Source organism: Oncorhynchus mykiss, chromosome 7 (genome assembly GCF_057628025.1).
Source record: "Oncorhynchus mykiss isolate SJ-2025 chromosome 7, ASM5762802v1, whole genome shotgun sequence".
In the NCBI taxonomy this organism is placed as follows: domain Eukaryota; kingdom Metazoa; phylum Chordata; class Actinopteri; order Salmoniformes; family Salmonidae; genus Oncorhynchus; species Oncorhynchus mykiss.
Genome location: NC_143028.1, coordinates 7,812,035 through 7,919,677, shown reverse-complemented (window position 1 = coordinate 7,919,677; position 107,643 = coordinate 7,812,035). Strand labels below are relative to the sequence as shown.

Sequence of the window (107,643 nt, the reverse complement as noted above, 5' to 3'; positions counted from 1 at the left end):
ACGTTAGACATGCAGAAATCACTAGTGCTGCTATAGACGACATAGAAAAGGAGATCAATTAAAAAGCTACATCAAGACAAACCAATTGGGCAGCGAAATGCTTTCTGGAATGGCTGTCAGAAAAGTGGATAAACATCGGTCTGGCAAATGTTTTAAAACAGAAGATGGGTAATATTCTCCAGAGTTTCTACGCCACCGCATGGACTGCTGAAAGAGACCGATATGGAATCACCTGCTTCGCTGGACGGCGGCTGTCCTCCTACACCGCTACTTAAATGAGCCTCCACTGAGCCAGTCTTGGTGCCTGATGAGAGATATTGAGTTCCTAAAAGCAAACAATGTCTTTGCTGGTATCATAAAACAGCTGAGAAGGGAGGACAGGGACAGAACCAACCACCACCCAGGTGTAACACAGTCACAGGAGGACCTAATAATCCTCTGCGAGTCCGAAGCCTTGAGCCCCGCCACCCCTAGACGATTACTGAATAAGGTGTGGTTTGATTTGCATTTGCACTTTGGCCGAAGAGGCAACAAAGGAAATCGCAAACTGAAGCCATTCTCATTCGTAATAAAAGAGGACAAAAATGGATTGATATACGCAACACTGAGTTTCACTGAAGAAACCAAGAACCACAAAAATCCAATGGAAAGAGACAGACAATAATCGGGGCTGCACGTATAAAAAGATAGGGAAAGTGCTCTGCCCAGTGGCATTGCTAGAAAAATATCTCTCTAAATGACCAGAACATGCCCAAGCCTTTTATCTACGCCCCAGACGAAAGCTCTCCGATCATGAAAACTTGTGGTATACCATGGAGCCAATGGGACTCAACACCCTTTCATTAATGCTGCCTCGTCTGTGCAAGGTATTGTAACACCCTGATCTGTTTCACCTGTACTTGTGACTGTCTCCACCCCCCTCCAGGTGTCACCCATCTTCCCCATTATCCCCTGTGTATTTATACCTGTGTTCTCTGTCTGGACTGCCGAGCGCACTATAGGCCTGGTGCGTGGTGCGGGCACTGGCGGTACACAGGCTGGGGACACGCACCTCAGGGCGAATGCGGGGAGGAGGTACAGGGCGTACTGGACTGCCGAGGCGCACTGTAGGCCTGGTGCGTGGTGCCGGCACTGGTGGTACCAGGCTGGGGACACGCACCTCAGGGCGAGTGCGAGGAGCAGGAACAGGGCATACTGGACCCTGGAACGCACTGTAGGCCTGGTGCGTGGTGCCGGCACTGGTAGTACCGGGCTGGTGACACCAGGGCGGGGCGAGTGCGGGGAGGAGGAACAGGGCGTACTGGGCTCTGGAGGCGCACAGGAAGCCTGATGCGTGGTGTTGGCACTGGTGGTACTAGGCTGGTGACACACACCTCAGGGCGAGTGCGGGGAGGAGGCACGGGATAAACTGGACCGTGGAGACGCATTGGAGATCCAGAAAATAGAGCTGGCTCAATATGTCCAGAGCATCCGGCAACAGTAACCATTCTAGCCAGGAAAATGCGAGGAGCTGGAATAAAGCACACCGGGCTAGAATAGCTGTTCCTCTATTCTTCTGTCTTTATCCTCGTAGTATCGCCGTTCCACTTTCATACACCCCTGGCTGTGTCCAGGGTCCTGCTCCATCTAATATCTCCTCCCAGGTCCATTTCCCCATTAAGCGCTGTTCCTCCTTTTCACGCTGCTTGTTCCTGGTTTGGTGGGTTATTCTGTCACGTTCGTCGTAATGATGGGAATACATTCTTCTTTAATTAACGAAGAACACTTAAACAAACTAACAAAACAGACATGCCGCTATGATAAACCGAGTGCTGATATGCAACTACACATAGACAATAACCCACAAAACCAAAATGGAAATGGCAACCTAAATAGCATCCCCAATCAGAGACAACGATAAACAGCTGCCTCTGATTGGGAACCAATTCAGGCCACCATAGACCTACATTTACCTAGACAAACCAAAACCCCATAGATATACAAAAAAAACTAGACAAGACAAAAACACACTTGTCACACCCTGACCTAACCAAAATAATAAAGAAAACAAAGATAACTAAGGTCAGGGCGTGACAGTCATGCACAAAGTAAATGTCCTAACCGACTTGCCAAAACTATAGTTTGTTTACAATAAATTTGTGAAGTGGTTGAAAAACTAGTTTTAGTGACTCCAACCTAAGTGTATGTAAACTTCTAGACTTCAATTGTAGCTGTGTGCGACAACAAGGCAGTTGTTCCTGAGAAATGGCGCCCAACTGCGCTTGAGACCATAGCGTTACACATCTACTTCACTAATTGCACAATGAATGGACATGTGAAATTCAATGTGTATCACAAATAAATAGCTGTAGATGCTGTGACCATCCGAAGAAAATGTCATTGTGGTTTCTATTCTGATCTGCTGTACCAATGTCTTTGCTGCAATGTTTCAGCACTGTTTTCAGTACCATGGACAGCGCCCCTAGAAACCAAGGTTCGGGAACTATCTACCAGCACTTGGGTAGTTTTTCTTTACATGGCAGTCAATACGAAAATAACTAACGACCAGAGAACGCCTGAAATGTCACCTGACAACCAGTGTTAGTGAATGTAGCATCATGTTTTGTCAGAAAATTTATTGTTTGTGAAATAATCTTGATTTTTAATGCTGGTAACCCGTTGTATAAAAGTAAAAATACACTCGAGGCCATGTGTTATGACATTTTTATCATCATAGCCACGAAGCGAAACCTCTCAAGTATTATTGCTTAAATAGCATATACACATAATGCAATGTGTTGGTATACAGTGTGATTGTATTGCAGCTATGAAACATTATTTACAAGTCAAATGGAACGTTGTTTTATTTCCACGAAGAGGTCTTGAATAGTGAGGAACTAAACCACATTTTACTTTCACTTTCACAGCCTCGGGAAAAGAAGATCAGAAGCAGCCTAGATTAAGCACACAGTGTTTTAGCACATCTCATTTGAATGTACTGTTATTTATTATCCTTACAAATAACAGTCTAGCAGATATGCCCAAACTACGGCTCATCAGATTGTGTTTATGGCTTTGTCTGGCGCGAATGGTGGTCTCCGGAGGTAAGTTGAACCGACTGGCAGGGGCGAATGTAGCATTTTGGCCTACCTAATATGTGTTACACTACTTGTTTGCTATTGTGTGCTAATTGTATAGTCTAGCCTACAACATCACATCCTAATCTTTGATTATCATGAACAATAGGTATATGTAAGATAATGTCGTTTATGAACACTAAGTGGGCTGCAACTTCAAGTTAGAAGCGCAGCCACCGAGAGGGATTCATGTCACTGAAAAAATTATATTTGTAACGACATTATGGATGGACAATAGTCTAAACACGGTCTTCATATTGATTTTCAACATGGAAAGTCAGAATGGTTTTAAACAATGTCTATACGGGTTTCGATTCGAAATAAGGACCGCACCCTTCTTGTTCAGTGACGATTTCAAAACGGATTTTCCCATTCGGAGCTCCTTTATTCACAACTTCCCAGTTGTTTAGAACTCACTGACGTTTTCGCAGTTCCGAGTTAAGTTGTTTTGAACTTGGCACAAAGCATGCTTCATTAATAGCATGGCCAGTGTTGAATGTTTTTCCATTTGAAATTTGGAAAAGAGCCCCTTAATCCCAGATTTGGGACCACACAGACACTGAATAGCCACTGTCACTGATCCCTTCCAAACCACTCATTGAATTTGTGATATCCCACTTGTGTAATGCTTATGTCCAATGGCCGATGAGCACCGATATGTTTTATAATTTCTCTTAATTATTTATCTTCATATGACAAGGATTAAAAAGGATTTGCCAGTAGATTGTCGACTTGATTCATGATGACTCATAGCTAAGATTTTGGAAGTATGATGTTGACATGTTCAGTTCAATCAAAACCACTGGATATGAGATTTGATGTCATTTTATCTGTGGCCATTGACCTTGAGCCTTCTTTGACGGGCACTTTTAATGTAACTCTATGGTAGCACCCAAGGGGCTAGAATTTTCTAGCACTACCTTTCGATTTGGCTTTGTAGTAGTAGTAGTAGTAGTGTCCCCATGAGTGACAGAACACTGGGCCAATCAGGCTGCATTGCAGCTCAATTATACAAATCTGAAAGTTAAAATTCAACTAAATGCACGTGTCAGAGATATGTGTACAGGTGGCAGGGAAGTCAGGCGCAGGAGAGTCAAACGGAGTGTAAAATGGAGTCTTTTAATATATGTCCAAGTAACATGCTCCATAACACTAAAATGAAAAATGAATATAAACAAATATGGGTTCGAAGACCCGTCACGCACCTATACAAAAAACACTATACTGACAATAAACAATCTCTGACAAAGACATGAGGGGAAACAGAGGCTTAAATACACAACAGGTAATGAATGGGATTGAAAACAGGTGTGGGAAGACAAGACAAAACCAATGGAAAATGAAAAATGGATCAATGATGGCTAGAAGACCGGTGACGTCGAACGCCAAGCACCGCCCGAACAAGGAGAGGCAACGACTTCGGCAGAAGTCGTGACAGTACCCCCCCCCGCGCCTTATGGCACGCTGAAGGTGGACGTGGGCTGCCTCCCAGGTTTCGTCAGCGTGCCGAAACCAATTGTCCACCGCAGGAGCCTCGGTCTGGCTCTGATACCAAGGAGCCAGAACCGGCTGATACTCCTTTTCAATGTGTATTAGGGTAAGGTTAGTGGAGGAGTGACGTAGCGAGTTCTGAGCCATCTCTGCCCAGGGCACAAACTTCGCCCACTCCCCCGGCCGATCCTGGAAATAAGACCGCAGAAACCTACCCACATCCTGGTTAACTCTCTCCACCTACCCATTACTCTCGGGGTGAAAACCTGAGGTAAGACTAACCGAGATCCCCAGACGCTCCATGAACGCCTTCCAGACCCTTGATGTGAACTGGGGACCCCGATCAGACACTATATCCTCAGGCACCCCATAGTGCCGGAAAACGTGTGTAAACAGGGTCTCTGCAGTTTGTAAGGCCGTAGGGAGACCGGGCAAAGGGAGGAGACGACATGACTTCGAAAACCGATCCACAACGACCAGGATCGTGGTGTAACCCTGTGAAGGTGGAAGATCAGTCAAAAAAATCCACCGACAGGTGCGACCACGGCCGTTGAGGAACGGGTAGAGGTTGTAGCTTACCTCTGGGCAGGTGTCTAGGAGCCTTGCACTGGGCGCACACCGAGCAGGAAGAAACATAAATCCTCACGTCTTTAGCTAAAGTGGGCCACCAGTACCTCCCATCAAGACAGCGCATCGTCCGACCTATCCCAGGATGACCAGAGGAGGGTGACGTGTGAGCCCAATAGATCAATCGGTCGCGGACAGCAGACGGAACGTACAGACGACCAGCTGGACACTCAGGGGGAGAGGGCTCTGCACGTGACGCCCGCTCAATGTCCGCGTCCAGCTCCCACACTACAGGCGCCACCAGACACGAGGCTGGGAGTATGGGAGTGGGATCCATGGATCGCTCCTCTGTGTCGTACAGCCGAGACAATGCGTCTGCCTTAATGTTCTGGGAGCCTGGTCTGTAAGAAAGAGTAAACACAAAACGAGTGAAAAACATGGCCCACCTTGCCTGGCGAGGATTCAGTCTCTTCGCCTGCCGGATGTACTCCAGATTGCGGTGGTCAGTCCAGATGAGAAAAGGGTGTTTAGCCCCCTCAAGCCAATGCCTCCACACCTTCAAGGCTTCTACGACAGCTAACAGCTCTCGGTTCCCCATCGCTCCGCCGGGCTGAGCTTCTTCGAAAAGAAAGCACAGGGGCGAAGCTTCAGTGGCGTACCCGAACGCTGAGAGAGCACTCGGATGCGTCCACCTCCACTATGAATGGCAAAGAGGGATCCGGATGAGCCAACACAGGCACCGAGGTCTTCAGGTGCCCAAAAGCCCTGTTCGCCTCAGTCGACCACTGCAAGTGCACCGGGCCCCCCTTTAGCAGTGAGGTAATGGGAGCAGCCACCTGACCAAAACCCCGGATAAACCTCCGGTAGTAATTGGCAAACCCCAAAAAACGCTGCACCTCCTTTACCGTGGTTGGAGTCGGCCAATTTCGCACGGCTGTAATGCGGTCGCTCTCCATCTCCACTCCTGAAGTGGAAATCCGATGCCCTAGGAAGGAAATGGATTGTTGGAAGAACAAGCATTTCTCAGCCTTGACATATAGATCATGCTCCAACAGGCGACCAAGCACCCTGCGCACCAGGGACACATGCTCGGCGCGCGTAATGTAGGGGAGTATATCAGAATATACTCGATATACACCACTACACCCTGCCTGTGCAGGTCCCTGAAGATCTCATCTACAAATGATTGGAAAACTGATGGAGCATTCATCAACCCATATAGCATGACAAGGTACTCATAATGACCTGAGGTGGTGCTAAATGCCGTCTTCCCCTCATCACCCTTCCTGATACGCACCAGATTGTACGCACTCCTGAGATCCAATTTTGTGAAAAAACGTGCCCCGTGCATTAACTCAATAACCGTATTGATCAGAGGTAGCGGGTAACTATATTTCACTGTGATTTTATTAAGACCTCGATAATCAATGCACGGGCGTAAACCGCCATCCTTTTTTTTCACAAAAAATAAACTTGAAGAAACGGGTGAAATGGATGGCTGAATGAATCCCTGATGCAGGGATTCAGAGACATATGTCTCCATAGCCTCCGTCTCCGCTTGCGACAGGGGATACACATGACTCTTGGGATATGCAGCGTCTACCAGGAGATCTATCGCACAATCCCCCCGTCGATGGGGTGGTAATTGAGTCGCCTTTTTACAGAAGGCGAGAGCCAAATCGGCATATTCGGGGGGAATGTGCACGGTGGAGACCTGTTCGGGACTTTCCACCGTAGTAGCACCAACGGAAACCCCTAAACACCTACCTGAGCACTCTCGCGACCACCCCGTGAGAGCCCTCTGGCCAAGAAACAGTGGGGTTATGGCAAGCTAACCAAGGTAGGCCTAGCACCACAGAATACGCAGGAGAATCAATAAGGAAAAGACTAATCTTCTCCTTGTGACCCTCCTGCGTTATCATACATAAAGGTGCGGTTACCTCCCTGATTGTTGTAACTTTAATGTGTTACAGAGTTAATGTTTAAGTTAATTCTTTGAGCTGTATCTAAAGATATTTCTTTAGATTTATTTGCATATGTAATTGTATTGGGTTGTGTTGAATTACGCTTTTTGACTGCAAGTCCCAGAATGCCTTGCGAGACGAATGAGAGAGAACGCGCCAATTATGTGCAGGTGCAGTGATTGTGGCTGACTTTCCGATAGCATCTTACCTGCATTGCTCTGTACCAAAACAATTGTTGTTAAATGTAACGTAAACAAGTATTCTTACTAAAATAAGCTTTCGTATCAAACCCGACGTCCCGAGTCATTACTTTGAAGTTAGTTAATCTAAAACTGATAAACCCTGACCCTAATGGTCGACTATCTAAGGCATGAATAGGGAAAGGCATATCCACAGGAACAATAGGGATCCCTAAACTATGAGCTAAACTTTTATTAATGAAATTCCCAGCCGCACCTGAATCTACTAGCACCTTATACTGGGAATGCAGGGGGGAAAAAAAATCAGGAAAAGAGATAGAGACAAACATTAGTGCAACAGAGGGCTCTGGATGAGAATGGTGCCTACTCACCTGGGGGGATGCCAGAATGCCCTGCCTGCCTTCTCTATTCCCAGAGGAACCAACCCGGCACCGACCAGCAGTGTGCCCTCTGCGACCATTAATGGTGCTCGAGCGGGAACCCCCTCCGGTCTCCCAGCGCACCATCCCTCCCAATTCCATAGGTTCGGGAGAGAGGGTGCGGGAGGATTGAACAACCAGACCCCGATCTAGACGTCCACGAGTAGCCAGCATGTTGTCCAGCCTGATGGACATGTCCACCAGCTGGTCGAAGGTGAGGGCCAGCTCCCGACGGACATCCTCGCGTAGACTACAACGGTAATGGTCGATCAGGGCCCTGTCGCTCCATCCAGCGCCAGCAGCCAAGGTCCTAAACTCCAAAGCAAACTCCTGTGCACTCCTCGTCTCCTGCCTCAGATGATAGAGGAGCTCACCTGCTGCTTTGCCTTCGGGTGGATGGTAGAATACTATCCGGAATTGGCGGGTGAACTCCTCAAAATAGTCCAACGCCGCATCCTCCTTTCTACACACAGCGCTGGCCCATTCCAGGGCTTTCCCGGTGAGGCATGAGACGAGGGCGTAACTCTTCTCACGGTCAGATGGTACTGGGGAGACCGTGGCCAGATACAAGTTCAGCTTAAGGAGGAAACCCTGGCAGCCGGCAGTATCTCCGTTGTATCCCGTGGGTAGGGATAAATGGATCTTCGGTTCCGGAGGGAAAAAAGCGTTCAAGGGAGATTCCGGTTGTGGTGGTGGTGGCGCTGGAGAAACTCCCTGTCTCTCCCAGCGATCCATATTCTGGACAATGCGATCCATGACGGAGCTTAAACAGTCAATCTCCTCCGCTTGTTCCCGAACGCGTTCCATGAGCGTAGTGTCCTCTCCTGCTGACTTCATATATATTGGTCAGAGATTCTGTCAGAGATATGTGTATAGGTGGCAGGGATGTCAGGCGCAGGAGAGTCAAACGGAGTGTAAAATTGAGTCTTTTAATATATGTCCAAGTAACATGCTCCATAACACTAAAATGAAAAATGAATATAAACAAATATGGGTTCGAAGACCCGTCGCTCACCTATACAAAAAACACTATACTGACAATAAACATTCTCTGACAAAGACATGAGGGGAAACAGAGGGTTAAATACACAACAGGTAATGAATGGGATTGAAAACAGGTGTGTGGGAAGACAAGACAAAACCAATGGAAAATGAAAAATGGATTAATGATGGCTAGAAGACCGGTGACGTCGAACGCCGAGCACCGCCCGAACAAGGAGAGGCAACGACTTCGGCAGAAGTCGTGACAGCACGAGTACCAGCCTTTGCAATACAGACACATTGATCCATTGATCCACTGGCGGCTAAAGAAATTAGCGCATGGAACTCAGAGATAGTCTATAGACCAATGCAGCAGTAGGCCTATAACTTCCATCAACTACATAGGCCTAAAGCCGAAAATTTAAAACTAGAAAATATCCTAATGAAAATTCAGGTTCTTTCAATTGCATTCATCTCTCTACACCGCCTGTCTTCCTCCCTTTCTATCTGTCATGACTTATGAAGTGTAACATTGTATCACCTCAGGGTGTGCTCAGGCTCGCTCGCTCGCTCCCTCAACGTTATCAGGACAGAGAAACCACACACATGCGTATTGCTCACATGGAGCACTCCAAACAAAAAAGACAATGAAATAATTAACTAAATTCCTAAATTATGGTTAGGAAATGAACCAAAACTTGTTTCTCACAAGTGTAGCAGTTTGTGAACTCTGCAAACGACGTTTCCACTCAGATAATGAGAACGGTAAATGACTGTAAGGCATGCATTAACAGTAATTGTTGTAATCAAATTACGGGGATTAACGGTACATTTACTAGGCCTACTGGTTACATGTGTAATGGGGTATTGATACAAATAAACAATCAAAGGGCAAACAATTCACACATTGAAACAATGAATGGGCAACTATTAGCGGGAGACTGCGGAGCACGTTCTGGAGAGCTGAGTGCATGCATTCTGGAGAAAGACGCCCATATCTTCACCACACACCCCTCCCCTTCTCTTCTCAACGTTTTAAATTATACTCAAGACACATTATCGTTACACATTTTAGAGGCTTTTCACTGACAGCCACAATTTAATAATCAGCTAGGCCTATTGCTGTGCGTGCTGCCCAAGATGCTGGATTCCCAAATAGGCATAGGCTTGTGCACTTGTGATTTGAAACAATCCACAGCTATTTTTTTTTTAAAAGAAGCTAATGATCCTCTGTGGCTAAGTCAAGCTCTCTGGTAAAATATTTTGAATGATTTTATTTAGACAGGCGTAATTGTATAATTTTGGCAAGATATCAATTTACTTTAGGGGTTGCCAGCATCCGAAAAGTGCACTGTGCATCCGCCAACTTTCCTTCCTCATTCGCAAGTGGCTGAAACCAGAGATCTCTATAATCTGACGAGATCCTCATGTCTCCAGCCTAACAATGCGAGATGTTTTCCCAAAGGCGGGTATGCAGGCGACAAGCTTTGGACATTGGGCTTATCCAGGACATATTTTGGCGAGAGTGAGCCCTTTTGCTTTGCCTCTTCTTCTCTGCTGAAATTAGCCAGCGAAACAGCGCCCCTCTGTCTTGCTATATGTAGACCATATAACTGATGCTGTCTGGCCAGAAAAAGTATGACATGCCATAGTCCTTTTGTCCAGACAGCATCAGATACATGGTCTGCACTTGCGGAGACAGAGGGATGCTGTTTCGCTAGCTCGGATGCTTTATCTGCGTGTTTCTGTCAGCACGCACCGGCCAAGTTTAATGCGCCAAAATCATATGATGACCATCATATTGAAGTTAACATGGAGTCACCAGATGATATCTACAACTACAAATACCTAGGTGTCTGGCTAGACTGTAAACTCTCCTTCCAGACTCATATTAAACATCTCCAATACCAAATTAAATCTAGAATCGGCTTCCTATTTCGCAACAAAGCCTCCTTCACTCACACTGCCAAACATACCCTCGTAAAACGGACTATTCTACCGTTCCTCGACGCAATCTATCACAGTGCCATCCGTTTTGTCACCGAAGCCCCTTATACCACCCACCACTGCGATCTGTATGCTCTAGTCGGCTGGCCCTCGCTACATATTCATCGCCAGACCCACCGGCTCCAGGTCATCTATAAGTCTATGCGTGGTAAAGCTCCGCCTTATCTCAGCTCACTGGTCACGATAACAACACCCACCTGTAGCACGCGCTCCAGCAGGTATATTTCACTGGTCATCCCCAAAGCCAACACCTCTTTTGGCCGCCTTTCCTTACAGTTCTTTGCTGCCAATGACTGCAACGAATTGAAAAAATCGCTGAAGCTGGAGACTTATATTTCCCTCACTAACATTAAACATCAGCTATCTGAGCAGCTAACCGATCACTGCAGCTGTAAATAGCCCATCCAATCTACCTACCTCATCCCATGATGTTGTTTTTATTGACTTTTCTGCTCTTTTGCACACCAGTATTTGTACTTGCACATCACCATCTGCACATCTATCACTCCAGTGTTAATTTGCTAAATTGTAATTACTTTGCTACTATTGCCTATTTATTGCCTTACCTCCTCACGCCATTTGCACACACTGTATATAGACTTTCTTTTTTTTCTATTGTGTTATTGACTGTATGCTTGTTTATTCCATGTGTAATTCTGTATTGTTGTTTGTGTCGCACTGCTTTGCTTTATCTTGGCCAGGTCGCAGTTGTAATTGAGAACTTGTTCTCAACTAGCTTACCTGGTTAAATAAAGATGAAATAAAATAGAAAATAAAAAAATATATGTTGTGTGGGCAGCACACTATGACATGGGTACAAATGGAATAAATGATGATGAACTTCACATGGTGGTGAAAGTTCACGGTGATCTTGATGCTCCTATCCAATAAATATCAAGGGTGTTATTCTGGTAACATGATGATCCATGCTTTGCTGCCGTTTGACAAATACAAATAATAATCACTATTATCCATAATAATGTCATAATGTAGATTGTTTACCCCCACTGTAGCTGCTAGCTGTTGGCTAAAGCGCATGTGTCAAGACCAGAGTTGGCACATTTTCTATATAACACAACAGTCTATATAACACAACAGTCTATATAACACAACAGTCTATATGACACAACAGTCTATATGACACAACAGTCTATATGACACAACAGTCTATATGACACAACAGTCTATATGACACAACAGTCTATATAACACAGCAGTCTATATAACACAGCAGTCTATATAACACAACAGTATATATAACACAGCAGTATATATAACACAGCAGTATATATAACACAGCAGTATATATAACACAGCAGTATATATAACACAACAGTCTATATAACACAGCAGTCTATATAACACAACAGTATATATAACACAACAGTCTATATAACACAACAGTCTATATAACACAACAGTCTATATAACACAGCAGTCTATATAACACAGCAGTATATATAACACAACAGTCTATATAACACAACAGTCTATATAACACAACAGTCTATATAACACAACAGTCTATATGACACAACAGTCTATATAACACAGCAGTCTATATAACACAGCAGTCTATATAACACAACAGTATATATAACACAGCAGTATATATAACACAGCAGTATATATAACACAGCAGTATATATAACACAGCAGTATATATAACACAACAGTCTATATAACACAACAGTATATATAACACAGCAGTATATATAACACAGCAGTATATATAACACAGCAGTATATATAACACAACAGTCTATATAACACAGCAGTCTATATAACACAACAGTATATATAACACAACAGTCTATATAACACAACAGTCTATATAACACAACAGTCTATATAACACAGCAGTCTATATAACACAGCAGTATATATAACACAACAGTCTATATAACACAACAGTCTATATAACACAACAGTCTATATAACACAGCAGTCTATATAACACAGCAGTATATATAACACAGCAGTCTATATAACACAGCAGTAAATATAACACAACAGTCTATATAACACAACAGTCTATATAACACAGCAGTATATATAACACAGCAGTCTATATAACACAGCAGTAAATATAACACAAACGTTTTTGTGACGAACCATCAGTGGAGTTGAAAATGCGATGGAAACTCATTGAAATTTGTATTTTTAATTTGGTACATGGGAAATGAATGGACACATTTATTTGTATGTACACTACATCATCACACAACCTTTTACATTCAAAGCGTCTGTTTATTGGTAACATACTGTATCTCCTGTGGGAAAATGTGCATATTGTTTCATGCAGATTTGAGAATGTTCGCATGAAACTCTGTCGCGGATTGGATGGAAACCTAGCTAGTGATATAATAGGGGACAGGGTGTAGACACAGACTTTAATCTGTAGTGTAGTCTAGATACATTTCTGCTCCAGTAGTGGTGATGGGGAAAATACTAGTCAAAGTGTGCAGACTACATAGGCCAGATATGCCCAGCGATCAGAATTCTTGATATAAACAGTAAAGGTAGATAATGTCTCTTTCAATGCCAATAGGGTTAGGACTGCATATCTATACCCTAACCATCATGTGTTACCCTGGATACATTGATATTCTGATACATGTATGAAATGTCTGCTTTTCCAGATCTTTATCATCAAGTGGAAGGTGATCTGGTGTTGAAGCCAGAGAAGTCCACAGTGCCTGACCCCATCACAAGCATCCTATGGAAGCATGGGAAGAACAAGGTGGCAGAGTGGTACAAGAATTATGGTCTGGACATCTATGGTACCTTCATAAACCGTACAACCCTGGACCAGACTACTGGAGAGCTGAGAATCAGTGGATTGATGAAAACAGACAGTGGAGTTTATTCTGTGGAGTTCAACAGCAAACTGCTTGACAAGACATATATACTGTCTGTTATCAGTAAGTGTTTCTGTATGTGTGTATGTTTAGCATGTAGATCTTGGTGGGGAAAAAAATCTGTACGATGCATGCCAGCATAGCACTACTCAACACAACACTAAACAATACATTCATTGCACTATAATGGTGACTAACGGTGCCCACAAACTGTTAGGGCCTCCATAAAGCTGTCCCAACATCAGAGTCCCAACTGCAGTCCCAACACCTTACCACTGCAACACCTGGATATCAGCAGAACCATGTCTGGCAGCAAAACAGATCATTCAGCCTCATTTACAGCCTTTAAAAAAAAATATAGCTGATATGGCTGACTTGCTTAAACAAATGTAGTTTCTACTGACAATTGAGATTTACAAACTATGGCATAAGGGGACGACAAGCGGATAAGAGGCAATCCGCAATTTCGATTAAGACATTAATGAGCGAGCGATGATGGACATAGTCAATGTAATTATTTGTTCAGCACTTTTGAAATGTAAAACGACAGAATTCAAAACATGGGCCGTTCTTACAGTGTTTTCCCTGTACACCAAGTGAGAACCGTAGGATAAATAAAGGGGGCATATAAACAGACAGTGAAAGCTCTTACAATATTCAATGATTACATTTCTCTAAAACAGGTTATAGACTACATGTGCAACACCAAGTTAGAACAGTAGGCTGAATTAAGAGGTGAAAATAGACCAAATTATTAGGGTGAGGCACATTGAACACCGTTTGCGTGTCAAAAAAGATAAATGTCAGATAACACTATTTGACATGTCAAATAACACAATTCTATTATAGAATGTTGGTGTCCTGAATATGCACGTGGCACAACTACTATCAGTAGCACTGTCAAATCTGTACCAAACAGTAGCCGAACAAACATACACCGGGGAACGAGTTATGTGTTTACAATACCACTTCGGTGAAAATGGACCAAATTATTATCAGCACATGGGCTCTTAACAGCTTACTACACAACATACACTTAGTATTACTTTCTTAGCTACAGTATACATATCTCCCTGGCGTATTACATCATTTATGCAGCAGCATACAATACATTTTTGGACTCAACTTGTGATGTGCTCACTTAAACAGGAAGGTGGTCCTTTGTGGGCAAATTTTGTCATCAAACTTTGTCATCAAAGTCTGGCATTCTCTGGATTTATGGTGGGACCACACAGCCACTCCATTGAATAGCAGGCTAGTGGTTGCTTTGCAATGCTGCAGTTAGCCACTGATTGCTTACATACCACTCCTTATTTAATTTGCGATTTCCAACTTGTTGTGTAATGCTTATGTCCAATGGCCGATGAGAACCCATGCGTTTTATCTATCATTTCTCTTCATTATTTCTCTTCATATGACAAGGATTAAAAAGGATTTGCCAGTAGACTGTAGACTTGATTCATGATGATGACAGCTAGGTAAGACTTTGAAAGTATGATGTTGACATAATCAGTCCAATCAAAGATACGTTACATATAATGTGATTTGATGTGATTTTGTCTGTGGCCAATGACCTTGAGCCTTCTTGGAAGGGCACTTGTAATATAACTCTATGGCAGGACCCAAAGGGCTGACATTTTGGATGTCTACCCTTACTAAGGACATAAACCTGGCAATGACATGGTGTCCCCATGAGTGACAGAACACTGAGCCATTCTCTGCTGGCTCGAACCACCACCACAGAAAGCACTGAGCTAGGCTGAAACACCTGCATTTTGGAGCTGCCTTATGCAAGAAAATAAAAAAGAGACCATGTTTGTATGCGGCTTTATTAACTCAATTATATATACATATTTTTTAAACATTGTTTGCAAACTGATATGTGACACGTATTAATGCCCAAATAGCATGCAAAACAGGAAAGCCCCCCCCCCAATATATATTTATATATATTTTATTTTGCTTAAAGTGTGGGGCTCAAAACATGTGGGGCTCTGCCCCACCTGCCCTGAATACGGGTCGCCACTGATGTACGTGTGTATGTGTGCGTGGTTGTTTAGAAACAGCAGGTTATGTATTGTAGTGCCTTACAAGCATTTTCCCACATTATTCCTGTTTCTTTCCTCTATTAACAGAGGCAGTACCCAAACCCACAATCACTTCTTCCTGTAACGCCAACCAAACCTCCTGCACTCTGACCTGTGAAGGGGACACCACTGATGCTGAACCAGTCACCTACAGCTGGAAAGAGGGAGAGGAGCCGTGGGTTGTTGGAGGAAAACTGCTGATTATCTCTAAGAGCAACACTGGCAATTCAACCAACAGTTACAAGTACATCTGCAAGCTGAACAACACTGTTAGTGGGGAAGTCAGTGAGCCAGTTGGAGAGGTGTTTGGTTCAGGTGAGTGGACACTCATAAGTGTGTTACAGTCTTATGTATTGATATGCCAGTAACACTGCTAGTGTTGTAGGACATTTTGAGTGCTGCACTATGTGGAATACCTGATCAACTCCTGTCAAAGTATCAATAAAACATGTTTTCATTTCAGAGCCTTCCAATACCAGTACTATTGTTGTTGGTGTTGTCATATTAGTGCTTGCTGCTGTCATAACAGGTAAGAACAGCACATCTATAGTAACAGAGCACTGCACATGTACATAGTTCTGAAGCACAGATTGACATAACAGCAGAAACAACAGGGAGCTATACCCCCTGAAGGGGGTATCTGTTCTACCTGTATTTACAGTAGTGTTCAGGCTACTGCTACAGTCAAGACAAGGGGTTAGATGCACCACCTGCCGTAGGTCACAGTCTTCATAATGTGTCACAAGGAGGCATCAATTTGGACCGTGCCCAGTATGGAATAACCTAATCGGATTCCTTACACTCGTTCTTCCAATGACCGATAGCCACACATCTAAAACAGGGAGCTATCCCCGGGTGCCTTAGCACAGGTTCGCTACCCTTTCCTCTCTGTTTCTTTGTCCTACCTTGGCCATTGAGACCACTGTTAGTGACTTCCACTGTGGCAGCGTTAACCACTTGTACATCTACGGAGTAAACTGAATTAGCTTCCACTCTCAATGCTGCTTGTACTATTAAATCCCAATGAGAATGCTTGTCCACTACCCCCTCTTTATTTGATTGGATTTTTCCATTCGCAGGGAAATGCTGACTAATTTTAACAATTTTGCACAATTTTTCCGATATTCGAGAATTGGTAGAATGCTCGTGCTCCTCTTTCAACACCTCTATGGCTTTATTAAACTTCTCTTCCTCTAGCCCCATTTTACAGTTAGAATTGGGGCCGTCTGTCGCCATTTCAATAGTTATTATTCTGAAATCTTTCCTGATGGTGTCCAGGGTGTGTAGATCTTCTTCACTCCCGGCTCTAATACACGCCTTTTATTAACTATTTTCCAAGGTAGCGCTAACCACTTCCCCAGAGAATAGTTATGGTATTTGTGCCTATGAATTGGTCATGGTACGTAATACCTTGTATTTGAACCAATCCAATAGCGTCTGCAAATGTATTACTGGAGAATACGGGTGACCTTATGTCTTATTCCAGTGTTACGCCTCAAATATCACTGTTGTTGATAACACACATTACCAAAATCATTCACAGTTGTCTTCCTATTGCCACATACTCTGTCACGGTTCCCCCTCCCAATAAGGCATAAACCAACCTCTTTCCTTATTGCTACTGCTAATACACACAAATCAAACAGCATTTGAATATCTTATTGCTTTTCTTTTGACCATGAATGTGGCTTTCTTTCAGAAATGATAGGAAACCTTCTTATCATCATCCACATTCCCTCCTGTTGTCCTTCTCCATGGACTACTTCTCTACAAACTGCCGTACTAGTACACAAGCATGACAATTTATCCATACACACACACTACGGCCACCGCGGCTGGGCTTTCACCCTCCCTTTATGGGTCTAGTAGGGAACCAAACCCACTCGGGACTTACCCCCTAGGACTTACCCTCTACAGGTACCAGCCTGCTCGGGCTTACCTTCCGGGACTTACCATATACCATGAATCTACAACTGGTGGTAATACAATGGGACTACTGAATAAGCTCAGGCATTCTAGGTCCGTATCCTATGATTGGTTCAGCCTACGACTCTCATCTCCCCAACATGTCAGAATGAGTGGTAACAGGTGTAGGAACTGTGCCTACCTTGTTTTTGGTGCTGGCTCCTGTTTCACTGATTCGGAATCTCTAGTTCGACTGTAATTCGTGATGAACCCTGCTCGCAGCGCCAACTGTTAGGTTCTAAATAAACAGAGTAATAAACTCACGGATGCTTAATAAAGCTCAAACCAAGTTTATTCACCCACTGGCTCATACAGCTGCATAAGACAAAGACATGGTTCCACCAGTGGTAGTATATAAACCCCAGTTTGGGTGACGTCCTCCTTCTCTCTAAACATTACATCTTTATTGCTAGGCAGGAAATTAAGTGATGCGGCCATAAACTGTTCCTTCTCCCTTAATATGACCTGGTCTGACCTCGGCCCCATTCCTCACTAAACCACATCTCTCCATCCTTATCAGTGCCTGCCACATGTGATTGCCCTTCCTTTACTCAATACATTCCAAGCTTAATTGTCTCCACCATATTCATTCCTCCTACAGATAACCATTAACTTCCTGTGTAGACCCTAGACTAAAGCACTCAATATTCCAATAGGATACCTGATAATTAACAATATCTCAAGTTTAGAACTCATCAGAATTCAAGGCACACTTAACCAGCATGGGTACCACAGCATTCTGCAGCGATACGCCAACACATCTGGTTTGCTCTTAGTGGGACTATCATTTGTTTTCCAACAAGGCAATGACCCAACAAACCTCCAGGCTGTTTAAGGGCTATTTTACCAAGAAGGAGAGTGATGGACTGCTGCATGACATGACCTGGCCTCCACTATCACCCGACCTCAACCCAATTGAGATGGTTTGGGATTAGTTGGACAGAGTGAAGGAAAAGCAGCCAACAAGTGCTCAGTATACTCCTTCAAGACTGTTGGAAAAGCTATCCATGTGAAGCTGGTTGAGAGAATGCCAAGATTGTGCAAAGCTGTAATCAAATTCAAAAGGTGTCTACTTTGAAGAATCTCAAATATATGTGTTATTTCATAGTTTTGATGTCTTCACTATTATTCTACAATGTAGAAAATAGTAAAAAATGAAGAAAAACCCTTGAATGAGTAGGTGTTCTAAAACTTTTGACCAGTAGTGTATATTTACAAAAAAATATGGAAATGATGCAGACAATTACATTGATGGAAGATACAATCTGCAATAGTAAAGCTGATCTACCCCCTAAAAAATAAAAAAGGCAGTTGGTGGGAAGTCATTACAGGCCTACACTGTATGCGCCGTTCCACAAGGGTGGCTGTAGCCTAGGGGGTCAGAAACCTTCTTGGGGGTCGGAAACCATCTTGTGTGCCAATTTACAATTGATCCTACAATTTATAAAGTTCTGCATGCCAGTTATCATTTTCATATACGCATTGTAGGCTACCTAACCATGCCCTAAAATCTGCCCAAAAACTGAAGAATAATGTAGCTGTCTAGTAGACAGAGGCGTTGTCCATTCAGCACCACACCACTGAGCTCCACTATGCCTACCTGTACAGAGGCTGTCCATTCAGCGGTGCTGAATCACGGACACAGCCTTCCCTTTAAAAAGGCATGTGTATATTTTGTGATTTGTCATTCTTTGAGCTTTTGTCTTCATGTGTCCTTCTCAATTGTAGGCCTAAGTAAGTCTTTTATTTTTTTTATTTATTTCAGTGCATGTGTTAATGCATGTTTATGTATTATTTCTTACATTGTTACAACATTAAAAAAAAATTGTACAAGCATTTTGCTACACTCACATTAATAACATCTGCTATCCAAGTGTATGCGACCAATAACATTTGATTTGATGTGTAGGATTTATCGAGCATAGTTTGCATTCATCGTCAGCTGTTTAATGCACCGGTTACTTTCACATTGATTTGAAGTCGGCCTGGTGCAGGTACTGTATGCATGTTGTTTATTGGTGCTCTCAGAAATGATGTATTTTTATTGCAGCTTAAGCATGTAAATGTGGGTGAAGTCATACTCAACAGCTGACAGAATGGTTAATGCAGACTTGTACTTTAAGAGGTATTTCTCACTCTGATATAGCGAATACTAGCTATAGAAACATGGATCAACTTGGAAAATAAAATCAATATTTTTTTTACTCCTCAGGAATGTTGGTGTGGAAGAAAAAGAAAGGTAGGATGATTCTCTGTCTGGGTCAGAAGTTTACATACACTAAGTTGACTGTTTGAAAATTCAAGAAAATGATGTCATGGCTTTAGAAGTTTCTGATGGGCTAATTGACAACATTTGAGTCAATTGGAGGTGTACCTGTGGATGTATTTCAAGCCCTACCTTCAAACTCAGTGCCTCTTTGCTTTTCACCATGGGAAAATCAAAAGAAATCAGCCAAGACCTCAGAAAATAAATTGTAGACCTCGACAAGTCTGGTTCATCCTTGGGAGCAATTTCCAAATGCCTGAAGGTACCACATCCATCTGTAAAAACAATAGTACGCAAGTATACACAACATTGGACCACGCAGCCATCATACCGCTCAGGAAGGAGACGCGTTCTGTCTCCTAGAGATGAACGTACTTTGGTGCGAAAAGTGCAAATCAATCCCAGAACAATAGCAGAGGACCTTGTGAAGATGCTGGAGGAAACAGGTGCGAAAGTATCTATATCCACAGTAAAACGATTCCTATATCGACATAACCTGAAAGGCCGCTAGGCAAGGAAGAAGCCACTGCTTCAAAACCGCCATAAAAAAGCCAGACTACGGTTTGCAACTGCACATGGGGACAAATATATTGCTTTTTGGAGATATGTCCTTGGTCTGATGAAACAAAAATAGAACTGTTTGTCCGTAATGACCATCATTATGTTTGGAGGAAAAAGGGGGAGGCTTGCAATCCGAAGAACACCATCTCAACCATGAAGCATGGGGGTGGCAGCATCATGTTGTGGGGGTGTTTTGCTGCAGGAGGGACTGGTGCACTTCACAAAATAGATGGCATCTTGAAGAAAGGAAAGGAAAGTTATGTGGGTATAATTTAGCAACATCTCAAGACATTAGTTAAGAAGTTAAAGCTTGGTTGCAAATGGGTCTTCCAAATGGACAATGAGCCCAAGCATACTTCCAAAGTTGTGGCAAAATGGCTTAAGTACAACAAAGTCAAGGTATTGGAATGGCCATCACAAATCCCTCACCTCAATCCTATAGAAAATTTGTGTGGCAGAACTGAAAAAGTGTGTGCGAGCAAGAAGGCCTACAAACCTGACTACGTTACACCAGTTCTGTCAGGAGGAAATGGCGAGAATTCACCCAACTTATTGTGGGAAGCTTGTGGAAGGCTACCCGAAACGTTTGACCCAAATTAAACAAAGACAAAAACTAACCAAAACAGCAAAAGACAAGGCATATTGACATTAGGGAGAGTTATGTGTAGTCGAGGGATCATATGGTCCAATGAGTAGCAATAGATGAGTCAGGGAACCGATTCAGTAGTCGCTACTACGCTAGGGAAGCTGGAGACACGGCGATTCAGACAGCTAGCGGGCCGGAGCAAGCAGATGGGCTTCAGGCAATGTCGCAACGGAAGAGCCTGTTGAAACCACCTCGGACGATTACTTCGGCAGGCCAGTTGTGATGGATTGGCGGGGCTCCGTGTCGGGCAGTAAAGGGTCCAGGCCAATTGGCAAAAGAGGTATTGTGGACCTCCTAGCTACTCCTAGTTTGAGGCTAGCTCAAGGCTAACTGGTGTTTGCTTCGGGACAGAGACGTTAGCCAGGAGTAGCCACTCGGATTGCAGCTAGCTAGCTGCAATGATCTGGTGTAAAGGTTCAGAGTTTGCGGTAGGAATCCGGAGATGTGGTAGAGAAAAAGCAGTACGATATACTATGGATTGATATTGCGCTGTGTAGACTGGCAGGTTTTGACTGAGCTGAGGCTGGCTGGTGTCCAAGTTAAGGCTGAAGTGGCTAACTGACTACTAGCTCGTAGTTAGTTAGCTGGCTAGTTGCTGAAGGGGGTTCCGGTTCTAAAGTATAAACATAGCAGATACATACTACATTGGGTGAGGCGGGTTGCAAGAGAGTATATTCAGTCCGTAGATGGAAAGTGAGATTAAGATACAGTGCCTTGCGAAAGTAATCGGCCCCCTTGAACTTTGCGACCTTTTGCCACATTTCAGGCTTCAAACATAAAGATATAAAACTGTATTTCTTTGTGAAGAATCAACAACAAGTGGGACACAATCATGAAGTGGAACGACATTTATTGGATATTTCAAACTTTTTTAACAAATCAAAAACAGAAAAATTGGGCGTGCAAAATTATTCAGCCCCTTTACTTTCAGTGCAGCAAACTCTCTCCAGAAGTTCAGTGAGGATCTCTGAATGATCCAATGTTGACCTAAATGACTAATGATGATAAATACAATCCACCTGTGTGTAATCAAGTCTCCGTTTAAATGCACCTGCACTGTGATAGTCTCAGAGGTCCGTTAAAAGCGCAGAGAGCATCATGAAGAACAAGGAACACACCAGGCAGGTCCGAGATACTGTTGTGAAGAAGTTTAAAGTCGGATTTGGATACAAAAAGATTTCCCAAGCTTTAAACATCCCAAGGAGCACTGTGCAAGCGATAATATTGAAATGGAAGGAGTATCAGACCACTGCAAATCTACCAAGACCTGGCCGTCCCTCTAAACTTTCAGCTCATACAAGGAGAAGACTGATCAGAGATGCAGCCAAGAGGCCCATGATCACTCTGGATGAACTGCAGAGATCTACAGCTGAGGTGGGAGACTCTGTCCATAGGACAACAATCAGTCGTATATTGCACAAATCTGGCCTTTATGGAAGAGTGGCAAGAAGAAAGCCATTTCTTAAAGATATCCATAAAAAGTGTTGTTTAAAGTTTGCCACAAGCCACCTGGGAGACACACCAAGCATGTGGAAGAAGGTGCTCTGGTCAGATGAAACCAAAATTGAACTTTTTGGCAACAATGCAAAACGTTATGTTTGGCGTAAAAGCAACACAGCTGAACACACCATCCCCACTGTCAAACATGGTGGTGGCAGCATCATGGTTTGGGCCTGCTTTTCTTCAGCAGGGACAGGGAAGATGGTTAAAATTGATGGGAAGATGGATGGAGCCAAATACAGGACCATTCTGGAAGAAAACCTGATGGAGTCTGCAAAAGACCTGAGACTGGGACGGAGATTTGTCTTCCAACAAGACAATGATCCAAAACATAAAGCAAAATCTACAATGGAATGGTTCAAAAATAAACATATCCAGGTGTTAGAATGGCCAAGTCAAAGTCCAGACCTGAATCCAATCGAGAATCTGTGGAAAGAACTGAAAACTGCTGTTCACAAATGCTCTCCATCCAACCTCACTGAGCTCGAGCTGTTTTGCAAGGAGGAATGGGAAAAAATGTCAGTCTTTCGATGTGCAAAACTGATAGACATACCCCAAGCGACTTACAGCTGTAATCGCAGCAAAAGGTGGCGCTACAAAGTATTAACTTAAGGGGGCTGAATAATTTTGCACGCCCAATTTTTCTGTTTTTGATTTGTTAAAAAAGTTTGAAATATCCAATAAATGTCGTTCCACTTCATGATTGTGTCCCACTTGTTGTTGATTCTTCACAAAAAAATACAGTTTTATATCTTTATGTTTGAAGCCTGAAATGTGGCAAAAGGTCGCAAAGTTCAAGGGGGCCGAATACTTTCGCAAGGCACTGTATATACAAAGGGGAAAAAACAAGCAAAAAACTATATTTACATGGGACAGGACGGGACAAGACAAAACACACGTCTGACTGCTACGCCATCTTGGAATCAGCTGTAACGCATATAATTAACTGGCTTTCATGCAAAGCAGTAATTGTTTCAAAACATCTCCTGCCATGTCACTGATACGTCGTGAAACAGTGTTGTTTGATGAAGGCATTGTCTGTATGTTTTTTTTGGCCTTTTCCCCCAGCATTGTCCCATCCAGATCCGCGGCAGCAGAAATAATTAAGTCCCCCACAATAGTATGGGGCTTATCCGTCCTGGCCACGCGGTAGCTCATCATATAAGATGCTTCTAGCCCCTTCTTATTAATAGTATCTGTTGTTTTTATACATGTCTTACTACTTGAAAATCATATTTATTCTCACTCAAAACTCCTGTGGCTTATTTTTCAAATTGGCATGTTTTGTTTCTAAATGTCTGCGCAAGAGTGGTTTCATCCAGTTGTGAGATAGTACTTTTGCACATATAACACACTGTGGCTGAGGAAAGGCACTTCTCCCAAAATAAGCCCAAATCAATGTAGTTCATCATATTTGCGCCTCTTCGATGGTCCAACATCCCTGTCTGTTGTTTGGTGCTTTCCCGGGTAAGGGGGCAATAGTTCTTTGTCTGCATCAGATTCACAACTGTCAGTATCCATGCTAGCTGGAACTTGTTGTCGACAGGTGCAGGTGTATTACTGCTGGTAGTGGCAGTACTACCAGTGGCAGTACTACCAGTAGCAGTACTACCAGTAGCAGTACTACCAGTAGCAGTACTACCAGTAGAGTTGGTATGTGTATCAATGGACGCGGGTCTTTTTTTTAACCATTTATACATTTTCCAGCAAACGGAATGAGCAGCAGCTACGTTTGGCTACATGCGGACCGTTAGTGGAATTCCCACGAGAGAAAAACCTCACCTAAATGTTTAGCCCAGTTGGAAAATATACATGGACTGTGAATCACATTTTTATGTGGCATACCCCCGACGGCATTGCGCGTAACCCTGGGGGTTTGGGAACACCTGGTGTAGAGGATAGTTGTACCATCTAAACCGCTGTGAAATATATTTTCCATATCCAAAAATATTGTATATTCAGCTGGTGTTTGAAGCTGGTGTACAAAACTGAAACGGGAAGCATATAAATAGCACACGTAGAACAGATCTACTACTTCTTAGACTTGCTTTCAATGGGAATGGAAGATCTATAACTCACGTTTCTATGTGAATTTGTTTGGGTTGCCCAAAAAGTTAAATATTGTAGGTTGAAGCAGTGTGTTTTTGCAGTAGGAGAGAGGCTGTTATTGATGTTGTCCTTCTGTGTGTGTTTCTGCAGAGGTTACTGTTCCCCTAATGGCATCACCAGAAATTAGTTTTAATTGAACTAGAGACCTTTACTCACACAGCAGTAAATCCAGAACATTTCCAAGGTCTCATAACCTTACGCAAAATTAAAGGGCAAATACTTAAATTAACTTCAAGGAACCTTCTCTACTCTTTTTGCTGGGAACAAATGTTGATGTCTGTGAAACACTGATGGTTCAGCAGAGGCTGTAGTATATTGTAGTATACTGTTTCCTCAGGGCGCGACGGTGAGCCTAAAAGGGCCCGCAGCGGACCGGCATTTGTGGAGGCGGAGGCGATTGCGGTGGAGGCGGCGATGGTGGCGATTGCGGAGGCGGCGATGGCGGCGATGGCGGCGGCGATGGCAGCGATTGCAGAGGCGGCGATTGCTGAGGAGGTGGCATTTGCGGAGGAGGCGGCGATTGCGGCGGAGGCGGCGATTGCGGCAATTCCAAAAGCGGCGGAGGCCCGGGAGCCGACCTGAACACAGCTGAAAAAGGAGAGGGAAATGGAGGTGCGGGAATTTCACTAACTCTCTCCAAAGGCACCTACCTCAAGAAACATTTCAAAGGGAGAGATACAGAATCCTTGGTAAACTCAGACAACTGGGTGGTGGACATTTCCTCAGTCCTGAAAAAAATAAACACGTACTTTGTTTTCACTATGCTATATCCAAAAAATGTTGCATTTTGGGCAGGAAGCCTTGATAAAAGCATGCATATCCAGAATTATACTTCAGACACATCAGATGATACAGTTTCCCAGTAAGCAGAATAGACACCTTCTAAAGTAAACAATCCCAGAGCCACTTTCCGGTAACCTTATCATTTTGACCTGTTGCATTGATTTAATGAACATATAAAACCTGTTGTTTAACAAATCTAGGGTCCTCAAAAAGTTGGTGCCGTCTTATCAGCTTAATATTCGATACTAAAACATTTACTTCAATCTCAGACTCTGTTCCACGTAATGGAAACCAATTATCGTTTTAGATGACATTACCTTCTTGCTTAAATCACTGGTGTTACGCAAACTATGAAATTGAGTAATAATAATTAGAAATGGTCAAACATCTCCCATTCAACTATTCATACCTCTGCTCCAAATATCCCAAATGCATCCCTTACAGCCCGCTCGAGCCCAGCGCACCACTCTCTTTCACATGTCAATCAACACAAAAACGTATTACCTCAATCGCCTTGCTATTCATGTTGAATAAATAAGTATTTCAATTTGAACTGAGAAAGGCGCTAAATCGTTCAGTTTACATCTTAAAACAAACACTAGCTGCAGTATGTAGCTAAGAAAACCATGTCAATATTTGAATTACAATGGGGCAAAAAAGTATTTAGTCAGCCACCATTTGTGCAAGTTCTCCCACTTAAAAAGATGAGAGAGGCCTGTAATTTTCATCATAGGTACACTTAAACTATGACAGACAAAATGAGAGAGAAAAAATCCAGAAAATCACATTGTAGGATTTTTAATTAATTTATTTGCAAATTATGGTGGAAAATAAGTATTTGTTCACCTACAAACAAGCAAGATTTCTGGCTCTCACAGACCTGTAACTTCTTCTTTAAGAGGCTCCTCTGTCCTCCACTCGTTACCTGTATTAATGGCACCTGTTTGAACTTGTTATCAGTATAAAAGACACCTGTCCACAACCTCAAACAGTCACACTCCAAACTCCACTATGGCCAAGACCAAAGAGCTGTCAAAGGACACCAGAAACAAAATTGTAGACCTGCACCAGGCTGGGAAGACTGAATCTGCAATAGGTAAGGAGCTTGGTTTGAAGAAATCAACTGTGGGAGCAATTTTTAGGAAATGGAAGACATACAAGACCACTGATAATCTCCATCGATCTGGGGCTCCACGCAAGATCTCACCCCGTGGGGTCAAAATGATCACAGGAACGGTGAGCAAAAATCCCAGAACCACACGGGGGGACCTAGTGAATGACCTGCAGAGAGCTGGGACCAAAGTAGCAAAGCCTACCATCAGCAAGGGCATTGAAGATGAAACGTGGCTGGGTCTTTCAGCATGACAATGATCCCAAACACACCGCCCGGGCAACGAAGGAGTGGCTTCGTAAGAAGCCTTTCAAGGTCCTGGAGTGGCCTAGCCAGTCTCCAGATCTCAACCCCATAGAAAATCTTTGGAGGGAGTCGAAAGTCCGTGTTGCCCAGCAACAGACCCAAAACATCACTGCTCTAGAGGAGATCTGTAAGGAGGAATGGGCCAAAATACCAGCAACAGTGTGTGAAAACCTTGTGAAGACTTACAGAAAACGTTTGACCTCTGTCATTGCCAACAAAGGGTATATAACAAAGTATTGAGATAAACTTTTGTTATTGACCAAATACTTATTTTCCACCATAATTTGCAAATAAATTCATTAAAAATCCTACAATGAGATTTTCTGGATTTTTTTTCTCATTTTGTCTGTCATAGTTGAAGTGTACCTATGATAAAAATTACAGGCCTCTCTCATCTTTTTAAGTGGGAGAACTTGCACAATTGGTGGCTGACTAAATACTTTTTTGCCCACTGTACAATCAGAAACCCAGATTTGAGTCATTATTGTTGAATTTGTTTGATTATTGAATGATTATTGAATTTGTTTGTATTATTCTGTTTTTGTTCCCGAAGGGGAAGGCACCTAGGGAGTGTTTAGGCAAGAGGCCTGCGGCCATACACAACCCATAGTATTTACTGTCTATGCACACTAGGAAAGACCTGGACGGACCACCCCCTGTATTTTGGTTAGCGCACCAGATGGTGCTAAGTTAGTTAAGTGGTGGGTAGGCATGTAAGGTATGAGAGGGGGCTTTGACTTTCTTTGCATTGGTTCTGTTCAGCCCCTTTTCCCTATCAGGAGACTGAAAATATTTTGGCATGGGTCCTCAGATCCCCAAAAGGTTTTTCAGTTGCACCATCGAGAGCATCCTGACTGGTTGCTTTACTGCTTGGCATGGCAACTGCTCGGCCTCCGACCGTAAGGTGCTACAGAGGGTGGTACATACGGCCCAGTACATCACTGGGGCCAAGCTTCCTACCATCCAGGACCTCTATACCAGGCGGTGTCTGAGGAAGGCCCTAAAAATTGTCAAAGACACCAGGCACGCTAGTCATAGACTGTTCTCTCTGCTACTGCACAGAAAGTGGTACCGGAGAGCCAAGTCTAGGTTCAAGAGGCTTCTAAACAGCTTCTAGCCCCAAGCCATAAGACTCCTGAACACCTAGTCAAATTGCTACCCAGACTATTTCCAGTGCCCCCCACCTACTCTTTACCACACTGCTACTCTCTGTTGTCATCTATGCATAGTCACTTTAATAACTCCACCTACATGTACATATTACCTCAACTAACTGGTGACCCTGCCCATTGACTCTGTATCGGTACCCCCCCCCCCCCTCCCCCCCTATATAGTCTCGCTATTGTTATTTTACTGCTGCTCTTTAATCTCTTATTCATATTTTTTTGAAACTGCGCTGTTGGTTAGGGGCTCGTAAGGAAGCATTGCACTGTACCTACCGGTTGTATTCGGCGCATGTGACTAATAAAATGTGATATAATTGATTATGAGCAGTTTTTTTTAATGTATTACCAGGATGAAGAAAATACCATAAGCGTTTATAATTGTATTGGTTAGAGGTAAGTCAAGTCCGATTCCTTTACCAAAAGTGGATATATGCCAATATTTTTCTGAGAATATTTCCCAGACCTTTTTAGACAGTCATACAATGCAAAATGTTATCTTCACAGAATCCATATATAACATTATAAATCATAGCTACTCACATCAATCAATCCATGTGTGTTTTCAACGACTAAGCTGCTACAAGGTTCAGCTTTGAAACTATACTTCCCCAGAACCCAAAGACTTTAGGTTTCCTGGACGCTGCCCGGTGGGTCATGGAAATACTGTGCCACACGAATCCTCAGCGGCTCTCTAGCCTCCCAGAAACGATAGACTTGCCGCTAATTCCCATACATACACAATATCATCCTGCGATATTACTAGCTGTCCCAGACTATGATGGGCCGTGGAGGACAGAACCCCAAGATAACCTTATAAATCAAAACTTATTATCCAAATTTCAATCAGTTTATCATGCACATTTCAGATGAACACTTATGTCCACACTCACACAGCTCTCATGTCACATTTACACAGTACTATCCCCAAACACACTTAATATTTTTAAAACCTGCAGGAATATTGTCTTTCAATAAGAAAATATATATATTTTATTACACATGCATCTACTTCTCACTAGGTACACCATATAACACTCCTTCTCACTTCATATAACACCTATTCTCCATATTCCTAGGGTTCATAATAAGAGACCTTCTATTTTCCAAACATACTCCACGTCCCTCTCAGATTTTTTGCCCACTTCCTTCATAGGTAAAATAAGAGACTAAATTGTCTTCTCACTCTACTCCACAACCTAGAAGTTTAAGGGTAACATTTCTTTCAAGAAAAAGTGGATCATTAGCTGCCTGACATTTTTTACTTGCCCACTCAACATTTTCGCCTAAACTGTCCACAATGTTCCATTAGTACTATCCGAGTATTAATCCTGTGCACTTTCAAGTTTTAATTGACGCTCCCAGCCGCTATTCGATGCATTAACAGTATTAAAACATAATCTTGTAATTTTCTACCATAGGGCTTAGTGTCTGAGGGTTTTTGTTTTTTAATCTTTTCAATGAAGACCTAGACAACCAGGTGAGGGGAGGTCTTTACTAATTAGTGACGACCTTAAATCATCAATCAAAAATTAGGCTGCATTCCAAACACACCCTCAGCCCTCAAATTAAGTGGACACTTCTGATGACGAATTGACACTTGCAGGGCGGGCGGCGGGCGGGCGGACGGGCAGGCAGGCAGGCAGGCAGGCAGGCAGGCAGGAAGGAATGAATGTTAAATGGATCACCCTTGCCCGGAAATACGTCACTAGTTTGTCCCACGGTTTCGTTTTTAGTCATCTGCTTTATCTGGTCTACAGTCTATTATGATAGTATTTCCTATCTTGGCTAGAAGACAACACATCTGCAGACATTGAATTCTAGCCATCCAACGATATTGGGTAAATCAAAACGTATTATGTATAAGCGTGATGTCAGGAAAGTTGTGAAAGCTAACCAAACAAAACCTTAATTATTTTTGAGACGTGTTTGTGCCGTCATGTGCATTATTCTTTACTTATGTATGTTGACTTTTCCATATTGATGTTGGTTTTAAGTTTAGGTTGACTTTTCTTAGCAGACTTACAATCATCGCAAATTGTATTATGGGCCATTTCAGCCCCGGGAGTGAACAGAATTATACACTCGCACAGTATCACAAACGAGGTTTGAGGGGCTTATGTTGCCAACTTCCTTGCTTTGCTAATTGTTTGGACCGACGGCAAAGATGGCTGCGGGGATTCCCCCAAGGGTGTAAGGCAAGTGTAAGTGGAGGAGGGTGTGTCTTTTACGTGTTTGGAACGCAGCCTGAAAATTGGCAGACACTCGGCCCTCCGCGGAATGACTTCGACACATGACCTAGACGGTTATTAGAAAGAGTTTATCCATCTGTTCGCTTTTGCAGCTGAACCTAGCAGATCCAACAGTCCTAAAGATGAGTCAAAGCCTGATGATGAGAAGACACAGTGGCATTCACCTGGAATTCTGTCACTTATCATCCTTTTCATTGTCATCCAGAAGTGAACACAACAAATACTAATATGGTTTGTGTATGAGAATGCTAAACTCAACTTCTCTTCTCAACTAAAGGCAGTGATGGAGTCCAGCCAGAACAAGGCAAGTCATTCAGTTCATTTAAGACTGTATAAACAGAAGTAATTTCTTTAAAGATGCACTATACAGAAATCACTCCTCCATTTCCTGGTTGATACAATTCTAATAGTTTACCTAATTTCAGTTTATGTCAAAAAACAAGCAGTCATTGTGTAGAGCAGTGGTTCCCAAACTTTTTACAGTCCCGTACCCCTTCAAACATTCAGTCTCCAGCTGAGTACCACCTCCAGCACCAGAGTCAGCGCACTCTCAAATGTTGTTTTTTGCCATTATTGTAAGCATGCCCCACACACACACACTATACGATACATGTATTAAACATAAGAGTGAGTTTGTCACAACCCGGCTTGTGTGAAGTGACAAAGAGCTCTTATAGGACCCGGGCACAAGACTAATATAATAATAATCAATCATTTTGCTCTTTATTTAAGTCTTACATATAAAACCTTATTTGTTCATCAAATTGTGAATAACTCACCACAGGTTAGTGAGAAGGCTGTGCTCGAAAGGATGCACATAACTCTGCAATGTTGGGTTTTATTGGAGAGAGTCTCAGTCTTAAAACCTCTCTTGGGTAGGGGGCAGTATTTAGAATTTTGGGTGAATGAGGTGCCCAATGTAAACTTTCTGTTACTCAGGCCCAGAAGTAGGGATATGCATGTACATGGTAGAATTGGATAGAAAACACTCTAAAGTTTTGAAAACTGTTAAAATAATGTCTGAGTATAACAGAACTGATATGGCTGGTGAAAACCTGAGGAAAATCCATCCAGGAAGTGGGATATTTTTGATGTGGTTACTTTTCTATGTCTATACAGTATGTATTTGGATAAGACCCAAATTGCAGTTCCTATGGCTTCCACTAGATTCCAACAGTCTATAGACATTGTTTCAGGCTTGTATTCTGAAAAACGAGGAAGAATGAGAACATTCTTTCAGTGGACTCTAAATGAACCAGAGCTCTTTTGAACGCGTGACCGATTGCGTGCCGTTTTGCTGTTATATTGAATACGCTATTGTCCGGTTGAAATATTATAAATTATTTAGACAATAGACAACCTGAGGATTAATTCTAAACATCGTTTGACATGTTTCGATGAACGTTACAGGTACTCTTAGGATGTTTTCGACTGCATGTCGTGACCGCCGTTGAGCCAGTGGATTACTGAACAAAACGCACCAACAAAACTGAGATTTTGGGACATAAAGAGGGACTTTATCAAACAAAACAAACATTTATTGTATAGCATGGACTCTTGTGACTGCAAACATATGAAGATCATCAAAGGTAAGTGATACATTTCATAATTTCTGACTTTTGTAATTCCTTTACTTGGTTGTAAAATGTTTGTATGCTTTTAATCGCATGGTATGCAGATAATCGCATGGTATGCTTTCGCTGTAAAGCCTTTTTGAAATCTGACACAGCGGCTGGATTAACAAGAAGTTCATCTTTAAGCCGATGTATAACACTTGTATCTTTTATGAATGTTTTATGTATTTGGCGCTCTGCAAATTTCACCGGATTTTGGCCAGAAGAAGTTAAATCATTTTCCACACAGTCTGTGCCTGTATGTAGTTTTCATGCTAGTGAGGGCCGAGAATCCAATCTCACATAGGTATGTGGTTGCAAAGGGCATCAGTGTCTTAACAGCGCAGTTTTCCAAGGCAGGATACTCTAAGCGCAGCACAATCCAGAAATCTGGCAGTGGCTTCTGATTTAAATTCAATTTTCACAAAACCGCTTGTTGCAATTTTGATGAGGCTCTCTTGTTCAGATATCGGTAAGTGGACTGGAGGCAGGGCATGAAAGGGATAATGAATTCAGTTTGTGTCATCCGTTTTCGGGAAAGCACCTGCGTGATTGCGCACCAATTTTGTCCCGCACATTGAATATAGTTGCGGAGAGTCCCTGTAATCCAAGATTCAAATCATTCAGGCGAGAAAAAACATCACCCAAGGTAGGCCAGTCGTGTGAGAAACTCGTTGTCATGCAAGCAGTGAGACAAGTGAAAATTATAGTCAGTAAAGAACTTTAAGTTCTTCTCTCAATTTTAAAAAACGTGTCAATACTTTGCCCCTTGATAACCAGCGCACTTCTGTATGTTGTAAAAGCATTACATGGTCGTTGCCCATATCATTGCATTGTGCAGAAAATACACGAGAGTTCAGAGGCCTTGCTTTAAGCAGGATTATAGTATACAGTGCCTTGCAAAAGTATTCGGCCCCCTTGAACTTTGCGACCTTTTGCCACATTTCAGGCTTCAAACATAAAGATATAAAACTGTATTTTTTTGTGAAGAATCAACAACAAGTGGGACACAATCATGAAGTGGAACGACATTTATTGGATATTTCAAACTTTTTTACAAATCAAAAACTGAAAAATTGGGCGTGCAAAATTATTCCCGAAGCGGATCCTGTGTTTTGCCCACCACCCAGGACAATGGATCGGATCCCAGCCGGCGAACCATAACAACGACGCCGTAAAAAGTCTTCTGGACAGGCTCCGGAGACAGGCACATCGCACACCGCTCCCGAGCATAATACTCGCCAATGTCCAGTCTCTTGACAACAAGGTATGCTCCCGCATCCCAGGTTCTCTAGGTATATATGTAGGTATGATGTGATATGTTGAATGATATCCAGAGCAGGACAAAGAACTGCATGCTGATTGGCTGAAAGCCATGGTATATCAGTCTGTATACCACGGGTATGATAAAACATTTATTTTTACTGCTGTAATTATGTTGGTAACCAGTTTATAACAGAAATAAGTCACCTCGGGGGTTTGTGGTATATTGCCAATATACCGTGGCTAAGGGCTGTATCCAGGCTCTTCGCGTTGCGCCGTGCAAAGAACATCTCTTAGTCATGGTATACTAGCCACATACCACACCTCCTTGAGCCTTATGTTGTTCTGCCCCTGAGCAAGGCAGTTAACCCACTGTTCTCCGGGCGACGAAGATGTGGATGTCAATTAAGGCAGCCCTCCGCACCTCTCTGATTCAGAGGGGTTGGGTTAAATGCGGAAGACATATTTCAGTTGAATGCATTCAGTTGTACAACTGCCTAGGCATCCCCCTTTCCCCTTATTGTTAAGTATAACCAGATTACCCACACCAGCAAGGCTGTGATAACCAGAGAGAGTGATCAAATCAAATCAAATTTATTTATATAGCCCTTCGTACATCAGCTGATATCTCAAAGTGCTGTACAGAAACCCAGCCTAAAACCCCAAACAGCAAGCAATGCAGGTGTAGAAGCACGGTGGCTAGGAAAAACTCCCTAGAAAGGCCAAAACCTAAGAAGAAACCTAGAGAGGAACCAGGCTATGTGGGGTGGCCAGTCCTCTTCTGGCTGTGCCGGGTGGAGATTATAACAGAACATGACCAAGATGTTCAAATGTTCATAAATGACCAGCATGGTCAAATAATAATAAGGCAGAACAGTTGAAACTGGAGCAGCAGCACGGCTAGGTGGACTGGGGACAGCAAGGAGTCATCATGTCAGGTAGTCCTGGGGCATGGTCCTAGGGCTCAGGTCCTCCGAGAGAGAGAAAGAAAGAGAGAAGGAGAGAATTAGAGAACGCACACTTAGATTCACACAGGACACCGAATAGGACAGGAGAAGTACTCCAGATATAACAAACTGACCCTAGCCCCCGACACATAAACTACTGCAGCATAAATAATGGAGGCTGAGACAGGAGGGGTCAGGAGACACTGTGGCCCCATCCGAGGACACCCCCGGACAGGGCCAAACAGGAAGGATATAACCCCACCCACTGCCAAAGCACAGCCCCCACACCACTAGAGGGATATCTTCAACCACCAACTTACCATCCTGAGACAAGGCTGAGTATAGCCCACAAAGACCTCCGCCACGGCACAACCCAAGGGGGGGGAGCCAACCCAGACAGGATGACCACATCAGTGAATCAACCCACTCAGGTGACGCACCCCCTCCAGGGAAGGCATGAGAGAGCCCCAGTAAGCCAGTGACCCAGCCCCTATAATAGGGTTAGAGGCAGAGAATCCCAGTGGAAAGAGGGGAACTGGCCAGGCAGAGACAGCAAGGGTGGTTCGTTGCTCCAGAGCCTTTCCTTTCACCTTCCCACTCCTGGGCCAGACTACACTCAATCATATGACCCACTGAAGAGATGAGTCTTCAGTAGAGACTTAAAGGTTGAGACCGAGTTTGCGTCTCTGACATGGGTAGGCAGACCGTTCCATAAAAATGGAGCTCTATAGGAGAAAGCCCTGCCTCCAGCTGTTTGCTTAGAAATTCTAGGGACAATTAGGAGGCCTGCGTCTTGTGACCGTAGCGTAAGTGTAGGTATGTACGGCAGGACCAAATCAGAGAGATAGGTAGGAGCAAGCCCATGTAATGCTTTGTAGGTTAGCAGTAAAACCTTGAAATCAGCCCTTGCTTTGACAGGAAGCCAGTGTAGAGAGGCTAACACTGGAGTAATAGGATCACATTTTTTGGTTCTAGTCAGGATTCTAGCAGCCGTCTTTAGCACTAACTGAAGTTTATTTAGTGCTTTATCCGGGTAGCCGGAAAGTAGAGCATTGCAGTAGTCTAACCTAGAAGTGACAAAAGCATGGATTAATTTTTCTGCATCATTTTTGGACAGAAAGTTTCTGATTTTTGCAATGTTACGTAGTTGGAAAAAAGCTGTCCTTGAAATGGTCTTGATATGTTCTTCAAAAGAGAGATCAGGGTCCAGAGTAACGCCGAGGTCCTTCACAGTTTTATTTGAGACGACTGTACAACCATTAAGATTAATTGTCAGATTCAACAGAAGATCTCTTTGTTTCTTGAGACCTGTTTTGTCTGAGTTTAAAAGTAGAAAGTTTGCAGCCATCCACTTCCTTATGTCTGAAACACATGCTTCTAGCAAGGGCAATTTTGGGGCTTCACCATGTTTCATTGAAATGTACAGCTGTGTGTCATCCGCATAGCAGTGAAAGTTAACATTATGTTTTCGAATAACATTTTTCTGTGTACCAGGGAGCTAGTTTCTTATGAGAAATGTTTTTAGTTTTTAGGGGTGCAACTGCATCTAGGGTATTGCGCAAGGTTAAATTGAGTTCCTCAGTTAGGTGGTTAACTGATTTTTGTCCTCTGGCGTCCTTGGGTAGACGGAGGGAATCTGGAAGGATATCAAGGAATCTTTGTGTTGTCTGTGAATTTATAGCACGACTTTTGATGATCCTTGGTTGGGGTCTGAGCAGATTATTTGTTGCAATTGCAAACGTAATAAAATGGTGGTCCGATAGTCCAGGATTATGAGGAAAAACATTAAGATCCACAACATTTATTCCATGGGAATAATGGGAGTGATGGAGAGAAGCAGCCATTACTAGATGAGGCAGGATCTACTGATAACACAGGTGATGTTGTGAGTAACAGCCCGCTCAAATGAAATGACCAGAATCAGGGCTGGAATTCCAATGCCTTCCAGCCTAGATCTCAGGTGAGGACACTGACTAAGGTATCTGGAAACGGAGAGGGAGAAAGAGAGAGGGAAGTGAAGGAAGAGAGTAAGGGAGAGGAGGAGACCATGTCACGGGCTCATCTGACCCCCTCCAAAGCCCAGAGATGGATACCAGAAATGGATAGAGCTTGAACCACAATCAGGATACACAGGGGGGGACAGAGGATTATGGGAATGGATCTGAGCAGGAGTCACATGAGGCAATGGTCCGAGGTTTTGATGCAGAGACAGGGGGAGATGGAGAGAGGGAGAGAACGAGGGAAGATGAGATGGAGAGGGGGAGGAAGAGGGTAGAAGAGATGGAGAGGAAGAGAAGACACAGGATGAGGGGAAGGAATAGGAGGAATCCAGCAGAGCCCCACTCAACAGCCAGAATGACAGAAATGACTGTCTGGCCACAGGTAAACAAGAGAGATAGGCGAGATTTAGAAGGTTTGGGTTTTGTGAAGTGAATACCATTCTGATACTCAGTCACGGTTAAATCATGTCCAAGTATTTTAATGTTGTTGGTAAAGGAATAGGAATTCCTTGGTTCAGTTTCCATGGACCATGTGACCTTACCTGTGTGTATCTGTCTGAATGTGTGTGTGTCAGGTAATCCTGAGATCTACATTGGTATTGGTGCATGTGTCTTGCTATTGGTTGCTGTTGTGGTCTGGCTCATCAAGAAGCGTTCCAAAGGTAAGCCCATGTCTTTAAAATAAGTACAGTAATACCTTGTAACAGGGTTCTTTATAATGAGTCTCCTTAAAGTTGTATTGACATGGTGCTGATTCCTTGTGTTCGGTTTAGACTCATAATCAACTGAAGAAAATCTGTTACAAGTTTCATTTCCCTTTCTCTCTAAGCCCTCTAGTAGCTCCATACCTGCATATCCACTGACTTATCTTCTTTCCTCTCCCTTGGTTTTGTAACTAAGGCCAAGCTAATTCTGTGGCTCAATCAAGATCTGTAAGCTCCCTTGGTGACATCACAGCTGATACTTTCCAATCCAGTCATGACATCCCTGTTCCTCTAGATTTGCGAGAACAGGGAATGCCAGCCATCTTGAAGAGTATCGAGAGAAGGCGGTGGCAATCAGCTAGGCAGAGATTGGGGAAGAGGAGAAAAAACAATTACTAGAGGAAGAACTTACTTGGAACACAAGTGTTAAGGACAGGGTCAATCAGAACAACCAGAACAATGAGGCTGTGAAAACTGGAGAGGGAGAGGGAGAGAAGAAACCATTACTAGACAAGGCAGGATCCACTGATACAGATCTTATTGTGAGTAATAGCCCGTTCAAACTGAACAACCAGAATCAGGTTAGCGGTTAGGAGTCCGAAAAGAGACAGAGGGAAAAAAAAGTGTAGAATCCAAACAGAACATGAATGTTACCATGGGGAGTATTACCGAAGAATCCGGCCAAATTGCTCCTCCGAAGCCACCTCGGAGCAGCCTTAACTATAATTCACCGTACCCACAGATTCTGGAGACACAGCACAGCAGTGGGAGAGGACGTGTCCAAAGCATGGGTGGTTATGGCACAGAGGGAGCGGGAGATGGAGAGGGAGATGGACAGTTTATGCCCCAGAAAGTCCTAATCTTAGACACAGGGGAGGAGAGCAGAGGAAAGGATGCCGGGACAAGAGAGGAGGGAGAACACGTTGAGAAAGAGATGGTAATAGAAGATGATTTAGTGACAGAGGATGGAGAGGGGCAAGAAGAGACAGGTAGGAGAGGTGACGGAGGAGAAAGAAATGGACAGGAGAGACTGAAAAGAATGAAGAAGAGCAGGGAAGAAGGGAGAGGAAGAAAAGGGAGAAGAAAGGAGAAGAGACACAGAAGGGAGAGGAAGGCAAGAGCCCAACTTCTCCCAAACAAACACTCCATCGCAATGACCCCCCACCACCTCTCGCCCCAAAACCATCCAATATGGCATGGCAACCAGATGGATGTAGAACAAGGAAGCATAGTGAAAACAATGGAAACCCAGAGGAGCAGTGGGCAGGTAGAGTGAGGATCACCTGGCCTATCAGGTCTGAGGAGTCCCACTAGCTCAGTGTCAGACAGTACAGACACTCCTGATAGAAACAGTCTAGGATTGTCAGCTGTTTCTATAGCCACAGCATGTAGTCCAAAGGTGGGCAGGGGTACTCTATCCAATCCAGGAAAGTACAGTTCAGGTGCACCCTCTGGACCAGTAGACACCAGTTCAGGTGCACCCTCCGGACCAGGAGACACCAGTTCAGGTGCACCCTCCGGACCAGGAGACACCAGTTCAGGTGCACCCTCCGGACGAGGAGACACCAGTTCAGGTGTACCCTCCGGACCAGGAGACACCAGTTCAGGTGCACCCTCCGGACCAGGAGACACCAGTTCAGGTGCACCCTCCGGACCAGGAGACACCAGTTCAGGTGCATCCTCCGGACCAGGAGACACCAGTTCAGGTGCACCCTCCGGACCAGGAGACACCAGTTCAGGTCCACCCTCCGGACCAGGAGAAACAAGTTCAGGTGCACCCTCCGGACCAGTAGACACCAGTTCAGGTGCACCCTCTGGACCAGGAGACACCAGTTCAGGTCCACCCTCCGGACCAGTAGACACCAGTTCAGGTGCACCCTCCGGACCAGTAGACACCAGTTCAGGTGCACCCTCCGGACCAGCAGACACCAGTTCAGATACAATGTGTAATAGAGAGCAGCTCAGATACTGTCTACTATAGTAGAAAATGTACCAACAGAGACCAGTACAGCTACAGCCTCTGTACCAGGAGAAACCAGTTGAAAAGCACTTGTTGAAATAGTTTGTTAAACAAAAATATTAGGCTATGCACGGGGATGTTTTGTTTCTCTTATATTTAGACAAATTATTTCAAGTGTATTTAAAACCAAATACCTTTAGACTTTTACTTTAGTCATTTCCTATTAAAGTATCTTTACTTTTACTCAAGTATGACAATTAGGTACTTTTCCACCACTGTATTATAGCACATACAGGTACAGTATACAGTACATTTTTAATACCAACATACATTTTGTATTTTTAGGTGCATTTTATGAAAAATATATTTAATTAAGAGCTTACCTGATCATTTACATGGTGTGAGGGCTGATACTTTGCTCTATAAAAATAAGACATATTTCAAATGTTAATATAAAAAGAAGTTGTGAGACAAAGTTGCTTTTGACCGACTTTCAATAATGCCTGAGGAGTAGGCCCGTATAAAAATGAAGAAATGACCCTATCACTGACTTCATGGATCTCACTTGTGGGATATGGATGACCAAGGACGATCAAGTCCAACAGTAATAGTATTAGTCACCATCTTCTGTTGCATTTGTGGCAGATAATCAATGAATGGTAAGTGAATATATTTCCTGCAGGTATTTATAATTAGAGTTTAGACCAGCCTTTCTTAAAGTATGGGTCGTCGCGGACCTGTTAATGAAGGGTCGCGACGTGTCAGATAAATTGATAATAATTTCATGAATTACTGGAATTGATTTGGCCAAGTGCATCTGCGCTCTCTGTTCAGTGGCTCTCTGTTCAGTGGCTCTCTGTTCAGTGGCTCTCTGTTCAGTGGCTCTCTGTTCAGTGGCTCTCTGTTCAGTGCGCTCACAGTTCAGTGCGCTCTCTGTTCAGTGCGCTCTCTGTTCAGTGCGCTCTCTGTTCAGTGGCTCTCTGTTCAGTGCGCTCTCTGTTCAGTGCCCTCTCTTTTCAGTGTGCTCTCTGTTCAGTGCCCTCTCTGTTCAGTGCGCTCTCTGTTCAGTGCGCTCACAGTTCAGTGCGCTCACAGTTCAGTGCGCTCTCTGTTCAGTGCGCTCTCTGTTCAGTGGCTCTCTGTTCAGTGTGCTCTCTGTTCAGTGTGCTCTCTGTTCAGTGCGCTCTCTGTTCAGTGCGCTCTCTGTTCAGTGGCTCTCTGTTCAGTGGCTCTCTGTTCAGTGCGCTCTCTGTTCAGTGGCTCTCTGTTCAGTGCGCTCTCTGTTCAGTGGCTCTCTGTTCAGTGCGCTCTCTGTTCAGTGCGCTCTCTGTTCAGTGCGCTCTCTGTTCAGTGCGCTCTCTGTTCAGTGCGCTCTCAGTTCAATGGCTCTCAGTTCAGTGCGCTCTCTGTTCAGTGCGCTCTCTGTTCAGTGCGCTCTCTGTTCAGTGCGCTCTCTGTTCAGTGCGCTCTCTGTTCAGTGCGCTCTCTGTTCAGTGCGCTCTCTGTTCAGTGCGCTCTCTGTTCAGTGCGCTCTCTGTTCAGTGCGCTCTCTGTTCAGTGCGCTCTCAGTTCAATGGCTCTCAGTTCAGTGCGCTCTCTGTTCAGTGCGCTCTCTGTTCAGTGCGCTCTCTGTTCAGTGGCTCTCTGTTCAGTGCGCTCTCTGTTCAGTGGCTCTCTGTTCAGTGCGCTCTCTGTTCAGTGGCTCTCTGTTCAGTGCGCTCTCTGTTCAGTGGCTCTCTGTTCAGTGCGCTCTCTGTTCAGTGCGCTCTCTGTTCAGTGCGCTCTCTGTTCAGTGCGCTCTCTGTTCAGTGCGCTCTCAGTTCAATGGCTCTCAGTTCAGTGCGCTCTCTGTTCAGTGCGCTCTCTGTTCAGTGTGCTCTCAGTTCAATGGCTCTCAGTTCAGTGCGCTCTCTGTTCAGTGCGCTCTCTGTTCAGTGCGCTCTCAGTTCAGTGCGCTCTCTGTTCAGTGCGCTCTCTGTTCAGTGCGCTCTCTGTTCAGTGTGCTCTCTGCAGTTCAGCAGTCTCTGCTCAGTTCAGCAGCTGTGGGAGTGTGAGAGTGTGAGAGGGAGATGCCCATGTGCTTCGAGATTTACCGGAAGATCACTCCACGACACACCGTTCAAGCCACTGACTTGCTATTCCCACTCACCGCTGTCATGAAATGGACTCATATTAGCCACAAGTTGTGACTGAGCTCAATTGGCATGAAACGCATATACAGCGATGAGTTTTTCACTCTTTCATACAAACTTATAACAAGGAGCGCTCACAATGTCTTTTGTGCGTGGAAGTGCTTAGTAATGAGTCTCTCATAACAAACCAATTTAAAAAACGACATGTCCTGTGACCAAACATCCACAGCATGATGGTAAACCCAGGACAGAATGCTTCAGGAAACAGTGATTCAACACTGTTTTTGTGTTGATATTTAATTTGTTTTAGGCATAGGGGCAATGAAATGTACAAATATGTATGTATAGTTGAATATTTTCCTAAGCTTGGGTTCCAGGAAAACACAGAATTTCTCATTTGGGTTCCAAGATAAAAAAAAAGTTTAAGAACCCCCGGTCTAGACGCACTCATGTCAAACAGACGAGATTTCAGTCTGTGTAAACTGACAACAGGTGTTTTGACACAGTCATCCAGCGGGCGACAGTTGACCCTTTTTTCACTAATGTTTGTTAGGGTGTAGACTATTGAGCCGAGTTAAGGGTGTGTATTATAAGAACGTGAACTATATTGACTGTACCATTGTGTATTTTAAATATGAACGGTAGGCCAACTTCACAGCTGCATGTATGCTGGGCTGTTATTACTGGGTAGGACAAGATGTTAACACTCCACTAAAGACTGTGGCATGTTAAGAGTGATGATGCAACCATAGAAATAGAATTTAAGTAGACTTACCGGAATTATGATTATATTTCTAAGGGTGTAACTCTGCTCTTTTCCCATAGCATCTGCAGCTTCCCCAACACGTTATGTCATCACAAACAGGCATGTCATCATCAAGCCTGGGAAACAGCCACTCTGAAGTAGATCCAGAGAAGGCAGTGGGAACCAGCCACTCTGAAGAGGACCCAGAGAAGGCAGTGGGACCAGCCACTCTGAAGAGGACCCATAGAAGGCAGTGGGAACCAGCCAGTCTGAAGAGGACCCAGAGAATGCAGTGGGACCAGCCACTCTGAAGAGGACCCAGAGAAGGCAGTGGGACCAGCCACTCTGAAGAGGACCCAGAGAAGGCAGTAGGAACCAGCCACTCTGAAGAGGACCCAGATAAGGCAGTAGGAACCAGCCACTCTGAAGAGGACCCAGATAAGGCAGTAGGAACCAGCCACTCTGAAGAGGACCCAGAGAAGGCAGTGGGAACCAGACAGTTTGAAGAGGACCCAGAGAATGCAGTGGGACCAGCCACTCTGAAGAGGACCCAGAGAAGGCAGTGGGACCAGCCACTCTGAAGAGGACTCAGAGAAGGCAGTGGGACCAGCCACTCTGAAGAGTACCCAGAGAAGGCAGTGGGAACCAGCCAGTCTAAAAAGGACCCAGAGAATGCAGTGGGACCAGCCACTCTGAAGAGGACCCAGAGAAGGCAGTGGGACCAGCCACTCTGAAGAGGACCCAGAGAAGGCAGTAGGGACCAGCCACTCTGAAGAGGACCCAGAGAAGGCAGTAGGGACCAGCCACTCTGAAGAGGACCCAGAGAAGGCAGTGGGACCAGCCACTCTGAAGAGGACCCAGAGAAGGCAGTGGGAACCAGCCAGTCTAAAAAGGACCCAGAGAATGCAGTGGGACCAGCCACTCTGAAGAGGACCCAGAGAAGGCAGTGGGACCAGCCACTCTGAAGAGGACCCAGAGAAGGCAGTGGGACCAGCCACTCTGAAGAGTACCCAGAGAAGGCAGTGGGAACCAGCCAGTCTAAAAAGGACCCAGAGAATGCAGTGGGACCAGCCACTCTGAAGAGGACCCAGAGAAGGCAGTGGGACCAGCCACTCTGAAGAGGACCCAGAGAAGGCAGTGGGGACCAGCCACTCTGAAGAGGACCCAGAGAAGGCAGTAGGGACCAGCCACTCTGAAGAGGACCCAGAGAAGGCAGTGGGACCAGCCACTCTGAAGAGGACCCAGAGAAGGCAGTGGGACCAGCCACTCTGAAGAGGACCCAGAGAAGGCAGTGGGACCAGCCACTCTGAAGAGGACCCAGAGAAGGCAGTGGGAACCAGCCAGTCTGAAGAGGACCCAGAGAAGGCAGTGGGACCAGCCAGTCTGAAGAGGACCCAGAGAAGGAAGTGGGACCAGCCACTCTGAAGAGGACCCAGAGAATGCAGTGGGAACCAGCCAGTCTGAAGAGGACCCAGAGAATGCAGTGGGAACCAGCCAGTCTGAAGAGGACCCAGAGAAGGCAGTGGGACCAGCCATTCTGAAGAGGACCCAGAGAAGGCAGTGGGACCAGCCACTCTGAAGAGGACCCAGAGAAGGCAGTGGGACCAGCCACTCTGAAGAGGACCCAGAGAAGGCAGTGGGAACCAGCCACTCTGAAGACGACCCAGAGAAGGCAGTGGGAACCAGCCACTCTGAAGAGGACCCAGAGAAGGCAGTGGGACCAGCCACTCTGAAGAGGACCCAGAGAAGGCAGTGGGACCAGCCACTCTGAAGAGGACCCAGAGAAGGCAGTGGGAACCAGCCAGTCTGAAGAGGACCCAGAGAAGGCAGTGGGAACCAGCCATGCAGAGAGTGGGGAGAAGGAGAGGCTGCCATTACTGGAATGAGAACAAGTGGTTAAAGTAGAGGACATAGATCAAGCAGACAGGGGAAGGTGTGCGAACCAGAGATAGTTAGGGAGATAAAAACCCATTACTGGACTATGACAAGGATGGATCTACTGATAACATAGGTGGGACTGTGAGTAATAGCCAGTTGAAACTAAACAACCAGAATCAGGGCCGGGATTCCAACCAATATCAGATGAGGACGCCAACTAAGGAATCTGGAGAGGGGGAGGGAGAGAGAGAGAGAGAGAGAGGGGGGGGGGGAGTGTAGAAAGAGAGTGAGGGAGAGGTAGAGGATGGGCTCATCTCACCCCTTCCAAAGCACCCTCAGATGTCTTGTGCCAGCGATGGATACAGCCTGAACCACAATCTAACACTCCCAACAGGTTCAGGATAAACAGTGGGGGAACCAAGCTGACCAGGAGTTACATAAGAGGAGTGACAAAGGAAATGACTCAGAGACAGAGGGAGAGAGAGTTGAAGAGGAAAGGAGAGATGTCGATGGTGAGAGGGAGGGAGAGACAGAGGGAAGATAAGATGCAGAGAGGGAGGGAGAGGGAAAGGAAGAGGAGCAAGAAGAGGAGACAGAACGAAGGGGAGAAAGAAGAGGGATATAGAAAAAAACAAGGTGACGACCAACAACAGGAGGACATCCTATCTGAGGTGGAGCCAGGGTCAGAGGACCAAGAGGAGGAATCCAGCAGACCCATACACACAAGAGCCAGACTGACTGTCAGAGGTCTTCACCAACCCCTCAGAGAATGGACTAAGATGGAGCGTGCAGAGAGAGAGGAGGTGATAGAACTTAAGTTCTCTAAAACAAACACCTCCATACCGAATTCCCATACATAAAGACCCAACAACCCACCACTTCTCACCCCCAAAACCATCAACTATAAGTTACTCATTGCTATCAAATGGGTGTAGAACAAGGAAGTGTGTTGAAAACAATGGAAACCCAGAGGAGCAGTAGTCAGGTAGACAGAGAGGGAGGAACACCTGGCCTATCAGGTCTGAGGAGACCCACTAGCTCAGTGTCAGACAGTACAGACACTCCAGATAGAAGCAGTCCAGGATTGTCAGCTGGTCTCAGAGCCACAGCATGTAGGTACATTATCTACTCCAGTAAACTATAGTTCAGGTGCACCCTCCAGACCAGTAGACACCAGCTCAGATACAGCATGTACACCAATAGAGAGTAGCTCAGATACTTTGTCTACTACATAGGGAAGTATAGGTAAATCCTCTGTACCAACAGAGACCAGTACAACTACAGAGTATGTACCAGAAGAAACCAGTTGAAAAGCACTTGTTGAATTTATAGTTTGTTTGATAAATATTTAGATTCTGTACAGGGAAGGTTTGTTTCACTTCAGTAAACTCATCTCTCTTTTTCTATCTCTTACAGGTTATTATGTATTATATTGTTATCCTGTATGGCCTGTCATGTTAAGCCTAGGCTACTATGATGCTCAACTATGTATACTGAACCAAAATATAAACGCACCATGTAAAATGTTGTTCCCATGTTTCATGAGCTGAAATAAAAAATTCCAGAAATGTTCCCAAAAATATTATTTCTCTCAAATGCTGTGCACCAATTAGTTTCCATCCCTGTTAGTGAGCATTTCTCTTTTGCCAAGATAATCCAGCCACCTGACAGGTGTTGCATATCAATATGCTGATTAAACAGCATGATAATTACACAGGTGCACCTTGTGTTGGGGACAATAAAAGGTCACTCTACAATGTGCCGTTTTGTCACACAACACAATACCACAGATGTCTCAAGTTTTGAGGGAGCGTGCAATTGGCTGCAGGAAGGTCCATCAGAGCTGTTGCCAGATAATTCAGTGTTCATTTCTCTACCATAAGCCACCTCCAACATCATTTTAGAGCAGACCACCTGGCTCCCACTTGGGCCTGGCTCCCTTCCAGGCCCACCCATGGCTGCGCTCCTGCCCAGTCATGTGAAATCATTAGATTAGGGCTTTATTTATTTATTTAAATTGCCTGATTTCCTTATATGAACTGTATCTCTGTGAAATCGTTGACATTGTTGCATTTCAATATATATTGTGAATTATAATTAAATATTGAACCATGCAGTAAGATGGCAAACATGCATTATATGTTTTGAGGAAAATATTTAATCTTGTGAATGTTTTAGTGTGCATGCCATATAGGCCTATGGACGAATATATAGGCTATAGGCTATAGAATTAAAATCTATTTTACACTCAGTGGACAGGAGGAAAATTAAATTAACTATAGTTATTCATTTACCTTTGAATATTTCAGTATTGCCAAGTTTTGTTACATTATAGCAGAGATTCAATCAATTCTAAATTCTATATATTTAATTATGTGCGTTGCAGCCAATTATACAAATAGGGATGCGCCAAAGACCAGGTATGGGTTGACTACAGGAAGGAATATTCCAGAACTGGTTAAAAAAAAAGCTTATTAAAGTTATGATAACATATAAATAGAATGCAATGTGTTTGTATACCATATCATCTAATTGCAGCTATTAAACATAATTTACAAGTCAATTTAAACAATTGTATTTTCCACCAAGATTTCATGAATAGGGAGGAACTAAACCACAGTTAACTTTCACTTTCACAACCTCAGAAAATACAATATCATACGTAGGTTAGACGATGAACCACACCATGTTTTAGCATATCTCATGTTAACTTACTTTTATCTATTATCTTAACAAACAAACTAATTAGCAAATATGCCGAAACTAACGTTCATCGAATTGTGCTTCTGGCTTTATGTGGCGCAAAATGTGGTTTCCGGAGGTAAGTTGAACCGACCGCAGGGTCGAACGTAGCTTCAGGTCTCCCTAATATTTGTAAGGCTACTTGTGTGCTTACTGTGTAGCCTACAACATCATCACATCATAATGTTTGATTATGATGAACAATAGGTAGGAAATGTAACAATGTGCCTTATGAACACAATATGCGTTGCAACTTGAAGAACAAGCGCAGCCGCCCAAGTGTGATTCACATCAGTGAAAAAACACATGGCAATCTGAAACAAGAAGCCTTTATAGCGACATTGTTGACAATAGCCTAAACACGCTCTTCATAGTTATTTTCATCATGGAAAGTCTGAATGGTTTTAAACTAAGTCTATGTGGGTTTCGATGAGAAATAATGACCGACTCCTTATTATTTGTAGCTACACACACATAACCGACGTCAGAAAGTGACAGAATATTAAGTCCTGGCCTACCAAGGCGTAAACCTACAGAAGGGTCTGCGTGATCATGGCAGGGCCGGTGATATGGACGGGCCTTAGGGGGGCTACCATACCTTCTTGCCCCTCCAAATAAAATATTGAAATATTTGTGATTTATTTGACCGAGATGTGCACCTACAGAAAGAGCAATCAATCTCAGATAAAGCATCCATCTGATGCTGTCTGGACCAAAATAGTATGGCATGTCATACTATTTCTGGCCAGACAACATCAGATACATGGGCTAGATATTGTAAGAGAGGGGGGGGGCGCTGTTTTGCTCACTCGGATGCTTCGTTTTCAGCATAGAAGAAGAGGTGAAGCAAGAGGACTCACTCTCTCCAAAATCAGTCCAGAATAAACCCTATGGGCATAATATGCAGACATGAGCTTGTGGCCTGCCTTCCCGCCTTAAGGACAATGACTCCCATTGTTAGGGCGGAGACATGAGTATCTCATCATTATATACAGATCTCTGGTTCCAGCCTCTTGCGAATTAGAAAGGAAAGTTGGCGGGTGCACAGTGCACTGTTAGGATGCTGGCTTCCCCTAAAGTAAATTGATGATTGTTTTGCGAAATTATATAATTAATCCATCTTTAATAAAAAACATTCAAAATACTTCACCAGAGAGCATGACTTAGCCACAGAAGATCAATATCTGTGAATTGTTTCAAATCACAACTGCATAGGCCTATGCCTATTTTGAAATCTGAACATTTGGGCAGCTGGCGTGGCAATATCTCTTAGCTGACTGAGTTTTGGCTGTCATTATAAATAATAAATTGTTCTAAACTGACTTGCCTAGTTAAATATATATATATTTTTAAGAATCTAAAATATGTTTCAAGATAATGTGTCTTGAATATCATTTTTTATGTTGCAACAAGAATAAGGGGAGGGACATGTAATCACCCACAAATCAAGGGTGAAAACAGGCTGCCTAAGTATGGTTCTCAATCAGGGACAACGATTGACAGCTGCCTCTGATTGAGAACCATACCAGGCCAAACACAGAAATACCAACTCATAGAAAAACAAACCTAGACAACCCACCCAACTCACGCCCTGACCTTACTAAAACAAAGACATAACAAAAGAACTAAGGTCAGAATGTGACACTGTGCCCATTCATTGTTTCATTGTGTGAATTGTTTGCCCTCTGATTGTTTATCACTTCCCCATTACATATCAAATCAAATGTTATTGGTCACATACACATGGTTAGCAGATGTTAATGTGAGTGTAGCGAAATGCTTGTGCCTCTAGTTCCGACAATTAAGTCATCTAACAAATTCACAACAACTACCTTTACAAATGTAAAGGGATGAATAAGAATATGTATGTATATATATAAATATATGGATGAGTGATGGCCATGCGGCATAGGCAAGATGCAGTAGATGGTATAGAATACAGTATATACATATGAGATGAGTAATGTAGGATATGTAAACATTATTAAAGTGGCATTATTTAAAGTGAATAGTGATACATTTATTTGAGTCTGTATGTTGGCAGCAGCCTCTCTGTTAGTGATGGCTGTTTAACAGTCTGATGGCCTTGAGATAGAAGCTGTTTTTCAGTCTCTCGTTCCCAGCTTTGATGCACCTGTACCTTCTGGAAGATAGCGGGGTGAACAGGCAGTGGCTCGGGTGGTTGTTGTCCTTGATGATCTTTTTGGCCTTCCTGTGACATTGGGTGTTGTAGGTGTCCTGGACAACAGGTAGTTTGACCCCGGTGATGCGTTTTGCAGACCACACTACCCTCTGGAAAGCCTTGCAGTTGAGGGCGGTGCAGTTGCCGTACCAGGCGGTGATACAGCCCGACAGTATGCTCTCGATTGTGCATCTGTAAAAGTTTGTAAGTGTTTTAGGTGACAAGCCAAATTTCTTCAGCCTCCCGAGGTTGAAATGGCGCTTTTGCGCTTTCTTCACCACGCTGTCTGTGTGGGTGGACCATTTCAATTTGTCCGTGATGTGTACGCCGAGGAACATAAAACTTTCCACCTTCTCCACTACTCCACTCCACTATTTTCCTGACACCACACTCCGAGGGCCCTCACCTCCTCCCTGTAGGCCGTCTCGTTGTTGTTGATAATCAGGCCTAACACTGTAGTGTCGTCTGCAAACTTGATGATTGAGTTGGAAGCGTGCATGGCCACGCAGTCATGGGTGAACAGGGAGTACAGGAGAGGGCTGAGAACACACCCTTGTGGGGCCCCAGTGTTGAGGATCAGCGGGGTGGAGATGTTGTTTCCTACCTTCACCACCTGGGGGGCGGCCCGTCAGAAAGTCCAGGACCCAATTTCACAGGGCGGGGTCGAGACCCAGGATCTCGAGCTTAATGACAAGTTTGGAGGGTACCATGGTGTTACGTGCTGAGCTGTAGTCAATGAACAGCATTCTTACATAGGTATTCCTCTTGTCCAGATGGGATAGGGCAGTGTGATGGCGATTGCATCGTCAGTGGACCTATTGGGGCGGTAAGCAAATTTGAGTGTGTCTAGGGTATCAGGTAGGGTGGAGGTGATATGATCTTTGACTAGTCTCTCAGAGCACTTCACGATGACAGAAGTGAGTGCAACGGGGCAATAGTCATTTAGTTCCGTTACCTTAGCTTTCTTGGGAACAGGAACAATGGTGGCCATCTTGAAGAATGTGGGGACAACAGACTGGGATAGAGATTGATTGAATATGTGCTAAACACACCAGCCAGCTGGTCTGCGCATGCTCTGAGGACGCGGCTAGGGATGTCTTCTGGGCCCAAAGCCTTGCGAGAGTTAACACGTTTAAATGTTTTACTCACATTGGCCACGGAGGAGAGCCCACAGGCTTTGGTAGCGGGCCGTGTCAGTGGCACTGTATTGTCCTCAAAGAGAGCAAAGAAGTTGTTTAATTTATCTGGGAGCAACGGGGCTGGTTTTCTTTTTAGAATCCGTGATTGTCTGTAGAACCTGCCACATACGTCTTGTGTTTGAGCCGTTGAATTGCGACTCTACCTTGTCGCTATACTGACGCTTTGCTTGTTTGATTGCCTTGCGGAGGGAATAGCTGCCCTGTTTGTATCCGGTCATGCTTCCAGTCACCTTGCCATGATTAAAAGCGGTGGTTCGCGTTTTCAGTTTTGCATAAATGCTGCCATCAATCCATGGTTTCTGGTTAGGAAAGGTTTTAATAGTCACAGGTTTTAATAGTCATCCTGAAGGATACCGATCTCGTCTTTGAGCAGTACCAGACATCCCAATATTTTCAAACATGTTGAATTTTATCGGCACAAAATCTACAGTGCTCTTGTAGTGTGAGACAAGGTTCGAGAACGATGATCAGCAATAGCCAATGAGAGCTCGGCAGAGAAGAAGCCAGTGAGATGATGACGTTGTTTCGCATCACCCAAAATGTGTAGATCGTTACAGCTCTGAAGTTCATAAGCAATGTTGCTCATTTCAAAATGTTGGCTAGATATTTGAACTCGGTATGGTAAGCGTCAATGTCTGACTGAACGTTTATGAAGCTGCTTTGAGCCACAACTCGTAGCTAAGTAAATCTAATCACATCTTTGTTTTTACGAGACAGCGTGGTATCGAGAAAATGACAGGAAACACAGTCGTTTAATGTGAGAGGCTCGGCGTTGTTAGGATTTTGAAAGTCGTGTAGTGTCCACCCAGCTTTAGTTGAATTTTAACTTTGAGATTTGTATAATTAACCATTTGCCAACGATTTTGAGAAACGAAAACGTTATTATTGAAATGAAACTGCTCCACGAAAATGCGCATATAAAAATAATCAGAACCTTCATGCAGATCGGTAGAAAAGGTAAGATACATTGTAAGCTTCCCCAAACTTCAATCTCACGAGCTGCCTATGGTCTTTACTATAACACCCATAAAAAAAATGTGTGAACGCGCAAGCCGTGCTCACTGATGGATATCAAAGGCCCATTCAACTGATTAGTTCTGCACACACGCTCCCTCAACGTTATCAGGAGAGAGAAACCAGACATGCTCATTGCGCACATGGAGCACTTCAAACAAAAGACAATGGAAAAAATGTACAACTCCTAAATGATAGTTATGAAATAAACCAAAACTTGTTTCTCACTAGTGTAGTAGGTTGTGAACTCTGCAAACAACGTTTCCAGTCTGAGAATAAGAACGGTAAATGACTGGAATGCTTGCATTAACAGTAATTCATGTAACCAAATGACAGCGATTAAAGGTACATTTAGGCCTACTGGTTACATACAGTTTATTCAGAAAGTATTCAGACCCCTTGACTTTTTACACATTTTGTTACGTTACAGACTTATTCTAAAATGGTTTAAATATTTTTTTCCCCTCATCAATACAATATCCCATAATGACAAAGCAAAAACAGGTTTTTCGAAATCTATTTATTATTTATTACAAATAAAAAACAGAAATACCTTATTTTCATGGGTTATTGATCAGAATAAACAATCAAAGGGGCAAACAATTCACACAATGTAACAATGAATGTGCAAGAATTGTTCGGAGACTGCGGGCTTATTCAGGACAGACTTTGGCAAGAGTGAGCCATCTCACTTAGCTTCTTCCTCTCTGCTGAACCTAGAGAGCAAAATAGTGCCCCTTTGTCCTACTATATGTAGCCAATGTATCTGATACTGTCTGGCCAGAAAAAGCATGACCTGCCATAGTACTTTTGTCCAGACAGCATCAGATACATGGTCTACGCATACAGAGACAGAGGGGCACTGTTTCGCTCGCTCGGATGCGTTTTCTGAGATTGATGAGTCTTTCTGTCGGCTTACGTCTCGGTCAAATAAATTATCCATATTTTATTTAGACGGGCAAGGAGGTAAAATAGTGCGGGCCAGGCCCCCTAGGTCCCGCCCATAACGCCTTCCCTGCTTTATGCACAAATATTGATATAATAACCATCAACCCTGTAAACTTGGAGTTGTGATGATATGTTGTGTGGTACTCCCACCACGACCCAGGAAACCATCCAGTTTATTAGGTTACAGACTAAATAAATGATGAACTTCACAGGGTGGTGAAAGTCCAAGGTGATGAGTTTGATGCTCCTTTCCAATAAATATTGAGGGTCTTATTCTGGTGACATGATGATCGATGCTTTGCTGCTGTTTGACAAATAAAAATAATATCACGCTAATCCATAATAATGTCATAATGTAGATAGTTTACCCCCACTGTAGCTGTTGGCTAGAGCGCATGTGTCAAGACCAGAGTCGGAACATTTTCTATATAACACAACAGTCTATATAACGCAGCAGTCTATAATACAGTCTATATAACACAACAGTCTATAATACAGTCTATATAACACAGAAGTCGATATATGTCACTTTCAATGCCAACAGGGTTAGGACTATATATTTATACCCTAACACAATGTATGAAATGTCTGCTTTTCCAGATCTTTATCATCAAGTGGAAGGTGATCTGGTGTTGAAGCCAGAGAAGTCCACAGTGCCTGACCCCATCACAAGCATCCTATGGAAGCATGGGAAGAACAAGGTGGCAGAGTGGTACAAGGATTATGGTCTGGACATCTATGGTACCTTCATAAACCGTACAACCCTGGACCAGACTACTGGAGAGCTGAGAATCAGTGGATTGATGAAAACAGACAGTGGAGTTTATTCTGTGGAGTTCAACAGCAAACTGCTAGACAAGACATATACACTATCTGTTATCAGTAAGTGTTTCTGTGTGTGTGTGTGTGTGTGTGTGTGCGTGCGTGCGTGCGTGTGTGTACATACAGTATGTGTGGTCATGTGGAAACACCAGGTTATGTAATGTAGTGCCTCACAATCATTTTCCCTAATTATTCCTGTTTCTTTCCTCTATTTACAGATGTAGTACCCAAACCCAAAATCACTTCTTCCTGTAACCCAGACAAAACCTCCTGCATTTTGACCTGTGAAGGTGACACCACTGATGCTGAACCAGTCACCTACAGCTGGAAAGTGGGAGAGGGGCCGTGGGAGGTTGTAGACAAACAGCTGTTTGTCTCCAAGAGCAACACTGGCAAATCAAACAGCAGATGCAATTACATCTGCAAGCTGAAGAACGCTGTTAGTGGGGAAGTCAGTGAGCCAGTTGGAGAGGTGTTTGGTTCAGGTGAGTGGACACTCACAAGTGTGTTACAGCCTTATGTATTGATATGTCAGTAACACTGCTAGTGTTGTAGGACATTTTGAATGCTGCACTATGTAGAAAACAGACAGTGGAGTTTATTCTGTTGAGTTGAACAGCAAACTGCTTTAGAGGACATATACATTATGTTATCAGTAAGTGTGTGTGTGTACATCTGTGTGTATGTACATGTGTGTATGTGTGGTCGTGTAGAAACAGGCGGTTATGTATTGCAGTGCCTCACAAGCATTTTCCCAAATTATTCCTCTCTGATACATGTATGAAATGTCTGCTTTTCCAGAGTATCTTTATCATAAAGTGGGAGGTGAGCTCGTGTTGACGCCGGACAAGTCCACAGTGACTGACCCCATCACAAGCATTCTATGGAAGCATGGGAAGTACAAGGTGGCAGAATGGGACAAGGATTTTGGTGGTCTGGACATCTATGCTGCCTTCAGAGAGCGTACAACCCTGGACCAGACTACTGGAGAGCTGAGAATCAGTGGATTGATGAAAACAGACAGTGGAGTTTATTCTGTGGAGTTCAACAGCAAACTGCTAGACCAGACATATACACTATCTGTTATCAGTAAGTGTTTCTGTGTGTGTGTGTGTGTGTGTGTGTGTGTGTGTGTGTGTGTGTGTGTGTGTGTGTGTGTGTGGTCATGTAGAAACAGCAGGTTATTCAGTGCCTCACAAGTATTTTCCCACATTATTCCTGTTTCTTTCCTCTATTTATAGAGGCAGTCCCCAAACCCACAATCACTTCTTCCTGTAACCCAGACAAAACCTCCTGCATTTTGACCTGTGAAGGTGACACCACTGATGCTGAACCAGTCACCTACAGCTGGAAAGTGGGAGAGGGGCCGTGGGAGGTTGTAGACAAACAGCTGTTTGTCTCTAAGAGCAACACTGGCAAATCAACCAGCGGATATAATTACATCTGCAAGCTGAAGAACGCTGTTAGTGGGGAAGTCAGTGAGCCAGTTGGAGAGGTGTTTGGTTCAGGTGAGTGGACACTCATAAGTGTGTTACAGCCTTATGTATTGGTATGTCAGTAACACTGCTAGTGTTGTAGGACATTTTGAATGCTGCACTATGTAGAAAACAGACAGTGGAGTTTATTCTGTTGAGTTGAACAGCAAACTGCTTTAGAGGACATATACATTATGTTATAAGTAAGTGTTTGTGTGTGTGTGTACATCTGTGTGTATGTGTGGTCGTGTAGAAACAGGCGGTTATGTATTGCAGTGCCTCACAAGCATTTTCCCAAATTATTCCTCTCTGATACATGTATGAAATGTCTGCTTTTCCAGAGTATCTTTATCATAAAGTGGGAGGTGAGCTCGTGTTGACGCCGGACAAGTCCACAGTGACTGACCCCATCACAAGCATCCTATGGAAGCATGGGAAGTACAAGGTGGCAGAGTGGGACAAGGATTATGGTCTGGACATCTATGGTGCCTTCAGAGAGCGTACAACCCTGGACCAGACTACTGGAGAGCTGAGAATCAGTGGATTGATGAAAACAGACAGTGGAGTTTATTCTGTGGAGTTCAACAGCAAACTGCTAGACCAGACATATACACTATCTGTTATCAGTAAGTGTTTCTCTGTGTGTGTGTGTGTGTGTGTGTGTGTGTGTGTGTGTGTGCGTGTGTGTGTGTGTGTGTGTGTGTGTGTGTGTGTGTGTGTGTGTGTGTGTGTGTGTGTGTGTGTGTGTGTGTGTGTGTGTGTGGTCATGTAGAAACAGCAGGTTATTCAGTGCCTCACAACTATTTTCCCACATGATTCCTGTTTCTTTCCTCTATTTATAGAGGCAGTCCCCAAACCCACAATCACTTCTTCCTGTAACGCCAACCAAACCTCCTGCACTCTGACCTGTGAAGGTGACACCACTGATACTGAACCCGTCACCTACAGATGGAAAGTGGCAGAGGGGGCGTGGGAAGTCGGAGTAAAACAGTTTAATGTCTTTAAGAGCGACACTGGCCAATCAAACAACGGTTACAAGTACATCTGCAAGCTGAATAATGCTGTTAGTGGGGAAGAGGAAGTCAGTGAGCCAGTTGGAGAGGTGTTTGGTTCAGGTGAGTGGACACTCACAAGTATGTTACAGTCTTGTGTATTGATATGTCAGTAACACTGCTAGTGTTGTAGGACATTTTGAATGCTGCACTATGTAGAAAACAGACAGTGGAGTTTATTCTGTTGAGTTGAACAGCAAACTGCTTGACAAGACATATACACTATCTGTTATCAGTAAGTGTTTCTGTGTGTGTGTGTATGTGTGTGTGTGTGTACATCTGTATGGAACACCGTTTGGGTCTTAAAGCACGTGGTCAAAACGCAATCTTTTTAATGCTACGTGTGTAAAGTAAACAGGTGCAGGTGTTAAATTAACGCGAATAAACATCTTCACGCACTAAATTAACGCGAATAAACATCTTCACACACTAAATTAACGCGAATAAACATCTTCACGCACTAAATTAACGCGAATAAACATCTTCACACACTAAATTAACGCGAATAAACATCTTCACGCACTAAATTAACGCGAATAAACATCTTCACGCACTAAATTAACGACAAACATGCGTCTAATAAGCTTGTGCAGGCGGTCCAACATGTGCTAAATAAACAGCTGTCAGCGGTCCTGCACAAGTCAAATGAATCCCTACAGCTGCTTAATATGAACATTTTACTAGACAATTCCCCTAGCTCTTCCTTGCAACCAGGTTTCACAGTTTGAAGGAACTTCCTTTTCCACTGCATTGCAAGCAGAGTATGAACATTTACAAGGTAACGGTTTTGTCTTGGAAAATTGTTGTTACTGAATCTAAAAGTTTATCAGCTAGTTTACAGTGGAAGGATCTGTTTCTCATCACTGGCTTTAAAATTCAGCCAACATTAATCTCGCACCAGGATCAGCAGTGCTTAGCATAAACTAAATCAGATACTTGCTAACTAATTTAGCTAATGTCGGTAGCCTCGAAACCCTGGCCATATTGGGGCGGCAGGGTAGCCTAGTGGTTAGAGCGTTGGACTAGCAAGTTCAAACCAGAGATGCAGCCAAGAGGCCCATGATCACTCTGGATGAACTGCAGAGATCTACAGCTGAGGTGGGAGACTCTGTCCATAGGACAACAATCAGTCGTATATTGCACAAATCTGGCCTTTATGGAAGAGTGGCAAGAAGAAAGCCATTTCTTAAAGATATCCATAAAAAGTGTCGTTTAAAGTTTGCCACAAGCCACCTGGGAGACACACCAAACATGTGGAAGAAGGTGCTCTGGTCAGATGAAACCAAAATTGAACTTTTTGGCAACAATGCAAAACGTTATGTTTGGCATAAAAGCAACACAGCTGAACACACCATCCCCACTGTCAAACATGGTGGTGGCAGCATCATGGTTTGGGCCTGCTTTTCTTCAGCAGGGACAGGGAAGATGGTTAAAATTGATGGGAAGATGGATGGAGCCAAATACAGGACCATTCTGGAAGAAAACCTGATGGAGTCTGCAAAAGACCTGAGACTGGGACGGAGATTTGTCTTCCAACAAGACAATGATCCAAAACATAAAGCAAAATCTACAATGGAATGGTTCAAAAATAAACATATCCAGGTGTTAGAATGGCCAAGTCAAAGTCCAGACCTGAATCCAATCGAGAATCTGTGGAAAGAACTGAAAACTGCTGTTCACAAATGCTCTCCATCCAACCTCACTGAGCTCGAGCTGTTTTGCAAGGAGGAATGGGAAAAAATGTCAGTCTCTCGATGTGCAAAACTGATAGAGACATACCCCAAGCGGCTTACAGCTGTAATCGCAGCAAAGGGTGGCACTACAAAGTATTAACTTAAGGGGGCTGAATAATTTTGCACGCCCAATTTTTCAGTTTTTGATTTGTTAAAAAAGTTTGAAATATCCAATAAATGTCATTCCACTTCATGATTGTGTCCCACTTGTTGTTGATTCTTCACAAAAAATACAGTTTTATATCTTTATGTTTGAAGCCTGAAATGTGGCAAAAGGTCGCAAAGTTCAAGGGGGCCGAATACTTTCGCAAGGCACTGTATGTCAGTAACACTGCTAGTGTTGTAGGACATTTTGAATGCTGCACTATGTAGAAAACAGACAGTGGAGTTTATTCTGTTGAGTTGAACAGCAAACTGCTTTAGAGGACATATACATTATGTTATCAGTAAGTGTGTGTGTGTACATCTGTGTGTATGTACATGTGTGTATGTGTGGTCGTGTAGAAACAGGCGGTTATGTATTGCAGTGCCTCACAAGCATTTTCCCAAATTATTCCTCTCTGATACATGTATGAAATGTCTGCTTTTCCAGAGTATCTTTATCATAAAGTGGGAGGTGAGCTCGTGTTGACGCCGGACAAGTCCACAGTGACTGACCCCATCACAAGCATCCTATGGAAGCATGGGAAGTACAAGGTGGCAGAATGGGACAAGGATTATGGTGGTCTGGACATCTATGGTGCCTTCAGAGAGCGTACAACCCTGGACCAGACTACTGGAGAGCTGAGAATCAGTGGATTGATGAAAACAGACAGTGGAGTTTATTCTGTGGAGTTCAACAGCAAACTGCTAGACAAGACATATACACTATCTGTTATCAGTAAGTGTTTCTGTGTGTGTGTGTGTGTGTGTGTGTGTGTGTGTGTGTGTGTGTGTGTGTGTGTGTGTGTGTGTGTGTGTGTGTGTGTGTGTGTGTGTGTGTGTGTGTGTGTGTGTGTGTGTGTGTGTGTGTGTGTGTGTGTGTGTGTGTGTGTGTGTGGTCATGTAGAAACAGCAGGTTATTCAGTGCCTCACAACTATTTTCCCACATGATTCCTGTTTCTTTCCTCTATTTACAGAGACAGTCCCCAAACCCACAATCACTTCTTCCTGTAACGCCAACCAAACCTCCTGCACTCTGACCTGTGAAGGTGACACCACTGATGCTGAACCCGTCACCTACAGATGGAAAGTGGCAGAGGGGGCGTGGGAAGTCGGAGTAAAACAGTTTAATGTCTTTAGGAGCGACACTGGCCAATCAAACAACGGTTACAAGTACATCTGCAAGCTGAATAATGCTGTTAGTGGGGAAGAGGAAGTCAGTGAGCCAGTTGGAGAGGTGTTTGGTTCAGGTGAGTGGACACTCACAAGTGTGTTACAGCCTTATGTATTGGTATGTCAGTAACACTGCTAGTGTTGTAGGACATTTTGAATGCTGCACTATGTAGAAAACAGACAGTGGAGTTTATTCTGTTGAGTTGAACAGCAAACTGCTTGACAAGACATATACACTATCTGTTATCAGTAAGTGTTTCTGTGTGTGTGTGTATGTGTGTGTGTGTGTACATCTGTATGGAACACCGTTTGGGTCTTAAAGCACGTGGTCAAAACGCAATCTTTTTAATGCTACGTGTGTAAAGTAAACAGGTGCAGGTGTTAAATTAACGCGAATAAACATCTTCACGCACTAAATTAACGCGAATAAACATCTTCACACACTAAATTAACGCGAATAAACATCTTCACGCACTAAATTAACGCGAATAAACATCTTCACACACTAAATTAACGACAAACATGCGTCTAATAAGCTTGTGCAGGCGGTCCAACATGTGCTAAATAAACAGCTGTCAGCGGTCCTGCACAAGTCAAATGAATCCCTACAGCTGCTTAATATGAACATTTTACTAGACAATTCCCCTAGCTCTTCCTTGCAACCAGGTTTCACAGTTTGAAGGAACTTCCTTTTCCACTGCATTGCAAGCAGAGTATGAACATTTACAAGGTAACCGTTTTGTCTTGGAAAATTGTTGTTACTGAATCTAAAAGTTTATCAGCTAGTTTACAGTGGAAGGATCTGTTTCTCATCACTGGCTTTAAAATTCAGCCAACATTAATCTCGCACCAGGATCAGCAGTGCTTAGCATAAACTAAATCAGATACTTGCTAACTAATTTAGCTAATGTCGGTAGCCTCGAACCCTGGCCATATTGGGGCGGCAAGGTAGCCTAGTGGTTAGAGCGTTGGACTAGCAAGTTCAAACCCCCGAGCTGACAAGGCACAAATCTGTCGTTCTGCCCCTGAACAGGCAGTTAACCCACTGTTCCTAGGCCGTCATTGAAAATAAGAATTTGTTCTTAACTGACTTGCCTAGTTAAATAAAGGTAAAAAAATATATATATATTATATCATATACTTTGCCTCAAACTGCTAGCCACAGTGAACCGCGCCAGTCTTGTGTTTTATTAAAAGCCCTGCTGAAAAAACATGTCAACTATAACTGCCACGGAAACACATTGAACTATGTTAAAACCTCTTCATCCTACCCCCTCCTTTTTTGAACATTCTGTTAAAAATCGCGCAACTTTTCAGCGTCCTGCTACTCATGCCAGGAATATAGTATATGCATATGATTAGTATGTGTGGATAGAAAACACTCTGAAGTTTATAAAACTGGTTAAATCACGGCTGTGACTATAACAGAGCGTGTGTTTCATTGAAAAACGCAAGAAAAACTGCTCTCTGAAAGCAAAAAATAATTTCCATAAGTCACTTCCACCAGTTGTTAAAGGAGAACAGAATTTAATGGGAATTTGCCTGCACCGTCTACAAATTCCGCACGATGGCGCCATTGTACTAATTTTCAATCGAATTAATTGTTGGAAAATCCATCTGTCTGACCCCAAGTTTTCCAGTCTTCACCCGGATGCAGTTTAGGGAGAGATCAGATTGCATTGTTTTTGAAGTGAGGACCTATTGAAGAGACATCGCCCTGTAATCATTTAGATAGATTATAAACGTTTACTAATACCTAAAGTTGGATTACAAAAGGATTTCGAAGTGTTTTGTGAAAGTTTATCGTCGACTTTTTTAATTTAAAAAAATTACGCAGCGTTTAAAAACGATGAATTTTTCTGAATGACACTACTTCTATACAAAGCTATTTTGGGTATATATGGACCGATTTAAACGAAAAAAAGACCCAATAGTGATGTTTATGGGGCATATAGGAGTGCCAAGAAAGAAGCTCGTCTAAGGTAATGAATGTTTTATATTTTATTTCTGCGTTTTGGGTAGCGCCGGCTATCGCAAAATCTGTTGTTTACGTGTCGAGCTGGCATTTTGGGGGGTGCATGCTATCAGATAATAGCTTCTGATGCTTTCGCCGAAAAGCATTTTAAAAATCTGACTTGCTGGCTAGGTTCACAACGAGTGTAGCTTTAATTCAATACCCTGCTTGTGAATTTTGATCAAGGTTTGAGTTTTAACGAGTACATTTAGCATTTAGCGTAGCGCATTTGCATTTCCAGGTGCCTACTTGAGACATATGCGTCTCAAGTAGATTCAAGAAGTTAATACTATCAAGGTAAATTACATACCAGCAAGCTTGTTGCTTGAATGCAGGACCAGGCATACATAGATTCGACAACGGAGATGCTCAACATCCCGGTAGTTCTCGATGGTCTTTATCATTGACTAAAGGAAGACAAGCTACCTAAATGTGACTTATCGGCTAGTACTGAAGCAGGACATGCTTTTGAGTTACGTTTTTAGCCCAAAACCTTGTATTTAAGCAAAACAACGGCTGAAGGTAGGCAACTTCTTCCGCCTGACTGGCTGACATTTCAATGCTAGCGTTAGCCGTGCTAGCTCGCATTTGGCATGAAGACACTGAAAAGCTCACACAAAGCAAATTTGTCTAGTGACAACTTTGTAAAAACCCTTGCTAATATCTACATGTCAGCTTTCGAACAGAGTAGACTTTAATGTGCATGTTCACTTCGTTTTTTGATTATTTATATTCCATCGAAGCTTATTATGGTAAAATGCCTTCAGGCATATACTCTACTGCTTCAAAGGAATAGGGTTCCCATTCCTTCCACTTTATTTTCACACAATTGTCTTGCAGAAGGGAACCATGAAGAGGAGCTCGGAGTGGGCAAGGGGGAGGCTGATGAAGCAGCAGAGAAGACCTGATTCATCAAGTATCATTAACCCCAATCAAATATTCAATGTCATTAAAACATGTATCCCAATTTACAGTCAAGCAACATCGGTCAGTTGTGTTAATGATATGAACTACAAACCGTCTATGGTTCTTGGAGTCAATGAATCAATTGAAAGTAGACATTTTAAAACTGTGTCAGTAAATATGACAAAAAAAAGTCATCTGCTCTTATGGTTCTGTTTACATTTCTTCAACACTTCAATCCAACACTCTTGCTAATGTTTGACGTCAGGCAAAACGGAGAGCTGCTGGTTGGCATTTTTGTCTGTGTGGGTGTACCAGGAAACGACGTTAGAAGTTATGTCTCCATGATATCGAAGCTTCTTACCATCTTCACTGCAGCCCAGTCGATATCGATTTTAAAAAACAGGAACAATAGATATTGTGTAGCACATAGTAGCAAAACATTTCACTGGAACAACTCATTTGCCTATTGTTCCAACAAATGTCAATTATACATGTTTACATGCGTCAGAGTGCATTTTATTTTATAGCTCTGCTTTCAACGCCATCCTGACCCACAAACTGGTTAGCAGACTCAGGGCTCTGGGTGTAAATCCTGTAATAACAAATTAGATTTTTTTACATTATCTGTGTATCCCCAGAATGGACCCATGGTACACCTGATCACCAACAGTCTCAGCATAAGCAAAACAAAGTAAATGGTGACACTTGACCGTTCTCCCATCTACTGTACATTAACATGGAGATGATCAGCAGCTTCAAGTTCCTGGGCACCCTGATATCCTTTTCTGACCCTCAGTTACTTCAATCATTCCCACTTGTGTTTCTCCACTACCCTCAAACTTGCTGCACCACGACCTATGTACCAAATACAGTGTGTTTGTATTGCCATAACATGTACATGAAATGTCCATATTTACTGTAAGATGTGTTTATGGTAACATTGCACATTGTAACATAGTCCCTTGACATACATGACTTAACTACTTTGCATAATTCTCAGTTTACCCACTCTAAGAAATCATACATATATATTAAAGCTGCATTATGTATTACTGTCCAATTGATTCTGGTTGTTTGTAATGTTTTTGAAAACTTTCACTACACAACTTTTTTTTTGCTCATGGACACTGGAAACTTTCACAATATCAATTATTTTGGGACACATCACCAATTAACAGTGGCTGCAGCATTCTGAACTTACTAGGTTGTCATGCAATGAACATTTTGGATAATCCCCCTTAAATCAATTCGTATTTGTCACATGCGCCAACTACAACCGGTGTAGACCTTACAGTGAAATGCTTACTCACAAGCCCTTAACCAACAATGCTGTTTTAAAAATTACAAAAAAAGTAAAGTAAATAATTAAAGAGCATCAGTCAAATAACAATAGCGAGGCTATATACAGAGGAAACCGGTACAGAGAATGTGCGGGGGCTCCGGTTAGTCGAGTCAAGAAAGTATTCGGCCCCCTTGAACTTTGCGACCTTTTGCCACATTTCAGGCTTCAAACATAAAGATATAAAACTGTATTTTTTTGTGAAGAATCAACAACAAGTGGAACACAATCATGAAGTGGAACGACATTTATTGGATATTTCTAACTTTTTTAACAAATCAGAAACTGAAAAATTGGGCGTGCAAAATTATTCAGCCCCTTTACTTTCAGTGCAGCAAACTCTCTCCAGAAGTTCAGTGAGGATCTCTGAATGATCCAATGTTGACCTAAATGACTAATGATGATAAATACAATCCACCTGTGTGTAATCAAGTCTCCGTTTAAATGCACCTGCACTGTGATAGTCTCAGAGGTCCGTTAAAAGCGCAGAGAGCATCATGAAGAACAAGGAACACACCAGGCAGGTCCGAGATACTGTTGTGAAGAAGTTTAAAGCCGGATTTGGATACAAAAAGATTTCCCAAGCTTTAAACATCCCAAGGAGCACTGTGCAAGCGATAATATTGAAATGGAAGGAGTATCAGACCACTGCAAATCTACCAAGACCTGGCCGTCCCTCTAAACTTTCAGCTCATACAAGGAGAAGACTGATCAGAGATGCAGCCAAGAGGCCCATGATCACTCTGGATGAACTGCAGAGATCTACAGCTGAGGTGGGAGACTCTGTCCATAGGACAACAATCAGTCGTATATTGCACAAATCTGGTCTTTATGGAAGAGTGGCAAGAAGAAAGCCATTTCTTAAAGATATCCATAAAAAGTGTCGTTTAAAGTTTGCCACAAGCCACCTGGGAGACACACCAAACATGTGGAAGAAGGTGCTCTGGTCAGATGAAACCAAAATTGAACTTTTTGGCAACAATGCAAAACGTTATGTTTGGCGTAAAAGCAACACAGCTGAACACACCATCCCCACTGTCAAACATGGTGGTGGCAGCATCATGGTTTGGGCCTGCTTTTCTTCAGCAGGGACAGGGAAGATGGTTAAAATTGATGGGAAGATGGATGGAGCCAAATACAGGACCATTCTGGAAGAAAACCTGATGGAGTCTACAAAAGACCTGAGACTGGGACGGAGATTTGTCTTCCAACAAGACAATGATCCAAAACATAAAGCAAAATCTACAATGGAATGGTTCAAAAATAAACATATCCAGGTGTTAGAATGGCCAAGTCAAAGTCCAGACCTGAATCCAATCAAGAATCTGTGGAAAGAACTGAAAACTGCTGTTCACAAATGCTCTCCATCCAACCTCACTGAGCTCGAGCTGTTTTGCAAGGAGGAATGGGAAAAAATTTCAGTCTCTCGATGTGCAAAACTGATAGAGACATACGCCAAGCGACTTACAGCTGTATTCGCAGCAAAAGGTGGCGCTACAAAGTATTAACTTAAGGGGGCTGAATAATTTTGCACGCCCAATTTTTCAGTTTTTGATTTGTTAAAAAAGTTTCAAATATCCAATAAATGTCGTTCCACTTCATGATTGTGTCCCACTTGTTGTTGATTCTTCACAAAAAAATACAGTTTTATATATTTATGTTTGAAGCCTGAAATGTGGCAAAAGGTCGCAAAGTTCAAGGGGGCCGAATACTTTCGCAAGGCTCTGTATATACAGAGGAAACCGGTACAGAGAATGTGCGGGGGCTCCAGTTAGTCGAGTCAATATATATACAGAGGATACCGGTACAGAGAATGTGCGGGGGCTCCGGTTAGTCGAGTCAATATATATACAGAGGATACCGGTACAGAGAATGTGCGGGGGCTCCGGTTAGTCGAGTCAATATATATACAGAGGATACCGGTACAGAGAATGTGCGGGGGCTCCAGTTAGTCGAGTCAATATATATACAGAGGATACCGGTACAGAGAATGTGCGGGGGCTCCGGTTAGTCGAGTCAATATATATACAGAGGATACCGGTACAGAGAATGTGCGGGGGCTCCGGTTAGTCGAGTCAATATATATACAGAGGATACCGGTACAGAGAATGTGCGGGGGCTCCGGTTAGTCGAGTCAATATATATACAGAGGATACCGGTACAGAGAATGTGCGGGGGCTCCGGTTAGTCGAGTCAATATATATACAGAGGATACCGGTACAGAGAATGTGCGGGGGCTCCGGTTAGTCGAGTCAATATATATACAGAGGATACCGGTACAGAGAATGTGCGGGGGCTCCGGTTAGTCGAGTCAATATATATCCATGTAGGTAGAGAAATTAAAGTGACTATGCATAGATAGAGTAGCAGCAAATAGACTGGGTAGCCATTTGCTTAGATGTTCAGTAGTCTTATGGCTTGGTGGTAGAATCTGTTTAGAAGCCTCTTGGCTTGAGAGTGATTAAGTGATATTCTACTAGTGTTGGCCGTGTTACTTCAATGATCATGGTTTTGCATCTAACCTTCCACCTCCAGAAACAAATGACTTCTCTCTATTGCTCTTTGATTGGTACCAGGGGGGGAGCGCTCTGCTTTGAAGAGAGAAGCTATGTCTTCGGCCAAAAGAGGTTTCTCAGCATAGATGAAAACCTCTTTGAAGAGGGTTGAGTGTCTATTCATGTAAAGCAGGAGACCTAGACACTCCAGACCCTCTTTGAATCTATAAAGTAAAAAAGTTAAATGAATTTGCCCTGAAGAATTTAACTAAACTTGAGATTCCTTAGATATATGGAAACTCACTGCTCAAGAGCATCCCATATCCTGCTTTCTAAGTAGAACTTTGTGGCTGAGTCCACCAGGGCATCACTCTCCAGTGTACAAATGCACTGGACCCAGCATGACCGCTTCCTGTGCCTCGTCAACAGTTTGTGCTAACTGGATATTAGATTGTTAATTGAACTGTGTTTTGGGACAAATTAGCAAAACAATAAACTGATTATCACTACCCTTAAAAAGATTGACTGGGCCTCCTGGGTTGCGCAGTGGTTAAGCTGTGCCACCAGAGAATCTGGGTTCGCGTCCAGGCTCTGTCGTAACCGGCCGTGACCGGGAGGTCCGTGGGGCGACGCACAATTGGCCTAGCGTCGTCCGGGTTAGGGAGGGGTTGGCCGGTAGGGATATCCTTGTCTCATCACGCACCAGCGACTCCTGTGGCGGGCCGGGCGCAGTGCACGCTAACCAAGGTTGCCAGATGCACAGTGTTTCCTCCAACACATTGGTGCGGCTGGCTTCAGGGTTGGATGCGCGCTGTGTTTAAGAAGCAGTGCGGCTTGGTTGGGTTGTGTATCGGAGGGCGCATGACTTTCAACCTTCGTCTCCCCCGAGCCCGAAAGGGAGTTGTAGCGATGAGACAAGATAGTAGCTACTAAAAACAATTGGGTACCATGAAATTGCGGAGAAAAATGAGGTAAAATTCAAAAAAATAAAAAATAAGATTGACTGCCAACAAAAGGAAACCAGATCCATGTGGAAAAGTATTCATGAAATACAACCCATTTTTTTTTCAAACTTAGTGCAAATTAACAGTAACATAACATCCATCACAGTATAAAGTTACTTACCTTCTCCAACTTCTTTCTGAAGTCCTATTCTGCAATTTCTTTCAGTTCTGGCACAGGAGGTTGTAGGCCACACCCTTGCCTGTATAGCCTCTCTGAAAAAAATTTAGCTCTACACCCCCATGTACCAGACAGACAGCAATCATGCGGCCCACCTGCTTGTATACGTCATCATAGAGTGCTGTCACACAGAAGACAAACAGTAAATAAAGGACACATTACATTCAAAAATCAAATGTCTTACTCAAGTCATATATTGCCATAAACAAACGTGTCTTTGTTGGTGTAAAAGTGTAACTCACCTTGAGAGTTGCAAGAAAGACATTTTTGCCAATCAGGTCCCTCAAATATTGCAGAGGAATGGATGGCACTCATTAGCAGCTGGAGAAATTCTCTTGAGGGACCACCCTCATCAGCTGCCCCTTTTCCATCAGCATCCCTAAAAACCACGTCTATTTTTGCCTCCAGATTGAAGCGGACTCTCTTAAAGCCTCTCATTGCACAATCATAAATGTTGTCCCTCATCACGTTAATTTGGTTGGCATCTCATTAACTTCAGCAGTGTTTGGAGGTCAACACTAAAAGAAACATTCAGAATAACAAAGCTCAGATACTTCCCACAATTAATCTGTAATAACTAGACATTGAATTATTTACAATTCATCTGCAATAACAAGACATTGAATTATTTACAGGGATGACTTACTCACTGTCATCACCAACATCAACAGGAGAGTGGTGAAGGTGGACGATAAGCCTCGGGGAATGGTGGAGGGGAGGCCACAGGAAGTGGTATAGGTGGAGGGAGGCCACAAGAAGTGGTGCAGAAGATGGGGGAGGCACAGGAATAGGTGCTGCCACAAGTGTAGCCTCGTTGGTAGAAGTAGTCTGTAAAAGGTCATTTAAAGGATTATACATTTCAAAAACATGGAGAAAGGAATAAAGCTGTCAAACATAATGTGATTGCGTTCTGAAAATGATTTACAGAAAATAAATGTAGCCTCATGCATCGCTCAATATAGAATGTAATCAATGTGTAGGTCAAGAAGACATTTTAAGGATGCATGTAGCTCTTATTTTTTTAATAATATTTTCAATATGTATTACATTCAACAAGCAGACAGTGTTGTTTACTCCTCCATGGTCCGTTCTAACTCTGGAGGGAACGCCATTTCTGGAGACAGTGTTGTTTTCTCCTCCATGGTCCGTTCTAACTCTGGAGGGAATGCCATATCTGGAGACAGTGTTGTTTTCTCCTCCATGGTCCGTTCTAACTCTGGAGGGAACGCCATATCTGGAGACAGTGTTGTTTTCTCCTCCATGGTCCGTCCTAACTCTGGAGGGAACGCCATATCTGGAGACAGTGTTGTTTTCTCCTCCATGGTCCGTTCTAACTCTAGAGGGAACGCCATATCTGGAGACAGTGTTGTTTTCTCCTCCATGGTCCGTCCTAACTCTGGAGAGAACGCCATATCTGGAGACAGTGTTGTTTTCTCCTCCATGGTCCGTCCTAACTCTGGAGGGAACGCCATATCTGGAGACAGTGTTGTTTTCTCCTCCATGGTCCGTTCTAACTCTGGAGGGAACGCCATATCTGGAGACAGTGTTGTTTTCTCCTCCATGGTCCGTTCTAACTCTGGAGGGAACGCCATATCTGGAGACAGTGTTGTTTTCTCCTCCATGGTCCGTCCTAACTCTGGAGGGAACGCCATATCTGGAGACAGTGTTGTTTTCTCCTCCATGGTCCGTCCTAACTCTGGAGGGAACGCCATATCTGGAGACAGTGTTGTTTTCTCCTCCATGGTCCGTCCTAACTCTGGAGGGAACGCCATATCTGGAGACAGTGTTGTTTTCTCCTCCATGGTCCGTTCTAACTCTGGAGGGAACGCCATATCTGGAGACAGTGTTGTTTTCTCCTCCATGGTCCGTTCTAACTCTGGAGGGAATGCCATATCTGGAGACAGTGTTGTTTTCTCCTCCATGGTCCGTTCTAACTCTAGAGGGAACGCCATTTCTGGAGACAGTGTTGTTTTCTCCTCCATGGTCCGTTCTAACTCTAGAGGGAACGCCATATCTGGAGACAGTGTTGTTTTCTCCTCCATGGTCCGTCCTAACTCTGGAGGGAACGCCATTTCTGGAGATAGTGTTGTTTTCTCCTCCATGGTCCGTTCTAACTCTGGAGGGAACGCCATATCTGGAGACAGTGTTGTTTTCTCCTCCATGGTCCGTCCTAACTCTGGAGGGAACGCCATATCTGGAGACAGTGTTGTTTTCTCCTCCATGGTCCGTCCTAACTCTGGAGGGAACGCCATATCTGGAGACAGTGTTGTTTTCTCCTCCATGGTCCGTCCTAACTCTGGAGGGAACGCCATATCTGGAGACAGTGTTGTTTTCTCCTCCATGGTCCGTTCTAACTCTGGAGGGAACGCCATATCTGGAGACAGTGTTGTTTTCTCCTCCATGGTCCGTTCTAACTCTGGAGGGAACGCCATATCTGGAGACAGTGTTGTTTACTCCTCCATGGTCCGTTCTAACTCTAGAGGGAACGCCATATCTGGAGACAGTGTTGTTTTCTCCTCCATGGTCCGTTCTAACTCTGGAGGGAACGCCATTTCTGGAGACAGTGTTGTTTTCTCCTCCATGGTCCGTCCTAACTCTGGAGGGAACGCCATATCTGGAGACAGTGTTGTTTTCTCCTCCATGGTCCGTTCTAACTCTAGAGGGAACGCCATATCTGGAGACAGTGTTGTTTTCTCCTCCATGGTCCGTCCTAACTCTGGAGGGAACGCCATATCTGGAGACAGCATTCATGAAGCAATCCATTACAGTACTGCTGCGATTGTTGCTGGAAGCACGGAGGAACAACAAGACTGCTGTACCCATCAACGCCACCATGTACTGGTTGATACAAAAGCTGAAGACACATTAAATATACAAACATCACCATCCTCCTTTACCACTTAAATGCTGCATCAGGTTCCTGCGGTATTTAACTAAGCAGCAGACCAAATATTACATTAACATCCAAAATGTGGAACAGCGTTAATAAACAGTCTACAGCGGATCACAACTATAAGTACTTCCGTTAACCCTCTAAAGGCTACAACAAGGGGTTGTTCTAGACTGTTTCCTTTCCTGAAAGATGTGTGATTACAATATCTACTTCAATTGGAAAAATAACCACATTCCTGTTGTTCACACTTAGGCACAAATACTTTGCTCCAACTGTTTAAGCCTCCGTATGTCCTCAATATAAGCATGTTTGTTAATTTCATGATGAAGATATTCTATCAATCACAGAAATAGCAGAAACACAATAAAACAATTATTATCCACATGAGTGACATATGGTATCAAGGGCCATTGCTTACTGAACTGTTAGTTGTTAATGAACAATTTGAGATGTTACAATGTACAACTTCTCACCAGTGATATAGATAATTGTGTCTATCACAAAGATACATCTACCTTATCAGTTTGTGGTTTCCATCAAGGTGCCATAACGAGTTTGGTCCAGCAACACGGTATGATCTTCTATGCGGCCTCTGCGACATGGCTTTGAGGGCAGCCGCCCTCGGGTTAACACGAAGCATGATGTCCCTCACTCTGCGTCTCTGCACCCAGAGCCCTTAAATGTGCTCAAACTGTTTGGCCGTAGCCCACGCCAAATAAATGAAAAACACTACACAAACCAACCGCGACCTTCTCTTGTGAAGCCCAGACGTAAGAGAGAGAGCAATTCCTTATCCTAGTCTTAACTTCCAATGCTCCATCCCCCTGCCCAACCCCCCTCCACGCCACTCCGCCAACCACCAGGATGCCCGGCATCAGAACATTCCAGGCATTCCCGTGATTGGCAGATAGCAGGTTGATTGGCATGTCGGCTCCCGCGAACACTGGGTACTGGTAAGTACAACACAACCAACTAATAGGACTTTGTGGTGGGGGTCGGGGGGGAGTCCCATGGGAGTCCCCACTGGGAACTGTTGGAGCTGAGCATGAGAGCGGCCTGGGGGGCCCTTTCTCGCTGTGCAGTTGTCACAGCGGCGGCAAAAGTCCTCCACATCACTCTTGTGCTGCCCCCAGTAAAAGCCCTGACGGAGGCGGCAGAGAGTTTTTGTGACCAGTCCCCACCCTCCCATGAGTACTCTGGAGCACAGTTTCCGCAATGCTTTTGGGACCACCACCTGCCACCTCTGCTCTCATGGGGGGGTGGGCTGACTCCTTCCATGCCCGCTGTAGCACGCCATCAGCCAGCCACAGTCTCTCAAACTTTGACCACAACCCTTTGGTCATGAGTGAGAGTGCTGTCACCTCTTCCCATGGTGGCCTCACCTGCGCCTCTACCCACTGTAGAACTGGCTGTAGGTCTGTGTTCCATCCCTGCTGCTGCCCCCATTCAGCCACGTCGACAGTCTGCAGCTCACAGCAGACAGGCCCGCTCGCCCGACACATTGTGGCACAGAACCCCTCCTCTGCACACAGCGCTCTCTCCCGTCCCTCTCTCCGCTCACAGTGGCGGCAGCCGTCTGCAGTACAGGGCCAATGGGACATGGCGTCGGGGTTGGAGTGGCATGCCCCTGCCCTGTGCACCACTGTGAAGTCATACGGCGGAAGATCCTCCAACCAGCAAGCCACCTGCCCCTCTGGCTCTCTGAAAGACATGAGCCACTGGAGAGCAGAGTGGTCAGTCCTTACAGTAAATGGTAGGTAGTACTTGAAGTGTTTGACGGAAGCCACAACAGCCAGGAGCTCCCGCTGGGTGACATAGTAGCGGCGCTCATGTTTGTCAAATGTTTTGCTGAAGTACGCCACCACTCTCTCCCCCTCTGGCACCACCTGGGCCAGCACCCCACCCATACCAACATTGCTCGCGTCTGTGTCCAGGATAAAGGGCAAGGTGAGGTCAGGGGGGGTGAGCACGGGGGCCTCGATCAGTGCACTTTTGAGGGTGGTGAAGGCCTCGTCACACTCCACTGTCCAAGTGAAGTCCTTGTCCTTCGGCAGCATGAGGTTCAGGGGAGCAGCGACGCTTGAGAAGCCCCGTACAAACCTCCTGTAGTACGAGGCCAGGCCCAGGAAGCTCTTCAGCTGACGCTGGCCGGTGGGGGTGGGCCAGTCTCTGACAGCCCCAACCTTGTTCTCCATGGTGCCGATCCCCTCCTTTCCCACTCGGTGGCCCAAGAAGAACATCTCTCTACTCATGAAGTGGCACTTCTCGGGGTGGAGCTTCAGACCTGCGCCAGCCACCCTCTCCAGCACACGCCGTAGCGCCACCAGGGCTGACTGGAAGGAGCTGCCATGGGCCAGGATGTCACCGAGGTATGCCAGACACTGCTGTCGTGGGATGCCATCCAGCACCCTGTCCATCAAACACTCAAAAGTAACTGGAGCGTTGCACAGGCCAAAGTACAGGACCTTGAACTGCCAGTGTCCTCTGTTAGTGGAGAACGCAGTTTTGGCTCTGGCCTCTGGGGAGAGTCATTTTAGCCACCCATGCAGGCTTTTCCAGATCTGGGCTGCTCTGCCCCCCAGCCCGCACAGAGGGTCTGTCTCCCTGCACCCCTACCAACGCCCAAGCTGAAAGCCCACACCAGCTCCCTCTCCAAAGCCATCTCCAAGGCTATCATCAATAACTCCGGAAGAGCCAGCTGGGTCTGTATGCGCAGCTCCGTAGGAGAGAGAACCTGTATGAACTGGTCCCGTGCTAGCATATCCCCCCCCCCCCCGAGAGAGGCTCTCAATGTTATTAGCTAGCACCCGTAGAGGCACTCCAGGTTGCCTCCGTCTATTGCTCAGTTCGGGGCACAGCAGCCCGGGCTGTACACACTGTCCACAGCGCCTCCTCAGTGCTCCTACTAAAGCACCATAATCACGTCTGTCCTCGGGCTAATCAATATCAAACAGGCCAGAGCATCATCCGTGAGGCATAAAGCCAACTGCAGTGCTCTTTCTTCATCCGACCACCCCCTAAAATGAGCTAACAGTTCAAACTGAGCATGAAAAGCTTCCCAAGCCGCCTTACCGGAGTACTTCGGAATCTTAACTTATACAGACGCAACCGGGAACTGGGCGCCGCAATGTTTGTTTACATCCTGAGCTCCAGATTCCTCGTCCTGCCGCGTCCTGCCGAACACTGGGTACTGGTAAGTACAACACAACCAACTAATAGCCTAACACATAACACACAGCTGTCTGTGCAGGTTGCTAGAGTATTTTTTTTAAATCAACCTTGTTAACGTGGACTGAACAGCATCAAGTCCAGGATTATCGGAGAGCAGAAGCCGAGTGCAGCCGTTTAGGGTCTGTTTGCAGCGGATATGGAAGTTCCTTCTCGCCATCTTCAATTGTGGTGTTGTTGCATCAAACTGACTGTACACCGATTTAACCTCTTGAGTGTAGGGGGCGGTATTTTGATGTTTGGATGGAAAAAGGAACCCAAATGAAACAGCCTATTTCTCAGGTCCAGAATCTAGAATATGCATATAATTGTCAGATTAGGATAGAAAACACTAAGTTTCCAAAACAGTCAAAATATTGTCTGTGAGTATAACAGAACTGATATTGCAGGCAAAAACCTGAGGAAAATCAAACCCGGAAGTGCTGTTTTTCCTGAAAGCTCTCTGTTCCATTGCATGCCTTTGCTCCATTTAAAGGGATATCAACTAGATTCCTTTTCCTATGGCTTCCACATTGTGTGAACAGTCTTTAGACATAGTCTTAGGATTTTATTTTGAAAAAATGAGCGAGAAAGATCACATCGCGCCATTGGATGGCTGGGTGCCAGCAGCGTTTTGCATGCGCAACTGCTTGGAGCAGACATTTCTCTCTCTCTCCTATTGAAGAAACTACAGTCCGGTTGAAATATTATCGATTATATATTGTAAAAACAACCTGAGGATTGATTATAAAAAAACGTTGGACATGTTTCTACGAACTTTACGGATACTATTTGGAATTTTCGTCTGCCCCATCGTGACCGCTCGAGCATTTGGATTTCTGAACATAACGCTCAAACCAAATGGAGGTATTTTGGATATAAAAATTATCTTTATGGAACAAAAGGAACATTTATTGTGTAACTGGGAGTCTCGTGAGTGCAAACATCCGAAGATCATCATTTTATTGCTTTTCTGACTTTTGTGACCAATCTACTTTGCTCCTAGCTGTTTGTAATGTTTTGTCTGCTGAGAGAGATGTCCTTACATAAACGCTTGGTATGCTTTCGCTGAAAAGCTTTTTTGAAATCTGACACGCCAGGTGGACAAGCTAAGCTAAGCTGTGTTTTGCTATATTGCACTTGTGATTTCATGAAAATTAAATATTTTTAGTATTTTTGAATTTGGCGCTCTGCATTTCAGCGGATGTTGACGAAAATGATGCCGCTAACGGGATGGGTGCATCAAGAAGTCGGTTTAATGAAAGGAGGAGCTAGGGAAATTGGCTGGTAAAATTAGCATATTAAAGAATGTGTTAAGTTATATTGTGTATATTTAGCAGCTGTAGGCGTTAACTTCCTGATGCACCCCATCCCGTTAGCGGGGTTAATTTCATCAACACCCGCTGAATTGCAGCGCGCCATATTCAAATAAAATGACTAAACATATTTAATTTTCATGAAATCACAAGTGCAATATAGCAAAACACAGCTTAGCTTGTTGTTAATCCACCTGTCGTGTCAGATTTTGAAAATATGCTTTACAGCGAAAGCAATCCAAGCGTTTGTGTGAGTTTATCGATCACCATACGGCGTTGGCCCACTCCAGAGCTTCCCCTGAGAGGTACGAGACGAGGGCGGCCACCCTCTCCCTTCCCGGAGGAGCTGGATAGACGGTGCCCAGGTAGAGGTCCAGCTGTAGCAGGAAGCCCTGGCACCATGCCGCCGTTCCATCATACTCTCCGGGAAGGGCGAGACGCATCCCACTGGAACCGGGTACAGGGGGGACGGTTAGTGAGGACTCCTGTTGTACTGGAGGAGGTACTGGAGAACCTCCTTGTCTCTCCCAGTGATCCATCATCTGAACTATGAGGTCCATAGCGATGACGAGATGTTGAATCAAATCCATGTGCTCCTGGACACGCTCCTCGACTCCGCTACTGTAGGTACCTGACAATGCTCCATTTTTCATGTATCCATTTGTTTTGTCTTGTTCCCCTCACACCTGGTTTTCATTCCCTAATCAATCTACATGTATTTATTCCCCTGTTCCCGGAAAAACAAACCAGTATGGCGCATCACCAACGAACAAGTAACACAAACAATCTCACACAAAGACATCATCATGTATATATCTGAAAAACTTGATTAGTCTATTCCATCATAGATGGGAAGTCTAAAGTATTGCACCAAGTACTGAGTGTAAAATTACAAAGCAGACATTATTTTTTATTTGATATCAATTATTGTGCTTTTAAGCTAATTTATTGATCGTTTATAGACTTATATGGATGTTTCTAGATGCTTTATAGAGGGGCTGTAGTCGATGTGTTTCTTCTCTGCGTTTCCTCAGGTGTCTCCTACTGTGCTGTTAACACAACCGCAGCTGAAGAGGGGCAGGGGAAGGAAGGTATGAAGCCCAGCATCTTCCACTTCTATGTTTGATCTGAAGGGACCAATTAGGAGTTAGGAATATAACTTTAACCTCCTGGGCCACCCAAATGAAAAATGTATGCATGCATGACTGTACAGTAAGTCACTTTGGATAAATTAGTTTGCTAAATGGCATAAACAGGATTATATTTAGGTGTTAGCAATATGGTGGTAGCTCTATCTAGCGATGGCAATGGGACTTCGAGCACTCCAACTATCCTGTTTTGTTTGTTATTTTGCAGAGGAAGCCTTGGCGAGGGAAAATTATCATAAAGATGGTTCAGTAAATAATTCAGTACTGTAGGACGGTAAGTTTGACTGTAAAATAATATATACTGCATCCACCTCATTCTCTTAATTATGAACCAATTTAGGCTAACTCTACCAGTGTGTTGAACTCTTGTTCTTACTGATGTGTTTCAGCTGTGGATCTGTGGGCCAGAGGATCACTGTGGATGAAGAGAAACAAATATCTAGACAATGAGCATTCGATGACAAAAGGAACAATCTACCACTTTATTGTACCCATTAAAAGAATGTTACATCCCGATCTGAGAAATAGAGGTACATTTGAGTTACAGATGTAGGATCTTAATTTGAGCTAAACTGAGTTTGTTACTGCAGGAAAATAGTCCTGCAGAAAGGATTTTTTTTATATGGATTATAATCAAACATTTATTTATTTTTTGTACAGGAGAATCAAGTCAGAAGTTTCAAAGTGGAAATTACAAACTTCAGAAGCCCTTTTAAGCCTTGAGTACACTACAAGTTTTACATGCCTCCCGAGTGGTGCAGTGGTCTAAGGCTAGCTGTGCCACTAGAGATCCTGGTTTGAGTCCAGGCTCTGTCGCAGCTAGCTGCACCCGGGAGACCCATGGGGCGGTGCACAATTGAGTTCCAGTGGTGTGTTAATGGCATGTAAACATCCTAATCTCACTTCCAGTGGTGTATTAATGGCATGTAAACACCTTAATATGAGTTCCAGTGGTGTATTAATGGCATGTAAACACCTTAATCTCACTTCCAGTGGTGTATTAATGGCATGTAAACACATTAATATGAGTTCCAGTGGTGTATTAATGGCATGTAAACACCCTAATCTGAGTTCCAGTGGTGTATTAATGGCATGTAAACACAATCTGAGTTCCAGTGGCGTTTTTGATCTGCACATGTGCTATCACGAGCAGCGCAAGCCTCCTTTTCTGGCACAGGTGAAGTGAGTTTGGAAAATCTGAAAGTATGCATAGATTTCACATGCAAACTTTATATAGTATGTCCAAACTCTGAATCAGATAGGCTTCCCAAAATGATATGATCGATGTGATAGAACGTTTATGTTGATTGGTGATTTTCAGGTTGCCTGAATATAACCTGTCCACCGGATTGTAGAGGAAATCGTTCTTCTCGCAAAGCATGTAAACGTTATAAACAAACTATTATATTAATCAGTGTATTAACACAAATCATATTATTGAATGCATATAAACATACCCGTTGTTACATGAAATACAGTAGTTTGCAAAAATACTTCATTTAAAGTTTGTGCTTATGAAGACATATGCAGTTGGTAAAGTGCAATTGCTCAAACTAAAGCCATGTGCCTTTAAAGCCTTCTCACACTTCTACTCTGCCAGTGTGTATCTCTGTGTATATCTCTGTTCTTTCTTAACCCATGTGAGAACAAGTTTACTGCAGTACTAGCAAACTTTACAATGACAATCTTAAACTGTGTGATGTGATTGCAAGATCACTCACTGCCTTACCTTTCATAATCAATAATAGTAAAGGCAATTTTTACCCAGTGCTGTCGAATTGGAATGTAAATAATCTATCGTTTTACATGTTTATTTTCTGCAACTTAAATCAATGTTGATTTTGTGTTGAATGTATGTAACAGTATGTTGTATGTATATATTTCTACAGAGACCAAGGCCTCAGTTGTGTACATGTTGTGAGAGTGAACGCTGTCTTTTTAACAGAATTGTAAAACTGTCACACATAGAATTTAGTTGTAATAAAGCAGTGGTTTTCTTTTGAATGATTTGAATGTGCCTGACACCATAGACACCCTACAGGCCTTTACCGTACCTGGCATTGCGTGGTATACCAAAGATACTGGCAACTAACCCAATATATCTCATCGGCGTTGTTTCTAATGTGAGCAAATTAAGCATATTGGACAGAACAACCAAGAAGGTGAGCAGAGCCAAGCCCGAGCTAGCAAGATCATATTGGCACGTGTTTGCAAGCATTTGCATATTTCCGTTAGGAAATTCCTTTTCTCTAAAGTGTGTTTTGTGCTTTTAAAGTGTGATTTTTGCATTCCTAAACAACAGAAACATTTGAAACTGTGGCAAATGGTCAAGTCTACAAAACGTAGTGAGTGGAGGTTCTAAATGGATGCTTCAGATTTATACATCCGGTGAGACATCTGACTCCTTTATCTGTGGTGCACTTTGTGACAGTTGAACAAAGGGGTCTCTATTGCACCCCTAGTCGACTCACACGATCACTGCATCATAAAATGAGGAAGGGTGTGGCTTAGTTGTTACTATCTGATCACGGTAGAAACGACGGAACATTACAACCACATAGTCCCTTTCACCGCTACCCCTAACCTTAACCATTACCCAAACCTTAACCCTAACTCTAAATTGAGTACCAAAAATGTACGTAGTTACACATTAGTTCGGACAAAATCGTAACTTTAGTTCTTTCTAGCATGGCCATCTACAGTAGTAACTACAGAGTTGTTTTTCGCTGCACTCAGTTACTCACAGATGCCCCCTTCTGGATGTACAGCCAAAAGCACTATGGACACCGTTGTGGCCAGTTTGTGCTGTTAGATTATGTCTACTTGTGTGCGTGTTTGTGTGTACCCACAATGCCTGCATGTGAGTTCAAGTCTCTACCCTTGAATGACACTCACCTTGAGGATCCGTTTCCTGCTGTCGGCTATCGATGAATAAACAACAACTTTGGTTTCACCACACCTCTCGTTCACTTTTAAAAGTAACTCCTTCTGCCCTTGTCTGCCCTTCCTGACCCAGCTCATTTACCCTTCAAAGCTAAACGACACAGTGTCCCAGAGTCCACTCGTTTATGACATCCTTAATCCTAGACTAAAGAACAAGGTTTTTCTGAACCTTTCCTGTCTAAGTTGATGAACAACCAACCACAATTTGTGCAATTGTTGTGCTATTGCAGGACTAGTGTCCGAGTCCTTATAGTGATCTTTTCAAACTGGCAGAATCACGGAACAGAACCCTGCTAACGGAATGTTCATTTCGGAGTAGAATTCATTGTTAAATGGAACAGATCCTTCTCTCTTACTTGACTGTAGACAGCTCAGACTCAGTTATTCAACTGAATGTTTTTCCTTTGAAGGCCTAATAATATGTAATATGGACTTGTTAATAGATGAATATATACCAGATGAGTTCTGGTCCAACAGACAGTATAGCCTACTATTGTACCACAAGTTACACTGTAAGATCAAGCCCATGGACATGCTGTATGCTTCACAGCCTCACACATTGACCTAATGTTCTAAGGTAACTAACTTCAGGGTGAATATCTTTCATCTCTGTGACATTGTTTATGACCTGGTAGTAATGGTCTTTATTAATGTATAACTATGGCAGAGGGATCGGCAGGTTGGCTACTTTTATGGTACGTAGTTCCCCTGACCTTGCTACAATACATAACCTCGTACCCAGGCTGGAATTACTGGTGACAGAGAGATAGAGAGAGAGAAATGGAGAGAGAGACAGAGAGACAGAGAGAGAGAGAAACGAAGAGAGAGACAGAGAGACAGAGAGAGAGAGAAACGGAGAGAGAGACAGAGAGACAGAGAGACAGAGAGACAGAGAGAGCCGGCTGGTGGATGAGACTACAATAAAGATAACTTGATGATAAGACTGAAATAGCAGAACAAGCACTGTGTGTGTGTGTGTGTGTGTGTGTGTGTGTGTGTGTGTGTGTGTGTGTGTGTGTGTGTGTGTGTGTGTGTGTGTGTGTGTGTGTGTGTGTGTGTGTGTGTGTGTGTGTGTGTGCTTGAAGCCCTGACAGCTCTGTCCACTCACAGAACCATGCGTGCCAAGTGTGTGAGTACATGCTGTCTGTGTGTGTGTTTGTGTGCGCGCGTGCCTGCGTGCATGCATGTAAAGCCCTGCCAAAGAGCACAAAGTGCTGCCCACTCACACAACCATTGCATCTGGTGGCTCTCTAGAGCAGCAACAATAAAGAGAGATAGAGGGGAGATATTCAGGAATGGGAGAGCCCAAACTGCACAGTTGTATCATTAGTAATGCCAAGAAGCAGAGAGAGAGAGAGTGAGAAGGATGAGAAACAGAGACAGAAGTGTATTTCTTGTTTCTACCAGGAGGAGGCAGTGCTAAGCCAAGCTTTACCACTGCTGGCTGCACCCATCAGTAGCACAGTGACTGGGAGTAGCATGTCAAACACATCACAGAAATAAACATGTTTATTTACCCCATACAAAAAGCACAAATAGATTAAATCTACACATTAATATTGCATACTGTAATGTTTTGTAATGGTCATAGGATTTACTGGAATCAGTCGAGACTCTAGAGACATAAACAAGGATTATGGAAAGATTATGTCCTGTAAGAAAGCAGGAAGTACACATGGGAGCCAACTGATCCATTTGTGTCACTCAGTGGGAGTTGATGTCTAATCCCTCTTCCCTTTCTCATTATAGGAATCATTATGACAGCTATGAGCCATTGACCAACTCATCATTTTCGGCTGTTGACACCACAAAATCGACACTGGTGTCGACATCACAGTTCCACATGAATGACTGCCACGTCCACTCTGTCTTAAAATGTTTAACCCGGACACTGCATTTTAACTTGCTTATCCACTCAAAATATTTAACCCGGACACTGCATTTTAACTTGCTTATCCACTCAAAATGTTTAACCCGGACACTGCATTTTAACTTGCTTATCCACTCAAAATGTTTAACCCGGACACTGCATTTTAACTTGCTTATCCACTCAAAATGTTGCTTCCTCAACAGTTTCTTCAAACTGTTTTGTATGTATTTAAAGTATATAGAGATATTAAACTGTCTTAATGACATCTCTTATTTCCTTATTACCATAGCGCCTCCATGGTAACAGCGTGAGCATCTTTAGATTATTCCGCAGCCCACTAGTGAGCTAATCTAAAACCAGCATGGGAGAGACATACCTCCTATTATAACCCTTTGTAGAGGGAGATTTTTAATGTTATTCTCAGAATTCTACCCTACTCACAGAATTCTGCATTCTACCTGCCCCTTCTAAGTGGAGCTAGATCAATGAATGCAAGGAATTCTCTTTCCAAAACTGTCAGGTTCCCCCCACCTCCTCAACATGATATGTATGCTGTTAAAAGCTGGTGTTTTTATTCTGTGTATCAGTGGAGTTCACATCTGACCATGGTCACTGAGCGATGGGCTGTACCTGCCATGGTGATATAGGGGGACCATGGTCACTGAGTGATGGGCTGTACCTGCCATGGTGATATAGAGGGACCATGGTCACTGAGCGATGGGCTGTACCTGCCATGGTGATATAGGGGGACCATGGTCACTGAGTGATGGGCTGTACCTGCCATGGTGATATAGGGGGACCATGGTCATTGAGCGATGGGCTGTACCTGCCATGGTGATATAGGGGGACTATGGTTTTGGTGAATGGTATTGGAGCTGTTGATGTATTGGAGATTTATGAGCTTTATGATGAGTGGTGAAATGATTATCCCAGACGGTGTGGAAATGTAATCCAGATATCAGTAAATTAATCATTGATATGCACATTTTTCATACCAAGTCATTAATTAAGCTTTCATTGTGTGTGTGTGTGTGTGTGTGTGTGTGTGTGTGTGTGTGTGTGTGTGTGTGTGTGTGTGTGTGTGTGTGTGTGTGTGTGTGTGTGTGTGTGTGTGTGTGTGTGTGTGTGTGTGTGTGTGTGAGAGAGAGAGAGAGAGACGGAGAGAAGAGTATAAACACACACACATGCTTGGTAAACAGGTGTACACTAACAGTGAAACGCTTACTTATGGGCTCTTCCCAACAATGCAGAGAGAAAGAAAAGACAAATAATAACACAAGGAAAAAATACACAATGTGTAACGGTAACTTGGCTATATACAGTGGGGAGAACAAGTATTTGACACACTGCCGATTTTTCAGGTTTTCCTACTTACAAAGCACGTAGAGGTCTGTAATTTTTTTATCATAGGAACACTTTAACTGTGAGAGATGGAATCTAAAACAAAAATCCAGAAAATCACATTGTATGATTTTTAAGTAATTAATTGGCAGATTCTGTCTCTCACAGTTGAAGTGTACCTATGATAAAAAGTACAGACCTCTACGTGCTTTGTAAGTAGGAAAACCTGCAAAATCGGCAGTGTGTCAAATACTTGTTCTCCCCACTGTACACAGGGTACCAGTACAGAGTCAATGTGCAAGGGTACGACGTAATTGAGGTAGATATGTACATATAGGTAGGGGTAAAGTGACTAGGCTACAGAATAGATAAACAGTAACAGCAGAGTATGTGATGAGTCAAAAGAGTTAGTACAAAAAGGGTCAATGCAGATAGTTAAATAGTTAACCAATAGCCACCCGGAGTAACTATTTAGCAGTCTTATGGCTTGGGGGTAGAAGCTGTTCAGGGTCCTGTTTGTTGCAGACTTGGTGCATCGCTACCGCTTGCCGTGTGGTAGCAGAGAGAACAGTCTGTGACTACGAGTGCAGGAGTCTTAGACCATTTTTAGCGCCTTCTTCTGACACCCCCTGGTATAGAGGTCCTGGATGGTAGGAAGCTTGGCACCAGTGATGTACTGGGCCGTATGTACTACCCTCTGTAGCACCTTACGGTCGGATGCCAAGCAGTTGCCATACCAAGCAATGATGCAGCCAGTCAAGATGCTCTCAATGGTGAAACAGTAGAAGTGTTTGAGGATCTAAGGGGCCATGCCAAATCTTTTCAGCCTCCTGAGGGGGAAGAGGCATTGTTGTGCCTTCTTCACGACTGTCTTGGTGTGAGAGGACCATGATAATTCCGTAGTGATGTGGACACCGAGGAACTTGAAGCTCTCGACCCCATCCACTACAGCCCCGTCGATGAGGTGTGCTCGGCCCTCCATTTCCTGTAGTCCACGATCAGCTCCTTTGTCTTGCTGACGTTGAGCGAGAGGTTGTTGTCCTGGCACCACACTGCCAGGTCCCTGACCTCCACCCTATAGGCCGTCTCATCGTCTTCGGTGATCAGGCCAACCGCCGTCGTGTTGTCAGCAAATGTAATGATGGTGTTGAAATCGTGCGCGGCTACGCAGTCATGGGTGAACAGGGAGTACAGGAGGGGACTAAGCATGCAACCCTGAGGGGCCACCGTATTAAGGGTCGCGTGATGGTTGTGTTGTTGCCTAGCCTCATAGACTACTTTCTGGCACAGAATGTGCTGTATGTATCTAGCTATCACCTGTAGACACCTCCTACAGTAGTATTCATCTCTCATAGAATGTACTGTATGTATAGAGTTCTGATCTGGCTGAGGGCCGTGGGATTATTTAACATGACTAGGCCCCAGGAATCTGAGAGAGCCCTCCCATTGTTCACAGCCATGTGACAAAGGTCAGGGTCAACTGCAAAGGCAACACAGGGGCCGGCCGGACTGTAGAAACACAGAGAGGAGGATGGAGAGGAGATGTTTCACATCGGTGCAGCTAAATTGAACGGGCAGGTTGCTCAGAGAACACTATGACAAGCAACAAGTGATTGAAAGTTCTAGAGAGTAAGCCACAGAGATAGAAGTTTGACTCTGAGTGAGAATGTACATATGTAGGAGATAGAGAGTGTGGGAGGTAGAGGGGCTGGGGAGAGAGAAAGAGAGAGAGAGAGAGAGAGAGAGAGAGAGAGAGAGAGAGAGAGAGGAGGAATGAAGATAAGAAAGTGTCTTCTACAATGCTCATTTATATGAATGGTATTAGGCTGTAGGGGAGAGTAGGAGGAAGAATGTGAGTGAGAGAGAGAGAGAGAGAGAGAGAGAGAGAGAGAGACAGAGAGACAGAGAGACTGTGAGAGACCGTGAGAGACAAAGGAGAAAAAGAGAGTGAGAGAGAGAGACCGTGAGAGGCAAAGGAGAAAAGGAGAGAAAGAGAGTGAGAGAAAAAGAGGGAGTCAAGAAGGAGAGGGTCCAAACTCCACAGAGCTTTCTTGTTAGTGTTGCCAAGGTCAGGTCATTTAGAACGCAATCTCCCTCACCGAATGGTTAACCCTTTCCTTGGTCCAGTTCCAACTTCCCAGCCCTGTCTATGGCTATAGGCCTGGCAATGATATGAAGGTGGAACTCGCTCAACTACTTTCTACACAAAAAATATAACAATGGCTGGTTGCTAGGAGCTAAGATACCTTCAGTTGTGTCCATATACAAACTGTTCCAACTCATTGATGGAGTTGGAACAGTTTGTCCTTTTTTACACTGCACATTAAAGGCTACCTCTATCCCTCCCTCTCCTCGCCAGCCATGTTGCAACTTGCCACCATCTATCAACAGGTTGTAGATCAGCAAAGGGACATGTTAGCTAATTGCACTAACGGGTACAGCGACCCTTGCATCAGGGCGACAGAAATCATAGTGGGGCGTCAACAGCGTACCATGGTTGGCACTCAACTGCTACAATATGATATGTATTGTGTGAGTGTTTGTGTGTGTGAGTGGGGTGGTCAATTCAGCAGCACTGGAGAGAGTAATCTGATCATATAATGTTATCATATAATGAAGGTCTTTCTAAATAGATGTCGCTCAAAGCTCTCATCAAAACTCAAGAAACAGTATGAATGACAACACAGAGGACTCAAATAAAATGAAGAAGAACAAGTATCACTTCTTTCCCTGTGGGTGCAATATAATGGTTCTTACATGGAGCTCGGGCCAGCTCGACCTTTCTCTGATAAGCGTTCAGCTAAGAGTCTGCAGTATCTGAACACTTTGAGTATTTAATTATTAATCTTTAATGTCCATAACAGCCTTAGCTCAGCTACACATACCGGTGTTTTAGCTACACTCTCTCTGGCTCTGGAGCCACTCAGCTCACTGGAAAACATGGCCCCGGATTCTAGGCCCTGAGTGGGTGGAGACTGGAGAAGGAAAAACATGGTACTGTAATCTTGGCCAAACTGTATCAGGTACCAAGTCTGCTGGATCATTAACAAAAGTGAATGATTAGTTCAGTTGGCAATGGGATGGGAAATGGGCCATTGGGTTTGCAATAAAGGCCTTTATTATGGCTAGCTCAGCATGTTAGCAACAGGACAGTTCTGCGTTGGACTCAGATGGACTTCATGGCTTTACTGCTACTACTTGCATATCAGCTGCAGCTAGATTCACCACATGTTGCAGGGCCAGTGTTGCTGGATCATTAAGGATGGTTCAAATCAAATCAAATCAAATGTTATTTGTCACATACACATGGTTAGCAGATGTTAATGCGAGTGTAGCGAAATGCTTGTGCTTCTAGTTCCGACAATGCAGTAATAACCAACGAGTAATCTAACTAACAATTCCAAAACTACTGTCTTATACACAGTGTAAGGGGATAAAGAATATGTACATAAGGACATATGAATGAGTGATGGTACAGGGCAGCATAGGCAAGATAAAGTAGATGGTATCGAGTACAGTATGTACATATGAGATGAGTATGTAAATAAAGTGGCATAGTTAAAGTGGCTAGTGATACATGTATTACATAAGGATGCAGTCGATGATATAGAGTACAGTATATACGTATGCATATGAGATGAATAATGTAGGGTAAGTAACATTATATAAGGTAGCATTGTTTAAAGTGGCTAGTGATATATTTACATAATTTCCCTTCAATTCCCATTATTAAAGTGGCTGGAGTTGAGTCAGTGTCAATGTCAGTGTGTTGGCAGCAGCCACTCAATGTTAGTGGTGTCTGTTTAACAGTCTGATGGCCTTGAGATAGAAGCTGTTTTTCAGTCTCTCGGTCCCAGCTTTGATGCACCTGTACTGACCTCGCCTTCTGGATGATAACGGGGTGAACAGGCAGTGGCTCGGGTGGTTGATGTCCTTGATGATCTTTATGGCCTTCCTGTAACATCGGGTGGTGTAGGTGTCCTGGAGGGCAGGTAGTTTGCCCCCGGTAATGCGTTGTGCAGACCTCACTACCCTCTGGAGAGCCTTACGGTTGAGGGCGGAGCAGTTGCCGTACCAGGCGGTGATACAGCCCGCCAGGATGCTCTCGATTGTGCATCTGTAGAAGTTTGTGAGTGCTTTTGGTGACAAGACGAATTTCTTCAGCCTCCTGAGGTTGAAGAGGCTCTGCTGCGCCTTCTTCACGATGCTGTCTGTGTGAGTGGACCAATTCAGTTTGTCTGTGATGTGAATGCCGAGGAACTTAAAACTTGCTACCCTCTCCACTACTGTTCCATCGATGTGGATAGGGGGGTGTTCCCTCTGCTGTTTCCTGAAGTCCACAATCATCTCCTTAGTTTTGTTGACGTTGAGTGTGAGGTTATTTTCCTGACACCACACTCCGAGGGCCCTCACCTCCTCCCTGTAGGCCGTCTCGTCGTTGTTGGTAATCAAGCCTACCACTGTTGTGTCGTCCTGCAAACTTGATGATTGAGTTGGAGGCGTGCGTGGCCACGCAGTCGTGGGTGAACAGGGAGTACAGGAGAGGGCTCAGAACGCACCCTTGTGGGGCCCCAGTGTTGAGGATCAGCGGGGAGGAGATGTTGTTGCCTACCCTCACCACCTGGGGGCGGCCCGTCAGGAAGTCCAGTACCCAGTTGCACAGGGCGGGGTCGAGACGCAGGGTCTCGAGCTTGATGACGAGCTTGGAGGGTACTATGGTGTTGAATGCCGAGCTGTAGTCGATGAACAGCATTCTCACATAGGTATTCCTCTTGTCCAGATGGGTTAGGGCAGTGTGCAGTGTGGTTGAGATTACGTCGTCTGTGGACCTATTTGGGCGGTAAGCAAATTGGAGTGGGTCTAGGGTGTCAGGTAGGGTGGAGGTGAAATGGTCCTTGACTAGTCTCTCAAAGCACTTCATGATGACGGAAGTGAGTGCTACGGGGCGGTAGTCGTTTAGCTCAGTTACCTTAGCTTTCTTGGGAACAGGAACAATGGTGGCCCTCTTGAAGCATGTGGGAACAGCAGACTGGTATAGGGATTGATTGAATATGTCCGTAAACACACCGGCCAGCTGGTCTGCGCATGCTCTGAGGGCGCGGCTGGGGATGCCGTCTGGGCCTGCAGCCTTGCGAGGGTTAACACGTTTAAATGTCTTACTCACCTCGGCTGCAGTGAAGGAGAGACCGCATGTTTTCGTTGCAGGCCGTGTCAGTGGCACTGTATTGTCCTCAAAGCGGGCAAAAAAGTTATTTAGTCTGCCTGGGAGCAAGACATCCTGGTCCGTGACTGGGCTGGATTTCTTCTTGTAGTCCATGATTGACTGTAGACCCTGCCACATGCCTCTTGTGTCTGAGCCGTTGAATTGAGATTCTACTTTGTCTCTGTACTGACGCTTAGCTTGTTTGATAGCCTTGCGGAGGGAATAGCTGCACTGTTTGTATTCGGTCATGTTACCAGACACCTTGCCCTGATTAAAAGCAGTGGTTCGCGCTTTCAGTTTCACGCGAATGCTGCCATCAATCCACGGTTTCTGGTTAGGGAATGTTTTAATCGTTGCTATGGGAACGACATCTTCAACGCACATTCTAATGAACTCGCACACCGAATCAGCGTATTCGTCAATATTGTAATCTGACGCAATACGAAACATATCCCAGTCCACGTGATGGAAGCAGTCTTGGAGTGTGGAGTCAGCTTGGTCGGACCAGCGTTGGACAGACCTCAGCGTGGGAGCCTCTTGTTTTAGTTTCTGTCTGTAGGCAGGGATCAACAAAATGGAGTTGTGGTCAGCTTTTTCCGAAAGGGGGGCGGGGCAGGGCCTTATATGCGTCGCGGAAGTTAGAGTAACAATGATCCAAGGTTTTACCAACCCTGGTTGCGCAATCGATATGCTGATAAAATTTAGGGAGTCTTGCTTTCAGATTTGCCTTGTTAAAATCCCCAGCTACAATGAATGCAGCCTCCGGATAAATGGTTTCCAGTTTGCAAAGAGTTAAATAAAGTTTGTTCAGAGCCATCGATGTGTCTGCTTGGGGGGGATATATACGGCTGTGATTATAATCGAAGAGAATTCTCTTGGTAGATAATGCGGTCTACATTTGATTGTGAGGAATTCTAAATCAGGTGAACAGAAGGATTTGAGTTCCTGTATGTTTCTTTCATCACACCATGTCACATTAGTCATAAGGCATACGCCCCCGCCCCTCTTCTTACCAGAAAGATGTTTGTTTCTGTCCGCGCGATGCGTGGAGAAACCCGTTGGCTGCACCGCCTCGGATAGTGTCTCTCCAGTGAGCCATGTTTCCGTGAAGCAAAGAACGTTACAGTCTCTGATGTCCCTCTGGAATGCTACCCTTGCTCGGATTTCATCAACCTTGTTGTCAAGAGAATGGACATTGGTAAGAAGAATGCTAGGGAGTGGTGCACGGTGTGCCCGTCTCCGGAGTCTGACCAGAAGACCGCCTCGTTTCCCTCTTTTTCTGAGTCGTTTTTTTGGGTCGCTGCATGGAGTCCATTCCGTTGTCCTGTTTGTAAGGCAGAACACAGGATCCGCGTCGCGAAAAACATATTCTTGGTCGTACTGATGATGAGTTGACGCTGATCTAGTAGTTCTTCTCGACTGTATGTAATGAAACCTAAGATGAGCTGGGGTACTAATGTAAGAAATAACACGTAAAAAAAACAAAAAACTGCATAGTTTCCTAGGAACGCGAAGCGAGGCGGCCATCTCTGTCAGCGCCGGAAGTCACCGGAAGTTAACGACTGGCTAACGACTATGTTCCAGAGACAGCGATGGGGATGGAGGGTTGAGAGTGGAAGCAGAGTTAGTAGTAAAAGGCTTGATTACAGCTATATTAGTAATTGAGTACAGGGGCGGGGATGAGTTGATGCGTTCATACATCACCAGACTTGCAGCAGCTGCAATGTTTCTCTGTCTCCTGATGCCTTCCAACAACTCTCAGGGGAACCCCTAGCCCTCCAAGCTAGACTTCTATCGACAAAACACACGATGTACAACAACACCCCGCTGCTTCCCCTGTTGCACTGCTCTAATGTCTGAAAGTTGCGTGTCTATTTGAGAGTTAGTGGATGGTAGATGGAGGGAAGGGACCCGAGGGGTTGGTTTGAGAGTTAGTGGATGGTAGATGGAGGGAAGGGACCCGAGGGGTTGGTTCAAGTGGGAAAATTACCATCCGCGAGATTCAGTTGATTGGCTATTTAATATGCTGTTTGTTGGACAATAACATGTTTTTAGGGAAATAGGAGACGATAAAAGGCCTATCGGGACCATTATTGATGGAAGCTATAATATTTGCTTCCGTTTAGAGAGACCTGAGGGAAACCTACAAGTAAGTGAGCTTGTGAAATTAAAAATATACTGTTATATATACTGTAGTATATACTGTAGTATACTGTATACTGTAGTATACTGTTGATATCTCACAGTTGAATGAAGGTGCATGATGAAATTAAGAACAACTCTGATCTAGAAAAGATATTCAGCCATGTTCCTCCAAGAGGAAACTGGAAATGTTTCCTTCTTGATCAAGTGAATGAGGATGGAAACGTAAGAGTCCCCCCCATCCCCACCTTTCTGAATCCATTCATTATTAGTTCACGTTTATTTTGTATAATATTTTTTTTCAGCAGGAAAGATATTACAATTCATACATCTCCCAGTCAACTGTTTTTTAAAGTAAAGGTAATCCATTGAGTTTACCTCACTCTGAAAACCAGACTTTAGATTCTGAGTTATCCCTCTTACCCATGATCGTTGTTTAAAACTCAAAGACAACAACGGCCAGATATACCCAGCCTCAGTGTCAGTCTTATGTTACATAGAGAAGCCACATTAACTTTATGGTATCCTCTTGACATGGAGGTTGTTCCCCACCCACCCTGTCTCTCTACTCCCACCAAAACAGTCATTAGCACTAATGATAGTAATTGTTGAAAAATGTGGGAATCCTAACAATACAGGTACAGTACACAACACACATCATCATAATTCCTAATACGAGGAGTCTCAGTGTCTGTGTGTGTGTTTGTGTGTGTGTGTGTGTGTGTGTGTGTGTGTGTGTGTGTGTGTGTGTGTGTGTGTGTGTGTGTGTGTGTGTGTGTGTGTGTGTGTGTGTGTGTGTCTGCGTACTTGCATGTGTGAGCTGTGTGTGTGTGTATGTGTGTGTGTGCAACTGTGCTTTACACAGGGCAATAAACCTCCACAGCCCAATCTTTTCTGACGAAGTAGCTATTGATTACCCTCAGCGAACAGCACCAGATAATTCAGGTGATTTACATTATGAATCAGTGAATACTGATCATCTCCTCAGTGGAAAACCCCCAGTTTGGTCAAACACACATCCTTGTGATTCCTTCTGAAATGAGCCAGTGGTGGGTACGGTGGTGTGGAAGGGCTCAGCTGTAGCCTTCAGGGTCCATTATCTGATCCTTTCATCCACAGGGCGAGGACACCTGTGCCATCTCAGGAATACAATACAGGAGATAGGGGGGTTAAATGCAGACGTTATGGCTCTATATCATTTCTATATCAATGCCTTGCATGCCTTTTCTTACATCCCTCATCCACTCCATCTCATTCTGCCTCTCACTTTCAGCTCGTTACGTTCCCTCGTTTCTTCTCTCTGTCTGCTTCCTCTTTAATCTCCATCTTTCTTCTTTTCAATACTTTGAAATGTTCTTCCTCATCACCATGCTTATCCAACTGATGGGGTCTAAATAGAATATTGATTGAGCTGATGATGCATTCCTCACCATTTACAGAGAATAGAGGCGAACAGAGGCGTGGGCTTGTCTCCACCCCGGAGAAATAGTGTCTGGTTTGTACTCATTTCCAGAGGAGCGGGAGGGCAAGGCGTCTCATTTCCACAGTAGAGGTGTAGGTGGAGATGGGAGACAATGGGTATATCACAATAGTTGCAAAAGGGTCCCTTTATGTTCATGCAGAAGGAAAGGAGATGAGGACACAAGGAGAGGAAGCCACTGTGGACTATTGAGAAGCACCCTAGACTACTGGTGCGTTGGCCCTATATGATAACACACCAGCACACTGGGATCACCCAATAACACACTCTCCTGGGCTGCTGCTGTGCTTCAATCCAGTTTGCCTTCGGGTGGGGGGAGCGAGAGAGAGAGAGAGAGAGGGAGAGAGAGAGAGAGAGAGAGAGAGAGAGAGAGAGAGAGAGGAGAGAGAGAGAGAGAGAGAGAGAGAGAGAGAGAGAGAGAGAGAGAGAGAGAGAGAGAGAGAGAGAGAGAGAGAGAGAGAATTTTCATTTAGTGAGGAAAGAAGGGGATTGTCAGGGATGACTGGGTAGGGATCAAACTCTGTGTGGCGCCGGTTTGGAGCGAGGTGAGTGGACTGGCCTAGCAGCAAACAGCCCAGGGTAATTACCCAATCAGAGCCAACTATGACTGTATGATAGAAGCAATTTGTAATCTATTCAGTTTTGGGATGTATCTGAGTTTAAGAATGCAATACTGCGCAATGGTATGCAACAATTCCCACTTCACTGTTTCGATTTCCACTTCACTGTTCCACAAGTGTTTTGTATCCACAGAGCCAATCCCAATTCAAAATAATTTTGTTTTAAAATAATTTACAGTATTTCAGCGATGCTAAACAGAGCCCAGAAATCGGACTGTCAGCAGAACCTGCAGGAAATATACTGTTGCCAAAATACCGCAGCCAACATACTGCAGCCAATGTACTGCAGCCAATGTACTGCAGCCAATACCACAAGAACAAAGATATATCAATTGAGATATTCATGGCTGCGTTTAGACAGGCAGCTCAATTCTCATTTTTTTTTCACTAATTGGTCTTTTGACCAATCAGATCCGCTCGGAAAAGATCTGATGTGATTGGTCAAAATACCAATTACTGGCAAAAAGATCAGAATTATGCTAGCTGTGTAAACTCAGCCAATGAAGCCTGGAGACTGTCACAGAACAGCAAGAACAACAGCTGAACAAAAAAGGAATATCAGTCAAAAGATAGATGAGATGCCTATTAAATGAGAAACGTCTCAGGGAACAATACGATAAGAAAACTATAGCCTACAGTTACCATCCTGCAGTGGATGAATTCAGGAGATTAAATTGTCTAATTTGAATGTGCAAAGAGATATTCACTCAGCCGTTCTTGGAGGGGAAAAAAAAGGTATTTGTCATTAAAAACCAATCTGTTTCAGTATTGCACACATCATCAGCACATGATGGATCCTAACACCTGCTGAACCAAGCTGAGCGGTGTTGGGTTGAGTGTCAGAGCCATCAGTGGTGCCACTGAGCCAGCTGGGAACTATCCTAGCACATTACATGAAACGAGCAGCAACCAAACTCTAACGTTGCCACAACGATGTCATAACCATACAATAGTGAGATGGGGGAACAGGTGTACAATGCAACGTAACTGTGTAAATGTTGGCAAAGTGAAATTGTCAGATTGGATTACCTGAGTATTCTTTATGTAGCTGTTCTCTGTCCTTGTCTCTCTCTCTTTCTGTCTTTCCCCCTCTCTCTTCATCTCTCTGTCAAACTGTTAAAAATGTCTCATAAAAAAGTCATGTAATATTGATGATTAAAATTTGATAAGTTGATTTACCCCCTCTTCTCACTCTGTCTCCTTTCCCATTTCTCTCTTTGCACACACACATGCACGCACACACACACACACATACACACACACACGCACATGCACACACACACACAGACACAAACACTCACAAAGAATTATCGCAAAACAATCCAATCAGAGCCAGTACCAGAGCCCTGTCAGCCCAGCTTTTCCAGTCCAGACATCAGCCAGAGTTATTGTATTATTCCCATTAGTGAGGAGTCTAAGGGTGTTTTATTGTGCCTCCACATTGGACATCTAGAGGATTTAAGACAGTGGTGCCGCCGACAGAGAGACAGACGGAGAAAGAGAGAATGTTTTAACGGATGCTTTCATCAGAGGGAGAAAGCAAAGCAACACACCATAATACCAGTCTACATACAGTATTTCCTTGTTTCTGTATGTTAATGATGTTTTTCCTCTCTGTGTGTGCAGGCTGATGCACTGTGCTGTTTCTCTGGTTTTTACCCTCTTTTTGTCACTTTTCTCAATCTTTTTACTTTCTATGTTTCCCCATTAGTTTTATTTTTCTCTTTCCATTATCGGTCACCCAATTATTGTTCTCTAAATCCATATTTATCTTGTTCTCTCTCTATCTCTCCCCCTCTCTTTCCCTCTCTCTCTCTCTCTCTCTGTCGCTCTCTCTCCCTCTCCCTCTCTCTGTTGTTGTCATGGGTGCCACCTAGCATTTTATTCAAATCAAATCCAACTTTATTCGTCACATGCGCCGAATACAACATGTGTAGACTTTACCGTGAAATGCTTACTTACAAGCCCTTAACCAAAAGTGCAGTTCAAGAAAGAGTTAAGAAAATATATACCAAATAAACAACAGTATAAAATAATCAAAAGTAACACAATAAAATAACAATAACAAGGCTATATACATGGGGTACCGAGTCAGTGTGCGCTGGTACAGGTTAGTTGAGGTCATTTGTACATGTAAGTAGGGGTGAAGTAACTATGCATAGATAATAAACAGTGAGGAGCAGCAGTGTAAAAAACAAATGGAGGGAGGGGGGGTGTCAATGTAAATAATCCGGCGGCCATTTGGTTAATTGTTCAGCAGTGGGGTAGAAGCTGGGGGGTAGAAGCTGGCTTGGGGGTAGAAGCTGTGAAGGTGCCTTTTTGGTCCTAGACTTGGCGCTCCGGTACCGTTTGCCGTGTGGTAGCAGAGAAAACAGTCCATGACTTGTGTGACTGAAGTCTTTGACACTTTTTGGGGCTTTCCTCTGACACTGCCTATTATATAGGTCCTGGATAGCAGGAAGCTTGGCCCCAGTGATGTTCTGGGCCATTCGCACTACCATCTGTAGCGCCTTACGGTCAGATATCAAGCATTTACCATACCAGGCGGTGATGCAACTGGTCAGGATGCTCTCGATGGTGCAGCTGTATAACTTTTTGAGGATCTGTTGACCCATGCCAAATCTTTTCAGTCTCCTGAGGGGAAAAGGTGTTGTCGTGCCCTCTTCACGACTGTCTTGGTGTGTTTGGACCATGATAGTTTGTTGTTGATGTGGACACCAAGGAACTTGACACTCTCAAGCCGCTACACTACAGCCCCGCTGATGTACTTGGGGGCCTGTTCGTCCCGCCTTTTCCTGTAGTCCACGATCAGGTCCTTTGTCTTTCTCACGTTGAGGGAGAGGTTGTTGTCCTGGCACCACACTGCCAGGTCTCTGACCTCCACCCTATAGGCCGTCTCATCGTTGTCGGCCTACCACTATTGTGTCGTCAGCAAACTTAATAATGCTGTTGGAGTCATGTTTGGCCACGCAGTCATGGGTGAACAGAGAGTACAGGAGGGGACTAAGCTTGCACACCTGAGGTGCCCCAGTGTTGTGGATCAGCGTAGCAGACGTGTTGTTGCCTACCATTACCATCTGGGGGCGGCCTGTCTGGAAGCTCAGGATCCAGTTGAAGAGGGAGGTGTTTAGTCCAATGGTCCTTAGCTTAGTGATGAGCTTTAGTCAGAGCCCTTCTTCCACCAATAATGTATTATTCATGACTCTGGCACACATAGAAATGAATACACATCTCTATGGAAGTAGAGCATGGAGTCTAGGGTGGATCAGACTGGGATTCAGAGCTGTTGTGGCTCTGTTGTATCCTGCTGCTATGTGGGCGGTGCTCACAGGCACTCAGATCCACAGGAGGTCCTTGTGTATTGGTAGGAAATCAATTTGGTAGCACTTTACTTAAAGTCAGCATGGATAATGCAGTATTACTGTGTATATGGCCCATTATAATGTTTTTAGTATCAATGCAAATGCTGCATTTCTATCTGGCAATGGTCCAAAATACTAAAAATGGCCTTGCATACTATATCATTAAACATGTTACAACTTTAATAGCAAAATACGAAATGAATTCTCAATTCATAAATGGCTGCCAGACTCAACAAAGTAACATAATATGAGAAATGGGAGGTACATTTCTTTGTTTATTTTCTCATTTCATTTTAAAACAGATTCAGTCTGCCAGTTGGGTATAGGCCACACACAGTCCCAGCTCCTGCCGTGCTGGCATGCCGTTAACTAGCGACCCTGTCCAAAACTATACCTCCCATCACCACACTGGGCACACAACAACACACACACACACATCAGATGGCCTGGTATAAACAAAGGTCTATATAGTAGCTTCAACAGTATGTGGAGGATGGGATGTGATGATACTATTGATAAGCTCTTCTTATGGTGCCTGAGGAGATTGATCTATGGTATTCTATTTTATTGTCTTGTATTGTCTCATGAGTGTGTGAGCTGAGACATCAATACAGAATATCAGTTATTTTATGTGTCCTTGTATTTCCCTGTTATTCCTCATCTATATACCCAGCCAGACAAGGTGAGACTCTGTGAGCTCCCTGGGCAGCTCATGCAGAGATAAAAATAACTATATTTCTTTCTCTCCCTACTCGCTCTCTCTCCTACACGTTCACAACACCCCAAGCACAAATGCGCGCTCGCTCACACACACACTTACTCACAGACACTCCCCTCTCCCCCTTCCCCCTCACAAATACACACACACTCCCCACTCACTCTCTGTAGAACATAAAACAGTTCCACTGCCACAATCTCTCAGCTATGGCCCAGATACTCTCTCTCTCTCTCCACCTTATCATATGCTTGATGGTAACAGATGGTGGACGTGATAATTACCAAACACAGACCAAAAGGGAAAGTCTCTGCGGGACCCGCTCTCTAACATAGCTCTCTAAAATAGCACTGCATTCAACACCATGTCTGCTCCTAGGCTCTAGGAAGCATAAAGCGAGGTCTCTTAAACCAACCTGATTTATGGCTGCAAGACCACTGGCTGGTGACGGGCACTACTGTTCGGGGAGGGTTATTAAGGCAATGGAAACATGCACGTGCACACACACACACACAGCTACACACACACACAGCTACACACATTCGCAGACACACGCGCACAAAGAAATAGAGTGTAAAAGCTGGCCCTCCTCCTCGAGATTCAGCTGCCCTCTTCACAAACACAGAAATGTATCCGCATCCCTATACAACCATCCTTTAGCTGGTGGAGGATTGGGATTTCGATTTCAGAACACTCTCAAGAACCACCTACTAGCACCAAGGTCAGAGGCTCCAGAGGTGCTTCTCTAAATCAACAAAAATATGTCCCTTGAGAAAACACTGATTACTTAAAGCCTCTACAACAACACGGTTAAAACCCATTCACCTGGAATACGTAACGTGATGTTTTGTGTTGAATCAGCAGAGTGCAACATCGTGACTGATACATGTGGAGTTGCCTCACTGACAGTGTAAGGGCTATATATATCATCACTATAGCATAACTAATAGGAACACTGCTGTATAATACAAACAAGGTGAGAGTTCCTCCTCCCATCCCCCCGAGCAGTAGCCACTACGCTATCAACATTTCCTTAATCTATGAGAAATGTGCACCAGTGTGTGTGTGGTGTCTAAGTGTGAGTAGAGTGTGTAGTGTGAGTGGACTCCGGGGGCTGGTTTACCTGCCTGCTGCCTGCGCCTCTGGCTCAGTGCCATTTTGAGCCTCCATTTGAATACAGTGATCCATCCCATCACGCTACTCCCTCACACAGTCACCTACATAGAGGGTGTGTGTCACTCCCGTGTTTCTGTGGGTGTGTGTGTGTCGATTGGTATTGCGTGTTTTCCATTTACTGGGGCAAGGAAGGAACACATCCAAATAAATGACCTGTTTGACTCCACGCAATCCTTATTTTGACAACGCAGCATCAATGACATACCGATTTGCTTTAGCTAGAAGCACATTGCGGTCTTTTCAAACGTCTAAAGTAAAGTTATCCCATTATCATTGGGGTGACATTTTGCCTAGGGAACTTTTTGCTTTCTAATGGCCCTTGTAGATTGTATTTTTCTGGTTCTTGTATCATATTTATCCTCAGGTAGGCCTACTATACAGCCTATAATGAACAATTAGTAGGCTAAGCAATACAATTATTTTTATGATGTGGGATTACTTGTCTTTATGTAAAGCCTACTTGTGAGATGATATGATAGGCGATTTTCCATAGAAAAGGCTATATTCTATTCTATCCATGTGATGTTGTTATTACTTAGGCCTACTTGAATTTCTGTTTTTATTCTCCATTCTCTGCATGTGGTCAGCTGCTTCCATGACTTGCGTTCTGTCCAGCTGTTGATTACATTAGCTATCCATCTCTCTTTCCCTCTCTTCACAGGTTCGGTCCTTAGTAAACCCAGCTGCAGGCCTCAGAGGATTCCTGCCAAGGCGAGTGGGGGAGCTTGGGCGATTCAGGTGACACAGGTGACTCACATCGAGTTGTAAATACAACGAAAACATCCTCACTACAACGGTATCACTGCTATTACTACGAAAATGTAATGGATTTGTGGAAATGGCAGTTGGTTGCGAAAGTAGAGCGTTTTAATTTAGGGTTAGGGTTAGCGAGTGCGACGTGCTACCGCCATTATCCCATCAACAGCGGCTGTGAGTGAGACAATTAAGTGTAGCCTAGAACAGTCAAATCAGCGTACGCACAATTAAATAGTAATGAAACAGGCAGGGAGCAGGTCTCGAACCCTCGACCTTCTAGCCCGAAGTTTCCCAGAATAGCTAGGTGGCTAGACAGAGCTAATCTATTTCATTTGACACCCTTGTTTTATAAACGGTCAAAACAATAGTTAAACAACAATTTCTCAACTTTTCCTAATAATACTAGTAAGCCGGCCAGTCTAAATCCATTTGATAATGTATCCAAATTGTTCTGCTTATCAAAACGTTGGAAATGTGTGTTTTGTATTCATAGACTTTAGAAGTAATGGCAGTATCTCACACAGAATACACCCCTTGTCTTTGAAACCCATTTCTATCAAATCAGTTGCTACCTTTCAGATGGGTCCCTTGCCAATAGACCTGTTATCCCCTGGCAAAATCCAGAAATCTAATTTCATCTCCCCTCATACAATCTAATGAAGGTTACTACCAGGAAACCACAGTGATAGTTCCAAGAAACTCAGGAAGCAAAAGATGATAATGTGAACAGAAGAACCACTTTCAAAACCGTCTAATCCTTTGATAGGTTTGTGCTGCTAACAATCACAAGCCTTGTCAAATCAGTTATAATGGCTGTAATAACATATTGCATGTCTATTACCATATCAATTACATGAAATACGTCAGACATGTTTGTTAATAGCCACCCAGGGTGAATACATTGTCCGTGATGATCCACAATGGTGCACAATCTGCTGAGCAACTACAGAAAATTTCCTTGTTGTTTGCTCAGCTCATTGCTAGTCACAGAGAGAAGCCCTGCTCGCATGCAAGGCCTCTTGGTGGGAGAACGAGACCAGCACTGCAATAATGAACAGCTCCAGAAAGACAAACGCTTCCAGTCCGGGAGAAGTGAACGCTGTTCGCCCTACTGCCGCTGGTCAGAGCTCCACAAGAGCTCCATTGTTTTGGTGCAGCTCCCCTTTGCCATGGTTCCGCTGCCATTGCCAGTCGGCTAAAGCTACGTTTAGCCAGGAAACAACCAACAGAAGCTTGCCTGCCACCTTTGGAAGCAGAGCTGTGCTGTGGCTCAGTTTTTTCAATGAAAAGCCTGCTTGACCAAGAGCTTTGGCGAGCACATTGGAAAATGTTTGGGCCAGCAAGGATGACGTCTGTGTAGTTAAGATGAACAACTCGTACCGAGATCCTATTCATCACTCGCACCAGTGTCTCTCCAGATAGACACTACACGCTATCTGAAATTAGAAATTCAAATGGACTGTGCAGGCCAGGTAATTAGCTGCAGTGGGTGAAAAAACAAGCTAGCGTTAATTTAATCATTTCTCCAAACCTCTCAGCTGCAGGAAATGTAAGACCCTCCAGCCTTTTGGGCTGGCATCCTCCTCTCCTTTCCATCTCCCCTTCGTTCTTCTGGGCCTATTTCTTTCCTTCCTGACGTTTTTCACATCCTATTTAATACGGTCTGGAGGACCGCGATCATCTACTTATTAGTTCCTGTGCTACATCATTGACTGGTTCTGTCTCTCTAGGGAGGATCGCCTGCTGTGTTGCAGTGGGATGGATGTGGATTAATTATGTCTCTCTGTCTTAAAGTCTGATCCAGGGAGATAGCCAAAATCCTGCTCTGATGAAGGCTATGCCCGAGGCAGGACAGTCCAGAGCCTGACAGGGATTGTGTTGATTCTGTGAGGCATACCATAGCAAGAAATCTGGTCGCCCCAGTTTACATACTGTAAACATGTCCCATTGGAACAGGCCTACTTTAAAATGCATCCTTCCTTCCCCCTTCTTTGAATTAATGATTGATCTGACATGACTGGATGGATGAAAGCTATGTAGTGGAACCCTTGCTTTCACCTATCCAATTAGTGATAACTTCAAGGAAGGAAGTTGGGAACGAAGCATGAGTTTTTAAAGTATTCAAACAGGGCCCTTGAACACTTTCTATGTTGGAGCTTATTTGGGGCACAACAACATTTACCATCCACTTCCCTTTGTACTGTGTACTTAAAACACCCTTAGAGAGATTGTCAATGGTGCTCGTTTGGCACAGAAACTGTGTCAGTTTCTCTTTAAGGTTTCAGCTCCATTTTCATTTACGAGTGTAGAGATGAGAGCAGTAAGCCCAATCTCCTCCCTGAAGGCACACTACAGCCCATTAGCACCACTGTCTCCACAGTAAAGAGAGCTCTGAAGATTTGAGGGAGAAAGAGAGAGAAACACATCCACAAACACACTGCCTGTAAGATTAAGATCTCTTTATTGGTCAGTTGCACACATGGTCTAATCTAAATTTGGCATCCGCTTTTATCCCAATCTCGTCGAAAGACACACGTACACATACAGGTTTTGGAGATAGCCCCCTGGGTAACCACAGAACAGGGACCAGTGCTCATCAGAGCTCCCTCATCATGTTCTGCCTCATTTGAGCCTTTTAGAAAAAACAATGGACACTGAGTCTGTAGGTCGACTGCAACAGGAGACAGTGTTGTTAGCTACAGCCACTTATTGTCTCACTACACTTTCATCTATAGTTACCTTATGGCTCAGAGCTGTGTTACAGCTAAAAACCTGAGGGCTGGCTTCTTGCACTTGTCAAATAAAAAGCTTTGTACGTGACAGGAGGAGGTTGCTGGGGGGAGAACGGCTCATAATAATGTCCAGAACAGAGCAAATGGAATGGCGTCAAACACCTGGAAACCATGTGTTTGATGTATTTGATACCATTCCACGGATTCTGCTCCAGCCATTGCCACGAGCCGGTCCTCCCCAATGATTGTTCCACCAGACTCCTGTGTTGTACATTATACAGTGGGGCAAAAAAGTATTTAGTCAGCCACCAATTGTGCAAGTTCTCCCACTTAAAAAGATGAGAGAGGCCTGTAATTTGAGAAATGAAAAAAGGTCAAACGTTTTCTGTAAGTCTTCACAAGGATTTCACACACTGTTGCTGGTATTTTGGCCCATTTCTCCATGCAGATCTCCTCTAGAGCAGTGATGTTTTGGGGCTGTTGCTGGGCAACATGGACTTTCAACTCCCTCCAAAGATTTTCTATGGGGTTGAGATCTGGAGACTGGCTAGGCCACTCCAGGACCTTGAAATGCTTCTTACGAAGCCACTCCTTCGTTGCCCGGGCGGTGTGTTTGGGATCATTGTCATGCTGAAAGACCCAGCCACGTTTCATCTTCAATACCCTTGCTGATGGAAGGAGGTTTTCACTCAAAATCTCACGATACATGACCCCAGTCATTCTTTCCTTTACACGGATCAGTCGTCCTGGTCCCTTTGCAGAAAAACAGCCCCAAAGCATGATGTTTCCACCCCCATGCTTCACAGTAGGTATGGTGTTCTTTGGATGCAACTCAGCATTCTTTGTCCTCCAAACACGACGAGTTGAGTTTTTACCAAAAAGTTATATTTTGGTTTCATCTGACCATATGACATTCTCCCAATATTCTTCTGGATCATCCAAATGCTCTCTAGCAAACTTCAGACGTGCCTGGACATGTACTGGCTTAAGCACGGGGACACGTCTGGCACTGCAGGATTTGAGTCCCTGGCGGCGTAGTGTGTTACTGATGGTAGGCTTTGTTACTTTGGTCCCAGCTCTCTGCAGGTCATTCACTAGGTCCGTGTGGTTCTGGGATTTTTGCTCACCGTTCTTGTGATCATTTTGACCCCACGGGGGGAGACCTTGCGTGGGGCCCCAGGTTGAGGGAGATTATCAGTGGTCTTGTATGTCTTCCATTTCCTAATACTTGCTCCCACAGTTGATTTCTTCAAACCAAGCTCCTTACCTACTGCAGATTCAGTCTTCCCAGCCTGGTGCAGGTCTACAATTTTGTTTCTGGTGTCTTTCCAGAGCTCTTTGGTATTGGCCATAGTGAAGTTTGGAGTGTGACTGTTTGAGGTTGTGGACAGGTGTCTTTTATACTGATAACAAGTTCAAACAGGTGCCATTAATACAGGTAACGAGTGGAGGACAGAGGAGCCTCTTAAAGAAGAAGTTACAGGTCTGTAGGTGACCAAATACTTATTTTCCACCATCATTTGCAAAAAAATCAATAAAAATCCTACAATGTGATTTTCTGGATTTTTTTCTCTCATTTTGTATGTCATAGTTGACTTGTACCTATTATGAAAATTACAGGCCTCTCTCATCTTTTTAAGTGGGAGAACTTGCACAATTGGTGGCTGACTAAATACTTTTTTTTGCCCTACTGTATGTAGCCACGTAGTATCTGTTAGAAGACCACTTACAGCTGTAACAATAACAAACAATTAACGCAGCACTGCAACCGCAAAACCTTAAAGAAAATCTACTAGCGTGTCTCAGGAAACAAATGGGTATTGAACTTCAGATTGTTGACTCAAGACTGCATTAGCCCATTGAGTTAAAGCCTAGGCATTAGCTTTGGGAGCTATGACTAATCTTAATTTTCCAAGTAAGGCGACTAATCACGCAAACTGAACCTGTTCCACTATACATGGAATTAGGGTGGCTGTCTGTGCAGCATGGCAGCGGGCTATATAAGGACAGTAGACAGTTTATCTTATCCACAGCGAGGCCCAGCACCAGACACAGCTCTTTAACAGAGCCAGCTGAAGGGTCTGGATGAACATAATCAGATGGGCCAGGCTACAGAGGGACAGCCAGACCATGCAGTTATTGGATTGGGTTCTAACAGTTTTCAGTAACACTTGTAGTCTGGATTGACTTCATATCAATCATATCATAGTCCTAATCATCTCATAGTCATATCATAGTCATAATCATATCATAGTCATAATCATATCATAGTCCTAATCATCTCATAGTCATATCATAGTCATAATCATATCATAGTCCTAATCATCTCATAGTCATATCATAGTCATAATCATATCATAGTCCTAATCATCTCATAGTCATATCATAGTCATAATCATATCATAGTCATAATCATATCATAGTCCTAATCATCTCATAGTCATATCATAGTATAGTCAATCATGTCATAATCATATCATAGTCCTAATCATCTCATAGTCATATCATAGTCATAATCATATCATAGTCATAATCATATCATAGTCATAATCATATCATAGTCATATCATAGTCATAATCATATCATAGTCCTAATCATCTCATAGTCATATCATAGTCATAATCATATCATAGTCCTAATCATCTCATAGTCATATCATAGTCCTAATCATATCATAGTCATAATCATATCATAGTCCTAATCATCTCATAGTCATATCATAGTCATAATCATATCATAGTCAATCATGTCATAATCATATCATAGTCCTAATCATCTCATAGTCATATCATAGTCATAATCATATCATAGTCAATCATGTCATAATCATATCATAGTCATATCATAGTCAATCATGTCATAATCATATCATAATCATGCCATAATCATATCATAGTCAATCATGTCATAATCATATCATAGTCATAATCATGCCATAATCATATCATAGTCATAATCATATCATAGTCAATCATGTCGTAATCATATCATAGTCATATCATAGTCAATCATGTCATAATCATATCATAATCATGCCATAATCATATCATAGTCAATCATGTCATAATCATATCATAGTCATAATCATGCCATAATCATATCATAGTCAATATCATATCATAGTCAATCATGTCATAATCATAACATAGACCTAATCATCTCATAGTCATATCGTAGTCATATCATATCATAGTCAATCATGTCATAATCATATCATAGTCATAATCATATCATAGTCATAATCATATCATAGTCATAATCATATCATAGTCATAATCATATCATAGTCATAATCATATCATAGTCATAATCATATCATAGTCATAATCATATCATAGTCATAATCATATCATAGTCATAATCATGCCATAATCATATCATAGTCATAATCATATCATAGTCAATCATGTCATAATCATAACATAGACCTAATCATCTCATAGTCATATCGTAGTCATATCATATCATAGTCAATCATGTCAAAGTCATAATCATATCATAATCATGCCATAATCATATCATAATCATAATCATATCGTAATAATTTCATAAAATCCAAATCAGATTGGATTTGATGATAATCATGTCATAGTAATAATCAAATCATAGTCAATCATGTCATAATCAAATAATAGTATAATCATATCATAGTCATAGTCATAATAGTATCATATCATAGTCATAATAGCATCATAGTCATATCATAGTCATAATAGTATCATAATCATATCATAGTCATAATAGTATCATAATCATATCATAGTCATAATAGTATCATAATCATATCATAGTCATAATAGCATCATAATCATATCATAGTCATAATAGTATCATAATCATATCATAGTCATAATAGTATCATAATCAAATAATAGTATAATCATATCATAGTCATAGTCATAATCATAGTCATAATAGTATCATATCATAGTCATAATAGTATCATATCATAGTCATAATAGTATCATAATCATATCATAGTCATAATAGTATCATAATCATATCATAGTCATAATAGCATCATAGTCATATCATAGTCATAATAGTATCATAATCATATCATAGTCATAATAGCATCATAGTCATATCATAGTCATAATAGTATCATAATCATATCATAGTCATAATAGCATCATAATCATATCATAGTCATAATAGTATTATAATCATATCATAGTCATAATAGCATCATAATCATATCATAGTCATAATAGTATCATAATCATATCATAGTCATAATAGCATCATAATCATATCATAGTCATAATAGTATCATAATCATATCATAGTCATAATAGCATCATAGTCATATCATAGTCATAATAGTATCATAATCATATCATAGTCATAATAGCATCATAGTCATATCATAGTCATAATAGTATCATAATCATATCATAGTCATAATAGTATCATAATCATATCATAGTCATAATAGCATCATAGTCATATCATAGTCATAATAGTATCATAATCATATCATAGTCATATCATAGTCATAATAGTATCATAGTCATATCATAGTCATAATAGCATCATAGTCATATCATAGTCATAATAGTATCATAATCATATCATAGTCATAATAGTATCATAATCATATCATAGTCATAATAGTATCATAATCATATCATAGTCATAGTCATATCATAGTCATAGTCATAATCATAGTCATAATAGTATCATATCATAGTCATAATAGTATCATAATCATATCATAGTCATAATAGCATCATAGTCATATCATAGTCATAATAGTATCATAATCATATCATAGTCATAATAGCATCATAGTCATATCATAGTCATAATAGTATCATAATCATATCATAGTCATAATAGTATCATAATCATATCATAGTCATAATAGTATCATAATCATATCATAGTCATAATAGCATCATAGTCATATCATAGTCATAATAGCATCATAGTCATATCATAGTCATAATAGTATCATAATCATATCATAGTCATAATAGTATCATAATCATATCATAGTCATATCATAGTCATAATAGTATCATAGTCATATCATAGTCATAGTCATAATCATAGTCATAATAGTATCATAATCATATCATAGTCATATCATAGTCATAATAGTATCATAGTCATATCATAGTCATAGTCATATCATAGTCATAATAGTATCATAATCATATCATAGTCATAATAGCATCATAGTCATATCATAGTCATAATAGTATCATAATCATATCATAGTCATAATAGTATCATAATCATATCATAGTCATAATAGTATCATAATCATATCATAGTCATAATAGTATCATAATCATATCATAGTCATAATAGTATCATAATCATATCATAGTCATAATAGTATCATAATCATATCATAGTCATAATAGTATCATAATCATATCATAGTCATAATAGTATCATAATCATATCATAGTCATAATAGTATCATAATCATATCATAGTCATAATAGTATCATAATCATATCATAGTCATAATAGCATCATAGTCATATCATAGTCATAATAGTATCATAATCATATCATAGTCATAATAGTATCATAATCATATCATAGTCATAATAGTATCATAATCATATCATAGTCATAATAGTATCATAATCATATCATAGTCATAATAGCATCATAGTCATAACAGTATCATAATCATAATAGTATCATAATCATATCATAGTCATAATAGTATCATAATCTTGTGATATTCATGGTGGTATTAGTGGTATTCAATAAGCATTTTTCTACGGCTGGCCATGCTTTCCACCTGGCTACCCCTACTCCGGTCAACAGCACTGCACACCCCACAGCAACTCGCCCAAGCCTTCCCCATTTCTCCTTCTCCCAAATCCAGTCAGCTGATGTTCTGAAAGAGCTGAAAAATCTGTACCCCTACAAATCAGCCGGGCTAGACAATCTGGACCCTTTCTTTTTAAAATTATCTGCCGAAATTGTTGCAAAACCTATTACTAGCCTGTTCAACCTCTCTTTCGTGTCTTCTGAGATTCCCAAAGATTGGAAAGCAGCTGCGGTCATCCCCCTCTTCAAAGTTTGACCCAAACTGCTACAGCCCTATATCTATCCTACCCTGCCTTTCTAAGGTCTTCGAAAGCCAAGTCAACAAACAGATTACCAACCATTTCGAATCCCACCATACCTTCTCCGCTATGCAATCTGGTTTCAGAGCTGATCATGGGTGCACCTCAGCCACGCTCAAGGTCCTAAACGATATCTTAACCTCCATCGATAACAAACAATACTGTGCAGCTGTATTCATTGACCTGGCCAAGGCTTTCGATTCTGTCAATCACCACATCCTCATTGGCAGACTCGATAGCCTTGGTTTCTCAAATGATTGCCTCGCCTGGTTCACCAACTACTTATCTGATAGATAGAGTTCAGTGTGTCAAATCGGAGGGCCTGTTGTCCGGGCCTCTGGCAGTCTCAATGGGGGTGCCACAGGGTTCAATTCTTGGACAGACTCTCTTCTCTGTATATATCAATGATGTCGCTCTTGCTGCTGGTGAGTCTCTGATCCACCTCTACGCAGACGACACCATTCTGTATACTTCTGGCCCTTCTTTGGACACTGTGTTACCAACCCTCCAGACGAGCTTCAATACCATACAACTCTCCTTCCGTGGCCTCCAATTGCTCTTAAACACAAGTAAAACTAAATGCATGCTCTTCAACCGATCGCTGCACCTGCCCGCCCATCCAACATCACTACTCTGGACAGTTCTGACTTAGAATATGTGGACAACTACAAATACCTAGGTGTCTGATTAGACTGTAAACTCTCCTTCCAGACTCACATCAAACATCTCCAATCCAAAGTTAAATCTAGAATTGGCTTCCTATTTCGCAACAAAGTATCCTTCACTCATGCTGCCAAACATACCTCTGTAAAACTGACCATTCTACCGATCCTCGAGTTTGGCAATGTAATTTACAAAATAGCCTCCAATACCCTACTCAATAAACTGGATGCAGTCTATCACAGTGGCATCCGTTTTGTCACCAAAGCCCCATATACTACCCACCACTGCGACCTGTACGCTCTCGTTGGCTGGCCCTCGCTTCATACTCGACGCCAAACTCACTGGCTCCAGGTCAGCTACAAGACCCTGCTAGGTAAAGTCCTCCCTTATCTCAGCTCGCTGGTCACCATAGCAGCACCCACCTGTAGCACGCGCTCCAGCAGGTATATCTCTCTGGTCATCCCCAAAACCAATTCTTCCTTTGGCCGCCTCTCCTTCCAGTTCTCTGCTGCCAATGACTGGATCGAACTACAAAAATCTCTGAAACTGGAAACACTTATCTCCCTCACTAGCTTTAAGCACCAGCTGTCAGAGCAGCTCACAGATAACTGCACCTGTACATAGCCTATCTATAATTTAGCCCAAACAACTACCTCTGCCCCTACTGTATTTATTTATTTTGCACCTTTGCACCCCATTATTTCTATCTCTACTTTGCACATTCTTCCACTGCAAATCTACCATTCCAGTGTTTTACTTGCTATTGTCACGCCCTGACCTTAGAGAGCCTTTTTATGTCTCTATTTGGTTTGGTCAGGGTGTGATTTGGGGTGGGCATTCTATGTTTTTGTTTTCTATGATTTTGTATTTTTATGTTTTGGCCACGTATGGTTCTCAATCAGGGACAGCTGTCAATCGTTGTCTCTGATTGGGAACCATACTTAGGTAGCCCTTTCCCTCCTTTCAGTGTGGGAAGTTAACTTTGTTTGTGGCTCTTAGCCCTGTTGTTTCTTGTTTTGTTGGCGACATTTTAAAAATAAAAATAAAATGTACGCTCACCTCGTTGCGCTTTGGTCTACTTCCAGCAACGGCCATGACAGCTATATTGCATTTACTTCGCTACCTTGGCCTTTTTTTTGCCTTTACCTCCCTTATCTCACCTCATTTGCTCACATTGTATATAGACTTATTTTTCTACTGTATTATTGACTGTATGTTTGTTTTACTCCATGTGTAACTCTTTGTTGTTGTATGTGTCAACTGCTTTGCTTTATCTTGGCCAGTTCCCAATTGTAAATGAAAACTTGTTCTCAAATTGCCTACCTGGTTAAATAAAGGTGAAATAAAAATAAATAAATACAATTAGTCAGGCAGACTAGAGATAGAGGCATGTAAAGGATATTTATATTAGAATAGGTTTATTTTAACCCTCTTTCTGCTGCCCAGAAGTCTAACAGTGATTAGAGGCTAAAGCCGCCTTTCCCCTCCAGTAGCCATTGATTATCACCTGCTGCCTCGACACGCAAACTCTAGGATACGGCTGCATATTTCAACAGGGGCATCGACGGAATCTCTGACTGGGGGGTTCTGGAGACCCGGAACCCCTGTAGATGATGGAAGAGCAGGCAGGCAGGCAGGGCTGTGATTTAGAATTTGATGCAGAAGGGTCAGAAAGAGATTAGGCCCAGTACTCATGGGAAGCCAACTGTACCAATGTGCAGTTCCATTGACTGACTGAGTTCCATTTGGCTGTTCAGTCTAAGGAGAAATGTAGGCCTAACACAGAGGAGGAAGTAGCAGTCCCTCTCCAGACTGAGTGTCTATTGCTTTTTTTAAAAGCCTAAATGAGGCAGAAAATACTGAGGGAGCTCTGATGAGCACTGGTCCCTTTTCTGTGGTTGCCCAGGGTGCTACATCATGTTTGTGAATGTGTTTCACTCGTTCGCCCGCCACTCTCCAGAGG

At 43.4% G+C, this 107,643-nt stretch overlaps 1 protein-coding gene across 1 annotated transcript; it reads left to right on the top strand.

The window, feature by feature from the left end:
* Nucleotides 1-13,371: 13,371 nt before the first annotated feature.
* Nucleotides 13,372-62,055, top strand: LOC110527330 (obscurin). Its single transcript, XM_090242187.1, has 11 exons — nt 13,372-13,669; nt 15,742-16,008; nt 52,283-52,564; nt 52,723-52,989; nt 53,306-53,593; nt 53,746-54,012; nt 54,321-54,605; nt 54,822-55,094; nt 57,357-57,644; nt 57,883-58,155; nt 60,933-62,055. Exons 1-11 carry the CDS (start codon nt 13,372-13,374, stop codon nt 60,998-61,000), a joined length of 2,856 nt encoding a protein of 951 aa, XP_090098313.1. The 3' UTR covers nt 61,001-62,055.
* Nucleotides 62,056-107,643: the final 45,588 nt, after the last annotated feature.

Coding starts and splice junctions, on each gene's coding strand:
- LOC110527330 (XM_090242187.1), top strand. CDS start 13,372: ATGTCTGCTTTTCCAGATCTTTATCATCAAGTGGAAGGTGATCTGGTG. Junction 52,565..52,722: donor ATATACACTATCTGTTATCA/GTAAGTGTTTCT, acceptor CTCTATTTACAG/ATGTAGTACCCAAACCCAAA. Junction 58,156..60,932: donor TGGAGAGGTGTTTGGTTCAG/GTGAGTGGACAC, acceptor ATTGTCTTGCAG/AAGGGAACCATGAAGAGGAG.